The sequence below is a fragment of the Bos javanicus genome, chromosome 5, assembly GCF_032452875.1.
Source record: "Bos javanicus breed banteng chromosome 5, ARS-OSU_banteng_1.0, whole genome shotgun sequence".
NCBI classification, from domain to species: Eukaryota; Metazoa; Chordata; class Mammalia; order Artiodactyla; family Bovidae; genus Bos; species Bos javanicus.
The window spans coordinates 22282507-22426685 of NC_083872.1; the positions used below are offsets into that span (position 1 = coordinate 22282507).

At 40.6% G+C, this 144179-nt stretch overlaps 4 long non-coding RNA genes across 4 annotated transcripts; 1 reads left to right on the forward strand and 3 right to left on the reverse strand.

The window, feature by feature from the left end:
* Positions 1–18669: 18669 nt before the first annotated feature.
* Positions 18670–23010, reverse strand: LOC133247214 (uncharacterized). The gene is made up of 3 exons (XR_009736319.1): positions 22689–23010; positions 22074–22205; positions 18670–19739 (listed from the first exon to the last, which is right to left on the reverse strand). It is a non-coding gene; the product is annotated as an uncharacterized LOC133247214 (long non-coding RNA).
* A 20993-nt stretch (positions 23011–44003) lies between these two features.
* Positions 44004–97471, forward strand: LOC133247215 (uncharacterized). Its single transcript, XR_009736320.1, has 4 exons — positions 44004–44408; positions 49137–49354; positions 50189–50251; positions 97247–97471. It is a non-coding gene; the product is annotated as an uncharacterized LOC133247215 (long non-coding RNA).
* Positions 47218–59887, reverse strand: LOC133247216 (uncharacterized). The gene is made up of 3 exons (XR_009736321.1): positions 57260–59887; positions 55637–55737; positions 47218–47564 (listed from the first exon to the last, which is right to left on the reverse strand). It is a non-coding gene; the product is annotated as an uncharacterized LOC133247216 (long non-coding RNA).
* Positions 81609–101266, reverse strand: LOC133247217 (uncharacterized). The gene is made up of 2 exons (XR_009736322.1): positions 98606–101266; positions 81609–97078 (listed from the first exon to the last, which is right to left on the reverse strand). It is a non-coding gene; the product is annotated as an uncharacterized LOC133247217 (long non-coding RNA).
* Between the last annotated feature and the right edge of the window lie 42913 nt (positions 101267–144179).

Genomic DNA, 144179 nt, shown 5'->3' on the forward strand with positions numbered 1-144179 from the left:
TCATAATAAGGGCCAGAGATTATCATCTGCTTGCCAGTGCAGTCTTAGAAGAGAGCTCTGAGTTTTATAAACAGAAACTTTTTTTTAAGCTCACCTGGCTGACAGTAGTCATAATACAATGAGGATTTCACTTGAAGGTCTGCGTGATAGCCAGAATCAAGTCTCCAAAATTCCCTCAGATGTTGTCAAAGTATATTAAGTGTTGCCCATTGCTTTGCTATTTGGTTGATTGGTTGTGATTTAGACTTCTAAAACTCACTGAGATAACCATATCTCACTATGCAAAATGCTTAACACAATGTCTGGTAGACACTCAAAAAAATGTGTCATGAATGAGTTATTAAATGAGTAAATAAATACATCATAGTTAGAATAAGAATGAACATTGTTATCAAGGAAACAAACTATGTCTTAAAAGGTTGCCAGGAACTCATGCCCATATATTTTCAATGAAGCCATTATTTCAGCTTCATTGTTCTCCACTACCTGGCTTTCTCTGCCCTTCTGTTCCTATGGGTTTCCTAGTGCTCGAGTTTAACCCTTTTAACATGTCAACATATTATTATTTATCTACCATTCAGAGATTATTTCTTGTTCCAAGTTCTAAAACTCTGTGATGATATGATTGGTTCAGCTTAAAGCAAGTGCTACCCAGGGTCCAGCTGACCTTCATCAGGAGAATGGGTTTGCACGTGAAAATCATAGCTCCTGTGTAAAGTATTTACATAAACGAAAGACCAGTTTCCAGAGAAAAAAGAATTGTTTTCAGTTGAGCAGATAACCAAATGACATCTTCTGATGATTGTGAGGAGGCAAGTTAAATTTTACTGAAAGATAAATAAATGAAAATACATCAGAACAAGATGCAAAGAAAAGATGAGAAAATGATGATTGAATCAAAATCGAAGAATGAGATTTGGAGTCAATATAAAAGATCAATCATTCCTAACTGAGAATGTCATCTCTCTGCTCACAGTCCTACATGAACTTTAAGTTTTGCCAAATATGTGTTTTAAATTAATTGTATTTTAGAAATTCCATTATATTTATCTTACTATGATATACAAGTGATTTGTTGTCAAATGTATATACATAGTATATACTTACATGAGCATTCAGTTAGTTCAGATCAGTTGCTCAGTCGTGTCCGACTCTTTGCAACCCCATGAATTGCAGCACGCCAGACCTCCCTGTCCATCACCAACTCCCGGAGTTCACCCAGACTCACGTCCATCGAGTCGGTGATGCCATCCAGCCATCTCATCCTCTGTTGTCCCCTTCTCCTCCTGCCCCCAATCCCTCCCAGCATCAGAGTCTTTTCCAGTGAGTCAACTCTTCGCATGAGGTGGCCAAAGTACTGGAGTTTCAGCTTTAGCATCATTCCTTCCAAAGAAATCCCAGGGCTGATCTCCTTCAGAATGGACTGGTTGGATCTCCTTGCAGTCCAAGGGACTCTCAAGAGTCTTCTCCAACACCACAGTTCAAAAGCATCAATTCTTCAGCACTCAGCTTTCTTCACAGTCCAACTCTCACATCCATACATGACCACTGGAAAAACCATAGCCTTGACTAGATGGACCTTTGTGGGCAAAGTAATGTCTCTGCTTTTGAATATGCTATCTAGATTGGTCATAACTTTCCTTCCAAGAAGCAAGCATCTTTTAATTTCATGGCTGCAGTCACCATCTGCAGTGATTTTGGAGCCCAAAAAAATAAAGTCTCAGTGATGGGACCAGATGCCACGATCTTCATTTTCTGAATGTTGAGCTTTAAGCCAACTTTTTCACTCTCCACTTTCACCTTCATCAAGAGGCTTTTTAGTTCCTCTTTACTTTCTGCCATAAGGGTGGTATCATCTGCGTATCTGAGGTTATTGATATTTCTCCCGGCAATCTTGATTCCAGATTGTGTTTCTTCCAGTCCAGCGTTTCTCATGATGTACTCTGCAGAGAAGTTAAATAAGCAGGGAGACAATATACAGCCTTGATGCACTCCTTTTCCTATTTGGAACCAGTCTGTTGTTCCAGGTCCAGTTCTAACTGTTGCTTCCTGACCTGCATACAAATTTCTCAAGAGGCAGATCAGGTGGTCTGGTATTCCCATCTCTTTCAGAATTTTCCACAGTTTATTGTGATCCACACAGTCAAAGGCTTTGGCATAGTCAATAAAGCAGAAATAGATGTTTTTCTGGAACTCTCTTGCTTTTTCCATGATCCAGCGGATGTTGGCAATTTGATCTCTGGTTCCTCTGCCTTTTTTAAACCAGCTTGAACATCGGGAAATTCACGGTTCACATATTGCTGAAGCTTAGGAAACATGAAATCAGCTTATAAATATTTTTACATTTTGTATTCCAGTACATTTATAAATCAAGAGTAGCACAACACTCCACTTCAGAATACATTTTTTACTTTCCTTAAATATTGAATGAGAGTAGGTTTTATATGTGTGTGCATATATATATATTTTTTTTTCTTCTTTTTAAATCAGCTAAACCTTGGTTTGTCCTGAAGCAGCTGAGGATCCAAGATGCTCTAGGCTACAAGCTGAAGTTTGGAAAAAGTTGAACCTGCTGACTTTTATCCTTTCTTTTGGATAAGATGGTTACGGCTAATTTGGGCCTCTGGCAATAAAACATGAACCTGTCTATCTGCATTATTAATGGATGCTTGATGGGAAGAGCTAACAGTGATTTTGGTTTCTTTACAAAGAGACTGAGAGGAAATTTATTGAAATGGAAAAAGTCAAATGGGCAGAAATGTGATGATAATAACAATGAACATTTATAGATTGCTTATGTTGTGCCAGGCATTGTGTTGAGTTACTTCAAATGATTCATTTGATGTAATATGTACAATTAACCTATGGCACAGATACTGTCATTACCCCCATTTTAAAGGTTAGAAAACCAAGTCTTAAAGAAGCTGAGTAGCTATGCAAGATTACAGCAGCTAAGAAAAAGGTGGAACTGCAATTTCATCTCAGGTAATATAGCTTAAGAACCATCATTCTCCTATGCTTCTGCTGCTGCTAAGTTGCTTCAGTTGTGTCCGACTCTGTGCGACCCCAGAGACGGCAGCCCACCAGGCTTCTCCGTCCCGGGGATTCTCCAGGCAAGAACACTGGAGTGGGTTGCCATTTCCTTCTCCAGTGCATGAAAGTGAGAAGTAAAAGTAAAGTCGCTCAGTTGTGTCCGACTCTAGCAACCCCATGGACTGCAGCCTACCAGGCTCCTCCGTCCATGGGATTTTCTAGGCAAAAGTACTGGAGTGGGGTGCCATTGCCTTCTCCATCATTCTCCTATAGATCTTAATATATAGCTTTACTGCATCCTTCAAGTTGAAAATTAAGTTCCTGGCAGAGCCAAAAAATCATGCAAGTCCTGGGCTGAAATTTTTCTCTCTGGGCTAAAATATTTCTTGATTTTCTTAAGCATGAGATGAGGAGAGGGCTGTAACATAAATGATGCGGAATACAGATACAACTAAAACCACTTTTAAAAATCCCCAGAACAAGTAGAATGGATACACATATGTGTATGATTGAGTCCCTTTGCTGTCGCCCTGAAACTATCACAATATGGTTCATCAACTATACTCTGATATAAAATTAAAAGTTTTTTTTTTTTTAATTTAAGAAAGAATTTAGGGGGAAAAAGTCTCCAAAACAGTTTTCAACAAACAGTTGAAAAAGTTTCATGTGTCCTTATTCCCTGGTTAATATAATACACAAACAGCTTTTAGATATTACTTGTACTTCAGCCATTTCAATTTTTATGAGGCCTGAAACTGAAATTCTCATTCCCATATAGGGAGAGAAGCAGCAGATTGATAGAGGGGTCATGCCAAGACTGTAATTAATTCTCCACAGGAAACACCCAGGAACTATTCCACAAGACGGGGAAACATCTTCCTCTCTTACTCCATAAAGAGGAAGAAAGTTCTGGGTAGATTGTAAATGCAGATGCAAATTTACTCACAACCTCCAACCATTCATAATAAAATCCAACTATGACATCCATCCATGGTGAAATCATAGTATAACTTTCTTTTGCTTTATTTTACATAGAAATGGGGATCCTTATCCTTAACCTATGTATATACAGTTGTCACTCAGTATCCATAGGGAATTGGTTCTAGGAGCCCCCAGGACACCAAAATCCGAGGGTGCTCAAGTCCCTTTTATGAAATGGCATAGCATTTGCATGTAATCTAGGCACATCCTCCCTCATACCGACAGCCCTCCATAGCTACAGATTTCACATCTGTGGATATGGAAGGCTGGCTGTACTCATTGTTCAGTGGCATTTTATAAAAGGGATTGGAACATCTGTGGATTTTGGTGTCCACAGGGGCTAGAACCAACCCCTGAGAGATTCAGATGGATGACTACACTTTAAACCATCTCAAGATTTCTTATAATTCCTAATACAGTGTAAATGATAAATAGTTGACAGTGCACATAAATTTAAGTTTTCCTTTTTGCAACTTTTTGGGATTTTTAAAATATTTTTGATATAAGATTGGTTGGATCTGCAGAGGCAGAACTTGTGGATATAGAAGACCAACATGTAAATGAATATGAATATGGCTCTGTAGAGATACAGGGCCTTCCCTGCTGGCTCAGCTGATAAAGAATCTGCCTGCAATGCGGGAGACCTGGGTTCAGTCCCTGGGTTGGGAAGATGCCCTGGAGAAGGGAAAGGCTATCCATTCCAGTATTCTGGCCTGGAGAATTCCATGGACTGTATAGTCCATGGGGTCGCAAAGAGTCAGACATGGTTGAGCAACTGTCATTCCACTTCACTTCAAAGGTACAGATATATCATTTAAAATGGATAACCAACAAGGACCTATTGTATAGCTAAGGGAACTCTTCCCAATGGTACATGGCAGCCTAGATGGGAGGGGAGTTTGGGGGAGAATGGATACCTGTATATGTATGGCCGAGTCCCTTTGCTGCCCACCTGAAATTATCACAACATTGTTAACTGGCTATCAGTTCAGTTCAGTTCAGTCACTCAGTCATGTCCGACTTATTGTGACCCCATGAATCACGGCACGCCAGGCCTCCCTGTCCATCACCAACTCCCGGAGTTCACTCAGAATCACGTCCATCGAGTCGGTGATGCCATCCAGCCGTCTCATCCTCTGTCGTCCCCTTCTCCTCCTGCCCCCAATCCCTCCCAGCATCAGAGTCTTTTCCAATGAGTCAACTCTTCGAATGAGGTGGCCAAAGTACTGGAGTTTCAGCTTTAGCATCATTCCTTCCAAAGAAATCCCAGGGCTGATCTCCTTCAGAATGGACTGGTTGGATCCCCTTGCAGTCCAAGGGACTCTCAAGAGTCTTCTCCAACACCACAGTTCAAAAGAATCAATTATTCGGCGCTCAGCTTTCTTCACAGTCCAACTCTCACATCCATACATGACCACAGGAAAAACCATAGCCTTGACTAGATGGACCTTTGTTGGCAAAGTAATGTCTCTGCTTTTCAATATGCTATGCTCCAATACAAAATAAAAAGTTTAAAAATAAAATAAACTGATACTTTAAAATAAACATAAAAGAACCAGAATAGTAAAAAAAAAAAAAAAAAGTTTAAAATAAAAACAAAGATACAGATATATCAAAAATATTCTGAACAAAAAAGGAATTTGCATATTTTTATCATTTCTAAATGAAATAAGCAGATATCTTACTGATATGATCTCTGTGACCTTAATAGTCATACTTTGCTTAAAATAATGGTAATAATTTATTATTTCACCTATTCTTTTTTTTTTAACTTTATAATATTGTATTGGTTTTGCCATATTCACCTATTCTTTTAAGAAGAAAAATATCAGTATATAGGTGTTCCAGGAAATTCAGGCCCCTCTGTTTATTTTCTGTACACTTCCCTCCCACAAGTTTCTAGATTTGCTCCTGGAGTGTGACTGGGAATATAGAGGAGACAGAACCTCTCCCAAGGGGCACACTGAATATGGGACAAGAGCAAAAAGGGCAAAGAGAATTTCAAGGGAAAGAGCAGATGGTTTGGGGTTTAAAAGTTAAAAACCAAAATCCTGAAACACAAATTCTTCTAACCCTACCGCAGAAGTCTTCATTTTGAATACTCTGTTTGGTTTTAAATCAAAGTAAACAGCATTCATCCTAAGCCTTTTTCAAATGCACATGTTCCCCCCTAGGCTAATGTGCAGATTCAGAATTGGAAAACATAATTAAATTGTATCACATAAAGTATTTTTAAGTATTTTATAATACAAATTTGAAGAGAATTTGAATGGGTTTACTGGCTGTTAACTGGGCTTCCCCCGTGGCTCAGCAGTGAAGAATCCGCCTGCAATGCAGGAGATGGGGATTCGATCCCTGAGTGGGGAAGATCCCCTAGAGGAGGGCGTGGCAACCCATTATAGTGTTCTTGCCTGGAGAATCCCACAGACAGAGGAGCCTGGTGGACTCAGTCCATAAGATTGCAAAGAGTGGGACACGACAGAAGAGACTTAGCATGCATGCAGCACATTGGCTGTTACCTATGCTTCTTTGCATCATTTTTTAATGATTGCTTTGGAATTACAATACACACCTGTAACTTTTCACAGTCTGCTTTGAGTTAATATTGTGCAGTTTTCAGCCATATAAGTCCATTCACCCCTTTCCCTGTCCTGTGTATTATAATTGTCATATTCATTAAATCTTCATGCAGTAAATACCTCATAGACAATATAGCAACTTTTCCTTTAAACAGCCACATATATTTGAAAGAAATTGAAAATAAAATAGTCTTTATGCTTATCTAGACCTTTTCTAATGCACTTACTTGCTTCCTGAGTATCTGAGTTTCTATCTGCTTTTATTTCTCCTAATTCTGAAGAATTTCCTTTAGCCATTTTTGTAGCACAAGTCTGCTTGGTAACTGATTATTTTTATTTTATGTAAGAAGGCCTTTTTTTTGTTCTATTTCTTCAAAGCAATATTTCTTTTCCTGAAAATAGAATTCTGGGTTGAAGTCTCAATTTTCAGCACTCTTAAGTATGTTGTTACTCTGTCTTCTGGCCTTCATACTTTTTACTAACAAATTAGCAAAAATTGATCATTGTCCCACTATGGATACATGTCGTTTTCCTTTGGCTACTCTCAAGATTTTCTTTTCAACTTTGATTTTCTAGCAGAATGACTCTGATATACATAGGTATAGTTTGATTTGCATTTGCCCTTTCAAGATCACTGAGCCTCTAACATCTGAAAATTTGTCTTTTACCAAACTGGTTAACAATTTTGGCCATTATTTCTTAAAATATATTTACTGCCTTATTCTTCCTTCTCCTTCAGGAATTCCAATTACATATATATCATATTATACCCTTTTATACTGTTCCTTGGGTCCCTGGAACTCTATTTTGTATTATTTTGTTTTGTTTCTCAAAATAAATAACATATCTCTCAATGTCCATTTTTACCAGTTTATTTCTCTATCATTTTTATTCTCCAATTAGCCTATCCGGTGTATTTTCATTTTAAATTGGAAGTTTTCATTTATAGAATTTACAAATGGTTCTCTGATATATTTTCAATTTCTCTGCTGAGTTTTCTAGTTTTCATTTCTTATGTATATATTTTCCTTTATTTTATCATGCTTAGTTGTAACAGCTGCTTTAAATTCCCTAGTTTGTGAATTCTAACATCTGATTTATTCTTTACATTGGTCTTGGTTGACTGTCTTTTCTCTTAAGGTTGACCTATACTTTCCCAAATCTGTGTACTTCAAATTATCTTGAATAGTGTCCTAAACATAGTGAATGATCCAGTAACGATCTTTGTTGTTCCTATTTTAGCAAGCAATTAATTTTCTTGCTCTCACACTGGAACTTATGTCTTTTGAGTGGCAACTAAAACATCAGTTGTATTCTTTCATCCTCAGTTGGACTGCTTTAAGTCTGTCCCACAAATGTGTAGTTCAGGAGTCAGTCTAAGGTTTGGGTAGAATGTATGTACAGAATCTGGAACCTCTCACCTCTAGCTCTCTTCTTTCCTGATTCCCTCTCCCTTCACTTTCCCTACAGCTGTGCTTCCCTTCATCTCTGCCCTCTCATTTTTCAGGCCAGAAAGACTGATTTCACACGTAAAAATGAAACACTTACCCATGTCATTCTATTCATTCAAGGGTCAACTACCGCCCAGAATTTGCTCGACATTCTCTATTCTCCAGTATAGTAAAAATTATTCTTAAAATTTTGTCCAGAGTTATTATCTATAAGAGGGTTAGATCAGTAAGAGATGACTCATACCAGAGGCCAAACTCAAGGTTATACAGTATAGACACTAATTGCTTTTATTATTTCTTTCTTTCTCCTCCTCTTCTTCCCTTAAACACACACACACACACACACACAACAAATTGCTTTATTTGATTGTAGAAAGAAACTTTAAAGAGCATAGTTCAATGATTTGGTGGGGGGTTGTGTTGTTATTTTAGTTTTTCATCTCTTTTTAATGAAATGGGTAATTTCTCTTCTTCTCAAATACATAAAGTGAATTTGCTATGAAAATTAATGTGTTTGAAGAGATTGTAATCAAGGAAAAGGAAACATCACAACAGAGTAGAGCAGGAGTTTACTCCAAATACATTGATGACACATCACATAACAGAGCAGTGATAAAGACGGAAAGTGAACCAAGAAGAATTTGGCTCCAAGGTGCATGCTCTTGACCAACCATGCTATACTGAGAAAGCATATTAAAACTGAAGATGGGAAAGCACCATTTAACATGGAAGAGAAGAGAGAAGCTGGTGAATCTTTTTTTTTTTTAAATTTTCCAAAGACTATCAAGAAATCAGCAAAAAAAATTATTTTAGAAAATAGTGCTGTTTGTATTACCTAATAACAAAAGCCAGTTTAAAAGTGGGTTTCTGAATTCTAAAACTGAAATCACAAGTTCTTTGCATAGAATTGGGCAAGGATCTTGAATACTGCAGAAAAAGAGCAATGAGATTTATTAAATATATTTAAAGAAACATTCTTCCTCTGGGGTATCATCTTTATTGCCCTTTATTATGATTTGCTATTATTGTAGAAAATAAATATATTTTGAGCATCTACAAAAACTTCAAGAATCTTGATTCCTAAAGACAGTTACAGCAACTTCTTTAGAAATACCTATTAGTTTATCAACAGAAAAGCTCTTTCTGACCAGCTATTTACATGCATACTCTGCTGTTGAGTCATTGACACATTAAAGACCACATTGATGTAGATTGACAAAAACAACCTACTGATCAACCTGAACAAGTGTTTGCATTAAATAATAATTTATACTGTGAAAAGCAAAGGTAGGTGCATTCACGGTAGGGTGGCAGATAGAGAGACTAGCAATTTCTTGTTTAGACAGAACGACGTGACAAGGAAGAGCTCATTAGGGTCTCTGGAGAGTGGCTGACAGCTAAGGAGCTGTCAGCTCTGTCAAAAGACCTTTGAAAATAATTCTTGTTTTCGAATCAGAATTTTCTGAATCACCAGCAGGAAGCCAGAATCACATTTGTTTGCTTCCTTGCCTATTTCCTCAGCCTTCAGTACTGGTAGAATTTGCCCAAAGCCTTAGCTGCCTTCAAAACTTTTTTTACTTTGGTATGCCTGCCCACAAACAAACTGGAATTTGTTTTCTCAGAAATCCCTTTATTTATCCTTGCTTCCATTCTGGCTAATTAAGTCAGTGCTTGCTTTGAAATATGTCAGTGTGTGCATAAGAAAGACACACACACATACAAACACAGAGATTAACCTTGACTTTATGTCTCTAAAAATGAATAAAATGAAGATTACAGGAATACAGTGCTAGATTTGCAAAAAGAGAGCTTATTCAAACGGCTAGTGTAAAACCCCCAAATCCCTGCAGACAAATCCAGTGTAGGTTACATACTTTAATGGCCTGCCTCTCATATTTCTTCTGCTTAGGCATAACAGATTTTAATTTTCTATCCCAGAACCAGGATAGAATTCGAGATACACACACGTCAGATCTCAGTACCACCATTCCTAGACTTCTTGTCTATTCAGCTTGGGTATCTTATCTTCCCACAGAGCTTCATCCCTGCCCCTGATGCATGCACTCTTAATATCTATCCTTGGCACATCTACTCTCAATATTACCCCCATAGCAGTGTACCCACACCTCCACTAGCAGCTTTGTATGTCCCAACAGCTTATACTAGCACTCAGCTTGGATAGGAAGAGTCATTTTTATAAATATGCTTATGTACCATTTTGAATTCTTTAATAACAGTTATTATAAAAGATAGAAGAATCACTTTACAGTGGTGAGAACCAAGGAATGCACATCACTAGCTCAAGGTTATAAAGCCAATAAGAGACAAAGTCTAGATTCCTACTTGGTTTTGGCTCCCCAAATCTTGCTTTGTTTTAGCCACTACACCAGAAGCAAGCCTCTTTATGTTTGACGGTTGTAGCTTCACTGAAGTTAGAAGATACATGGGACCTCGCCTCCAAGATTCTGAGTAGTTCAGAAATGCCTCCTTGATGACCCTACCACTGCTGGATGCATCCCTTTAAAGAAATCACAAAACTTCTGGGGCTTTCCTGGTGGCTCAGACAATAAAGAATCTGCCTACAGTGTGGAGACCCAGGTTCGAACCCTAGGTCAGGAAGGTCCCCTGGAGAGGAGAATGGCAACCCACTCCAGTATTCTTGCCTAGAGAACTGCATGGACAGAGGAGCCTGGCGGGCTATAGTCCATGGGGTCACAAAGAGTTGGCCACGACTAAGCAACTACCACGACCACTACAAAACTGTGTCAGCTTAATGTGTGGTTTCCTTGATTTTCTTTACTATCTGACTGCTCTGGAGGCATGGTAGTGGTTGAGCTACTGATCAACCTGAAACAGATACAGTCATCTTTTCCACTTCATAGACAAAACAATTGAGGCTTAGTAGAGTGATGTGCAGACTAGATCAAAGCTGCGGTCTACTTGTCAACAAAACTACAAGTAGAGAAGCTCATCTTTATGTTACTCAGAGCTCTGGTTCACACCCAAAATATTTGCTAACTTAAATTACCCTAAATAACTACTTTCAGCACAAGCTCTTTCCTGTGCCAATTCTTTCATGCCGAGTAGGAACCTCTGTGTTTCAACACATTCTGACATCTCTCAAAATCTTTTCTTCCCCGCTGTATCAGTTAAAATCCCTATAAGGAAAAAAAAAATACTCAAAGGTTTTAGATTTTTATAGAATGACTTTTTTTTTTTTTTTCAGGAACGTGCGTGGGGCTAAGAGTGCCATGCTAGATGGAGAAGAAGTGCAACACGAGCATCAGCAGTTCTCCATAATCACCCTCTGAACCTAAAAAGGCGGGGATGAAGAATGCTGTTTGTAGAACTAGTGAGAGCCAAGGTCTTGGAAGAGTGACTGCCCAACAGGAGCTGTGTCTGTCAAAGCTTGGGACCTCTCTCTCGGTGGTGGTGAAGTAGGGAGACGACAGAAGGAATAAATACTCTGAGCTCTTTCTCTCTGTTCCCCCACTGTCCAATCAAATGCTGGGGATCCTGTTGACTAAATCCAAGCAGGAGCCAAAGTATAAGGAAACTGGAAACTAGAATGATTCAAGACACAGAGTAGGAAGAGAAAAGCATCGATCTATAGGGGCAAACAATGCACCACCAGTACCGTCCCGTCAAAAATACCCCCACAGTAAGGCCACGGCACCCCCTCCAGTACTCTTGCCTGGAAAATCCCATGGACGGAGGAGCCTGGTAGGCTTCAGTCCATGGGGTTGCGAAAAGTCGGACATGACTGAGAGACTTCCATTTCACTTTCATGGATTGGAGAAGGCAGTGGCGGCCCACTCCAGGCAAGTGTTCTTGCCTGGAGAATCCCAGGGACGGGGGAGCCTGGTGGGCTGCCGTCTATGGGGTCGCACAGAGTCGGACACGACTGAAGTGACTTAGCAGCAGCAGATAGTCTGGGCACTTTCTACTAAAGCTAAACCAATGTATATCCTATGGTCCAGCAATTCCACTCCTTTGTATAAATGTGAGTGTGTGTGTGTGTGTGCACGCATGCGTGTGTGAAAAATGTGTGCATATATCCACCAAGCTACATGGACATAAATGTTCATATTGTAAATAATCAAAAACTAGAAACAACCCAAATGCCTACCAACAGTAGAATGGTTAAATTGTAGCATAGTCATAAAAGAGTATACACCAATGAAAAAGAACAAGCCACTAATAAATGCAACAGCATGAAGGGATCTCACACATATAATATGAAGCTGAAAAAGCCAGACACCAAAGAGTACATACTGAATGATTCTATTTATAAGAAATCCTAAAATAGGCAAAACCAGGCTGTGGTGATAAAAGTCAGAATCGTGTTTACCTTTTGGTGTGTCAGGGAGAGGAGACAGAGCTGTGTATTGACTGGAAAGGGAAAGGAAAGCCTCTGGGTGGTGGTTACTTGGCTAGATATACGTGTAAAAATTTATTGAGCTGAACACTGCTTCACTTCATGCAAGTTAAATTTCAATTCAAGCAATAATAACAAGCACCACTGCTATTATTACCACTCTCCCATGTAGCAAAGTCATTCTGAAATAGATTGTCTGCCAGGTGAAAACAGCAAGTGATAAATAACCAGAAAATATTCTCTTCTGGTATGTAAACTGGATATATCTCACTGATAACAAAAAGAACAAATTATTGATAAGCAAACAGAGATAAAAACCCTTTCAACTCCAGAAGAGATTTAGGGAGTGAATTCAACTTTTAGGAACAATAAGACCCTGGGTAGAGTTAATATTTTGCAATGGGCAGGCACTGGAACTCCTCACATCATGCCTGGCTAGCTAATGCCTGCATAAGCCTGACTCACAGCTCTGTCCTAAAATGTTACTATGTCACATGGGGTTAAAGCCTCAGAGAACTGTGAGAGATAATCCATTTTCATGAAAAGTGGCCAGAATATTGCATGACTGATTTTCAAACATAATTTATTTTTTGCCTGGTAAATTGTGTAGAACATAAAATTGAGTGAAATTATACAAACCCCCCTTGCTTGATGTTTTCTCATTTTTTGCTAGCTTGGTTTTCAATACAATCATTATTAATATTTCTAAACAGGAGTTCCAATTACATGGCATTTTAATATCCTAACCCATAGATAAGAATTTAACAGAGATCTTTGCTATGCTGCTATCTCAATGATCCTGAGCCTGTGATGGAAAATAACCCACCCTGAGAGCAAATTGTTCCCTGTAAGAGTGGAATTAATGTTTCTAAGCACCATGGCTCTATTTTGTAAATTGCTTCTACATGGTACATTACTGGGCAACCAAAGAGAAGTGTGTAGAATTGGAATACAAGAAAGGAGACAACTGGAGGTGATACTCGACAGAAGCAAAGATTTTAAGGTTGCTCTCAAAGCCAGAAGGAGAGTCAGGCCTGTCATTTTTGTGTAATTTACATAATCCATGAACCCAGGGCCATAGTAGTTTGTAGACACAGTGTACAGTATTTCTCCGATCTGTTCCCACTATATGTATGAAAACTTCACCCCAAGTTCCTGTCAAATTCATATTGAAGTTCCCAGGAGTCCTCTCTTTGGGACCCCATGAACAAACTTGCAAGACTCCCATCTGTCCTTCACTATTTTCCTCCTTTCTACCCAGATCAATCCAGGCATGTCTCCTGCTGGTCTAGCGCTGTCTTCTACAGCACATACATCTGTGCGGAGTGCACTGTTTTAGTTAGTGTGGCCCTGTACACAATGTTGCTGCTGATGTCTGACTGCTTGCTCAAGGTCCTAGAGAGAGTTCAGTGAAATTAACATTAGGGGGCTTGGAGTTTGTTTGTTTTTAGCTTCTTATAAAATATATGACTATTACCAAAAAGTATCATTTATAATTACTCTTAAATAATAATACTAATAAATAAAATGAGGCTCCTGTACCCACAATTTAGTTTGAAAAACAAAACTTTTCCATAGCTTTGAAGCTCCCCCTAACATTCCTAAACCCCTTCTTTGGCTCCCACGTTTGCAATTAAACTTTATCCAAGACAAACTCTTTCAGGTATTGTTGATTTTCAAAGTGAAGGGAGAGTTTTATGAGTACACCCCCCCCCCCAAAAAAAAAAAAAAAAGGTTGGCAGAACTAGAGAGGAGCTTACACTGGAATAGCAGAGACTTGGATGTGGCAGCTGGCCTGAAGCCTGGATTCCATAGCACACAGCTGTTGGGACACTGAGCACAGAGCCAGAACACAGGCGATGAAGACTAATTTGACCCTAAAACCTTAAGGCTACAGTGGTGTCTTCCTGGCTACTTGTGAAAACAGAAGCAGAAATAGAAGCAAACCCCCTTCGAAAGAAAGATGCCTTCATTTCAGTGTATGGACGTCACACGTATTAAAATCAAAGTAAGTTCAAAATCACAGAACACCAAGTACACTAGAAGGCAAAGCTACAAAGACTATTAACAGAAATGTAAACAATAGTTACGAATGCCTCCCCCTTCAAAGATGGGAAACACTGGAATTATTAGGTATGAAATAAAAACAAATATGTAGGAAATGCTTATTGACATCAAGGACACAAAAATTAAACAGAGAAACAAGAATTATCTGTTTTTTAAACGATCTGAGCCTAGCATTTTTAATCCCTTTTGTGTGTGAGAGTATTTTTTTCTGCTGTTCTGATTTCATTGCTCCTTTAGGAACATTCAAGTTTCTATACCTTTATGTGTCAACTTTAATAATTATATTTTTCTGTGATGTGTTCTTCCAAACTTATAAAGTTGTTCACATTTCATTACATTTGTTATCTTTGCTGCATTTTTCAGCTACATGTTTTTCATTTCTAATATTGTTTTTTCTCTCTTTTCTGCCTCAAACTTGCTGAAGTTTTATTGTATTCGTTTTTTCAAAGAATAAAAATTGAGTTTTGCTGGCCCTCTTCAACAAATGTTCCTGTTCTATTGTATATGTTTCTTCTCTTCCCTCTCTTATTTCTACCCTATACTTTCTTTTGACTTACTCTGTTGCTATTTTCTGAAATCTTCCACTGAACACTGTGCCAGGTACTAGGTTCCAAATTTTACACTCTGCTTTGTGATGACAGTTCTGCAAACAACAGGCAGTTCACTGTATTGGAAACTCTACTGTTTCCTTCAATAGGAGGAACTAGTGGGGACACTGGATGGCAGGAAGAAAAAAGGGATTTGTCTATTTATGCTTGCTGAATTATCCTATCGGGTCACCCTACTTGCCTTTTATCCCAGCAGCAGAAGGATAAAAGTTTACAGTAGCAGTTGGACAGTGCCTACCCATGACGTCAGAACGACACAAGACCTCTTTTAATCTGCTGAAGGACCAGCACCGGTTGGGCATCATCTGCTCAGAGCATCCCCTGTTCCTTCCTTTAAGCCCCTAAGATACCAGCAGCAGCCAGCAAGGTGGCACCCTCCCTTGCAATCTTGAGTCCTAACCTCATAGGCTCCTACCATGAAGCTTCTGGACGCTGATAATCTCATCCTCTTCTTTTGACCTCTCCACCCCTAAGAGTGAGAGCAGCTTTTTGTATTGATCCTTTCTACTGTTCTCATTTTCCTCTTTCAGTTGTCTAGCCCTTGATTAGCAAATTCCTTCTGTTAAGTTCTTTCTGTTGAAACACTTAAGAGTAATTTGTTTCCCTGAATGAACCCCAACCAATGTTCCGTTTATTTATTTTCGTACCTTTTCTTATTTTAAACATTTGAAGATTATGCTAGAAATTCTCTGTTGCAACTCCTTCCTTGCTATACCTGTATAGCAGAGGAGAATCTGGGAACTATATCTCCCAGGATAATCATATCCATATGTTCTGTATGCGAGTGTGGGTTAGAGTTTTCTTCTTTAAGAAAAAGAGAGGCTATTACTAGAAGCACGGGCATATACCTGATGTAAAATTCACAGTGCTCTCTGGGTGGGCTAGGCTGTTCCTGTGCTTCAGGATGCTGAAATAATAAACAGGGGCATCCTGGAGGGTTTTTTTTTTTTTTTTAATTATTTGGGGCTTCTGGGAAAGCTCCTGAGAATCAGCTGTAAGAGGAATCAAATGTAAGAGGAATTCCTCTTACATTTGTGGGTTTCTTTTTCTTTCATTAAAATAGTCTGGCTCATTCTCAGGCCATACTTACTATTTCTTTGGGCTTCCATGGTGGCTCAAATGATAAAGAATTGGTCTGCAATGCAGGAAACTTGAGTTTGATCCCTGGGTCAGGAAGATCCCTTGGAGAAGGGAATGGCTACCCACTCCAGTATTCTTGCCTGGAGAATTCCATGGACAGAGCAGATGGTGGGCTACAGTTATGGGGTCGCAAAGTCAGACATGACTGAGTGACTAACACACAAGCAAGACAAGATTATTTCTTTAGGGTTATTTTTGTTTCCCATTTAAATATAACCATATTGAGATAAACTGATTGACACCTCTTATTTTTTTCTCTACTAATTGACTTGTTATTATTGAAAGAAAGAAAGTGAAGTCACTCAGTCGTGTCCAACTCTTTGGGACCCCATGGACTGTAGCCTACCAGTCTCCTCCATCCATGGGATTTTCCAAGCAAGAGTACTAGAGTGGGTTGCCATTTCCTTCTCCAGAGGATCTTCCCAACCCAGGGGTCAAACCCAGGTCTCCCTCATTGTAGGCAGATGCTTTACCCTCTGAGCCACCAGGGAAGTCGTTATTAGTGAAGGGATTTCTAAAAGGCTATTGACAAGAAAGTGTACTGAATATATAGACGTATGAGCATTTAGAAGTCATACTAAATAAAAAATTATGAGCTCATTTTTTCAAGATTACACATACAAATTAAAATACACAAATAAGCTCCCCCTGTATTAGCTTATAAATTCTTAAGCAGCAGCTCTAAACTGAAACTGATCATCAGAATAACCATGGGAAGTTTTTAATAGATGCTTGGGCTTTATTCCTGGAAGCTCTGCCTGAAATTGGGTTCAGGTTTATATGTATATGGGGCTTCCCGGTAGCACAGTGGTAAAGAATCCCCCTTGCAATGCATGAGACACAGGAGACTCAGGTTTGATCCCTGGATCGAGAGGATTCTCTGAAGGAGAAAACGGCAACCCACTCCAGTATGCTTTGGAGAAGGCAATGGCACCCCACTCCAGTACTTTTGCCTGGAAAAATCCCATGGACAGAGGAGCCGAGTAGGCTGCAGTCCCTGGGGTCGCAAAGAGTCGGACATGACTTCACTTTCACTTTTCACTTTCATGCACTGGAGAAGGAAATGGCAACCCACTCCAGTGTTCTTGCCTGGAGAATCCCAGAGACGGTGGAGCCTGGTTGGCTGCCGTCTATGAGGTCGGACATGACTGAAGCGACTTAGCAGTACAAGCAGCCAGTATGCTTCCCTGGACAATTCCATGGACAGAGGAGCCTGGCAGGCTACATACAGTTCATGGGGTTGCCAAGAACTAGATATGACTAAGTAACTGAGCACATTATATATATATATATATGTATATATTATATAAAAGCTCTTCAGGTTAGTTTGACTGACCAGCCTTGTTTTGAAAGCACTACTTTGCCATCAATATTACCTTTAAAATAGTCCTGTGATCATGTGTTCTTAAATTTAATCCCAAGTTTTCTCTGTCGCTTGGTTTTTTTTTTGTTCTTCATTGGCCTCAGTACTGAAGCATATTTCATAAAGTCACTTGTAAACTAGTGCTTTAGGAGGTAGATTAAAAAAAAAAAGACTTCTACTGTCTGACATCATCTCCCAAAACAAGGATTCCTTATTTTGTACATGATGTCCCTGACTATGTTTATTTCAGAATGAATGATAATGATAGGCTTGTGAAATCAACATGTTGGACTACATATTTCTATTTTATAAATGCAGAATACATCAGGAATGCCAAGTGTCACAATCCTTCTGTTTTCTGCCAACTTATTTGCCTTATGGACTCAAATCTGTTGCTCTTGAAACAGATGGCTCTCCGTACCCTCCAGGTCATTACATAAGAAGGTGAGGTGCGGTGGGTTGGGTATGTTCAGTTTCCAGGAAGACCGGCACAGTGCATGTGGCAGGGCCCCAGCTTCAGAGCCAGACATGCCTGGACTTAAAGCTTGGCTCTGCCTCCTTCTGATCATGTGAACTTCAGCAACTTGGCTTGTTTAGCCTCCACAGCCTATTCTCTATAAGAATGGAGATAATATTTCCTTTGTGTTCTTATGGAAAACTTGAGTAATATATATATAAAGCAAAGGGCAAATAAAGGATTCACAGTGAAAGATTTGCTTTTTAAGAATTTCTATATGAAAAAAAAAAAATCAGGATTTCTCCTAAGCTTCCTCCTGAATAGCATTTGCTCTGAACTGAGGAGGTTGCCTGCTAGGATTTAATGTAATCGCAGGTCAGCAGTTCTTTTGCAGGACTATGTCATGGTGGTTGTCATAACTTGAAGCCCACACAGACAAGAAAATGCAGTCTGTGAAAGAATGATACTTATCTGAGTTGGCTCTCTCAAGGCACTGAAATCATGACTCTGGTGATCTGCTTGAGCTCAGCCTTCCAATTATCTACTTAAAAAAAATCTATGTGTGTGTATGTATACATTGTGGTTTTGGAGGGAGACATTGTACTTAAAAGAACTCTCCCTCAAAACTGATGAAACTACTGAACTCACTGAACTGGATGAGAGCTGCATGAAAATAAGTCAACAATTTATTTAAATGCACTTACATAAAACAAGGGCTTCCCAGGTGGTGCTAGTGGTAAAGAACCCTGCTGCCAATGAAGGAGGTGAAAGAGACTCAACTTCCAGCCCTGAGTCAGGAAGATCCCCTGGAGGAGCACATGGCGAGCCATTCCAGGATTCTTGCCTTGAAAATCCCATGGACAGAGGGGCCTGGTGACCAATGGTCCATGGGGTCGCGAAGAGTCGGACACGACTGGAGCACGCATGCATGCACAAATAACAGATGACAAATAATTTGAGTAATTCAGAGTAATTTTTGCTTTTGCTCTAGCAGAGAAATTAGTAAAACTATGGTGATAATCAAAGAAATAGTTCCATTAAAAAATGTCTTGTTTCATACGCTACTCAGTATTTTATGCGCACTGCATCCATGCCCTGCGTAAGCAAGACGATGTTTTATTGAATTAGAGCCTCCGCATTGTTTTCAAATTTTTATCTTAAGCAATTTGTTTTCTTCTTTTGGGGGGGGGGGGGGCGGGGAGTGTTGCACTGGGTCTTCGTTGCGGCACGCAGGCTTTCTCTAGCTGTAGCGAGCGGGGGCGACTCAGCTGCAGCGCGCAGGTTTCTCGTCGCGGTGTCTTCTTGCAGAGCACAGGCTCTAGGCACACTGGAGTTCAGTAGTTCCAGTTTGCGGGCTTAGTTACTCCACAGCGTGTGGAATCTTCCCGGAGCAGAGACCAAACCTGTGTCCCCTGCATTGGCAGGCAGATTCTTATCCACTGTGCCACCAGGGAAGTTCTGTAAATTTTTAAGGTATTTGTATTAAGTATTTCTTGAGCTATACCTCAAAGCTTTTACTCCATCACAGTGGCTACAGTCACCTTTGGGAAGATAAAACCTGTTAGCACGTTGCTTCAGCTACATCTTGCCTTCTGGGCTTGGACTTGTCTGACACTTGACCTCTGATGCCTGTGGAGCTCCAGCTGGCACCCATGCATGCGTAGAGCTGGAAGATCAGCATCCTATAGGGTAAACCTTGAGTCAGTGCGGGATCGGACACAGTGGGTAAATGCCTGCTCTTCTGCCCCATCCTCCTGACAATTCAGAGGTGCATCTACATGATCTTCAGACAGTGACAGCAAGTGACAGCCTCCGCCACCCACAGCTTTGACCTGCCTCAAGATGCATCCTTATTTTGGCAGTCCCTTCTCCCCCATTTCATTCTTCCCAGCCTTTACTCGTGACTCCCTGAGATGACGTTCTCTAGTAAACTACCTTCATGAAAGATAAGTCTCAGACTGCTTTCTCGTGGGAACCCAGGCAAAGACAGTGTCACTAAGCCCAAACAAATAAAGCACAATCGCTTAGTGCCTGAGTTTACAAACCACAGTTCAGTGGCTGGCTTTTGCGAGAGCATGCCCTCTGTCTCTCTAAGACGACTGGTGTATATTTTCTCCCTCTGCTTTCTGTTCCTCTAAAGTGGTAGAGAAGCTGACGTGCCTCTCTTTTCAGTGGGTACCTGATGCTCCACTTCTACTGGGATCTTAAACCTTTGGGTCGAAGCATGGAGTCATCACCCTTGCTGTGTAATACCCCACCAGTACTCTAGTAGAATTAACTCTGAGACTTTCCCGTTTAACCGCTTTACCCACAACATCAGGTAGCTTAACCATTTCCCCTCAGACTGAAGGTCCCATAACATCCTCTTTCACCACCCCCCACCCCCAGTAAAACTAGAACATGTTCTGTTAAATTGTACCCAGTGTGGGTTTTCTGTCAGCCGAACAGTGTCAACACACACTCAGAAATAGAAAATGATGACACCATGTGGCACATTCTTGGCAAAATTCTTCTCTACCTTCTTTCGCTTGCCTGCTGGAGGACTTCCCAAGACCTGCTCTCCTCCCCATCTGCTTGCAGCCGGGGAGAGTTGTCTGCACTGTGCTGGTGTGTTTACATGTTACTCTGAGTTTACTTTTCCCTGATGTACCCTTAGGGGCGGGACAGGAGAATCAATCTGCAGGAGGTCAGAGCCACCCATATTCTGCATATTTAGATCTGGCCTTGAAGAGATGACTACAGATGGGGCTTCTTCCATGCTAAGCTCTATTATCACCCAAAATATCTTCCGTTCTCTAGTGAGCTTCCTTCTTTTAATCAGCCATATGTTTTTGCTGGGTTTGGTTTTGTTTTCACCACAGGCGATTTCCCCCACCCTCCTTGCAAAAGACAAGAATTTTCCCCTGATGGTTTTGTTATCTTGCTTCATCTCCCGATATGACCTCTTTTGTTCACTTTTCCATTTCTTGCCTCTCGCACATAGAAGTACGGAGAGAAAGTGAACTTTGGAGTCAGACTGGCTTGGGTTCTAATCCATGCTCTTTTAAACTCTTGTCTCTGTGATTCTTAAGCACGTGTTTCTAACTTTTGATCCTAAATGTCTTCCCCTGTGAAAATAAAGATAGTAATGTGTATCACAGAGCCACAGAATTTTGGCAAAAAATGAATAGCATACAGGGTAAATGCTCAGAAAATGACTGTCTTCTTTTTTTGTTACTGTATGTTACCTGAAGATACAGTCAGTCTGCCTTACTGGAGGTGTCTGTTACAGCTTAGTCTGCTTTTCCCAGCCAAGCATGCTTCCTTTCCCCCAGATTTCATGCTCACTTTGTTTAAGACCACCCTTTGGTCAGTTTACAATGAATGTTTTTGACAGAGTTATTCACTCAGCCATGTCCAATTCTTTGCAACACCATGGACTGTAGCCGCCAGGCTCCTCTGTCTATAGGATTCTCCAGGCAAGAATACTGGAATTGGTAGCCTGAACTGTGGTATTGGAGAAGACTCTTGAGAGTCCCTTGGACTGCAAGGAGATCCAATCAGTCCATTCTAAAGGAGATCAGCCCTGGGATTTCTTTGGAAGGAACGATGCTAAAGCTGAAACTCCAGTACTTTGGCCACCTCATTCGAAGAGTTGACTCATTGGAACAGACTCTGATGCTGGGAGGGATTGGGGGCAGGAGGAGAAGGGGACGACAGAGGATGACATGGCTGGATGGCATCACCAACTCGATGGACGTGAGTCTGAGTGAACTCCAGGAGTTGGTGATGGACAGGGAGGCCTGGTGTGCTGCGATTCATGGGGTCACAGAGAGTCGGACACGACTGAGCAACTGAACTGAACCTTCTCCATGGGATCTTCCCAACCCAGGGATTGAACCCAAGTCTCCCGCATGGCAGGCAGATTTTTTTATCATCTGAGCCACTAGGGAAGCCCCAGTGTCTTTGCCATTATGAAAAGTTTTGTATGTTATTGTAGGAGTTGTTCATTGTGGAATGACAACAAATTCTATCACCTCATACAGCTTCTGATCTGATCTGATACAGCTTCTGAGAGTCAGGAAGCCAGGAGCCATCTTAGCTGTGTGATTCTGACTCAGGGTCCTTCCCAAGGCTGGTTCTTCGGGGCATTACAAGGCTCCATGGAACTGAAGGACACAAAATACAGTATCTACAATAAAACTCATCTCAGCAATTGTCAACCATGTGACCCCAAATTGTGGTAAATGGGGTACTTATTGATTCACTCATTGTGGGTTTACATTCTGGCTCATCTCACCTAGACAAGAAATCCTTAGATTTGGATCAAATGGTTTTTCTAGTCTGGGGACTTAAGGATTTTAAGTTCACAAAGCCTAATTGTACTTTTGCATGGTAAAAGTCTACTCTGTCTCCATAGGAAAATGACTTGCAGGCAAGCCAGGATTTTTCTCAGGAAATAATTCACATGCATGCCTGGTAGGTGCAGAGTTCTGCTAGAGTTGAACAGAGGTGGTCTGGGCTTGCAACATATTCAAAGTCAGTTTTAACTGTTTCCTTATCTGGGAAAACCTCAGTAATTCTGATACTGGCTGCTTTCTGTTTGTTCTTCCAAATCTATTCTTCAAGGTTCTGGGCTCTAAAATACTGACCTGCATGGACTTCATGAGCAGGCTGTCTTGATCACAGGCTTCTCAAGTAAGGTCTGGCCAGCTGGAAGCCCTGGGAGGAGGGTTAAAAGGGCAGGAAGATAGTGAGGTTGGGTTATTTCCCCAACTCCTTCCTGGAGCAGCATTAGCTATGTCTCAACACCAAAGATGACAGTCTCTGTCAGGAAGTCTTCTCTGAATAGCTCCCCATGCCAGGTTTCTAAAGCCACGCTCTCCCCCCTGCTCATTTGGGCTTAGAAGTGGTAACTGTGGTCCTATATTTATTAACTCCAGGGTACTTCTTTATCACTCTTTCCCCCCTAAACCTGCCTACAACTTTCTAAATTGTCTTTTATTAAACTGTTCTCCATACTCAGTTGGAATATGTCATCTGTTTCCTGCCAGGACCCAACTGATAGCTACTGGGAAGTGGCTGGTTTGATTATCTATCTATCTACCTACCTACCTACCTATCTATCTTCTAGTTTTATTGAGATGTAATTGACACACCTCACTGGTTAAGTATAAGATGTACAGCATAATGATTTGTCTTACATATCATTAAATGATCGCCACAGTGTTTAGTGAACATCCATCACCTCGTGTAAATGTGAGGTATATTATTTTTGCTATTTTGACAGTTGTGAAAACCGAGGCTTAGGGAGGAGAAATAACTTGCCCAGTGCTGCACAGACAGCCATTGATGGAGCTAGTATTCAAACCCACACTATTAGAGTCCAGAGTCTACTCGCTTCTCAATTTCCTCCTTAGTTAATGAGGAAATGATTAAGAAAATATGACAAAGGTATGTCTTTGTTCAAATGGAAAATATCTGCAAATTTCTGCATGGTATAAATAGACTGTTTAAAATTATGAATTATACTACTGCTTGTAAGACTTCTATTTATTCCAAGCCTGTTTGTGGATTTTGTGCAATAAAGGTTGCCAGAGCTATTGTGAATGTTAAGTGTAGCCCACAAATACAAATACTTCTGAATTCACCAAACACACACACACACACACACACACACACACACACACACGAGTCTAACTCTACTTACTCTAGTGCTTAGCAATTCCTCAAATGGGAAGTGGTTAGTCTTGATCTCCTTATAAATCTGCTTATAAATAATGGTTGTGTTTACACACCTGGAAATACTGGATTTTTCCCTAAATGAATCGTTGTTTTGGAATAGTATAAACAGAGTCAGTGTTAAGGAAGAGGATTTCTTTGTCTAGTGAAGCTTTGAGCATTTAAACAGCTGCTTGGTTTCACTCCAGAGGTGTTTGCATTTCATTGACAGATGGAGTAATTTCCAAATGGTTTTCAATCAGTGTATACTAGACATGTGGTTGAGAATTATCTCTTAAGAGAGAAAAAAGAAAAATGCAATTTAACCATGGTGTCTTATTTATTTATTTATTTTTAAAGCATCTGTTATTAAGTAACTACCACGGAAACCACATGTTGGGATATGAAAGTCTATGCAGTGGTGTGTATTTAAAGCTGTTTATTTTCATGCCATTTGGCAATTTTTATTTGTGTGTTCTTACAATTTTTTTAAAGAAGAAATAATACGTGCATCTGAAGCATGGCTTTTTGTCCAAATTTATATCCATGTTACTCTTTACTTTGGCTTTTCTAGGAGGTGTCAAATTTTATTTTGAGTATTTTATATAGTTCAGATATTTACAATACTTCCAGGGATTTTTAAATAAAACCCATAAGACATTATTATTGTTATTTTATATAGCAATGTTCACATAGATTTACCCACATGTTAACCATATTTGTTTCTCATTTCTTCCTGTCTTCATCTCGAGCATTTTCCTTTTACCTAAAATACATCCTTAAGAATTAGTCACCTTATTGAGAGGATGCTGGAGGCAAATTCTCTCTCTCTCTCCTGTTTTTTTGTTTGTTTTTTAGCTTTAAAATGTGTTTATTTCACTTTGATTCATGAAGTACAACAGATGAATACAGAATAGCAATTAGGGAATTACTTTCTCAGCACGTTTCTGATATTACCCACTGTCTCTGACTGCCACCGGAGCTGTTGATAAGTCAGCCATCCCTCATTGCTTTTTAAGCCAGAGTGAACTCTCTTCTGTGTTATCAGAATCCCTTTGGGATGGAAGGAATTTTACAGATGCTGAGAGTGCTACCTGCTGAGAACCCATGGCTGTCAATCTTGCTGGAAATTGCCCTCAACTCAATAGACCCATCCTCAACCAGGTTCATGTCTTGTCTTTGAAGACTTTCACTATCTAAATAGCCCTCTGACCCATGACCCAGGTGACATGAAAGATGCTAGCTTTGGCTGAGGGCCGGTATAGGAAATGGCTGTGATATGTGTGGTCTTGCCATTTGGGCCATTTGACTCCGTAGACCTGAAGTTATTAGATGTATCAAAGTTAACAAAAGGTGCAGAGGTGGAGGGTTAAAGCAAGCGAAATAGGAGAATCACCTTCAGAATTCTGAAACAAGGCAACGCAATGGGTAGCATGGGTTGTGCTGCATATAGTTGCTCAGATCAGATCAGATCAGTCACTCAGTCGTGTCCAACTCTTTGCGACCCCATGAATCGCAGCACGCCAGGCCTCCCTGTCTATCACCAACTTCCAGAGTTCACTCAGACTCACGTCCATCGAGTCGGTGATGCCATCCAGCCATGTCATCCTCTGTCGTCCCCTTCTCCTCCTGCCCCCAATCCCTCCCAGCATCAGAGTCTGTTCCAATGAGTCAACTCTTCGCATGAGGTGGCCAAAGTACTGGAGTTTCAGCTTTAGCATCAGTCATATCCAACTCCTTGCGACCCCTTGCGTGGCGGCCTGCCAGTCTTTCCTGTCCATGGAATTTTCCAGCCAAGAGTATTGGAGTGGGTTGCCATTTCCACCTCCAGGGGATTTTCCCAACCTAGGGATCAAACCCAAGTCTCTTACATCTCCTACAGTGGCAGGTAGCCATTACCGCTGAGCCATTGGGGAAGCCCCCTTTCCAAAACTTGCTGAAGTGTGCTACTTGGCCCTGGTAAAGACTAAGTGCATGACCATAAAGCTCAAAACAACTATGAGTCAAAATTTCCCATTAGGAGCTGGGTTCTGCCCAACACACCAAATCAGGCACACCCACCAGAAATGGATCATTTCTGGAACAGAAATACTAGGATCGAAGCCAAGACATAGCCAGAAACACAAGGGGGTAGAGCCATGTCAACCGTCATGATCTCATTAGCCCTCTTCCAATGGCAAGCTTGGTTCACAGACGGCCTATCTCTTGACCTTGAATGTGGGTCGGTATGTGGGAACTGCTGAAAATGGACTTGGGCCACATTGTATCTCCATCCAGTGATGGTCTGGAAGATAAGGTCTGTGAGGTAAAATTTCCACCATAGGCAGATATTTAGGCAACATACCTGATCTTTATGTGGAAAGAGAAATAGCCTAATGTTAAATGCACATGGATTCAACAAATAGCCAGTTTGGTCAGAGGCCTGGGAAAAAAAGATATTAAAAGATCAGAGACAAGAAGGTCTGGAATAGGCATATATGAACAGACTTTGGGGCTTAAAGAGAGAAGGTCTTTGCATTTGCTTTACACATTGCCACCGTCACAGAATATCACCTAAGGAAGAGGCACTAAACAATCAAATAGAGAGAATGACTTGGCCAGCTGATGTCAAACAGCCTGTGTCATCTGCTTTCCCAGGGCTGGCACGATGGGTTTGTAAATGGAGAACCAAGGTGGCAGAGAAAGGCTGTACATGGACCCACAGTCATGGGTTTCTACCTACTAAAGTCTAACCTGTCAGCGGCACTGACTAATACTTGTCCACTTACACAAGAACATCTGTCAAGAATATCAACAATCTGCTTGGTGGTAGAATTCGCCTCCATTGGTCTTTGCTATTCTAGAAGGAATATAAATTCATTTTGACTCTACAGCACATATTCCAGGTGTGAGTTTGACTTTTCATCCACAGGGTCTCAGACCGCACTATTATCTGCAGACTTACAAAATTCAAGCCACCCAAATGGGATTCCCTCACAGCATGACATCAGATAAATGAGCCCACTTTATGACAAATACTATGGCACAATTGGCAAATACTATGACATCTAGCTACAGGCCTGAGAGCATATGAATTCTGAGTGGTCCAGGGGATGAGAGGAGACTTAAGGTCGAAGAAGAAAAGGTTTAAGGAGTCTACATCTTGTTACGGCAAGGCATGGGCAAGGCTGTGGATATCAGTAGAAAGTTCTGGTACATTCCCAAAGGCTTGGCTATGCAGTTTGGGCAGACATAGTAATAGCAAGTTTCATGTCAAAAGACCAAGCAGAGGTAGCGGGGACCTGAGAAGAATGTGGAGACAAACCACACCTTCCCAGTGTCATGATGCATGTACCTTCCTGGGATGGAAGGAAGCAGTGGGGAGAGCCAGGCCCAGAACAACTCTAGAGGGTGGCTTGACCTCTGAATTAATTAGTTTAAATCCCAAATGGAATGAGCAATTTTTAATTACCTGTTACTATTTAAACCAGAGAGATCATATTATTCTTCAGTGGCAAAATTAGGAAATTTTTAACATCAGCAAAAATGGGGGCACCAAAGCTAAGTTGAGCTCATTAGTAGAAAACGTAAAGTTACATTTCCACACAGCTAAGCTGTGACTATTTCAAAATGCTACACATATACTCTTCCTATATTAGGGTGCCCTGACAACAGCTTTCAGAACTTCCTGGTGAAAGTGAAAGTTGCACAGTTGTGTCTGACTCTTTGTAACCCCATGGACTATACAGTCCATGGAATTCTCCAGGCCAGAATACTGGAGTGGGTAGTCTTTCCCTTCTCCAGGGGATCTTCCCAATCCAGGGATTGAACCCAGGTCTCTGGCATTGGAGGCAGATTCTTTACCAGCTGAGCCTCAAGGGAAGAGAACCAACTCAAAATTAGCCATCAGGAGGGAGAATTTAATCAAGAAAGAGGAGATAAATTAATCTCATTTTAAAAATATGGACCAGCTTTCTTCCCAGCCATCCAAATGTCATTTAATGATTCACTTTTAGGCATAGACACCTTTACAAAACCCTCTTTTTTTCAAAATTTTTATGGAAATATAGTTGTTTCACAATGTTGTGTTACCTCCAGGCATACAACAAAGTGATTCAGTTATATATATATATATATATATACATATATATATATATATACATACACATATAGTCTTGTTTCATTCTCTTCCATCATAGGTTATTATGGGATATTGAGTATAGTTCTCTGTGCTGTACAGTAGGTTCTTGTTGGTTATCTATTTTATATATAGTAAGGTATACATTTTAATCCCAAACTCTTAATTTATTCCTTCCCACCCACCAAAAAAAAAAAAAAAAACATTTAAAATTCTCCAATTCTCATCTTCATACATTACTGATGGGATTGTAAAGTCATTCACCCACTACGGAAGATGGTTTTGTGCTTTTTCAATAAGTTAAACATAGAATTACCATATGATCCGGCAATACCATTCTTATGTATACGCCAAAGAATTGATAACAAATAAGCAAACAAGAGCTTAGCACAAATACCAGCGTAGCACCACTAATAATAGCCTAAAGTTGGGACAACCCAAATACCCATCAACAGAAGAATGGGTAAATAAAATGTGGTGTACCCATACAGTGGAATATTTTTCAACCCCAAAAAGGAATGAAGCATTGATTTATGCTACAACACAGATGAAACTTGAAAACATGCCAAGGGAAAGAAGCCAGACACAAAAGGCCTCACATTGGATGATTCCACTTGTTTGAAATATCCAGAATAGTCACATCCAAAGACACAGAAAGTAGATTCACATTTTCCAGGGGGGAAAGGGGAGTGGCTTCTAATGAGTGTGGAGTTTCTTTTAGAGGGATGAGAATGCCCTGGAACTAGATAGCGGTGATAGTCACATATATCGTGGCTACACTTCAGGCCCTGAATTGTACGTTTTAAAATGATTCAGCTAGTAAATTTTATGTTATGTGTATTTTACCACACACACAAAAATAATTCTCCAAAACCCAGTTAACAGGGACTTTCCTTATTCTCCCAAAACCATTTTAGATCCCAAGGAAAGTTTCCTGCAGTTCTAACTGAAGTGCTTCACCAGCTTTTCCTTGTGGGAGGCAACCCAAGACTCTGATTGCGCTGAATAAAGTTGTTCAGCTGTTTTACAAGGAAAACACCTGGCACCAAATCCTGGGCTCTTTACAGAACTGCTCACTAAGCCTCTTCCCCAGGGTCAATTTGGGGAGAAGCACGAAGAGTCTGAACTTGCTAGGTTCACCGGGAACCACACCCAGCAGCTAATAAGTTGTTCCGAACTCTACATGCCCCATCTTAATAACTAGTTCTCTTCCCAGTTTGTAGGTTCCCATAATCATGTGGCTACTCAAATGAGAACAGCAAAAACCACTAACAATTTGGAGACGAGACAGAGTCCAGAAAAGGAAGCAAAGTCATGAAAATATAAATTTAGCTTGAGGTGTTCCATGAACACAAGGCAGAGACCTAGAATTAGGGCTTGTCCTAAATTTCAAAATTGACAAAATAGTGACTTCTCTGAAAGCAGAGTCAGTTGAGTAAGGATATCCCTCAATATCTCAGGAGAGATATCTCAAGATGTATCAGAAGCTCACAGGAATTGATCAAAGAATTCAAAACTTTCAGATTTCAAAAGAAAAGACTCTTTGATCCGTCTGGTGACAACTGGTCAGAACAATGTGCCATAATGTTAGTCTGAGAACCAGTATTCAGGTTCCAAGAGAAACTATAGCTTCCTTTACCCTCAAAATGATAGTTACAAATGCTAGCCTATAAGAATTTGGCCAGTAGTCAGCAGGAAAAAAAAAAAAAAAAGTATACATATATATATGTATGAAGAGGTAGGCAGGAGCCAGATAATGTAAAACCATGGAGTCTGGGATTTCTTCTAAGTTCAGTTAAAAGACACTGCAGAGTTTTGAGACCTTCCCTGGTGGCTCAGATGGTAAAGCATCTGCCTGCAATGTGGGAGACCAGGGTTCGATTCCTGTGTCGGGAAGATCCCCTGGAGAAGGAAATGGCAATCCACTCCAGCACTCTTGCCTGGAAAATCCCATATCATATAATTTACGTTAACAAAACATCACACTCTCTGGTTCAGTGGAGGATGGATGGATTGCCAGGAGCAGGAATAGTTGCCAGGACAAAAGTTCAATGATGGTGGCTTGGACCAAGGGGCTAACAGTAGAGATCTAGGGAGGTGAGTGGATTCAGAATATATTTATGAGTAGAATCTATAGGACATGGTGATGGAATAGAATGTGTGGAAGGGAAACAGAAAGGAAGGAGTCAAGAATGACTTCTAGATCAAAAGAAAGGCTGTAGCACCTGGATTTTTGGTTGCAATAAGCAAGATCAGATCAGATCAGATCAGTCGCTCAGTCATGTCTGACTCTTTGCAACCCCATGAATCGCAGCACACCAGGCCTCCGTGTCCATCACCAACTCCCAGAGTTCACTCAGACTCACGTCCATCGAGTCAGTGACACCATTCAGCCATCTCATCCTCTGTCATCCCCTTCTCCTTTTGCCCGGAATCCCTCCCAGCATCACAGTCTTTTCTAATGAGTCAACTCTTCGCATGAGGTGGCCAAAGTACTGGAGTTTCAGCTTTAGCATCATTCCTTCCAAAGAAATCCCAGGGCTGATCTCCTTCAGAATGGACTGGTTGGATCTCCTTGCAGTCCAAGGGACTCTCAAGAGTCTTCTCCAACACCACAGTTCAAAAGCATCAATTCTTTGGCGCTCAGCCTTCTTCACAGTCCAACTATCACATCCATACATGACCACTGGAAAAACCATAGCCTTAACTAGACGGACCTTTGTTGGCAAAGTAATGTCTCTGCTTTTGAATATGCTGTCTAGGTTGGTCATAACTTTCCTTCCAAGGAGTAAGCATCTTTTAATTTCATGGCTGCAGTTACCATCTGCAGTGATTTTAGAGCCCAGAAAAATAAAGTCTGACACTGTTTCCACTGTTTCCCCATCTATTTCCCATGAAGTGATGGGACCAGATGCCATGATCTTCGTTTTCTGAATGTTGAGCTTTAAGCCAACTTTTTCACTCTCCACTTTCACTTTCATCAAGAGGCTTTTGAGTTCCTCTTCACTTTCTGCCATAAGGGTGGTTTCTTCTGCATATCTGAGGTTTCTGATATTTCTCCCGGCAACCTTGATTCCAGCTTGTGTTTCTTCCAGTCCAGCGTTTCTCAAAGCCGTAGGAAATCTATGCATTATACGCATTAAAATATTTTCCTATATAATTCTATTTATACAGTTTTCCTATGGCTCAGATAGTTAAAAAACTGCCTGTAATGCAAGAGACCTGGGTTCTACCCTTGGGTTGGGAAGATTCCCTGGAGAAGGGAATAGCTACTCACTCCAGTATTTTTGCCTGGAGAATTCCACAGACAAAGGGGCTTGGTGGGCTACAGTCTATGGGGTTGCAAAGAGTCAGATACAACTAACATTTTCATTCTACTTACAGCAAATATCTATGAGATTAGTATTGTGAATTATTTTATTATCATTGCCACTGTTGAACTTTTACTCTGGAAGGTTTTATATATATATATAATATATAACTTCCAGGTTCTATACATACATACAGCTTTGGTACGTCTTGTGTTGTCAAACAAAATTCAGGCAAGAATGTTTTAGTTTCTTGTATCACAAAACTAAAATGTTGATGAAAGAGGAAATAGCATGGCAAAATAACAATTCTAATAGGCAAAACGAAATGGAGAGAAAATTATGGCAAGAGATTTTAAGAACTGCTCAGATTTTTAGTTTCAGTCGAACAAGATAATGAAGCCTGTTAAAATCTCAGCTTATTTGTGAAACTCAGTGTATACCTGTCTCAATAGAGCCCCACTTATTCTCTGAAATCATACCTTTGTTTTGAAGACTAAATCATTCCAGTTACAACAGTATCTTAGAATTGTCTCTCTTTTCATATGAAAATATATTTGTGTTTGTAGGTAAGATATTTTTAAGTGGCTAAGTAAAAATAATCTAAGAATGGCTGTTGCTTAATTGCCATAGTACATTTATTTTAAATGCATAAAGTACTTAGAAGAATAAAGGGATTGCTATCCTACTATTTAGGGCTTCCCTGGTGGCTCAGATGGTAAAGAATCTGCCTGCAATGCGGGAGACCAGGATTTGATCCCTGGGTCAGGGATCAAAGAAGGAATGGCTACCCACTTCAGTATTCTTGCCTAGAGAACTCCATGGACAGAGGAGCCTGGCGGGCTACAGTTCATGGGATCACAGAGTCCCAACATGACTGAAGCGACTCAGCACGCATGCGCACGCGCACACACATACACACACACACACATCCTGTTAATATTGTTTTCATCACTGTTGGTGGTAAGATTCCGTAGAAACACTGGAATAGAGAGCAAGGCCATCATTAAACGCTTTTGATGTAATTTCACAGCCCTCGGCCACCTGCCTGGTTCCTCCAGCTTATTCCCCCAGACTTGGTGTCTTCTTGTGCAGCCAATCCTGTTGTTAGCAGAAAGAGGCAGACTTAAGTAACTGCAACGTTCAGGAACCAGACTGTCATCCAACACAACCCTGTTTGTCCTTTTCCAGGGAAGATTTTAAATAATCAAAAATTTTGTCTCTCTAGTCCTCTCTTTTTCAGGACAAAATTTCCATTTCCTTTAACTTGTCCTTGTCTAACAATATTTCTAGAAATAATACCTCCTGGCTTCTCATTTTTACATAGTGTAACTCGATGAAAATGAAAGAGGAGAGTGGAAAAAGTTGGCTTAAAGCTCAACATTCAGAAAACGAAGATCATGGCATCTGGTCCCATCACTTCATGGAAAATAGATGGGGAAACAGTGTCAGACTTTATTTTTTTGGGCTCTAAAATCACTGCAGATGGTGACTGCAGCCATGAAATTAAAAGACGCTTACTCCTTGGAAGGAAAGTTATGACCAACCTAGACAGCATATTAAAAAGCAGAGACATTACTTTGCCAACAAAGGTCCATCTAGTCAAGGCTATGGTTTTTCCAGGAGTCATGTATGGGTGTGAGAGTTGGACTATAAAGAAAGCTAAGCACCAAAGAATTGATGCTTTTGAACTGTGGTGTTGGAGAAGACTCTTAAGAATCCCTTGGATGCAAGGAGATCCAACCAGTCCATCTAAAGGAGATCAGTCGTGGATGTTCATTGAAAGGACTGATGTTGAAGCTGAAACTCCAATACTTTGGCCACCTGATGCAAAGAGCTGACTCATTGGAAAAGACCCTGCTGCTGGTAAAGATTGAAAGCATGAGAAGGGGACGACAGAGGATGAGATGGTTGGATGGCATCACTGCCTCAATGGACATGAGTTTGCATAAACTCCAGGAGTTGGTGATGGACAGGGAGGCCTGGCGTGCTGCGGTCCAATGAGTCGAAAAGAGTCGGACACAACTGAGCGACTAAATTGAACTGAACTAAACTTAATTTTTAAAGCAAAATACCTTGCCTTTTCTTTACTTTCCTTCAATGTGTATTCTTTCCATAAAAATTAGTTTAATTTACATAGCTACTATTTTGGAACTAAAAAAATTGAGCATTTCTTCCAAAAAAAACTCTTTATTTTTAATATATTGCTTTTAATATATGTTTGTTATTCCCAGTAAACAATGAAGAAAATTTTATCACATATGGAGAAGGCAATGGCACCCCACTCCAGTACTCTTGCCTGGAAAATCCCATGGATGGAGGAGCCTGGTGGGCTGTAGTCCATGGGGTCGCTGAGGGTCGGACACGACTGAGCGACTTCACTTTCACTTTTCACTTTCATGTATTAGAGAAGGAAATGGCAACCCACTCCAGTGTTCTTGCCTGGAGAATCCCAGGGATGGGGGAGCCTGGTGGGCTGCCGTCTATGGGGTCACACAGAGTCGGACACGACTGAAGTGACTTAGCAGCATACATGAACAAGAGAAAATTTTAAAAATTAGGATAGTATACATTTTCAAGAGCATTGCTTTATAGAGAACACAAAGTAATGGATTACAATGTAATTCCTTTTTATACAATATAGACTGATTACGTTATCTGAGATACTCCACAATTTATTTGTTGGTGGTGGTGCTCATTCCCTAAGTTGTGTTCAACTCTTTGCAACCCTGTGGACTGTAGCCCTCCAGGCTCCTCTGTCCACAGGATTCTCCAGGCAAGAATACTGGAGTGGGCTGCCATGCCCTCCTCTAGGAGATATTCCCGACCCAGGGTTCAAACCTGCTTCTCTTATGTCTCCTGCACTGGCAGCTCTTTACCACTTTCCATTCATGGGTATTCTTTCTATAAAAATTAGAAAAATAAACACCAATACAGTATATCAGCAAATATATATGGAATTTAGAAAGACAGTAATGATGACCCTATAAGCCAGACAGCAAAAGAGACACAGATATAAAGAATAGACTTTTGTACTATGTGGGAGAAGGTGAGGGTGGGATGATTTGAGAGAATAGCATTGAAACATGTATATTACCATATGTAAGACAGATGACCAGAGCAAGTTCAATGCATGAAGATGGGCACTCAAAGCCAGTGCTCTGGGACAATCCAGAGGGATGGGGTGGGGAGAGAGGTGGAAGGGAGGTTCCATGGGGGATTATGTCAATGTATGGCAAAAACCACCATAATATTGTAAAGAAATTATCCTCCAGTTAAAATTAACAAATTAATTTAAAAATTAGTTTAATTTACATAGCTATTATTTCAAGAACAAAAAAAAATTGGGCATTTCTTCCAAGAAAAACTCTTTATTCTTAATATTAAAGAAATTAGTTATTTAATAAAGAGTTTTTAATAAAATACTCTTTAATAAAACATTATTAAAGAGTTCTTTACCACTAGTACCACCTGGGAAACCCCTGGGTGTGCTACTATTAATGAAAATAAATCACATTATTTTCATGAAATCCAAGTAGTTCTGACTTTTGAGTAGAATGCCTCTGTTGATATCTTTCCATACCTTTAGATATTTATTTATTCAGAGTAACTTTTAGTGACCGAAGATATATGCGCTGAATATGTACACATATTTCTTCAAAGGAAATAAATATGTCTTCCACATTGTTTAATGTCTTATGTCTCATGTGACTAGTGAATTTAGGGGGCTGGGTGGGAATGAAAGATGGAAGTGTACATGAAAATTCTATAAGTATTTCTTCATAGCATAAATATAGAAAGGGTTAGAATCTTCATCTGTTGAAATTCATATGATTTTAAAGCACAAACCTGAATCTGATATCAGTGTCAGTGCTTATTTATATGTATTATATATTTCACATCATGAGTTACAACAAAGTATGGTTTTAAAAAGTCATTTAGAACATGATATCATATGACTGAAATAGATAATCATTTCATTATTAATCTTATTCCCCATCTATATAATGTTCAATTTTTATTTTCTCTTAATGACACAAGGGAAATCTCTCAGGAACTGAATGAATCAGGTCAAAACTGGGGCCATGATGATTTACTTACCTATCCCTAATTCAATATGCAGTTCATTATTTCAGTTAAACTATAATGAAAATCTTTATTCCATATAAATATTTCAGAGGACCAGATACTAGCTATGCACTCAATCATGAGATATTATTTTTTAGCCTATTTTATATATCTCTACTTCAATTTAGTGTTACAGTTCCCAGGGCCTCAGTGTGTCCTATTTCTGAATGCTGAAAATATCTTTAGCCTAATCTGGTATTTTTGCTTGAGTCAGATAATTTATTCTTAAGTATGACATGCTTCCCTCAAGTTATGAAAGAAAACATTTTCAAAAATAGGTGTAGCCAAAAAAGAAAAGAAAAAAATCCCTCATGTCTCCAAGTAAGCCAAGGCTATGAATCTCCCAAATGATAAACTAGCTACCTGCTGGGGCATGCTAGGGTCTAATTTTTATAATTCATCTTATAATTAGCCATGTATGGTGATTTTCAGCACAATGTCAGACTATATGTCATGACAAGGATAGTCTAAAATTTACTGAGGTTTGCTTCTAGAAAACTGTGTACCTTATAAGTAAGAGAGGATAATTTTATACAATAGTAATAATGAAGGCCAGACATGGAAAGGGTAATCTGCTAGGCCAAGAGTAACCAAAACATGGTCTTTTTTTTCCCAAGGAGGTTACAGTTCAGTAGGAGTGAATATAAATCATTATGATACAATGTGTGGTCTACATGGAAAATGCATGTCTAAAGAGTGATTAATTTTGACTGGAGTAGGGGTTGAGAAAAGCTTCCCAAAAGGAAGTAACCTGAATCTGGCCTCGGAGGATCAATTAAGCACAAAGAAGGGAGGAGAAACCTTGAAGGCTGGGATTGGTAATTTCAACAAAGATGCAGAGTCAGGAGAAAAGTAAGACATATTTAAGGAGCACAGTTGTTTATTACAGGTAAAATACACGGTGACTCGGAGAGCAGAAGGCCAGACTGGGGTAGAAAGAGGGCAGAGATGCTGAAGGGCCTGAAGAACAGACAGAGGAATGTAAATCCTATTCTATAATCAGTGCTCTAAGCAGGGAAACAGCACAATCAGTTTGGGGTTTGGCAAAGCCAGTTCTAACGGCAGTGTCTACAGGCAGTTAGGACGGAGAGAGAGAAGCAGCAGGCAAAGCAGTGGAAAGTCAGTTGCAGTTGTGTGGGTGAGAGGAAACGAGGTAAAGGGGCTTGAACTGAGGAAGTGGTAATGAAAACAGAAGACGGAAGGTCTTCTGAAAACAGAAGACAGGAGGTGATTCAACGGATTGGTTAGTTCAGTTCAGTTCAGTCACTCAGTCTCATCTGACTCTTTGCAACCCCATGGACTGCAGCACGCCAGGCTTCCCTGTCCATCACCAACTCCCGGAGCTTTCTCAAACTCATGTCCATTGAGTCAGAGATGCCATCCAACCATGTCATCCTGTCATCCCCTTCTCCTTCTGACTTCAATCTTTCCCAGCTTCAGGGTCTTTTCCAGTGAGTCAGTCCTTTGCACCAGGTGACCAAAGTATTGGAATCTCAGCTTCAGCATCAGCCCTTCGAAGGACTGATCTCCTTTAGAATGGACTGGTTGAATCTCCCTGGAGTCCAGGGGACTCTCAAGAGTCTTCTCCAACACCACAGTTCAAAAGCATCAATTATTCGGCACTCAGCTTTCTTCACAGTCCAACTCTCACATCCATACATGACCACTGGAAAAACCATAGCCTTGACTAGATGAACCTTTGTTGGCAAAGTAATGTCTCTGTTTTTGAATATGCTATCTAGGTTGGTCATAACTTTCCTTCCAAGGAGTAAGCATCTTTTAATTTCATGGCGGCAATCACCATCTGCAGTGATTTTGGAGCCCCCCAAAATAAAGTCTGACACTGTTTCCACTGTTTCCCCATCTATTTCCCATGAAGTGATGGGACCAGATGCCATGATCTTCGTTTTCTGAATGTTGAGCTTTAAGCCAACTTTTTCACTCTCCTCTTTCACTTTCATCAAGAGGCTCTTGAGTTCCTCTTCACTTTCTGCCATAAGGGTGGTGTCATCGGCATATCTGAGGTTATTGATATTTCTTCCAGCAATCTTGATTCCAGCTTGTGCTTCTTCCAGCCCAGCTTTTCTCATGATGTACTCTGCATATAAGTTAAATAAGCAGGGTGACAATATATAGCCTTGACATACTCCTTTTCCTATTTGGAACCAGTCTGTTGTTCCATGTCCAGTTCTAACTGTTGCTTCCTGACCTGCATATAGGTTTCTCAAGAGGCAGGTCAGGTGGTCTGGTATTCCCATTTCTTTCAGAATTTTCCACAGTTTATTGTGATCCTCACAGTCAAAGGCTTTGGTATAATCAATAAAGCAGAAATAGATGTTTTTCTGGAACTCTCTTGCTTTTTCGATGATCCAGCAGATGTTGGCAATCTGGTTCTCTGGCAACCAGCATCTCTGGTTCCTCCACCTTTTCTAAAACCAGCTTGAACATCTGGAAGTTCACGGTTCATGTATTGCTGAAGCCTGGCTTGGAGAATTTTGAGCATTACTTTACTAGTGTGTGAGATGAGTGCAATTGTGCAGCAGTTTGAGCATTCTTTGGCATTGCCTTTCTTTGGGATTGGAATGAAAACTGACCTTTTCCTGTCCTGTGGCCACTGCTGAGTTTTCCAAATTTGCTGGCATATTGAGTGCAGCACTTTCACAGCATCATCTTTCAGGATTTGAAATAGCTCAACTGGAGTTCCATCACCTCCACTAGCTTTGTTTGTAGTGATGCTTTCTAAGGCCCACTTGACTTCACTTTCCAGGATGTCTGGCTCTAGGTGAGTGATCACACCATCGTGATTGTCTGGGTCGTGAAGCTCTTTTTTGTACAGTTCTTCTGTTTGTACAGTTCTTCTGTGTATTCAGGGCTTCCCTGGTGGCTCAGAGGTTAAAGCGTCTGCCTGGAATGCAGGAGACTGGGGTTCGATGCCTGGGTTGGGAAGATCCCCTGGAGAAGGGAATGGCAACCCACTCCAGTACTCTTGCCTGGAGAATCCCATGGAGGGAGGAGCCTGGTAGGCGACAGTCCACAGGGTCACAAAGAGTCGGACATGACTGAGCAACTTCACTTCACTTCTGTGTATTCTTGCCACCTCTTCTTAGTATCTTCTGCTTCTGTTAGGTCCATACCATTTCTGTCCTTTATCGAGCCCATCTTTGCATGAAATATCCCCTTAGTATTTCTGATTTTCTTGAAGAGATCTCTAGTCTTTTCCCATTCTGTTGTTTTCCTCTATTTCTTTGCATTGATCGCTGAGGAAGGCTTTCTTATCTCTCCTTGCTGTTCTTTGGAACTGTGCTTTCAGATGCTTATATCTTTCCTTTTCTCCTTTGTTTTTCACTTCTCTTCTTTTCACAGCTATTTGTAAGACCTCCCCAGACAGCCATTTTGCTTTTTTTGCATTTCTTTTCCATGGGGATGGTCTTGATCCCTGTCTCCTGTACAATGTCACGAACCTCCGTCCATAGTTCATCAGGCACTCTGTCTATCAGATCTAGTCCCTTAAATCTATTTATCACTTCCACTGTATAATCATAAGGGATTTGATTTAGGTCATACTTGAATGGTCTAGTGATTTTCCCTACTTCCTTCAATTTAAGTCTGAATTTGGCAATAAGAAGTTCATGACCTGAGCCACAGTCAGCTCCCAGTCTTGTTTTTGCTGACTGTATAGAGCTTCTCCATCTTTGGCTGCAAAGAATATAATCAATCTGATTCCGGTGTTGACCATCTGGTGATGTCCATGTGTAGAGTCTTCTCTTGTGTTGTTGGAAGAGGGTGTTTGTTATGACCAGTGCGTTCTCTTGGCAAAACTCTATTAGCCTTTGCCCTGCTTCATTCCATACTCCAAGGCCAAATTTTCCTGTTACTCCAAGTGTTTCTTGACTTCCTACTTTTGCATTCCAGTCCCCTATAATGAAAAGGACATCTTTTTTGGGTGTTAGTTCTAAAAGGTCTTGTAGGTCTTCATAGAACCGTTCAACTTCAGCTTCTTCAGCGTTACTGGTTGGGGCATAGACTTGGATTACTGTGATATTGAATGGTTTACCTTGGAAATGAACAGAGATCATTCTGTCATTTTTGAGATTGCATCCAAGTACTGCATTTTGGACTCTTGTTGACCATGATGGCTACTCCATTTCTTCTGAGGAATTCCTGCCCGCAGTAGTAGATATAATGGTCATCTGAGTTAAATTTGCCCATTCCAGTCCATTTTAGTTCACTGATTCCTAGAATGTCGACATTCACTCTTGCCATCTCCCATTTGACCACTTCCAATTTGCCTTGATTCATGGACCCGACATTCCAGGTTCCTATGCAATATTGCTCTTTACAGCATTGGATCTTGCTTCTATCACCAGTCACATCCACAACTGGGTATTGTTTTTGCTTTGGCTCCATCCCTTCATTCTTTCTGGAGTTATTTCTCCACTGATCTCCAGTAGCATATTGGGCCCCTACTGACTCGGGGAGTTCCCCTTTCAGTATCCTATCATTTTGCCTTTTCATACTGTTCATGGGGTTCTCAAGGGAAGAATACTGAGGTGGTTTGCCATTCCCTTCTCCAATGGACCACATTCTGTCAGCCCTCTCCACCATGGCCCACCCGTCTTGGGTGGCCCCACACAGCGTGGCTTAGTTTCATTGAGTTAGACAAGGCTGTGGTCCATGTGATCAGTATTAGTTGATACCAAAGAACTAATCTTATTAATTTTTATTAGAGTATGATGATAGCACTATGTAAGAACACGTTCATAATATTGAGAGATATTTACAGAACAATATGTGGGTGAAATGATATGTCTAGATTGCTTTAGAACAATTCAGAAAATACAAAAATGATATACAAGGAGGTAATTAAAGCACACGTGTCCAAAGATTGATGAGTAGGAATCTGAGTGAAGGTATAGGGGGATTCGTTTTACTACTCAATCTATGTGTATGTTTAAATTTCAAAATACATTTTACAAGAACTAGTTAGCAAAAAAAAATTAATAATGACATAGATAATATCAAACTCTCTACCCAATCTACAAAAAATCTTGTTGCCTTTAATTTGAAAATCCATCCACAATACATCAATTCTTATCACTTCCATTGCTGCCTCCCTGAATGAAGCCACCTTCATCTCTCAGCAGAACTATTACAGGAGCCTTTTAAGCATCCTCCCTACATCCACAGTTTCTGTGTGGTGCCTACATTCCTCTTGAAATTCAGAACCACATTTTCAATAAATAAGTTATAATTCACATATTATTCTGCTGCTCAAAATCCTCTGATTTCTCATCTCTTGAAAAATAAAAGTCAAATCCCTTACCTTGTCTTTGAAGCACCTCAGTGAACTTTTTAAAAAATATTTTATTTATGTATTTATTTATGGCTGTGCTGGGTCTTGCCACACAAAGGCTTTTTCTAGCTGTGGTGACTGGGAGGAGGGTTACCCTCTAGTTGTCAGGTGACGGCTTCTCCATTGCAGTGGTTTCTCTTGCTGCAGATCATGTGCTCTGAGAGGGCACCTGGGCTTTAGTGGTTGCAGAACACAAGCTTAGCTGCCCTGCAGCCTGTGGAATCTTCCTGGACCAAGGATTGAACCCACGTCCCCTGCATTGGTAGGCAGATTCTTAACCACTGAGCCACCAGAGAAGTCCTCAGTGGATTTGTTTTCATGCATGCTCTTTGAACTCATCTCCTACATTCTCCACTTTCATTCACTCTGCTTCAGCCGCAATAACCTCCCTGTTATCACTCAGAAAAAAAAAAGGAATAGAAGCCTTTGAATTTGTTCTTTCTTCCCTTTACATGGAAAACTCTTAGCCCAGGGGGCCACACAGCTCCTTTCCTCAATCTCTGCTCACGTGTCACATGAGCAGAGAAACTTTCCTTGACACCCATAGGAACTAGCACCGTCCCACCAACACCACGCATGCTCTGTTCCCTTTCACCTGCTCTTTCTTCCTGTCCTTCATCATTATTGGACATGGTATGTGTTTTCTTTGTCTCCTCTGGCTAGACTGCAAGTTCCTTGGGAGCAGGGTCACCTTTGGGTTTCCTGTGGAATCCCCAGCAGCTCGGATACTGTATGGCTCACAGCAGGCTACGAAATACATGTTCATTATGAAAAATGAGTCAGTTGGGTCACAGTACTACCTTTAATTGTGAATATAGAAATTCGGCTTAGGCCCATGAACGAAAGGATTCTGTATCCCTCTCACCCTAAAATAGTGTTACCCACCCAGTGGCAGGATGGAGAAGCCATGACTAATTGAATTCATTCACCTATTGCATGGCAACAAGATTAGGATACAGAGTAGACAAGATCTCAAATTAAGGACGGGCAGGCCCCAGGGGACTCCCCACTGGGTCCAGCCATTCTACAGGCAGATGATTCACTCCTCCTCAGGCAAGGAGGAGTGAAGCTGGGGGTGGGGAACTCCCGTGTTTTCTTCCTAATATAGTCAGGAGGGCCAAGTTCCCTTTTGTGGGCCAAGAGAGAAATACTGGGAAAGGGAAAGAACATTTCCTACCACAATGAAGATAATAGTTATGACTATAATAATAAAGAAGACAATGACGAGCCTTTTTCCATCCCCAATTCCCTCTGAAGCCTATCAGAAACAAATTACATTGTGATCTGAAAACCTCTTGTTCCGTGATCCTTAGTTTTATAATTTTGTTTATTCTCTTTCTATGTGCATGAATTATGGAATAACATATTCTTTGATATCCCAAATAAGGTAAAATAAATATACTCATTCACCGAAAAAACAAAACAAATTAGATTATGGGAATGTTTTTTCTTCTCCACCCACCATAGTTTCCATCACTGGTACTCTAAGCCCAGGAACTCTGCCCACCCACCAACAGATATGCATGCAAAGAGGATTGGGTGTGTTGTATGAAGGGAGATGATGATCATTTCTGAGAAGGATATGGCTGTATGTTAGGTAGGACAGTGATGGTTAGAATTTGTGCTAACTACACACGAGAATTTTCTACCAAGCCTGATAAACATTGGAAGTGAAAGTGAAAGTCAGTAAGTTGTGTCCGACTCTTTGCAACCCCACGGACTGTAACCTGCCAGGCTCCTTCGTCCATGGAATTCTGTAGGCAAGAATACTGGAGTGAGTAGCCGTTTCCTTCTCCAGGGGGTCTTCCCAACCCAGAGATTGAACCAAGGACTCCTGTATTGCAGGCAGACTCTTTACCATCTGAGCCACCAGGGAAGCCCGTATCGCTTACTAACTGTACAACCTTACACAAGTTATTAACAAGTTATTAAAGTATTATTCTTTATCTGTCTTAGCGTTAAAACAGATAAAGAAGAATACCCCCTTCATAAAGTTGTTCTAAGGAATATATATCTTTGTATAATATATTTATATGACACCTAGAAAAGAGTCTGGCACTTGTAAAGTATGTACATGTGCATATATTATCAATTTAAAGATTTCTACAATCCAAATTTAAATGATGTTTTATGAGTTTCTAGGAGATGTGATTGTATATTTGCTTGACAAATAATGAAATAGTTTTCCTTGGAGCAATGATAAAGAGAAATAGTGTGTTACAATGATTAATACAGGAGCTCTGGTGTAACCAATGGAAAGTGGTGGTGCTCTTATATTTTATTCCTCCATTAACAAATAAAATGTATTCAGTCCACTTAATTCTTTGGTGAGTATTCAGTGGTGAAAGAATGAGACTCATGTAGTAGCACAAGATTTCATTAAAGATTAGTTTTACACTGTCTTTTAATGAAGACATTAGGTAAGACATTGGCAAAAGAGGAGATATAAGACAGTAGGTAGAATCAAATGCATAAGTTCCATCTGAAATTGAGCTATTTGCAAAGATACTTAATTTTTGCAATTTGTTAAAAAAAAAAAAAAAAGAACGAGACATTAGGTGCTGGATATTACTCATTAGCTCTAGAATTCTAGCCTAGGATTCATCTTATTCAACATTTGCCATTAATGATTTGGATCGAGACTAAGATGGCATGCATGCCTAATTTGCCAGTACCACAAAGAATGGAAAGATAATGAATAGCATTGATAGTCAACTAGAGAACTAAAAAAGCAGGACAGCCTGCAATGTTGGACTAAATCAAAACTAGCTATAATAAGAGATGAATGTAGAATGATGTAAGTAGCAAATCACCCTATAGTGGTTAATCATTCATCTAGGCCCTTTGTTAGGAGATATAGATACAAAAAAATGAAAAATATTTTATCCCAGTTCCTCATAATACTCAGTTTAACTGAGGAATGTGTGTGCTTAGTCACTCAGTTGAGTCCAACTCTTTGCAACCCCATGGACAGTAGCCCATGGGATCCATGGGCTATAGCCATGGAACCTACAGGTTCCTCTTTCCATGGAATTTTCCAGGCAAGAATACTGGAATGGGTTGCCATTTCCTCCTCCAATAGCTGAAGAGAGAGAATCATAAAAAGTGCAGTGACAGGTGTATTCACACAAGAACAGAGAAGTAACATCTAATTCATCCAATGGGGAAAGTGAAAGTTGCACAGTCATGTCCAGCTGTTTGCAACCCCATGGACTATATAGTCTATGGAATGCTCCAGGCCAGAATACTGCAATATGTTCCTTTCTCCAGGGAGTTTTCCCAACCTAGAGATCGAACCCAGGTCTCCCACATTGTAGGCGGATTCGTTACCAGCTGAGCCACCAGGCAAGCCCATCCAATGGCGAGTGAAGGGATTAAGGAAGGTGTTCCAGTGAAATAGGCTCTCAAGCTAAGCAGGGGTTTTTTCCAGCCAAAGGACACAATCTGACAGAGACATGCATTGAAAACCAATATGGTGTATGCAGAAAAATTTAGGAACTAAAATGCAGTGCAGGAAATGAGAGATGATACTGGAGAAGTAGAGTGACCCATGGGGACACTATGTCACGTAAAGGAACAGGATTTCGTCACTTAAGCATGAACAGCTGAAGCAGAAATTCAGCCAGGAAGCAGCAAGTTCAGACTTGCATTTCACATGATCATTCAGGAAGCAACATGGAGGGTGATTGTGATGGGCAAAAAAGGAGAAAAAGACAAAGAGGAGAAAACTAGAGCCCAGACCCAGGTGAGAGGAGCCAAAGATTTTATCAACAGTCTAGTGTTACTGTGGGTACTCCAGGTTTTAAGAGCCATTAAGAGGAACAGAAATCCATAGATAAACTGGAAAAGATGGTTAGAGAGACAGGGAGAAAATTTTAAGGATCTTGGGCCATGAAAGCCATGGAAACAGAGTTACAAGAAGGAAGAGTGATTTATGTATCCAATATAACATATAAGATAAGGACTTTAAAATGACCTTCAAATTTCACAATCAGACCAATTGTTAGACTTAATAGGAACAATTTCGGTAGAGTGGTTGAGAGGGAAGACAAATTAAAGTATATTTTTAAAAATAAATGATAAGTGAGTAAGTATAGCATGCACTTTTTTAAAGACATTGGTAATAAAAGAAAGGAAAGAGATAAGGTAGTTGCTATAAGACAGATTGTTTCATTTATAATGGAAGAGATTTGAAACAGTTTAGAAGTAAAAGTGGCAAAGCCAGAAAGAGAGAGAAAAAAAAAAAAAAAGAATTAAAGCAAGCTCCCAGAGAGAAAGAAAAGAGTGAATTACATGGGTGGAGAGGTTAGTTTTTATTAAACAAGAGGATCAACTTAGCCTATAAAAATAGGGAGGAGATGAGGGTAAGGTGAAGCTAGGCCAATGGGTATAGAGAAAGTATAAGGTGACCAATTTTCTCAATTATATGCTACTGTTGTGATGGTAGTTACATAAGTCCTACATTTCTTGTTTTAAACTCCTACTATAGAATTCAGAAGTCTTAACTTGACAACATAAAATGAGAAAGATCTTAGGAGCCAACAAGATGATAAAAGTCTTTGCAAAATATAGTCCTTATATACTTCCAGAAAGATGGACATTCCGATCACATTCCAATTATTATGTTCAATTTTCAAGGGCTACATTTTAAAAAGGCCCTGTGAAATATCGTCATAGTCGCAAGAAAATGTTAAGGAATATGACCCCATAAACCCACTTAACAAAAAACACTTAAAGGACTTTTGATGATTTTACTCTAATGTGTCTTAGAGAAGGTCTTTTGCATCGAGATTACTTCTAGTGGTGAGAATACCATAGGGTATACAGGAATAGAAATATAATGTTGTACACATGAGGTGTATATAATGATATAAACAAATGTTGCCTCAATAAAAAAAAATCTAAATTTTTTTAAAAAGGTGGTCAATATTGTTTACCCTAAGAAAGAAAAATTGAGAGATGATGCTGTTGTAGAGTAAAGGGAATATATTTGCTCTAAAGGGTTCTATGGGGGCTGAGTTTGGATGTGACAAAGAGGTAGGTTTTATTTTAATGGAAGGAAGCACTCATGAAAGCCACACAGCTCTCCATGACGGAGAGTATATGAGGTTAGATGGCCAAAAAAAGCAGGAAGGTTGTAACAGGGACCCCTGCAAGGGGAGAAAGTTGGATATCTCCCAACTCTGAATTTCCATAATTCTATTTTTGAACATCATTCACTCATCCTTGAGAAGTTATGGGATGAGATATGGAGCATGTCAGTCTTGGTATCTGGTGGGACAGAAAAGCAGATAAAACTGGAATGTTTAAGGTCTACACAATAGGGATTTGGCAAAGAATTTTACTTTTTTTTTTTTAACTGCGTGAGCAAGTAATTTACTATTTTAGAGCAATGAACTTCAGAGAATTTCAACCTGTGGTAAGGATGTTTGAGGACGATGACTGGAACTTTGTCAAGACCTGGAAATTTACAAACTGTTAAAAAAAAAGTGCATGAAGGTGGAGGTGTGGGAGCAGGAGAGGGGTGTGCAGATGTGTAGAGATGGAGAGAGAAGCGTGAAAAAATAAGCACATATCTAATCCAGCATCCAAACCACCAAGTTTACTGCAGAGGAAAGGATAAAGAAAAAAAGGAAGTTGATGGACTATAAAAGGACCTTGGGCAGCCAGATAAAAAGGTCATAGATCCAACAGTCCTACGGGAGAGGAGCTGAGTTGCCTGTGGATGTTTTCCTTCACTCAGTGAGATGATTCCCTGCAGCTAATTCAAAAGCATGGAGCCTAGCTTGAGTGAAAAAGGGAATTGTATAGGGCCATAAGGGTGTCCTAAGAAGTAGGACTTTGGGAAAGAGCTTGGGAAGGAACTAGGACCAGGAATTAGAGTAAGTCAAGAATTTGCATGTCTTAAAAGTCGCCAGGTGAGGTCCACATGGCAGAACCAAGGACCTCGCTTTGATAGCCGCTGCTTCAAGTTTGTGAAGCGTCTTTACAGGGATTATGTTATTTAATCCTTGCCATAACTCTGTGGAGGAGGTCTCATTATCCTCATTTTGGGGGAAAGGAAGCAAAGGAATAAAGAATTTCAACACCCAAGCTCTTACAGCTTCTAACCAGCAGAAAGACAGAAATCTGGTTCTTATATTGCCAAATTCCATTTTTTTCTCTCTACCCCTTAGCTATTTGGTGGGGTTAATGGCCAATATCTACCAGAACGTGGTGAAAATAGTTAATAGCACATTACTAATTCCACTTGTTCAATAATAACACAGCTGATGGAAATGTTGTTATACTTTTTAGGGACAATGGCTGTTATATTTTTATACTGCTAAGAGTGGGATTCAATGCTAATTTCCTTATTAGTTTCACATGCTTTTATATCAGAACACAAGCGCTACAAACCTAAAGAGAGCACTGGGACAGCTACGTTAATAGACGAAGTAAATTCCCTGTAGTTTTGCTGGCTTCTTTCTCCTTTCAGCGACTTTTTCCCTCTATCTTGTACCAGCAACCGTAATTATGTTAGAAAGGCATTAATGTCAATGAAAATAATCAGTAATCAGTCAATAAAAAGAATAAAAAAGAGTTTTATTTGAGCCAAACTGAAGACTATAGCCCAGCAGTCATGAAACTGCTCCCAAGAAGCCTCGTTTTCAGCACAGTTTTTTATCTTGTCAGAACAAACTTTAAACAAGTCAGGGATACATATCTTCAAGATTTCCCAAAAAAAAAAAAAACCCCAACATGTCCACAGTGGGTCAGTATGACCTTCGTGCCTGGAAGGGAAGGATCAAGCATTGGTGTCCGGGGAAGGGGAACATTTAATCCTTCATTTTAACATGGACATGCTTTACTTCAGGTCGATGTGTCATTTTCCTTAGTAATTAAAGCAGATGTGCAGTATCTGTTTGATGGGCAAGAAAATAGGTTGTTTTAGTTAGCATGAAATTCAACTTAACTCTTGTATAAGTCAAAATGACTTCTCCATACCTCAATTCATGAAAATTTCTCTTTTTGCTAAGTCGCTTCAGTCGTGTCTGACTTGTGCAACCCCATAGACAGCTGCCCACCAGGCTCCCCGTCCCTGGGATTCTCCAGGCAAAAACACTGGAGTGGGTGCCATTTCCCTCTCCAATGTATGAAAGTGAAAAGTGAAAGTGAAGTCGCTCAGTCGTGTCCGACTCGTAGCAACCCCATGGACTCAGCCCACCAAGTTCCTCCGTCCATGGGATTTTCCAGGCAAGAGTACTGGAGTGGGGTGCCATTGCCTTCTCCGTTTCTCTTTTTAGTTGCTCTCAATTAAAATAAGTTTCTGTGTGGAAGTTTCCTTTGCAAAGCCAACTTCTTTATTCTGGTCCTTCATAAGTTTCCGGAAACCATTATCAAAAAGTGGTCAAGATATTCAGGCTATTTTTCAAGATTATTTATTTTCTAATTTAAGGTTGGGCCTGATTTTTAGTAATCTGAAAAAAAAAAAAAAGATACATATTTGAACTATATAACCACATAGTTTAAGAACAGCAAACATCGTCTTTCTGGAAACTTGCAAATCATTACTAAAGGGGTAGGATGGGTAAGAAGAGCTGATAGAGGGGTCTTCAGACCCTAATTTCTAGAATGTCCAGTTTCAGCTTCAATTTTTTAAATTTAAAGATAATTTGATGAACGTATATGGAATCTAGAAAGATGGTACTGATAAACCTATTTGCAGGGGAGCAATGGAGACCAAAGACATAGAGAACAAACTCGCGGACACAGTATGGGAGGGAGAGAGCATCACAAATTCAGAGAGTAGAATGGAAACATATACATTACCCTATGTAAAATGATAGCCAGTGGGGATTTGTGTGTGACACAGGGCGCTCAGCCCAGTGCTCTGTTAAACCTAGAGGGGTGGGATGGGGTGGGAGATGGGAGGGAGGTTCAAGAGGGAGGGACATATGTATCCCTGTGGCTAATTCGTGTTGACGTACGGCAGAAACTAGTGCAATATTGTAAAGCAAGTATCTTCCAATGGGAAAAAAAAAGAAAAAAATGATAATTTAGTGAAGGATAAAACTTCCCAGGTGGCGCTTGTGGTAAAAAAAACCCACCTGCCAACGCAGGAGACATAAGAGACACAGATTCGATCCCCGGGTCTGGAAGATCCCCTGGAGGAGGACACAGCAACCCACTCCAGTATTCTTGCTTGGAGAATCCCATGGACAGAAGAGCCTGGTGGGCTACAGTCCACGGGGTCATGAAGAGTCGGACACAACTGAAGCAACTTAGCACGCAAAACTGCACTACCAAGCAACTTTCATAAAAACAAACACAATTCTTTAAGGACACGTAGAATGTGAACAGTCATAAGAAACAACTAAAGCCAGTAAGTTCAGAGGAGTTTCTAGCCTTGTAAAAGTTGCGTTTATGAAGGCTGGTTCTGCCACTTTTCATTCAGTAAGCATTTATTTGGTATGTATTTTGTGTGAGACAGTTTGCCAGCATTGAATCACCATACCAGAGCAAGCAGGACCAAGGTCCACATCAAGGCCGTGGATAAAAAGCAGATTATGCTGCCAGACTCTGCAGCTTGAATCTGTACTGCCCATGGGACTTGAACTCCTACATGGCCCAAAGAGTTTGGACATTTCAAGCCCAGAATTGGAGTAAACATCAGCATGAAACTGTTATCTTCTCCAGAGTTCCAGAAAGGTATGTATGACATTGTCATGCATGGGATGCCCACATAGCACTGTCATGCCATATCTGCACACAGACCATAGCCTACCATGCCAAAATGTAAGAATATCAGAAGGAGAAACTGCAAGAGAAATTATACCCAAGGGATTTCAGGATAGAGCAAACAGAATGCAGTCTTAGAAATAGTATGTTTAATTATTCAAGGGATAAAGGAAGAGAAAATAAGGCAAAAAAGAGTAAATGATTATTTTTAAAAAGTAAAAAGCAGATTTTAAACATCTAAATAGAAATTCTTTAAATAAAAAATTGAACTAAGCACAGCTAAAGAGAGAATACAAATATATCTGAGAAAATCACCCAGAATACAGGTGAAATATTTAACTGAAAATTTAAGGGATGAGAAAATACTATTGAAAATTTAGAGACAGGAAGTATGGAATGAGAGGTTCTAACATATGCTTTAATAGGTATTCCAGGAGAAACTAGTACAGGAAATGGCAGAAAACGATATTTTATTTTAAGTGATGCCTACTTCAATATATCCATGAGCATCTAATTCAAAGTGATAGCTTAACATCAAATATAATCAATAAAGGTAAGTTCCTCCATCAGTGCATAATAGTGCAAGTGCAGAGCGGGAAGGATAACCAGATTCTTCACCTGGTCCTAAAAGTTGCCAGAGAGAATGGACAGATGGCCAACTGAGGGATGACAGTCAGAGGGACACCAGCTTTCTCACTGTCAACAACCAGAGTCTCCCTTCAGCTAAATCATCATTTAGGAATGAAGACAAAAATTGTAACTTTTCTCAGATGTACAAAATGTAAACATCTTTACTCCTCGCAGGCCCTCATGAAAGTACAGAAGGACACACATCAGCAAGAAAGAAAATGAACCCCAGGAGTAAAGGTACCAAAAGCAATTATGAGGAAATCAATCTAAAGAAAATATGTGGACAATTAACATTATACAAGTAATGTTATACAAGTATCGTAGCAACAGTGTGAGAACAGTTTCATACTGTATTATAATTTCATTCTGTAGTACAATTATCTTTAGCAGTCTTCTTTCAAAAACTATGATAATAACAGCAGTTAATAGTTATAGATATTTGTCATGTTTCAGGTGCTATACTAAGATTTTTATGGACTATCTCATTTATTCCCCACAACAATCTTGCAATACTTATCTGCTTGTTCCCATTTTACAGATGTCAAAACTGAGGCATAGAGTAGTAATTTTTTCCAAAGTCATCCAGAAACAAACAATGGAAATGGATTTGTGTTGACCTAGGATGTCATTTAGCATTAAAGTGTCAAAACCCAATTTCCTCATCTGTGTGAAGAAGAGGTGGATATTTGCTCTGACCATATTACAAGGTTACATGAAGATGAAATAATGCTATTATCTATTCAAGTGTTTTAGAAATTGTAAGTGCATGTGTGCTCAGTTCTGTCTGACTCTTTCCAAACCCATGGACTGTAGCCCACCAGGATCCTCTGTCCATGGAATTTTCCAGGCAAGAATACTGGAGTGTGTTGCCATTTCCTCCTCCAGGGTATCTTCCCATCCCAGGGATTGAACCTGAGTCTCCTACATTGGTAGATGGATTCTTTACCACTGCATCACATAGAAATTGTAAAGTACTTTACAATTTGAAATTATAATAAAAATAAAATGGGATATGTGTATCAAATTAAAAAGTAATAATAATTAGGCCACGTAGATAATAGCATTTTAAAATCATCCATTCAAAATATTTCTTTAGAGCTTCAGTCAGTAGGCATAATCTGGAAATAGAAAAGATAGTGTTTCATGTATTTGTTTGCTTACTTGCTTGTTTCTAACCCATCTTGATCCAGAAAAGATTTTCAGGCAGCTAACAAAGGTATACAAAATTATACAGAAAAAGGTATACAAAAAAATTTAATATATAAGGATTCATCTAATTTTTCATTTTAAAAATATACCCCAGATTTAATTTCTAAATATACACACCCTTTTCGAGAATAACTTGTTATTAATTTAAAATGTAACTGTACTCCACATATCCTCTGTTACCACCCCCATCCCAATAGACACGTGGAACAAATTTAAGCAGCAGGAAAAGTTCATATTGTCTCTTTTAAAAAATGAAAATTGTTCGTTTTCATACTGCTTTGGTATGGTTCAAGTTAATGATGTGCTAATGTGATATTAAAGTAGTAACTCCTGCAGTTCTAACAGCCTAACTGGGCCACTGACATCACAACAGCATAACTAAAATGTTGGATTTTACTCCATTTCCATAAGTGAATGGAATCTGAGACTACTTGCATGTTAATCGCCGCAGTTTAGTAGGTCCCTTATTTATTTTGGATAAGCATTTCATTGGCAAATAAAGAATTAAGTGAGAAAACGAGCCAGAATTCGATAGACACTGGTGAAGAGTGATTTCTTTTGGCTCCCATAATAAATAGGGACTTTTTAAGCCTATAGAAAATGAGAACAGATGTGAATAATGACACAATTTGTTACTTATGAAAGCAAGGTTTTTCTGAAGATTTGGGAATTATCATGAGAACTATTCATTGAAGCTCAAAAAAATCCATAAATATTAATATCAGGATGGAAATGTTTGCACTATAATTTGAAACATAAAGACTATTTACCCATCGTGCCTTTGAAAAATTCAGATTGCCCTGAATCCTTAGGAACTCTATGTCATCAGATGATTCAGAGAGGGTCTCTGAAATATTTAGAATTCTCAAGCAGATTAGGAAAAACACACTCTTGGTAAAGGAAAGTGTGTACATTGTTCTGTCTGTATCTTCCCTGGCTTTTATGACTTATAAAAAGAGGACTGAACATGGTATCAAGAAAACTGGGCTTGCATATTGGTCTTGCCACTTAATAGCCAATGTGATTTCAGATCTCTTTAAAGATGCAGTTACATTTTCTACATCTGTAAAATGACCATAATGGCCCCTCCTATAAAGGGTAATTTGAAGATAAAGTGAGAGTAGAGTTCAGTTCAGTCACTTGGTCACGTCTGACTCTTTGCAACCCCATGGACTGCAGCACCCCAGGCTTCCCTGTCCATCACCAACTCCCGGGGCTTGCTCAAACTCATGTTCATTGTGTTGGTGATGCCATCCAACCATCTCATCCTCTGTCATCCCCTTCTCCTCCTGCCTTCAATCTTTCCCAGCATCAAGGTCTTTTCCAATGAGTCGCTTCTTTGCATCAGGTGGCCAAAGTATTGGAGTTTCAGCTTCAACATCAGTCCTTCCAATGAATATTCAGGACTGATTTCCTTTAGGATAGACTGGTTGGATCTCCTTGCAATCCAAGAGACTCTCAAGAGTCTTCTCCAACACCACAGTTCAAAAGCATCAATTCTTCAGCATTCCGCTTACTTTAGAGTCCAACTCTCACATCCATACATGACTACTGGAAAAACCATAGCCTTGACTAGACGGACCTTTGTTGTCAAAGTAATGTCTCTGCTTTTTAATATGCTGTCTAGGTTTGTCATAGCTTTTCTTCCAAAGAGCAAGTGTCTTTTAATTTCATGGCTGCAGTGACCATCTGCAGTGATTGTGGAGCCCAAGAAAATAAAGTCTCTTACTGTTTCCATTGTTTCCCCATCTATTTGCCACAAAGTGATGGGGCCAGATGCCATGATCTTAGTTTTCTGAATGCTGAGTTTTAAGCCAACTTTTTCACTCTCTAGTATCCAGTTAATTAAATCTGATTAGAATTGAGGATATTCCACAAAAACTTTAATAATTGACCTTATTCACTCTGGGAATTCTGCTTTGACCTGTAGGGAGTTGATGACATCTTTCTGGTGGAAATCAAGTGACAGGTCAAAAACATATACACTGTCTCCACTTCGCCAGTTATGATAGCTATGGTTGTACAGGACTGATTGGAGATATGAAAGTGAAGTTAAAGTGTTAGTTGGGTCCGACTCTTTGTGACCTCACAGACTGTAGCCCACCAGGCTCTTCTGTCCATGCAAGTCTCCAGTCAAGAATACTGGAGTGGTTAGCCATTTCTTTCTCCAGGGGATCTCCCCAACCTAGGTCTCCTACAAACCAGGTCTCCCACATTGCAGGCAGATTCTTTACTGTCTGAGTCACCAAGTCAAGCTCTTAAGCCATATTGGTTCTTTCTTTTAATGAGTTTTGAGCAATGGTCACTAAGCATATTTAATTGTTCAAATAGACTGCATCATTCTATCATTCTTGTCATAAAGAATACTGTCTGGGCTCTTTCTGAGAGAGACACAATAAACTATCGGTTTAATAAAAAAATCATCAAGCCATTACACTGTAGAAACATCCACAGAGCAGAAAGACCTGTCCAGAGCATCTTGGCAATCATCTATTCCCAGGCTCTGCTGAGTCCAAGACATCATAGGAGGTGCTTGAGCAGCCCTGGGAGGTGGTGAGAGGGGTGGTCGAGGGGTTGGCTCCTGCTCCACTTGCTAGATTTAACCCTACCAGCTCTGCTTTTATCATTTTCCAAACACTGACTTTTTGTTTAAGTTTTCATTTACACAAAGGGTTGGGTTACTATAAAAATGTTTAACCAGCTGATCTAGTTCAATTTTCTCATTTTAGAGATGAGGAAATTGAAGGCGGGAAAGATGACACAAATATCCCTCAAAAGTCAATCCTCCAATCAGGACCAGATAAAATTCATCCATATCCCCAATCTAGGTTATTTCCACCACACTGTCCTCACGATAAGATTTATCCCCATCCTCTATTGAATGTTGAGTTCTGTGCTAGTTATTCTACCTCTATTTACTAATGAATCCAGCAAAATCTCTAAATATTTTCATCATTTGAAGATGAGGCTCGAGAATATCAATTTCCCAAGCCTGCATTCAAATCCAGTCTAACTCCCAATCTTGTAAGTGTATTTGCTGAGTTTCACTAAACTTACAGGCTTTTTATCAAGCATCAAAACAACAGACCATTATAAAGCAACCCAGACGAACAAATACGTAAATGTTGGATATTTAATTGCCAATTTTTGGCTCTACTTTTTTTTTTTTTAAACTTTACAATATTGTATTAGTTTTGCCAAATATCGAAATGAATCCACCACAGGTATACATGTGTTCCCCATCCTGAACCCTCCTCCCTCCTCCCTCCCCATACCATCCCTCTGGGTCGTCCCAGTGCACCAGCCCCAAGCATCCAGTATCGTGCATCGAACCTGGACTGGCAACTCGTTTCATACATGATGTTATACATGTTTCAATGCCATTCTCCCGAATCTTCCCACCCTTTCCCTCTCCAACAGAGTCCATAAGACTTTCTATACATCAGTGTCTCTTTTGCTGTCTCATACACAGGATTATTGTTACCATCTTTCTAAATTCCATATATATGCGTTAGTATACTGTATTGGTGTTTTTCTTTATGTGTACTTTATGAAAATTGAGGTACAATGCATATGGATGTAGAAAGGCTAAATGAAACCTTATTTGAGAATTGCTCTTGCCTCTTTCTGGACTGAGATTATCAAAACACCTCTTATTTTATGTTGGTTCTTTAATTTATTAGAATAAGCATGTGGCTTTTCCATTCTTTTTTGTATCATATATCACGCATTTGCACATATTAATTTTTTTCCTCATTCAAAAAGTCTGCTGCTCATATTACAAATCAGATTTGTACATGCACTCATAAGAGGGGAATAATGCAAAGACGTTTTCCCCCTGGCATTGTCAATTTTTCAAGTTTCATGTTTAAAGCAGTTTCTTTGCCTTGTGTATTCTCTACCACAGCTAAGTAAGGCAGTTTTCAGTGCAATGAGAAGCCTGCGCCCAGCAACAAAGATCCAGCACAGTCAATAAATATATAAATAACTTATTTTAAAGAAGAGGCTAGAAGTCAAAGTTATTAAAAAAAAAAAAAAGAGCACAGAGGAATCTTAGGGCAGTGAAATTATTCTGTGTGATATTAAAATGGAAGATAGATCCAATGAACCCTGATGTAAACGATGGTTTTGGATAATTTTGATGGAGGTTTATCAGCTGTGACAAGTGCACGGCTCTGATTTGGTGTGTTTATAGTAGGAAAGGTTGTGCCTGTGTGGGAGGAAGGGCTATATGGGAACTCTGTGTACTTTCCACTCAATTTTGCTATAAACATAAAACTTTCCTGAAAAATAGAGTCTATTTAAAAAGGAGGAAAATGCAACACCTAGGCCCAGGAAATCTAGACAAACCTTATACAACCTCAAAATATATTATTAAAATGGAACACCAAATTTGAGAAAATGGATAATTACCTGAACAAAAACCATGCAGCCAGGATTGTGTAAAATATGCTTGGAGAGTAGTAAGAGGCAGGAAGTGGGAACGTCTCACCATTCCAGACTGCTGGAAACACCTGAAAAGCAGGCAAATTAGACCAAATGTGTGGTGTCCCAATTAGATGTAGAAATTTGCAGTATCAGCTAAGGAGCTCAAACTTAGAGAAAGCAATAAAAATTCTGTGTGGGAGAGTGAGATGGGGAAGGCTGTCCTTTAAGAAAACGTGTTTGGCGGCCTGAGTGAGACAGAATGAAGGTAGGAGAAACCAGAACCAAGGAAATGAAATATTAAGTTATTATAATAGCCTAGGAGTAAGGGGGTTGGGAACTAAATTGGGATACTAGCGTTGCAAATGAGGGAAGAAAGGAACCATTGGAGAGATACTGTAGGCAGCGAATTTACAAGACTGGTTGACTGATTTGATAAGAGTTAAGAAGGGAAAAGAGAAATCAAATATGCATGTCTTCATGCTGGGATAATAGTGCTACAGCCTTCTCACCACTGTCTTTAATCCCTCCCTTGCCCAGAGTTTTCTCCTCTGCCTTTAAACTCGCCCAAGCTTGAATTAGCATAAACGTTTGGAAAAGGTAAAAAACATTTATCCTCAAAATGTTCTTGAGGTAAACCATTTCTGAAATATGAACCTGTTTGCCAGCCAAAACTCAATTTACATTCAAACTGTGGTTTAAACACTCGGTCCAAACATGACAGATGTTGGAATCAATTGGTTTGCAAGTCTTTTTTTTTTTTTTGTCAGCTTCAATAAACAAAATCTTCTGAAATTATCATCTGTCAAGTATATTTACCAAATCTATGCAATGCATATGGACTTCTATAAAGTTCATTGAAAATTAAACTCTTGGCCTTTAGGAGTTAAAAAGAAAGGTAATTTTTTAAAGGGGGAGGTTTTAAAATTGGCAAGAATAGACCAAAAGCAAAGCAAAACAAAACAATTAAACAAACAAGAATACCCTATACAGACCAAAAAAAGAATTTTCTCTTGTCACTACCTCTCTAAAAATTTTCCCAAGTTTTTTGCCTAAGGTTCCAAAAGAAATTTAAGATTGTAATCCTAAAATCATGTAGCTTTTTAAAATCAGATCCTATAAATTACATAGAAAAGCTTGACTTTTATATAATATTGTATTCTAATTCAATGATTTAAAGTACCTATTTTCATAGTATCCCTAGATTAGATAACTCTAATGCGCTAGAATCTGCTAAAGGTAATACTGTAAAGTGAAATGAATCTGACACTATTTCTATAGATTAGAATAAACAACAGGGCTTTCCAGGTTTTGCTAGCGGTAAAGAAAGACAGTGCTAAGTTGTCTCCAACTCTTGCAATCCCATGAACTGTAGCCTACCAGGAACCTGCCTGCCAATGAAGGAGATTCAAGAGATGCTGGTTCAATCCCTGGGTCAGGAAGATCCCCTGGAGGAGGACACGGCAACCCACTCCAGTATTCTTGCCTTGAGAATCCCATGGACAGCGGAGCCTGGTGTTACAGTCCATAGGTCGCAAAGAGTTGGACACGACTGAAGAGACTTAGCATGCTTGTGTGCATAATAAATGATAAATACTTATTGATTCTTACCTTGATAAAGATAATGAGAATAACAACAGGCTAATTCCAATAAGGGCTTCCCTGGTGACTCAGTGGTAAAGAATCCACCTGCCAAGCAGGAGACTCAGGTTCAATCCCTGGATCAGGAAGATCTGGAAAACAAAATGGCAACCACTCCAGTATCCTTATCTGGGAAATCCCATGGACAGAGGAGCTTGGTGGGCTACAGTCCACAGGGTCTCAAAAAGTTGGACATGACTTAGCAACTGAGCACACACACAAATATGATAAATACAAAAAGAATTGAGAGAGAAAACTCAGCCACAAAGCCACCTAACCTCCCCTGCTACTTACTCATCTATAAACCTAGGGTCTTAATAGAACCTAGTTTAAAGGTTTGTGGGGATTAAATAAAATAATATGTGCAAAGTACATAACATGGCATCTAGCATATAATAAATATTCAATAAATATTATCTAATATTATAATATTAAATATTAGATAATACTATGACAAATCTAGACAGCATATTAAAAAACAGAGATATTACTTTGCTGACAAAGGTCCATTATAGTCAAAGCTATGGTTTTTCCTGGTGGGTCAGATGGTAAGGAATCTGCCTGCAATGCAGGAGACCCAGGTCAATCCCTGGGAGGGGAAGATCCTCTGGAGATGGGAATAGCAACCCACACCAATATTCTTGCCTGGAGAATTCCATGGACACAGGAGCCTGGTGGGCTATAATCCATGGGGTTGCAAAGAGTCGGACACAAATGAGTTACTAAGCACACACGTGGTTTTTCCAGAAGTCATGTACAGATGTGAGAGTTGGACCATAAAGAAGGCTGAGCACTGAAGAACTGATGCTTTCAAATGGTGGTGCTGGAGAAGACTCTTAAGATTCCCTTGGACTGCAAGGAGATCAAGCCAGTCAATCCTAAAGGAAATCAACCCTGAATATTCATTGGAGGGACTGATGCAGAAGCTCCAATACTGATGGAAAAATTGACTCATCGGAAAAGACCCTGACTGGGAAAGATTGAGGGCAAGAGGAGAAGGGGGTGACAGAGGATAAAATGGCTGGATGGCATCTCTGACTCAATGGGCATGAGTTTGAGCAAACTCTGGGCGATAGTGAAGGACAGGGAAGTCTGGTATGCTGCAGTTCATGGGGTTGCAAAGAGTTGGACATAACTACAACAAATATCAATGTTAACATATCCTTTAGTTTACCTAGTTATGTTTATTTTTTATTAATATCTCTTCATGTTAACTACCTATTGGGATCTTAGCATTTTAATTTAGATTTAGTATATTCTTTTTGTTTTAAAATATTAACCCTTGGTTATATTTACTGCAAATCTATTACCAATATTTTGTTTTGTTTTTAAACACAAGTTTTTTTTCTTTTAGTAGAATTACTTCTCTTAATATTTTCTTCTTGATATTTACCATTGCTTTTAAATGTAGAAAGTCTTCACTATTCCAGAATTACATGATAACATATTTCTTTGAAGTTTTTCTTTTTTGTGATAATAAGTGAACATTTTACATTTAACTCTTTAATATAGCTGGAATTGGGGGAAGGGAATAAAATGGGGACCAAATGTTAACATTTCATCAAACATTGGTGACAATAAAAGCCTCATATGGTGAAAAGTCTTTTCCTTCACTATTGTTTTATATTACAGGCATGCCTCAGAGATATTGCAGGTTCGGTTCCATAAAACCACAATAATGTGAATATCACAATAGAGCAAGTCACATGAACGTTTTGATTTCCCAGTGCACATAAAAGTTATGTATATACTGTACTGTAGAGAGAAGGCAATGGCAACCCACTCCAGTATTCTTGCCTGGAAAATCCCATAGATGGAGGAGCCTGGTAGGCTGTAGTCCATGGGGTCATGAAGAGTCGGACACCACTGAGCGACTTCATTTTCACTTTTCACTTTCATGCATTGGAGAAGGAAATGGCAACCCACTCCAGTGTTCTTGCCTGGAGAATCCTAGGGATGGTGGAGCCTGGTGGGCTGCCATCTATGGGGTCGCACAGAGCTGGACACGACTGAAGCGACTTAGCAGCAGCAGTCTATTAAGTATACAAAGCATTATGTCTTTAAAACACATACCTTTATGTATTTTTATTATAATTAATGTGCATACCTTAATTTTAAAATATTTTACTGCTAAAAAAATGCTAACCATCATTTGAGCCTTCAGTGAGCCATAGTAGAAACGTTAAAGATCACTGATCACAAAGCACCATCCCATATACAATAATGATGGAAAAGCTTGATCAGAGAAGAGGAAGCTGAAACCTCACTGTTGGCTCTGGTGGTGGTTCTCTATCTTGAGTGCACATTAAAATGACTTGGAAGATAAAGAAACAAATCTGGAGGCCTGGATCCCACTAGGCATAAATATTTTAAAATATTTCTAGGTATATGGCAGTTCCTATGAAATTAAAAGACACTTACTCCTTGGAAGGAAAATTATGACCAACCTAGACAGCATATTAAAAAACAGAGACATTACTTTGCCAACAAAGGTCCGTCTAGTCAAGGCATGGTTTTTCCAGGAGTCATGTATGGATGTAAGGGTTGGACTGTAAAGAAAGCTGTAGGCTGCCAGACTCCTCTGCTCATGGGATTCTTCAGGCAAGAATGCTGGAGTGGGTTGCTATGCCCTTCTCCAGAGGATCTTCCTGACCCAGGGATCGAACCCAAGTCTCCCTCATTGCAGGCAGATTCTTTACCTGTGAGCCACCGAGGAAGCCCCAGAATTACCATATCATCCAACAATTCCACTCCTGAATATATGCTTCAAAGAATCTGAAGTAGACACTCAAACAGATATTTGTATATTCTATTTGTACCCTTCATAGTAGCATTATACACAGCCAAAAGATGAAAGCAATGCAAGTGTCATCCATATATATATATATATATATAGAGAGAGAGAGAGAGAGAGAGAGAGAGAGAGAGATAAAATTCAGCATTAGAAAGAAATGAAATTCTGAGACCTGCTAAAACATGGAGGAATCTTGAAGATTCTTTTTTTTTTTTCCTCAAACTAGTTGCTGAAGCCATTATTATTGTTGTTCTTTTTTTTTTTTTTTTTTTACTGATGTAAAGAAATAACACTGATGTGGAATATGTCTCACTAAATATCAATACCCTGTGCTACCTAAATCTCAGTTCTAAATGTCACAGGAAAGAAGGCCATGACAATTAGAAAAAGCAACACTGTTTTGTGTGCCACAGAGATTTAAAAATTCCTTCCACTGCATTCCTCAAAATCATATAATTTATTGACTATCCCTTTGTCCATGATTGAAGGATCTAAGGAAAGAAATTAATACCTTCATTAATAGACGAGGTCAAGGAGAGATATGTTCAGACTAATGAAATATTTTAATCAACTAAAGGTTGTCCCATTTATGCATGAAGTCACTATAAGGGCTGCAGGGACATGTGGAGGTCTCTTGAACATGAGAACAAATATTTCTTTCTTTTTTTTTTTTTCAGTATTGAAGATTCTTAAAAATAAAAAGCTTGAAATATTGTGAGAATTATCAAAATGTAACAGAGACACAAAGTGAGCAAACGCTGTTGAAAAAAAAAATGGTGCTAATAGCTTGCCTGATGCAGGGTTGCCACAAATGAAAAAAAAAAAATGCAGTATCTTTAAAGTGCAATGAAACAAAGCACAGTCAATTGAGGAATGCCTGGAGATGTTCAGCCTGGCCCAGCTTTTTTTAAAGCCTGGCTTTAAAAGATCCAGCTGCTCAAACCCAAACTCCAACTAAAAGTCCAAGTTTGCCTCCCATTCTCCATTGGCTCTGGGCTGAGCACTTGGTCTAGTCCATGGCTTTACACGAGATTTTCTTCTCTGCCTACAACCAGCACCTAGGTGTTCTACTTAGGTTGAACTTAAGTCTCAGACTTCACTCAGCTTCTACTGACCTATCTGCCCAGCATCGCCTGTGATGGTGACCAGATCTGACGACGAACCTGGCGTGTTTTGGGAGGTTCTGAACTTTCACTTCGGTTCCCCTTCATAATAAGCCCTTCAAACCCACAGCTGTGTTTGACAGCTTAATTTAAACTAGATCAGCAAACGTCCTCAGAGCTGAAGCAGTGATCTGCTCACCTCTCTAAACCACAACTCTTAAATAATTCCTTGCCATCCCATGTTACATCTTCAATGCTTTTAGGAAAGAATTTTGTATTTTATCTAGTAATCTTAGTTGCTCTGGGCCTCCTCTTACTTGAAATGGTCTTGCTCTGTGTTACAATTTATCTTTTCAATTAAGTGCATGTGAGTTGATTTCCTAACTAAATCATACATTTCTTCAATGCAAAATTATTCTTGGTACCTAAAGTGAAAGTCACTCAGTTGTGTCCAACTCATAGTCCATGGAATTCTCCAGGCCAGAATACTGGAGTGGTTAGCCTTTCCCTTCTCCAGGAATCTTCCCAACCCAGGGATCGAACCCAGATCTCCTGCATTGTAGGTGGATTCTTTACCAGCTGAGCCACAAGGGAAGGCCAAGAATACTGGAGTGGGTAGCCTATCCCTTCTCCAGGGGATCTTCCCAATCCAGAAATTGAACCAGGGTCTCCTGCATTGCATGTGAATTCTTTACCAACTGAGCTTTCGGGGAAGTCCTCTTGGTATCTAATGCAGTGCCTAACCCATGGTAAACACTTTAACGTTTGCCCTCCCAACCCCAGGAAGGGTATGGGTGGCGCTGGGAGGGCATCAGATTTGTAACCCTCCCCTTCTAGACCTATAACCTTCCCCTTTCAGAAACCCTCCAGAAAATGGGGAACTCTGACCTCTGAATATGATCTACTTGCTGGGGTACAACTGATCCCTTTGACACCCCACAATCTGAGAAGACTCTGTCTGAAAAGATTGAATGTGAATGGACAAGACACCCGCTCTTTTGCCTAAATATAATCTCCACAGCAGCTCTAAAAAAAAAAAAAAAAAGGAAATACAAACATGAAGTGAGTGAGAAGAGGCACCATCATAAATATGTTTTTTCTCTACTCCAGCAAGAGTTGGAGGTTATATCCTGCTAAAGCCACCCTAAGTTAGAAATACCATATATCGATATCACATTTAATGCACTTCACCTTCTGAATATCAGAGCTTAGCCTATGTGCTCACAGCACTTTCATGAGCCTTCAGTTGGGCAGAATCATCTAACACAAAGTCTATTTTAGAATAAAGTGTTGAATAGCTCATGTAATTTATTGGATACTGTACTGAAAGTGAAAAACAGACTTGGGATCTGGATCCAGGATGGTTGTCATTGTATAGGCTGTTCACCCTCATGATCGTGGGGCTGACTGGGAGCTGCAGCCTGTTCCTGCCCAGTGCTACAAGAGAGCCTCGTACAAAATATTGCTAGGCTGGGAAAAGATCGAAATTCAAAGTACCATTTCTACTGAATGCATTTTGCTTTCACATCATCTTAAAGTAAAAAATAAAAAATAAAATTTAAAAACTCAAAACAACAAAATCTTACATTGAACCATCATAAGTCAGGCAAGACATTGTATATGTCTATACAATCTGATGTGATTTAGTCACTAAATCGTGTCAGAGTTTTGCGACCCCATGGACTGTAGCCCGTCAGGCTCCTATATCCATGGGATTCTCCAGACAAGAATACTGGAGTGGGTTGCCATTTCCTTCTCCAGGGGATCTTCCCAACCCAGGAATCGAACCCAGGTCTCCTGCACTGCAGGCAGATTCTTTACCAACTGAGCTACGAGGGAATACAATCTACTGGATCGTAAGTCCACAAGGAAAGGGAAGTTTGGTTTGTTCATGACTATTCACAGTCCTGAGTTCTTTGCTTAGTGCAAAGCAGGTGCTAAACAAGTTTGTATTAAATGAATACGTGGACGCGATACGTTCAGAGGCACAAGACCCGGTTCCACCTCAGGGAATTTAAAATCTCCACAGGGGGAAAGGGTGAGAGGCTCCCATTTGTTTGGCTTTTTCCACATGCCCGTTTCCACGTATTAAGTCATTTAAGGTTTGCACGGACCTCATGAGACAGCTATTATTACAATAATTTGTAAGCAGTGCTATCTGCTTCTCAAGATGAGGCAGTTGAGTCCTACAGAAGACATGGAGTTTGCCCAGAGTCACATCATTTTTAAATGGAAAAGCCCATATTTGTCTGAATTCAGTGTTCATACTCCGTCTTGGATTCCAAGATGTCTCTCTACAAGTGAAACACAAGTGATAAAATACAACACATAATTAAAATTTAAAATGTCCAGAGGTGACTATAAATGATTTGGAAATTCAAAAACTGAGAAGAGTGAAAATAAAATAGTCAGAACAGACTTATGAGGGAGTGGGGATTTGAGTCAACTCCTCAAGTCTCTAGGTGGAGAGTAGAGCAGAGGTCACTTCGGGAAAAGCAATTTCAGAAGTCCCATCAGGACTCTTTAAGGTCAATAAATGTTTTTGACTTTTTTTAATGGTATTGCTTGATAAGCACTATAAATAATGTGAAAGCCAGAAATGGTTTACTCACAAGCCGCATAGTGAAGCTTAAGAGTTATATGGTCATATGAAGAATGAGAGTGATAACAGTTTTGGTTTTTGCCCTATATATACTGAAAAACAATTGAGAGGGAAATGCTTCGTATATTCACACAATTCTTCACTAATCTAAATGATAATATTCAGTATCCGAGTCCGTGTTATGCCTAATGATGACTGCATAGAAAAGCATGAAGAGCCACTAATACGTCCTGATCTGCAAAGAGCTACATGGTAATTTCACCACTTGACGAGAAGGAGGATGCTAATTGTCCAGTGCAAAATAGCAATGACCTCTATGATGCTTTGAAGTGACTGGGCTTTCTAGATTCAGACAAAATGTAGACAGGATATCTTATTAGTTAAGCATTTCTTTTTTCAAAGTAATGCTTACTGGCATTATGCTGATTTAAGAAAGCCCATTCTGACCGTTAATGAAAACTTAATGGAGCTGACATAAATAAGATGATCTTAAGCTTGCCTCACTCTAAACTGCTTTTTTTGTTGTTGTTGCCTTCTGGAAAGTTGCTGGATCATTGAACACTAATGTCACGCCAGGGTGTAGAAGAAAAACTGGTAAACAACACTAAGAAGGTGAAGTAGGTCCAGAATTGGGCCAGGCAGATCTTAGGGTCATATAAAAGATGAAGTATCAGCCAGGACATCGGAGCAAAAGCTAAGAAATTAGTAATTTAGAAGTGATCAAGACAGACCTAATTTTGCTTCCCAACTCTGCTACTTAATGATGCTGTTGATTTGGGGAAATTACTTAACTTCTCTGATCTTTAGTTGCTTCAACACAAAGATAGATTATAAAAAATGGTATCTACTGAAAATGCTTCGTGTGAGGATTAGATAGAAAAAATTAGGTAAAACACTTGGCAGTATGCTTGACACATAAATTTATCAAAAAAATGATGACTTTCTCTTATCATTATCAGCATCAGCAACACTAACAGGAACAAGACAAATCTATAGAAATTAAGATATGTGAAAGAAGGGAATTCCCTGGTAGTCTAGAGCTTTCCCTGGACTCTGTGCTTTCACTGCTGAGGACACAGGTTCAATCCCTAGTTGAGAAACCAAGACCCTGGAAGCCACACAGTGCTGCCAAACAAGCAAAAAAGATACATTAAGAAAAAGAGGGAATAACAAATGATACTACCTTGAGACAGGAAAAGGCAAAAATTCTAGCACCGCAGGTCCTAGAATCACAAAACAGAAGGGAATTTAGAGATCATCTAATCAAACATTTGGAGAAGGCAATGGCACCCCACTCCAGTACTCTTGCCTGGAAAACCCCATGGACGGAGGAGCCTGGTGGGCTGCCGTCCATGGGGTCAAGAAGAGTCAGACACGGCTGAGCGACTTCACTTTCACTTTTCACTTTCATGCATTGGAGAAGGAAATGGCAACCCACTCCAGTGTTCTTGCCTGGAGAATCCCAGGGACGGTGGAGCCTGGTGGGCTGCCGTCTATGGGGTCTCACAGAGTCGGACACGACTGAAGTGACTTAGCAGCAGCAGCAGCAATCAAACATCTTCATTTTACAAATGAGCAGCGCAGTGCTAGGAAACATCTCAGTGGTACAACTATATTTGAAAAGAGTTTGGCAGTTTTTTCTAAAATTCAACATGAACTTCCCATGTTTACAAGGACAACCTAGTAAGTCCAGTCCTAAATCTCTACCCGAGAGAAATAAAAACTTATGTTTACACAAAGCCTTGCACAGAAAGAGTTACAGCAGCTTTATTCATAACAACCTAAACTGGAAACAGTCAAATGTCCATCAGCAGAAGAATGAATAAATAAATTTCATACAACAGAGCATATTCAGCAATTTAAAAAATGAACTTCTGGCACACACAACAACATGGATGAATCTAAACACGTCTTGCCGAGTAGCAGCAGCAGCACAAAGGCATGTGTACTGCCTGGTTCTATTCATCTGAGGTTCTAGAAAACACAAACTAATCTCTAAAGATGCAAAGCATAGAAGTAGTTGCCTGATTCCTTGAGGGGGAGAGAGTGGGGAGTGAGAATTTGACTGTGAAGGGGCACAAAGGAGCTTTTTGGAGTGATGGAAATATATCTTTTATAAAATGTTTTATATCTTAATTGTGCCAGTGGTTACAAAGTACATAAATTTGTCAAAACTCATTAAAACTGCATGCTTAAAATGGGTATAGTTTATTGTATATTAATTATACCTCACTTAAATTGATTTTAAAACCAGAGCTAGAGAGACAAAGAGAGATGGCTTGATGCCTTACTCTTTTCAGGGGCAGAGCTAGGATTCCAAGCCAGGTCTTTGCAAGCTATTTAGCTAAACTAGCACTTAGCTACTGTTCATGAGGCTGAGCTTTGCTCAGTAAGCAGTACAATATCTTGCTCTGCTTGCTCTTTTTCTGAGAGCTCATCTAATAAAACGGCATCAGTCTTGGCTTTGGCACGAGGATATGGTTTGATGTCATGGCTTCCGTTCTTACTTGTTGGGTGGCCCTGGCCAGATTGTTAGACCTCTCTGAGCTACCTCTTACTCATTTTTTAATCGAGGATAAAATTATTATCATAGAATTCCCATAAAGATAAAATAATATAGGTACTATCTGATGCATAACTGACCAAAGTTTTAAAATGAAAGCTATGAAATCTCTAGTCATGTCCATCTGGAAATATATATGCATGTAATGTATGTAGGTAGGTATGAAACAGACCTACAGTCCAAAAGGACTGGGAAATGGCGATGGGCAAAACAGACCATGCAAACTAAGGAACAAAGGCCCTGGGGCCTGAATCCCAGAGACAAAAGGAAAAAGAGAGAGAGACAAAACAATGTGATACAAAAAGTGACCAGAAAATGACAGGTACTTAATAAATTGTTTCCACGACTTCTATTAATTTCTTAAAAAGAACATCCCAGACCTGAAGCAGTACCAAAAATAAGTCTTGCCTTGTGAGGTTGGAAGATAAAGTCTCCAGACTGCCTGTATTCACTCATTCCATGACTAATACTCAGTGCCTCTGCTGTGCAAGGCATTGTTCTAGTCTCTTAGAATTCACCAAAGAACAAAAGAAAGACTTAAAGTCAATAAGCCAAAATAAAAATATGTCAGGTGGCAATCTGTGCCAAGAAGAGAAATAAACCGAGTAAGAGGAACAGAGAATGACTGGGGGTGATAGGAAGATGCTGTTTTACACAGGGTGCTTAAAAGTAGGTGATCTATTGATGTAATATTTGAACAGAAACTTGGGGGGAGAAGGAGTGGAGTTATGCATAAAAGTAGCTGGGGGGAAGGTATTGAAGATAGAGGAAAGCGCAGGCAAGAGGCTCTGATGCCGAAGTCTGTTTGACCCATCTGAGGATCAGCAAGGTGACCTGTGGGCCCGCGTGTGTTGTTTTCACGACTGGGCAGTGTGATGCTACATAAAATTCACCAACTGTTCAGAACATTGAACTTTACCTCTCTACTATTTGTACTTGGGCTTGTCACATAGTCACAAATTTTCACATCAAATAATTATTGTTATTGTGCTTATCAGCTGATGGCTTTGGTGCTAGGAGGAAATAGTTTCTTATCTATGTACACTTTATAAATAGTAACCATTTATTTGTCATTGTTGAGTCACTAAGCCATGTCCAACTCTTTACAACCCCTTGAGCTGCAGCATGCCAGGCTTCCCTGTCCTTCTCTATCTCCTGGAATTGGCTCAAATTCATGTCCACTGAGTCAGAGATGCCATCCAACTATCTCATCCTCTGTATTTCAAAGATACTGGTCCAAATCAGTTGCCTGTTTATCGAAGAAGATGTAAATCACACTCTCAGCTTGAGGAGGAACAGTTGAATTCAAGGGTGCCCTTTGTCATCATGGGAAATGATGTTGTCCATTCCCATGATGCACTGGGGAGCAGGGAACTCAGAAGACTGTGATGGAGGACAGAAGTGGACACGCACACAGTTCCAACACTTCATGTTCTGATTGTCCCCTGTGTCTTAAGAATGAAAAGCACACAATCCCCAAACAAGCTCTACACTAGGGCTTCTGTTATCTGAGTGGGGCACAGTGAACCAAGTGCTGCACCAACCCTGGAGGAACCTGTCAACCTCGGGGTTGAGGTCAGCCAGGACATTGAGCCCCTTTAAAAGTGACACCAAAGGACTTGCCTGGCAGTTCAGTGGTTCAGACCCTGCACTTCCTCGGCAGAAAGCATGGGTTCCACCCCTGGTTGGGGAACTAAGATCCTGCATGCCACACAGTGAAGCCAAAAATAAATAAATTTTAAATAATAACAACAAAAGTATATAAAAGAGAAAATGACCCAAGATTTTCTTTTAAAAAAAAAAGGCGACACTAGAACCCTGAACACAGACCTGATGGCAACCTGTGACTTCTCTCACACAAGCTATTCCTGCTGATAAAAAGTTTCCTTCCAGAAGGGGAGGACTGGGGAGGACATAAACTAGAGGTGCTTCCTTATCTTCTGCTACGAGCACAGGCCACGGGAACACTGTATTGCTCTCTGACCACAACTGGAAAGGGGTGGAATGCAACCCCAAGAAGTTTGGGAGTCATTTCTGGGAAGCACCAAGGTAAAGTCTGATGGATCATGGTCCAGGGTGGTTAAGCAGTGCAAACAGGGTGTGAGCAGACACCACCAGAAACAAATGTTACCATCACATAAGAAGAGTGAGGAAAAAAAAAAAACTATCAGCAAAAAAAATGAAGAACCAGGTGGAGATTCAAGGGAGCAATCCTGTTTATTTCTCAGGGAAAGAATATTTTGGTGAGAATTCTTTTAAAAGCCTGAGAAAACTCAATTCTCTTGCTTTGTATTTTAAAGCAATGTTTCACAGCTGATCTCATTCACCTTAAAGTAATCTGCACCTAAACTTTGCTTTCATTAGCACAGTGAAAGCTGGTTATGTTACCAAATGTTTTGAAGAAAAAATAAAATAAAGAAGATAGAGCACAGTAAGGGACTCAGTTTTCTGTGGGAAGATCTTGAGTGTTTAGTCAATGTAGCCCACTCACATAGACTAAACAATAAATAAATTGATTGCAGTTTATTTGGCTATTGCTAAACCACAAAAGCTGCACAGGCACAGGAGGGCCTAGAGGAGTTATCCCACGTTGAAGGTCAGGAAGGGCGGCGGTGAGGAGATACCCCTCGTCCAAGGTAAGGAGCAATGGCTGAGCTTTGCTGGAGCAGCTGTGAAGAGATACCCCATGCCCAAGGTAAGAGAAACCCAAGTAAGATGGTAGGTGTTGCAAGAGGGCATCAGAGGGCAAACACACTGAAACCATACTCACAGTAAACTAGTCAATCTAATCACACTAGGACCACAGCCTTGTCTAACTCAATGAAACTAAGCCATGCCCGTGGGGCAATCCAAGATGGGCGGGTCATGGTGGAGAGATCTGACAGAATGTGGTCCACTGGAGAAGGGAATGGCAAACAACTTCAGTATTCTTGCCTTGAGAACCCCATGAACAGTATGAAAAGACAAAATGATAGGATACTGAAAGAGAAACTCCCCAGGTCAGTAGGTGCCCAATATGCTACTGGAGATCAGTGGAGAAATAACTCCAGAAAGAATGAAGGGATGGAGCCAAAGCAAAAAGAATACCCAGCTGTGGATGTGACTGGTGATAGAAGCAAGTCTGATGCTGTAAAGAGCAATATTGCATAGGAACCTGGAATGTCAGGTCCATGAATCAAGGCAAATTGGAAGTGGTCAAACAAGAGATGGCAAGAGTGAATGTCGACATTCTAGGAATCAGAAAACTGAAATGGACTGGAATGGGTGAATTTAACTCAGATGATCATTATATCTACTACTGCGGGCAGGAATCCCTCAGAAGAAATGGAGTGGCCATCATGGTCAACAAAAGAGTCCGAAATACAGTACTTGGATGCAATCTCAAAAACGACAGAATGATCTCTGTTCATTTCCAAGGCAAACCATTCAATATCACAGTAATCCAAGTCTATGCCCCAACCAGTAATGCTGAAGAAGCTGAAGTTGAGTGGTTCTATGAAGACCTACAAGACCTTTTAGAACTAACACCCAAAAAAGATGTCCTTTTCATTATAGGGGACTGGAATGCAAAAGTAGGAAGTCAAGAAACACTTGGAGTAACAGGCAAATTTGGCCTTGGAATACGGAATGAAGCAGGGCAAAGACTAATAGAGTTTTGCCAAGAAAATGCACTGGTCATAACAAACACCCTCTTCCAACAACACAAGAGAAGACTCTATACATGGACATCACCAGATGGTCAACACTGAAATCAGATTGATTATATTCTTTGCAGCCAAAGATGGAGAAGCTCTATACAGTCAGCAAAAACAAGACCAGGAGCTGACAGTGGCTCAGATCATGGACTCCTTATTGCCAAATTCAGACTGAAATTGAAGGAAGTAGGGAAAACCACTAGACCATTCAGGTATGACCTAAATCAAATCCCTTATGATTATACAGTGGAAGTGAGAAATAGATTTAAGGGCCTAGATCTGATAGATAGAGTGCCTGATGAACTATGGAATCAGGTTCGTGACATTGTACAGGAGACAGGGATCAAGACCATCCCCATGGAAAAGAAATGCAAAAAAGCAAAATGGCTGTCTGGGGAGGCCTTAAAAATAGCTGTGAAAAGAAGAGGAGTGAAAAGCAAAGGAGAAAAAGAAAGATATAAACATCTGAATGCAGAGTTCCAAAGAATAGCAAGAAGAGATAAGAAAGCCTTCTTCAGCAATCAATGCAAAGAAATAGAGGAAAACAACAGAATGGGAAAGACTAGGGATCTCTTCAAGAAAATCTGAGATACCAAAGGAACATTTCATGCAAAGATTGGCTCGATAAAGGACAGAAATGGTATGGACCTAACAGAAGCAGAAGATATTAAGAAGAGATGGCAAGAATACACAGAAGAACTGTACAAAAAAGATCTTCACGACCAAGATAATCACGATGGTGTGATCACTGACCTAGAGCCAGACATCCTGGAATGTGAAGTCAAGTGGGCCTTAGAAAGCATCACTACAAACAAAGCTAGTGGAGGTGATGGCATTCCAGTTGAGGTCTTTCAAATCCTGAAAGATGATGCTGTGAAAGTGCTGCACTCAATATGCCAGCAAATTTGGAAAACTCAGCAGTGGCCACAGGACTGGAAAAGGTCAGTTTTCATTCCAATCCCAAAGAAAGGCAATGCCAAAGAATGCTCAAACTACCGTACAATTGCACTCATCTCACACACTAGTAAAGTAATGCTCAAAATTCTCCAAGCCAGGCTTCAGCAATATGTGAACCGTGAACTTCCTAATGTTCAAGCTGGTTTTAGGAAAAGCAGAGGAACCAGAGATCAAATTGCCAACATCTGCTGGATCATCGAAAAAGCAAGAGAGTTCCAGAAAAACATCTATTTCTGCTTTATTGACTATGCCAAAGCCTTTGACTGTGTGGAACACAATAAACTGTGGGAAATTCTGAAAGAGTAGGGAATACCAGACCACCTGATCTGCCTCTTGAGAAATCTGTATGCAGGTCAGGAAGCAACAGTTAGAACTGGACATAGAACAACAGACTGGTTCCAAATAGGAAAAGGAGTTCATCAAGCCTGTATATTGTCACCCTGTTTATTTAACTTATATGTAGAGTACATCATGAGAAACACTGGACTGGAAGAAACACAAGCTGGAATCAAGATTGCCAGGAGAAATATCAATAACCTCAGATATGCAGATGACACCACCCTTCTGGCAGAAAGTGAAGAGGAACTCAAAAGCCTCTTGATGAAAGTGAAAGTGGAGAGTGAAAAAGTTGGCTTAAAGCTCAACATTCAGAAAACGAAGATCATGGCATCCAGTCCCACCACTTCATGGGAAATAGATGGGGAAACAGTGGAAACAGTGTCAGACTTTTTTTGGGGGGGGCTCCAAAATCACTGCAGATGGTGATTGCCGCCATGAAATTAAAAGATGCTTACTCCTTGGAAGGAAAGTTATGACCAACCTAGACAGCATATTCAAAAGCAGAGACATTACTTTGCCAACAAAGGTTCGTCTAGTCAAGGCTATGGTTTTTCCCGTGGTCATGTATGGATGTGAGAGTTGGACTGTGAAGAAGGCTAAGTGCCAAAGAATTGATGCTTTTGAACTGCGGTTTTGTAGAAGACTCTTGAGAGTCCCTTGGACTTCAAGGAGATCCAACCAGTCCATTCTGAAGGAGATCAGCCCTGGGATTTCTTTGGAGGGAATGATGCTAAGGCTGAAACCCCAGTACTTTGGCCACCTCATGCGAAGAGTTGACTCATTGGAAAGGACTCTGATGCTGGGAGGGATTGGGGACAGGAGGAGAAGGGGACGACAGAGGATGAGATGGCTGGATGGCATCACTGACTCGATGGACATGAGTCTGAGTGAACTCCGGGAGTTGGTGATTGACAGGAAGGCCTGGTGTGCTGCGATTCATGGGGTCACAAAGAGTCGGACATGACTGAGAGACTGATCTGATCTGATCTGAAACCACAAAAGCACTGGAATTCAGTGAGCTGGAATCCAAATTTAATTTTAGACAAACATGAAGACAGGACTGTGCTTAGTTTCCTGAAGTACACTGAGTATCCCCTACGACTGCCCTACATGGCCACCAGTGGTGACCATGACACATCTCACACTTGCAGGTAGAGTTCTAACAAAAGCCGCTGTTGAATCTACATTGATTTGTACATAAAGCTATCAAAAACCAGAAAATTAAAAGGAAATAGAAATATTCTTGGAGAAGGGAGTGGCTCCCCACTCCAGTACTCTTGCCCGGAAAATCCCATGGATGGAGGAGCCTTGTAGGCTGCAGTCCATGGGGTCGCTAAGGGTCAGACACGACTGAGCAACTTGACTTTCACTTTGTGCTTTCATGCATTGGAGAAGGAAATGGCAACCCACTCCAGTGTTCCTGCCTGGAGCATCCCAGGGACGAGGGAGCCTGGTGGGCTGCCGTCTATGGGGTCGCACAGAGTCGGACACGACTGAAGTGAGTTAGCAGCAGCAGCAGCAGAAATATTCTAAAGTAGTACCCAAGTTAAGTAACACTGCATATAAATGATACTGACAGTACATAGAAAGCTCTGCATTTTAAAACTTCAACTCAAAATTGAAAATAAGTGATCATCATCATATTGATGGATAACAATAGATACCAACTGGGTGTTTCACATTTTTTAAGTACTCCACTTACCATTTATCAAAGATTGCTCATATTTCTCAGTACATGACAATTTTAAAGTGTCGTCAGAAAAGTTCACTCATTTAACCTCATAAAAACCCTGAGAGATAAATATTACCATGCCAGCCATTTTCCTGAAGAAAGCAAGACTTTCTTGCTTGGTAAACTAATTTCCCAACTTCTACAGGCAAGAACCAGTGGCACACCAAGATTGGTACAAAAGGATTTTGATTCCAAAATCACTTTCAAGTTTCCCACTCTGCCTTTTCCAGTAAAACCTGGAGACAAGTTGGCACAAATAAAATAAGGCATATTTCATGATCATAAATACTAAATAAAACTGTTGCGTGTGTGTGTGTGTGTGTGTGTGTGTGTGAAAGAGAGAGAAGGGCAGCTCTCAGAGAAGGGCAAGAACTGTTTCATTTAGTCACTTATGCCTTTCTCTGCAGTGATGCTAGTGGTAAAGAACCTACCTGCCAATGCAGGAGATATAAGAGACATGGGTTCGATCCCTGGGTCAGGAAGATTCTCTGGAGGAGTGCATGGCAACCCACTCCAGTATTCTTGCCTGGAGAATCCCATGGACAGAGGAGTCTGGTGAGCTACAGTCCATAGGGTTGCATAGAGTTGGACATGAGTGAAGCAGTTTAGCATGCATGCATGCCTCTCTCTGCACCACCCCCTCCCACATGCTTTTTTTTTTTTAACCATTTTTGTATCTTAGAGTTATCCATTTCCCTTACCAAATTCCAAAGCTAGTTTGCTATCATTTTCTAAAATCCATATAATGGTACCTCTCAACATTAAAGAGGTTTTGCTGATATCTATTCTAATACATGGGTCTCTGGTGTAAATTAAATGGTGCATTTTAAGACTGGTTCACCCAACCAACAATAACTATGCAGTTTCACTTCACTCATTATCTTAATTAATGCTTTTATTAATTTAAAATATATGAGTTTTCAGGTAAAGCACACACATGTGAGAAAATCTGCTGTAACATATGCACGGCAGTAAGGTAAAACAGAATGCCATGTAGTGTGAAGATGGTGAAAAGATTTCCATTACAATCCTACTCCAACCAATTGATAGCTGCTGCCTGAAGCAGTGTTTTGTAAATTAATCTGAGCCTAAGACCGGGACCCAGGAAAAGGAGAGAAGAGATTGATTAAGAATGTCTGTCATTGCTTCAGGAGTAGGGAGTGACACTTCTCATCCTGAAGGCATTCTATCTTGCCAGACTAAGAAATAAAATATTAAGTGTCTTTCATTAAAAGGCAAATTCATAATTTACATGTCAGTCTATAAAGAGAATCACATACTTATTTTGAACTCCCTGAGGTCGACTTCAGGATGGACTCCAAGTAATGGTTTTAATCAATGGCACATTGGTTAATTTTACAGCCTGAGAATAGCTTCAGTCCGACATCTGGGCATGTTTCAGTATGTGGGGCAGTAAAGCAGTGATGTTGGAAAAGAGAAAAAGGAAGGGAAAAGAGTGTTCTTCAAGACCGATCAGGATATTTAGAAGTGTGCTTGCTAAATATCAGCAACATCTGACATGAGGGCTACCACATCAAAGTTCAACACGAGAATTCAATGCAAGTGTTTAACATGTCACACGTAGCTCTCCTTCCTACCTTCGCCCTTGCCTTCTGCCCTTGGACTCTTCCCAGCTCATTTGTGACCCTGTTTTAACCTACAGAGGTTCAGCATGAAGTTTATACACTGACGCTGAAATGCAAAACAGTTTAATTAAATGAAAATTGCAAATCGTTCTCTTATTTTTCTCCTAGTGTGATTTCACTAGGTCCATCCAAGTTTGGTTTACTTTTCTGAAACTGTCTACATTTGCAGAGTTGCCCTTTAACTTTTCTATGGGTTTGGATAGAGAGTTGGTTATTTGTTTGCAGTGTCTGAGCATCCAGAAGACAAAGAATATAAATGAAAAGTTGAATGAATATCCAAGCCTTCCCTTCCCTTCCAGTTACCAAGAAAATGCAAGTGCCTCTGTGTCTCCTTTATTTGGCGTTCATAAATAAAAGCAGATTCTTCTTAGGAGTTGGTGTGAGGTGATAAAATCACCAAGGTATCCCTGACTTAAATCTCAAATGTGCCAGCTTGACAAGCGAAGTACAGTTTCAGAACTCAGTCCCCTTTTGATCATTTCAGCTTTCAAGATCTTTGGTGCTGGAGGTAGTTACACGAATATTCAGTAGTCAGATACAATCATTCCTGTTTATAAAGTTCCTGTAAGAAAAGAAAGCAGACCAAGGCTCCCTGCTGTGGATTGTGGATTGAAATATATTTAGCCAATGAAAACACAAGCCACAGAAAACACTGCAGAGAGGGAGAGCGTGTATCTCTTGGCCAGGAGGTCACCAGGCCTGGAAATACAAGGAGTTAAGAGGAAACTTGGCTCACTGCAGCCTCTGCCAATTAAACCCCCAGGAAAATGCTCTCATTAATCACTTGCTACTTCAGACATGACTTTCTAGCCCCTCATTTCATGTTCATAATCATATTCCTCTTTCCATCATACAAACATCTTTTGGGGACTGTAAATCTAGAAGCATGTTGGGGAAACATAAATAAACCAAGCCGTGCCTTTAAAAAAGAGATCACATTTTTTGTGGTGCAGAAAATAATGTTATTTAGCCAGGTCTCTGTTCATAGATCCCCTCTGCAGAGCAGGTTTCCATCACTCTGCCACTTAAAATAGCAACTCCCTGATGTCCTCTATTTTCTTCTTCTGTGTTTTTTTTTCCACTGCTCTCATAACTTCCTGGAATTACATTACATTTGTTTATTGTCAGTCTCCAATAGAATGCAAATTCCATGAAGGTAGAGATTTTATAATTTTATCTGTGTTGTAAATGGCTGTATTTTCAGATCCAAGAGATGTTTTGCATACAGGAAGCTCTCAATGAATATTTGCAAGATGGATGAATGAATGGGTACATGGGCCGCAGACAGCTCACATGGTGGTTAAAACTTGTATTCTGAAGTCAGACATCTGGGTTTGAATTTTGTTTACACACATTACCTTGGGAGAATTATTAACTCACCTAAAGTCTCAATTTTCATTTTTCTGTTATATGAAGATAACATTAATACTTAGCTCATGAATTACTTGTGCCTAATGTGTAAGTGATAGCATATTGAAAAGCAGAGACATTACTTTGCCAACCAAGGTCCATCTAGTCAAAGCTATGGTTTTTCCAGTGGTCATGTATGGATGTGAGAATTGGACTGTGAAGAAAGCTGAGCGCTGAAGAATTGATGCTTTTAAACTGTGGTGTTGGAGAAGACTCTTGAGAGTCCCTTGGACTGCAAGGAGATCTAACTAGTCCATTCTGAAGGAGATCAGCCCTGGGATTTCTTTGGAAGGAATGATGCTAAAGCTGAAACTCCAGGACTTTGGCCACTTATGTGCAGAGTTGACTCATTGGAAAAGACTCTGATGCTGGGAGGGATTGGGGGCAGGAGAAGGGGACGACAGAGGATGAGATGGCTGGATGGCATCACTGACTCGATGGACGTGAGTCTGGGTGAACTCCGGGAGTTGGTGATGGACAGGGAGGCCTGGGGTGCTGCGATTCATGGGGTCGCAAAGAGTCAGACACGACTGAGCGACTGAACTGACTGAACTGAATGTGTAAGTGTGGGTTTCCCAGGTGGGGCAGTGGTAAAGAATCCGCCTGTCAGTGCAGGAGATGCAGGAGTCAAGGGTTCGATCCCTGGGTCAGCAAGATCCCCTGGAGTAGGAAATCGCAACCCATTCCAATATTCTTGCCTGGAGAATTCCATGGACAGAGGAGTCTGTCAGGCTACAGTCCATAGGGCCCCAAAGAGTTGGACACGACTGAGCACACCAAAAGAAAAAGAAAAAATGTGCTAATTAACATTCAATAAATATCAGACATTATTATTATAATAGAGGCATGAACACAACACAAGAAAGCACAAAGTCAGAGAACACTCCAGCTGTGTCTTAAAGGCATGGAGGGTACAACCTCCAGAAGGGACAGCATAGAAAAAAATTCATGGACATGAAACAATTCGAAGCTTTTAAGGGCAATGCAATGAAGAAGCTAAAATAGCAATACAGAATGCCCCAACTATCCAAAGCTAGCCAAGAATGATATCACAATCCTGGCTGGCCAAGAGCCTCATAACATGCTTTTGTCAATCACAGAAAGGAAATCCTATCTTCTCTCTTCAGTGATAGGACTCAGCAATAATTTAATAAAATGAGAAGCTCTAGAAGAGCCTTTTCTCTAATCAAAACCATATGTGTTCCTAAGACTTATGATGAGGAGATGCGAGATGGTAAAGGACAAAGAATATGAGCCTACCCCACTGGCCACAGGCCCTTTAAAGTTCCTCCAACCTCCCCACCCCATGCACCACCAATCTGAAAAATGTGTGTTACAAAGAGCAATGATCAATGAAAGAGTCATCTGGATCTCCCTGTCACCTATCTTGACCTCCTTGCCCTCTGGCCTGTTTTCAGCTACCTCTGAATTCTTCCTAAGTAATTCAGTCACAATCCCTACTTCTTGTTTCTCTGACCATGCAGTCTTATATGCCACCACTGGAGTTTGGGCTTCTTCTGTTGTAAGGAGGCTTAATCTTTTGGCTCCCAGGATCCTTTACTACATTGGGCAGAAGCATCTTGCTGGAACCTCAAGCCTTAGATGCCAGACCTTACTTCTATCCATGAAGTCTACACCTCAACAACTAGCCCTAGCCATCATCTTTCAGCTTCACCTACAATGAAGATTGTAGATTCAGGAGCATGGGTTCAATTCCAATTATACCTCTTATAATTACACTCCAAGACCAATACGGGATTTCTCTGGTTAAGGATACCCATCAGGCAATGCAAAGGAGACCAAGAGCTGTGATCATTCTCCCACTTGGAGGGCAGAAGAGGTAGGCACCAAGGCTTCGACAGGGGCCCCTGACTGCCTATGTTGGAAGAATGTCCAGGTGGGCAGGTAGAGCATGGTATCTTGAGGAACTGCAGTGGGAAGCAGGTAAAGACTTCCATAGCGATTGCTACTGGAGGACTGTGACACAGGGTTAAAGAAACGCTAACTAATTAGGTAGCCTGAAATCACAGGGGCCACACACATAGTACTGCTCAGTACAAACTGGAGAAGCAGGGGCATGGAGCAGTAGGCAACTCCAGCTTCCTAGTGACATGAAAGTTCTAGTTTTTTTCCTTGTGACACTGGAAGAAGCACAGTAGACCACTAGTTTGAGTCGCCATATGACCAAGGAAAGGACTCCTGCATGGGGGACAATATTGAAGTTTATTTACCAGAGTATGTAGCGCATACATAGAGATAAAAATCTTGATTTCCGGCAGCTCATCTGCTCCACCTCTTTTTTTGTGGTTTTTCACTTCTCAATCTCCATTTCCTCATCTATAAAATAGACTCAAAATGTTTTCCATCTGACTGAATTTTGGAAGGATTACAATGACATTCAAGGTAGAGTCTTATAACAGTGCATGGATTATATACTGGAGTGGGGTGCCATTGCCTTCTCTGATGGATTATATAAGCACTTGATAAATGTTCACTTTGATTAATAGTTTATAAGATAAAGAGACCAGAAAACCAGAATGCCCTCTCCGTGCATGCCTATGTACTCAGTCATGTCCAGCTATTTTGAGATCCCCTGGACTGTAGCCTACCAGGCTCCTCTGTCCATGGGATTTCCCTAGCAAGCATACTGGAGTGGGCTGCCATTTCCCTCTCCAAGGGGTCTTCCCAACCCAAGGACTGAACCCGCATCTGCTGCCTCTCCTGCATTGGCAGGCAGATTCTTTACAAACTACGCCACCATCATTAATTAAGATTTAATTAGCAATTATTTTTTGCCAGCTGTTCTAAGTCCTTTATATAGATTTCTTCATTAAATCCTCAAACAACCCTGTGAAATCTGTATTATTATAATCTCCGCTGAGCAGATAGGGAAACTGAGGCACATCCAATGAGAGCAACTGGTCCCAGGTCACACTATTAACAAAAGGCAAACTGAGGCATAGCCCGGGCAACCCAATTTCAAAGCCTGAGTTCTAAACACTCTGTTGCCCCTGTAAGAAAAGGGTATAGAGCTGCCCTCTGAATGTTAAGCTATGAAATAAACACAGAAATGTACAAAATCTCTCCAAGGAGTCAGAATCGCCATCTGGCTAGAGTCAGCCTTTCCTGTAAACTCATTAGGGTTATTAATGTGGTGATCTTAAAAGAGGAGTTGGTCAACCATGGAACACAGGAAAATGATGCTCCTGGAGACAAAGACTAGCAGTGCACATACAACTCCAACTAGGGGTGAGGGAGCTCTGGTCACCAGACAAAAATATTAAGGCCCATACTCCTAGAGAAGACAAAAAGATGCCCTAGTTATCTTAGCTAAGGTATTCTTAAGATCAACCAGCTCTCTTTGCTCTGATGTTATGCTCACCAAGCAAATGTTTGATTTGTTTGCCTATGGGGGGGAAATGTGTTGCAGTGGGGATTCGAGTACTTTGGGTAACTTTTTAAAAAAAACAATATTCTTGCTTAAATATCAGTATTTTCTGTATTTATTTAGTGTACTCTTGCCCTGAAAGTTTTCTCTGCCATCAGTTAACACAAAATAAGTCTTTGAAGTGGGAGGCCAGACATAAGCAATTATACAGAGAATCCACTAAGGTAAAGGCTGACACACAAGGGCTCTTACAGTAAGCTGGTCAGCCTCCCTGGGTGAGATGTGTTCATCCCATTGACCACCTTTGCAACGTCATCGTGGCTCAAGGTAGGACAAAGTCAACCACAAGATCATTGCTGCTGAATCCGGGTGTTAGACCAGGGAATTGTAAATCCTTCAGTCTGCCCTCAGATTGGGGTTGGTGAGACTGAGCCTACACATGGGTGCTTGTGGCTTCAAAAATTAGCTGTGGTTGAAGATAGGGAGGAAGAAACTGAAAACAGGGAAGGACCAGGTTCCTGCTAGCAGTGGCACCAGACAAGTCATGTAACTGCTCTGAGCTTGTTTCCTAATAGAAAACATTTTAGATGGAATGTCTGCTTCACTCACATCTATAAGCACTTCTTATAGAGAAGCAAAATCCATGCAAAACCATTCTGTGAACCGTATGTAATTACATAAAGCTAAAAAAATGCTAATGTGAACCCTCAATATACGATGTCTCTCATTTACTCAGCACTTACCTCACACCAGGTAATGTTCCAAGCGTTTTCTATGTTAATTTATTTCATACTCACAATCACCCTGTAGTTAATGCTATGATGTGTCACCTAAAAAATGCCTGCAGGACAGTCAGGCAACTGAGACACTCATTTCCCAGGTACCACAGCAGTCCTGATGACTGACCACTCAGAGCCAAGTTGCTCTCAAAAAATTGCTTTCAGGACTCCACTGGTGGTTCAGTGGTTAAGAATCCACCCGCCAATGAAAGGGACATGGGTTCGATCCCTGGTCAGGGAACTTCTTACATGCCAAGGAGCAACTAAGCCCATGCACCACAACTACTGAGTCCCATGTTCTAGAGCCCGGAAACCCCAGCTACTGAGCCCACGTGCTGAAACTACTGAAGCCTTGTTGCCCCGCAACAAGAGAAGTCACCACGATAAGAAGCACGTGCGCTGTGATGAAGAGCAGCCCCCTTTCACTGCAACTGTAGAAAGCCTGCACAGCCACAAAGACCAAGCACAGCCAAAAATAAAAAGGGGGACTACCTCACCAACTGCCCCTTGACGGGGGTAACCCACTCTTAATGGCTAGTTGCCAAGAGAGGGGACAAAGTCTTAGCCCCCTTGCTTTAATATGAGACCACTCTGAAGGGTCATTTAGTTCCACGCCTCCCCATGGGAAGGGCTGAGGCCCCAAGTGTACCTGATTCACATATCAACTTCTCACTCGACCCCTTCCTGCGCCTCGCACTCCCTTTCGTGTTACTCCTGGGAGCCTTCTTCACTGCATCATCTGTCACAAATACCTGCCTCGGAGTCTGTTTGAGGGGTCACCAAACTTAAGACAGACCCAGTGAATTATTATTATTATTCTTATTTTAGAGAGATGAAGTAACTTGTTCAAGTTCACACAGCCAAGCAGCAGAGCCAAGATTTGAAGGCACACCATCTAGAAAATGTTCTTACTGTAATATTTGGCCCAGGAATTTCTAAGTGAATGGACTGCTTGTGTTTGATGCGTATTTTGATTAATGGTTGGGCTAGAAGCTGAGCCCTAGGAGCTAGACATGGGTTGTTGCCATAACTTCGGAGGAAGAAAAAAGCTACTCTGAAAAAAATAGTGAGACAAACTTGTAGCTGAGTATTTAGAGATTAACCCAGAATGGAAGAGATGAGAAGGAAAGAAGGTGGAGGGAGAGAGGAGGCGATATAATTAGGGGGAATGCTGTGGGCTGTGTGATGTGATCCCTCCCCATGACATTGCTCCATCCAAATATCTTCAGTAAAATCTGCCCATCTCAGGACATGTTTGGTGGTGTATTGCTTTACCAGAGCTGCCATAGCAAAGTACCACAACTGACTAGATACAGAACAGAAATTTATTGTCATGGTTCTGGAGGCCAGATGTCTAAGACCAAGGTATCAGCAAGGTTGGTTCCTTCTGGCTGTGCAGAGAAGATTGCTCCCACGCCTCTTCCTCAGCTTCTGGTAGTCTGCTGGTGATCACTGGAGTTCCTTGGTGTGTAGAAACCTCACCCTGATCTCTGCCTTCATCTTCACAAAGAGTTCTCCCTGTGTCTGCATCTGCTCCACATTTCTCCTGTTTAGAAGGACACCAGTTATACTTGATTAGAAGCTCACCCCATTCCTTTATGACTTCATCTTCTTTTATAATAACTGCATTTGCAACAGCTGTACTTCCAGACAAGGCCACATTCTGAGGTACAGGGGTCAGGACTTTAGCACATGAATTTTTGCAGTATACAATTCAAGCCATTACTGGTATGGATTGGCTTCCTGGTGGAAACCTGTAAAGAGTGTGACTTCTACACCTGGGTTGACATGGAAAGAAATGGAAACCACCAAACCTGATCAATAGGACTGTGAGAAGAAATTCTGGAGTGGCCTAGTGCTTTCTCAATGTGAGGCATTGGGATTAGAGACAAGCCTGCCCACTTCTGATGGACTGGCATGCAGGCATGCTAAGTTGCTTCAGTTGTGTCTGACTCTTTGTGACCCCATGGACTGTAGCCCACCAGGCTGCTCTGTCCACGTGATTCTCCAGGGAAGAATACTGGAGTGGGTTGCCATGCCCTCCTCCAGGGGATCTTCCCACCCCAAGGATTGAACCCATGACTCTTACATCTCCTGCACTGGCAGGTGGGTTCTTTACCACTAGTGCCTCCTAGGAAGCCCAAGGACTGGCAGACCCACCCAAAATCCGATGAAAATATCTGGCAATGAAGTCATTTCAAGGACGACTATCCATTGCCTCCCCACTGTGACCCTCAGATGCTATAGAACCAACTCTATCTTCCCAACTCTCCAAAATACTTATCTACTTCTACAAATCTTCAGGTCTATTAGAGGGAAAATTTCTATTTCTTTTATGTCTTCTGCATGTCTACCACAGGGAAACATCCTACCACACACAGGCTGATTACTACACGATTTCTTCAAGGGAGTTCATAGTACCTAGATGGCTTGTGAACATATGCAATTTTTGATGATACTGGATTGATATACATCAATCCAGATGATTGATATAGATTGATAGATTGATGGCTAGATTGATATACATCATTTTTCTTAGTCTCTGATCTAAAGAAAATCTTATAGTACAAGAAATATAGTATATATATACAAGAAATATAGTAGTTTATGAAATTGGAATTTCCTACTTAAATGGTCTGAGCTAAAAATCCAGCTCTATCACTAGTCACTGTGTGACTTTGGGCAATTTACTTAATCTCCCTGCACTTCAGTTCCCTCGTCCGTAAAATGGGAATAGCAATATATCTATCTCAATGGGCTGTTGTGAGAACTACGTAAGTAAAGTGTATAGCATGTTGGCTCTCACATAGTAAGCTCTCAATAAATGGAGGCTATTATAATGTCACAATAACCACTTTCCTTCATTCTATCAAAATGGGGTACTGGAACAGTTACAAGAGATGATAAAAATAAGGATCGCACTTAAAATTAAGTAGAAGAGAGGAAATAGCTCTGTCTTGTAAGACTCATAACCACAGGTAAAACTTAAATCATTGGTCAGGGACCAGGCGGTATTTACCAGATACTTAGGCCATTACACATATTTCAGATAGAAACTTCTGAGCCCAGAATCTACATTATCAGCCAACTCAACTACATAATCAAAATAAAAGTTCATGGCTCAAGCACAGATGATAAAAATTTAATTATTTGTTTAATCTACCAACATCATTAAATAGACAATCTGATGGCTTCCCTAGTAGCTCAGATGGTAAAGCATCTGCCCGCAATGCATGTAGACCTGGATTCAATCCCTGGGTTGGGAAGATACCCTGGAGAAGGAAATGGCAACCCACTCCATTGCCCTTGCCTGAAAAATCCCATGGACAGTGGAGACTGGTAGGCTAGAGTCCATGGGGTCACAAAGAGTCAGACGCAACTGAGCAACTTCACTCACTTTCTGATGGTTTAAGAATATAAATCCCAGGCACCAAGATGCAATTTCAGAGTAACCATTACCTTCCTTGCACTTTAAAAATGTCTGGGGTGAAAAAGAATACACCTCATAGACAAGGGTCATTACGAAAAAAACTTGTAAACGGAAGTGAGGTATGGACTTGATAATAAAAGTCAAAGATCTGATATGCTCACCAGGTTTAATTCTTAAAAAAAATAATAAAAAAACAAAGTGAGGTAAGACAGACTTGTCTTAGCAAGTCTGTCATGAGCTCAGACATTTCTCAGAAACACCACCATTTCGAAGACAGCAGAGGTTCTTCGTCTACCAATAAGTATTTCAAGGCATCACTGAAGGATCAAAGTGAGATAATTTCCATAAAGGCAATTTGAAAACTATAAAATGTACATATTGTTCTTGCTTAGTCAAGTCTGACTCTTTGTGACCCCATGGACTCTAGACCGTCAGGCTCCTCTGTCCATGAGATTCTCCAGGCAAGAATACTGGAGTGGGTTGCCATGCCCTTCACCAGGGGATCTTCCCAACCCAGGCGTCGAACCTACATTTCCTGCATTGGCAAGCGGATTCTTTACCACTGAGTCACCAGGGAAGCCAAAATGTACATATGCTAGTTAGAATTATGACTACTCGATAATTACTGGACACTATTATATGACTTCACTTTCACTTTTCACTTTCATGCATTGGAGAAGGAAATGGAAACCCACTCCAGTGTCCTTGCCTGGAAAATCCCAGGGATGGGGGAGCCTGGTGGGCTGCCAACTATGGGGTCGCACAGAGTCAGACACGACTGAAGTGACTTAGCATTATATGAAAATGGGCTTCCTGAGCAGCTCAGCTAATAAAGAATCTGCCTGCAATGCAAGAGACCCCAGTTCAATTCCTGGGTCAGAAATTTCCCCTAGAAAAGGGATAGGCTACTCACTTCAGTATCCTTGGGCTTCCCTGGTAGCTCAGATAGTAGGGAAGATCCCTGGAGAAGGGCAGGGCAACCCACTCCAGTATTCTTTCCTGGAGAATCCCCATGGACAGAGGAACCTGGCAGGCTATAGTCCATGGAGTCACAAAGAGTCCGACATGACTGAGTGACTAAGCACAGCACAGCACATTATACGAAAACAGAGTAAAATAAGTTGAGTAACACATGACTACATTTGAAGAAACACTGTAGTTTGACTGGTTACCACAAAGAAGACAGAAGCTCAAGCTACCATACACACTCAGCAAAAGCAGGATTTGAACATCCTTTTTCTGATGCCTGGTCTTGGCTCTGTCCCTTATGCTTCCTTTAGAAAAGGAATATGCATGTGTTACCTTGTGCTTCAGTCTCTCAACAGCATTTCCTGTCATGGTTGTGCACATCTTTCTTTTATCAGTAAAATGAAACATAATTCAAGCTAAGCTCCTCCCTTTTGTAAGTGAGAGTCAGCTCAAAAATGTGGAAGATATAGTGAGATGCATACCTCTCCCTTAATATCTTACCTAATAACTTCCAGGGAGAACCTAAACTAGAACCATTTATCTGAATCAAAGCTCGGTGTCCAGAAGGCCATTACAACATATACCTATGCTGAATAACAGAGCACCCCAAAACTAAGTAGTCTTTTTTTTTCAATGAGAAAGGAATTTTTTTGTGTTAATTCATGATGTTGTTGAGAAATTTGTTACAGCATTAACAATAAATCCCTGATTAGAGTTTAATGCTTATACAAAAAACAATTCCCGATTTACTTCCTCATCCAAAAAAAAGGAATTCTGATTATCTATCAGTTACTTAGGTTAAATATCTTGTAGTCATCATCCTGGACTCCTATCTCTCTCAAATCTCACCCCAGTTTACCTACAATTCCTATCAGAACAACCATTAAAACAAATCCAGACTGTAAGCATCTCACCACATCCTCTGACCTGTGCATCAGAGTTAATGCATCTTGTAATAACTGCAGAAAAACCTTTCTAAAACTAAGCAGCTTTGATGTTGTTGTTGCTTAGTCTCTAAGTCATGATCGACTCTTTGCGACTCCATGAACTGTCGCCTGCCAGGCTTCTCTGTCCATGGGATCTCCCAGACAAGAATACTGGAGTGGGTTTCCATTTCCTTCTTCAAGGGATCTTCCTGACCCAGGGCTTGAACCCACACCTCCTGCATTGGCAGGCAGATTCTTTACCACTGAGTCACCAGGGGCATGTATTATTGCTGAGAAGTTTATGGCTGAACTGGATAGTTCTCCCAGTCTCAGCTGAGTTCACGGGTACATCTGTGGTCAGCGATGGGTTGAGTGAGAAACTCTGCTGCTCTTGCTAGTGCTTTCACACAAGTCTATGGGATGACTTGCCGTGGGCTAGCCTAGATTGGCCTCGGCTAATGTAGTTGGGACAGCTCATCACTCCCAGTGATGCTTCATCATCCAACAGGCTATCCCAGGCTTGTTCTTTATGGTGGCAGCAGCAGTCTGAGAGAGGAAATAAAAGTGGGTACGTCATCTTGAAGGTTTCCCAAGTGGTACTAGTGGTAAAGAACTTGCATGCCAATGCAAAAGACACAGGAGATATGGGTTCAATCCCTGGGTTGGGAAGATCCTCTGGAAAAAGGAATGGCAACACACTCCAGTATTCTTGCCTGGAGAATCCCATGGACAGAGGAGCCTGGTGGGCTACAGTCCATAGGGTTGCAGAGTCAGACCTGATTGAAGCCACTTAGCACACACTCACACACAGCCTGTTGAGGTCAAGAGGTAGAAATAGAACTTTGTTCCTTCTACTGTATTCTCTTAGCCAAAGCAAGTCACAAAAGCCAACCCCAAATCAGGAAACAGAGAAAGAAATTCCACTTTTGGATACATTCAGCTGGAAAATCACACAACAAATAGAATGTATGGGGAGAGTTGAATTGGCCATCTTTGCAAGCATTCTACTGTAGCCAGTGGTATGTTTTTAGTATATCAAAGAGGATGGGGGCCTAGCATGTTAACACACATATTAGACATTTGCATTGATCAGTTGGTCTTCACTTTGCAGGATAGAAATCTCTCAGTTCATCAGGCAAGGGATTTGATCATAAAATATAATTTACTCATATTTGTATTCCCAACACTTTGCATCTCATCAGGCAGATTGTAGGCATTCCACAAAAGTTACTAATAATGATAAAAGATCTCTCTTGGTAAATGTCACATTGCTACTGAAAAAAATGACACTTATTTTCAAATACCTTTTGATATTAATTTCTCACATAATTCCACAGTGATAAGAGAACAGACTCTGTATGCTTTCAATACCTTTAGATCATGCAATTTTTGTACTTTGTTTTATGTCCCTGGATATATTCCAGTGTCTCCTGGTTTATAACCTATGGGAACTTGGGTAGAATTTGTATCCTGATGTTGTGTGAAAATTGTATAAATCTTAACTATGTTGAGTTGATTCATAAACCTGAGTAGCTTTTCAGGTCTACTATATCCTTCTAGTCTTCTGTCTACTCATTCTATTAATTTTTGAGAGTTTGATATTGAAACTCCAACTAAAAATATTAATTTATCTATTTAAAATAATTCTAAAATAAAGTGGAACATAACTTTGTTCTGCAAAAAAAATTAAAAGTTGAGGAAAAAGAATCTAAATACATTTGAATAAACCACGGGTAAATACAAAACAACAGAAACGATAATGGAAAATTACTCCATTAGAAATTAGGAGTCAGCTGAATCATAATTCAGCTATGCCAGATTACCTGTGCGACTCTGGAGGGAAATAATTCAGCCCCCCTGGGATTTCTAGAGACACACTGGCCATTCTCTAAACTATTCTTTCCTTCCTTCCTTCTTTTCTTTCTTCCTTCCCCTCTTTCTTCCTTTTGTTTTAAAATATTAAGTCTGTAAGAACCTTAGAAATTATGTAGATGCAGCCCACTTATTATATAGAAACTAATGAACCAATTTGCTTAAAAACACAGATGGTTGACATCAGAAACTAGAGCTCCGAGTTCCTGACTCCCGGCTCATCTTCCCCTAGTATGATTCCAGTACACTTCCACTTAGAGTGCTTCCATGAGCCAACAGCATCAGCATATGGGAGTCTGATAGAAATGCAGAATCTCAGACCCTCTCCCAGGCTTCCTGAATTGGAATCCGGATTTTAACAAGATCCCCAGATAATTCGTACATGTGTTCAAGCTGGAGATGCTCTAGGCTTCCTAATAAATGCTTAATGGCTAAAAAAACTAAAGTGTCTAGTTAGAAGCCTGTTCCTTTGGATACATTAACACTGACACCATATTTTTGCACACCTCTCACTAATTTATTTAACAAATACCTCCTGAGACTTAGTCTGTCTGAAGTGTTGTAAGAATTTGTTCGAGAGCAGGTTTTGCCCTTCTGGAGTTCACTAGTCCCAAGGGAGACAGGCCCCTTCCCCTTGTCCCACATCTTCCTTCCTTCCTCTGCACCCTCTCTTTGCTCTTTACCTTCCCAACCTCTTCCTACTCCTCATTTTTAATGATTCCACAACCGAGATCTAATTTCTGAAGTTGTTGGTTTAAGAGCAAAGCACTTTATTCATTTGAAATTCCAATTTCAGAATAGTGATTTAAGATGTTGGAAAATTTTTATTTGGCTCACTTCCAAGTGGCTTACATTATAATATCAGCATGACCCTAAAACTGTGTATGAAAATGACTGAAGTACTCTGAACATTTCGGGAGGAAATTCTGTATGAGCATAGTACAGGTTAATCATACGCATTAGTTACTGCTTTTGTCTTTTTCTAATGCAGTCTTTTTCTCAAAGAAGATAAAAGTTTGGGAAGCTGAGATATTATCACAAAAATACAAGAAGATTGTATTTTTCCCTCAAATATTTAAATCCCACACACATCATTGAGATGCAAAGGAAAATTTTTCAATATCAACAGATTAATTTCATTCAAGAACTTAGTGTGAAACAGAGACAATTAAACAGAAATCCAGTAAATTAACTATTTTCCAGTGAGTAATATGTAAAATGATGTAGTATGTAAGATGGGGTCTTTATGTTAGATAATTGGATCACAGGTAACGGTTGTATGATGATATTCAATCCCTTTGAGGCTTATATGCCTGGCATTTTAAGTTCTGGTGATTAAAAATATTGTACTTCTCTCTCTCTGCGTCTTTTTTTTTTCAATACTCCTTCATAGTCCTGAAAAGCCCTGAGCTCATTTTATTCTTCTTTCCTTTCCTTGTCTTCTCCCTCTTCAAAGATATTCCATGATGATTTCGCTTTTCAAAATCAAGACTGCTTGAACTTGAACTGAGAGTAATGAAATTTCAATCCTTCACACAATGGCAGCTACATCTTCTTTCTGCTCTCTCGGTGTTGTCAGAATAGCAACTGCCCAGCGTGAACAATAGGACTACTTTCAGTTCTAAGGGGTTGGCCGTTGCTGAACAGCAGTGCATAGAAATAATCCTTGGCAATCCCATGGGTGACATTTCTCCTTCCTTATCTCCCATGCTGCATGCGGCCAGAACTTGATAAGACACCCAGAAAGAAGATAATGGCTGCTATCAAGCTGTCTAGGTAGAAATAATAATAATAATCTGTTTATGGAAAAGCAGCTGTCCTATTGTTTCGGATTTCATGAAATCTCAGAGTCAGATCCTCTCTCCCATGCCAGCCCCATTCCTGGTCCCCATGCCAATCCAATCACTTTGGGGCTTTAATGATGGGCATTTTGTTTCACGATCTTTTGATACAATAGACAAGAATGCATGTAAATATCCCATAATCATATTCAGTCACAGAACATAGTTAAAGACTAGAGAAGAAGCATTTTATAGGAAGATTTGGAGGCTGGGAGGACTTGGCAATGAATATGGGACAGCCCAGTATCCCTTTTAAAATATCCAAAAAAAAAAAAAAACCCGGAATAGTCCAGTGATCATTCTAGTCTGAAATCTTAACCCTTGCAAACTGCAAAGTCTCAGCTTCTCAGAGTGAAACCCCAAAGAACTGTGATATTGTGATTGCCAAATATGTGGGCTCCATCCATGTTGATTGTTTTTACACGTCCTAAACAGAAGAGCCTAAGGCTCAGAAGCATCCTGGCGAAACACTGTTGTCCTCCTTTTCTTTGAGCTGGATTGCTCCCTTGGCTGGGACTGAATAGGTGATCACTTTATTTCCCAGTGTCCAGCTAGACCCTTGCCTTTAACACAGTCATCTTCATGTAGGGTTATCTGTGGATGCTATTTCTGTTCTTTATCCATCCCCGTGTCTCTGGTGAAAGAGTCAGGCAACCATGCCTTTCAGGGTCAAACATACAATTGAAAAGAACAAAGTGCATCAGTTCCTTTTTCCTTCCTTCACTTGGTTCTAAAACACAGCCAAAGGCTGCATTTTCACATCCAGGGCTGGCTGATATCTTCATTCGTGTGACAGTCATCCCATAAGGGTCCCACCACTGCAGTAAGCAGAGACAGATTACCTTTACTCCTTTTCCTGTAGTCACCATAAGTCATCACTTCTAATTTACCCCAGCTGAACTCACTTTCTCCCTACATCCTCTTTTACTAAGACGTGGCAATGCCATGAGAACAAAGAGGACGGAGATCTGGGCCTCATAAATAGAGAAGCAACCTTGAAGAATCTCCCACTGCTACTGCTACGGTTTTGTGCATAGACTCACTCTATGTAAGTCAGGTCTCTTTGCCTCTGATAAGTCCGGGTCTCTTTCTACACAGAGCTTCCCACGTGGCTCAGTGGTAAAGGATCCACCTGCCAATTCAGGAGACGCAGGTTCAATCCCTGGGTAGGGAAAATTCCCTGGAGTAGAAAATGGCAACCCACTCCAGTATTCTTCCCTGGAAAATTCCATGACAGAGGAGCCACGTGGGCTGCAGTCCCTGGGGTCGCAAAGAGTTGGACATGACTGAGCAACTAAGCATGCTTCCTACACAACAAAGCACACCCTACCGGATCTCTCTCTCTCTCTCTCTCTCTCTCTCACATCCCACTCCATAGAGGAGTAACTCAAATACTACTTTCTCTCTGGGGCCTCACTCTAACCCTCTCCCTCCTTCTTCAGCAGACTGTTAATCATGTAGATAGCTGTGCACATTGCTGTAAGATACCCTTTTCCATTCTGTATCACATGCCTTTCTCTCCAACTGGAATGTGAATTCCAAGAAATTGAGTAAAATGCCTTTTTATATTTGTACTCATTTTCAGGAAGGCAGCTTAGGCAAATGAATGGGGAAATGGTTTTACATCAGGTAGGTCTGGATGTGAATCCTAGCTCTGTTAACAATCAGCCACGTGTCCTTGACTTTTCTGAACTCATTTTACTAAAATGTCAGATGGGGCTGTTTCATAAAGTTGTTGCTAAAGAATTAAGTGAATTAAAGTACATGTATGTAAGATGTTTAACATAATACCGACATGCAATAAGCTCTAGATAAATGGTAGCTATTATTATGAGTGCAATTAACTTAGTATCCCCAGTCATCCCATAGTAGACTATCAATAAATATTTATTAAAGAGTAAAGGAACAAATGAAACACACACATATATACACAGAATGTACATACAAACCATCATCCACCTACTATAAATTGCATTGTTCTTTGCTTGTCTGAGCTCTCAAAATGGGATGTTGACCTGTGGGGTATGTGACTAGGGAAAGAAAGGATCACAAAAGAGTTTGCAGGAATTCTCTTTTCTAGCAGCTTTACTGTAAATGGTGACCTCAAGGAATCCACATATTTTTCTCTGAAAGTGCTGAATTGGCCCTTGTGACATCCAGCTGAAAACACAGGTGGAGCAGGTGATAAGAGCACCGTGCCTCTTACCAGCAGCAGAGCTGCAAAGGGAAACTCACAGGAGTCAACTCGGTGTCCACTTGCTAGAATGAGTCATGGCATAATTCAAGAAACACGGAGATGCAGCCTTGAACTTGTACTTCCTTCTCGCAATAGTCCTTTTTTGCACAAGTCATTACAAATCGCCTGGTCTCACACCTAGTGACTGTAAAATCCTGGAAGCGTCTGGATGTAGACTTGTCACTTCCCCGCTAAGACACCAAAGGGGTTAATGTCTGAACAGAAATCAAAGTCTGGCAGCTTCCACCCCACACATAATGGGCATTGTTGTTCCTGAGAGTGTGTCTGTTTTTTCTGGCAGACTTTACCATTTGGAACCGATTCTAAAACAGAAAAAGGAAAAGTCAGTCTGCTTTTTTAAGTGCATAGGCAACAAGGCATAGGGCTGGTCACAGAACTGTTGTTTTGCTAGATTTCCAGGAAAGTTGTTGGCCTACCACTATTCAGAGAAGATGAATTGTCAACTTAAAATTCATTTACCTCAAAAGGAATTCATTTGTATATGTGCATGAGTCACACATAATATCCTGAGGTGGTCTCCTTGTCTCAGATATGAAGCAAGACATTACGACTATATTAGCAGGTAAGTGAACTATGGCTGCCCATGCATCTGCATATGAAACCCATTTGCATGACGTTATTAATGGGCTCACTCATCAACCTTTCCAGGTCAGTTGCAATCCCAGAACCCGTTCTTCACTCCCACCTGATGGGCCCCCAGATGTTCTCATGTAAAACCGCATGAATGTGTCTTACAAAGTTATCAATACAACAAAATCCCCCTACAAAACACCAAACTCTTTCCTGGTGGGAAAGGCCAAGGATTTTTTTTTTTTCCCAATCTGTCATAAACTAAGGCTTTTATATATACCAAAATCGTGCACTTGGATGTCAACCGCACATCAGATTGTTATAGATGTTTCTAAAGACTGTTCGTTTCTGCAGAAAGTTTTCAATTAGCAATAACCATGCTTAGAATAAACCTCATTGGTTATGATACTGCTACTGTGCAAAAGCTGCTTTTAGCTTCTGCACTTTGCTTCTCACAGATCAGTAACAGATGGTTTGTGAATCACACTGGCCCCTGGACCACACTTTGCTGGATTGTGGGCTTTGTTATATTGCTGACAGACCATCTTTTAGATAAAAGTTCACCAACTTTTATGTAAAGGGCCAGAGAGTAAAATTGTAGGCTTTGAAGCCTGCACAGACTCCCTAACTCCTCGATTCTGCTGTTATAGTGAGTGGGGGCAGCCATGGACAAAAGAAAATGAATGGGCATGGCAGTATTCCAAGAAAACTGTATTCACAAAAGCCAGTCACAGGCTGGGTTTGGCCCACTTGCTGTAGTCTGCCAACCCCCGAATGATGACGATGATAACATACATTTACTAGGCAACTCTTAGGTGTCAACCTTTTCTATCTTCCCACCATAGCCATGAATTATGTAACATTGTTTTAATTTTACAAACAATGGAACTGTGGTATTAATAAATGAAGAACTTATTTCAGCTTATTCTGAAAATAGGTGGCTGTTTCAGGATCCAAATCACAGTCCCTAGGCTCATACTATATACCACATATGCACAATGAGTGGTATGTCTTTTTCACTATGGATGGAAAACTTGAAATATTAGTATCATCTTGATCATCTTTTTCCCTTTTTTCATCTCCCTACCCACAATCCACCTCAAACAGTAACAAGGTCTTGGAATTCCCTGGTGGTACAGTGAATCAGAATACAGCTGCCAATGCAGGGGACATGGGTTCAATCCCTGGTCTTGGAAGATTTCACATGCTGTGGAATGACTAAGCCCATGTGCCAAAGCCAAGTACTAAAGCCCATGCACCTAGAGCCTGTGCTTGGCAACAAGAGAAGCCACCACAATGAGAAGCCCAAGGAACACAAGGAAAAGCATCCTGATAGCTACAGCTAGAAAAAGCCCACGCATAGCAACAAAGACCCAGCACAGACAAATGTAAACAAATAAGTAAATAAAAATAAAGGTCCATCTAGTCAAAGCTATGGTTTTTCCAATGGCCATGTACAGATGTGAGGGTTGGACCATAAAGAAGACTGAGCACCAAAGAATTAATGCTTTCCAACTATGATGCTGGAGAACACTCTTGAGAGTCTCTTGGACTGCTAGGAGAGCAAACCAGTCAACCCTAAAGGAAATCAACCCTGAATATTCATTGAAGGACTGATGCTGAAGCTCCAATACTCAGGCCACCTGATGCAAAGAGCCGACTTACTGGAAAAGACCCTGATGCTGGGAGAGATTGAGGGCAGGAGGAGAAGGGGGCGATAGAGGATGAGACGGTTGGATGACATCATTGACTCAAAGGACATGAGTTTGAGCAAACACCAGGAGATGAGGATGGATAGGGAAGCCTGGCGTGCTGCAGTCCATGGCGTCACAAAGGATTGGACATGATTTAGCAACTGAACAACAACAACAGCCAATGTCTTAGTGTTCAATCAGCCTGTAGAGTCCCTACAGCATCAGGGCCAGGCCTGGACAGTCTCCACGCTCATCGAAACACTTAAGTACTCACCAAATATATGTTGAGAGTTTCCTCTGTGCCAGACACCATTCTCAACAATGGGGCCATAACAGTGAATGAAATATACAAGTCCCTACCCTTTACATTCTAGTAAGGGGTTATTTTTGTTGTTCAGTCACTCAGGCAATAAACATGTAAAGAAATATATATCATGTAGGGATATCATGTAAGGAAGTCAGGCTTGGAAGAAAAAAAAAGCAAAATAAGAGGGCAGAGAGTAACAAGAAGATGTTTCTCTTTTATCTAACTCTTGTATCTTTTCTTTACCAAATTAGATACGTAAACTCCAAAGAGATCTATAATTTCAAGTACACCTACTAGATGTAAACACATTATACTTACAGGATTTTTATAACATATTTTTATCAGCTATTTTCCCCATAGTTGTATGGGAAAGGACACCAAGGAAGAAAGGAGTATATTCATTCATACTGTCAATATTTATTAAGTGCCTACTTTGTATAATGTTTTTAGAACAAAGAATCCAAAATGAGCAAAATACACAGATTCTTGCTATCATGGGTTTCCGTTACGGCCAGAGGAGTCAGAGAATAAACAAAAATAAAATAAACATATGTTAGAAGGCTGGAATAAGTACAGTGGAGAGAAGAAACCGCAGAGAAGGAGACAAGGAAGACCTGGGGGCAGAGGCCAGGCTGTCATTTTAAGTAGCAAGCAACTGTCCCTTGATCAGGTAGGATGCCACAAAAACAATACCTATGCCAATAGCAAGCCTCAGGTTTTAGTTCGCCCGTTATTATAGTCAGAGTGTCATCAATTAAAAGAAAACACAGGCAGGATGTTTTGTGTTGAGCATTCTATTTAAGTCCATAGAAAGAAATGTTATTCTTTCAAACTCATTTTTGCCCTTCCCTTTCCCTTGCCTCGGAGAAAAATGAGGGGTTGGCAGCCCAAACAATGTAGGGATGGGAGAGGGGAAGGGAAGGAAAAACTAAGGGCCAGCATTCACGCCGGCGGACTGTTTTAACAAGGATGTAGCTGTGACCCAGCCCTCCTGGGTCCACAGACAGCCTTGTTAAGGAACCCACAAAAACAGAGCTGGCAGACAGCGGGCATTTTCCATTAAGCATGGCATGCACTTTTTTCAAGATGTAACGAGATGTTAATATAGATTTGAATTTTAATCAGATCCAACTTGGGAACACAGTGCTTCTCTATAAATGTGAAATACTTCTAGGCTTTTAGGAAAATGTCATCCATATAAAGGCTAACTACTGTTTTACATATAAAACTGCCATTCTTCATTGATTTTTTAGGAAAGAGAAAAATACGATAATAAAATGAAACATCACCACAAAGACTTCTTACTTTCCTGTGAACATTGTTTCCAAGGATATATTTTTTTCAGAATTCTTACATACTAGGAAGAATACTTTTAGGCTTAAGGCAAAAATTAGGGAATTTCAGCTTATAAATTATGAAAACAGACATTACAAATCTATTTCTTGATAATAATAGTATTAACTTAAGTACACAACCAATAAGGGTGGATTCTAATCCCCATATAATTTTTTCTAAAATCGGCATCTTAAACTAAACTTCCCCCCTTTTTACTCTTTTTATTTTCCCCCATAATCTTTCATGGATATGTACTTCTTTTACAGTTAAAAAAAATTCCCTTTTGGAAAGTAATTGTTGTATGATACATATATTACACTTAGTTGATCACCCTATCAGTTTGTTCCGATCAAATTCATAATTACCAAGTGTCTTTGTAAACCTCAGAATAAAGTCCTGTGGGATGTGATGTGGCGGGCTAGGTCCTGGGAGTCACTATTACCTCTCTTAGATAAATCAAGCTTTTTCCACGTGACAAGTCTATCCCGCAATCCACATCCACAGTCAAACAAGGAATAGGAACCGCCCACTCCCAATCCACTTCCTACCCACCCCCTTGAGAGTTCCCTTAAGACCACTAAAAATCAACAAGACGATGTCAGAGTCAACAGCTGGTAGAAATCAGGAGACTAGTGACAAGAATTCCCTAAGCCCCCTGAACTGAAGTCTGACATTCGTATTCCATAGAGAAAGGAGAGACGAGTTCCACTGAATGCTCGTATTCAGAGGCTGGGCTTTCTTGCAAGCTTGATATTTTCCATCTGTGCATATATTTGGATATCTAAACATGTATTTATAACATACAATCCTATTATTAAACATCTAGAGAAATAAGACAAATGCATTGGAGGGAGGGGTGTTTATTTACTCTATTAAAGCATTTTCACATGAAATTATAAATCCCTATTGCATTCTTTGCAAAGTAAATTGCCTGAAACTCTGAGGTGCCAGATTTCTTTTCCTAAACCAAGACAGAACGTACAGACTGAGAGCATAAACCAAGGCAACTATGGCAAAGGGGAAGAGGGGTGTAGACAGACAGGTGTTCTGAGAAGTCCCCCTAAAAATAACCAGCCCCAAACATCCTAACTAGATTTCATTTTTCCCTGTAGCTCAAATGGTAAAGAATCTGCCTGCAATGCAGGAGGCCGGGGTTCGATCCCCGGGTTGGGAAGATTCTCTGGCGAAGGGAATGGCAATCCACTCCAGTATTCTTGTGTGGAGAATTCCACGGACAGAGAAGCCTGGTGGGCTACAGTCCATGGGGTCGCAAAGAGTTAGACACGACTGAGCGACTAACACACACACACACATAGAAATTAAATGTATCCATTTGTAGAATCACACGTATCATCTACAGGAAGATGCACCTCGGTAGTAAATTTGAGTATTTGTATCAGTGAAAGAGAAGATGGATCTGTGGATTTCAGGTTTGGCATCCATCAGAAGCACTTGGAGTGCTCTTCAACTTGTGCCGTCTGAGCCCACAGCTGAAAATTTTGATTCAGTGAATCTGACGGGATCCAGATTCAATCCAGAACAAGTCGTTCCCCTGGATCCATCCACCAGGCTACATGGATCTTTAACATAATGTTTTTTATTTATAGCATATATTTGGTTTAAAAGTAAAAGGGAAATTGGTATTCTTCTGTTGAAACCTTCTCTCATAACAAACCTTGGCCTTATTTTTGAACTACCTTACCCATTCTCCATATTTCTAATATTGCAATTCTTTTTTTTTTTTTTAGTTCCCCAACCAGGAATGGAACCACGCCCACTGAGGTGGGAGTGCAGAGTCTTAACCTAACCTTGGACTCCCAGGGAAGTCCCTGCAATTTCTGATACAGAATTTCACCGGTGAAGATCAAGAGATACCTCTAAGAAAAACAAGAACATGAAAACCATTATCTGTTCTTAACACTCATTAACAAATGACTCCTGTGCACTGTCAGTCAGCTGGACCTACCATAAGCATGGGTGGTTTAAGCAACAGTCATTTATTTCTCACAGTTCTGGAGGCTGGGCAGTTCAAGATCAAGCCACCAGCCCATGTGGTTCCTGGACTGTCTTCCTGGCTTGCAGATAGCTGCCTTCTCACTATGTCCTTACATGGCAGAGAGGGAGAGAGAAAGAGGGAGGGAGAGAAAGAGACAGAGCCAGGGAGGACAGTGAAGCGGTAGGGGTCGAGAGAACTCTGGCATCTCTTCCTCTTCTTATAAAGTCACTAATCTTATTATGGGGGCCCCAACCTCATGACTGCTTCTGGAGCTATCACTTCCCAAAGGCCTCACCTCCCCACCTCTAACTATCAGAACACTGGGGGTTAGGACTTTAACATGTGAATTTTGGAGGAGCACAAACATTCAGTCCCTAGCGTACACAAGGATAAACTTTACGCTCTTCAGAGGAGAGGCTGTGAGCATCACATTGATGTGTCAGTCTTTGCTCCCTTCAAATGAGTTCTTTGAGGTGAGAAAGTTAACATACTTGAGAGAATGTAAATCAATCTTATACCCCCCCCCCCCGAAAAAAGATGCTGGTATTCAGTTTTTACTACATTAATAGGCAAGCATTTGTGGAAACAAGGATAACAAAGAATGAAATTCAAGAATCTAGTTGTCTACTTGGTGGTGATTGCTTGGCTGGTGGCACTGACTGTTCAAAATGAAGTAGTAAAGAACGACTGTAGTTATCTAACCACCTTTTAATTCTTTAATTCTATCCATAAATTATCCATTCTACTTCATAAAACTGTCTTTCCTCTTCCATTTTTTTCTCTTATGTCAGACACTCTATACTACTGATTTTATAAAAGTCTTATACCGGCTGGTAAACTGAGAAGTACTTCTACTTAGATATGCCAGAGACAGAGCCATTTTCTGCTCCTCTTGTATTTCTATTAGCTGGTACTTAAAGAGGCTGGTGAAAGAGGGTATATTCTATCATTTTATCATCTGCTTGCTCCCCTCCAGCCATCACTGGAAAGATTCTGAACACAGACATGCTATCAGATCTGTAGTCCTGAAAATGAGGAGTTTGTGCAGTGAATAGCAGTTACATTCTAATTATATTAATTCAGACTGCAATTTCTTTGAAATATAAAGGACCTGCTGTCAGGGTGGTGTGGACAATGGAGGCTGAACATGTCAATGACATGACAAATTCCTCGAACACAGTGCCAGATGTATTGTTGCCTGGGATTCTTTTCTGAGAACAAATTCAGCAAGCACTACCAGCGTCAACTCCGGAGCAAGGAACTGGTTCATTTGTTATCTTTCCAAGTTGCAGGTACATCTGCCAGAAGAGTCTGCCAACAGATGAACTGGTAATTAAAATCATTTCCGTGGTTGGAGGAATGATTCCAAAATTGTGCCTCTTTGCTTTCTTTCTTTTCCTGTGCAAGATAAAACTCTGGTGAATGCTGATATCGATTTGCCTTGGACAACACTAGAATTGTGTGGTTCACTAGGCTCTCACTGCTCACTTTAGTGCTTCAGCATCTTTACTGGGACTCACCGTTAAGGTTTTTTAACAGATTTTTCAAGTTCTGTTCTTTGCTAATATCATATCCTCCCTTGTTTTGTAAAAGTTCTTCACAGACGTTTGCAAAACCTAATATGGGTCAAATACATCTAATTGCTCAATTGACAGAAAAGGTTTATTGTATCTCCTCTCTATGCCAGATATGTGCTAGGATAAATAATGAGTAATGGTCATAGATTTTAAAAACATTAAAGTTGATAATAAATTGCATAATATAAGACAGATGCTAGTTTGGTACCTGCCTCTAGTAGTTATTCAACAAGTATCGGTTTCTACTATTCTTCTCTTCTGCATCGAGAAAGAGACCCTACTTTGTAAATATTCACATATTTACACATCAGCATAGCATCATTATGACAACAAAACCAACTAGCGTTTACTTTATCCTTACATGTCTGTGCTATTTTATTCCTATTTCACTGGCAGGGAAACCGAGCCGCAGAGAAGTAACAGTGGGTGAATTGACACAACTAGGAAGAACCAAAACTAGAGATTTGGCCCAAGTGTCTGAATATCAAGGCTTCGAGCTTAACCACGTCACTGTAATGTCACATGACCCTATGTAAATAAATTAACTGCAACAATTTCCCCAGACTATGCAGTAGCCTGTTAATTAATCAGCTTATATCTTTTACAATGTATTTATTTTCGATTGCACTGGGTTTTCACTGCTGTGCGTGGACTTTCTCTTGGCGCAGAGCACGCGCTCTAGGTGTCTGAGCTTAGTAGATGCAGCTCATTGGCCCTGGAGCTCCCAGGCTTCAGTGGTGGTACATGGGCTTAGTTGCTCTCAGCATGTGGAATCTTCCCGGATCAGGAACAAACCCATGTCCCCTGCACTGGCAGGCGGATTCCCATCCACGGTACCATCAGGGAAGCCCCTAAAGTGGCTTATATGTTAATACATATTTGCTTGCTCTGGTTTTTATTTCTTCTTCCTTTCCTCCTCCTTCCTTCCTTCTTTCTTTCCTGCTCTTTTGTCGATAAACTCAGCTGCTTTTGTTTTTCTAGCAACAGAGGAAGGTTTTCTACCATCCTCAGAGACTCAGAGGACTCTTTTTAAGAATCAGTAAGTGGAAAAGGATTGTAAGATAAAATGTAAAATCACCACAAGAATTATTTTCTCCAAATCAAAACACCAAAATAGTGTAGATTTGTAGACACTGGTAACCTAGAAGTTTACCAACAAGTTGTCATGTATATGTATATTCACATATAGAATAGAGTATTGAAACATCAACTATGCTTAAATGCATCATCTCTTAGTGACAGTGATAGTAGCAGTAAAAGCAAAAGCAACAGCTTTGCTCACTTCAGAGAGTACCAAAGAGAAGCAGCTCCTTATTCTACAAACTAGTAGCTAAAAGCAAAGAACAAAGCATTTGTCCTGTTCATATTTATATGCATTTATCAGTTCAGTTCAGTTGCTCAGTCGTATTCGACTCTTTGCGACCTCATGAATCGCAGCACGCCAGGCCTCCCTGTCCATCACCAACTCCCAGAGTTCACTCAAACTCACATCCATTGAGTCGGTGATGCCATCCAGCCATCTCATCCTCTGTCGTCCCCTTCTCCTCCTGCCCCCAATCCCTCCCAGCATCAGAGTCTTTTCCAATGAGTCAACTCTGCGCATGAGGTGGCCAAAGTACTGGAGTTTCAGCTTTAGCATCATTCCTTCCAAAGAAATCCCAGGACTGATCTCCTTCAGAATGGACTGGTTGGATCTCCTTGCAGTCCAAGGGACTCTCAAGGGTCTTCTCCAACACCACAGTTCAAAAGCATCAATTCTTCAGTGCTCAGCCTTCTTCACAGTCCAACTCTCACATCCATACATGACCACTGGAAAAACCATAGCCTTGACTAGACAGACCTTTGTTGGCAAAGTAATGTCTCTGCTTTTGAATATGCTATCTAGGTTGGTCATAACTTTTCTTCCAAGGAGTAAGCATCTTTTAATTTCATGGCTGCAGTCACCATCTGCAGTGATTTTGGAGCCCAAAAATTAAAGTCTGACACTGTTTCCACTGTTTCCTCATCTATTTCCCATGAAGTGATGGGACCAGATGCCATGATCTTTGTTTTCTGAATGTTGAGCTTTAAGCCAACTTTTTCACTCTCCACTTTCACTTTCTTCAAGAGGCTTTTTAGTTCCTCTTCACTTTCTGCCATAAGGGTGGTGTCATCTGCATATCTGAGGTTATTGATATTTCTCCTGGCTATCTTGATTCCAGCTTGTGTTTCTTCTAGCCCAGCGTTTCTCATGATGTACTCTGCATATAAGTTGAATAAGCAGGGTGACAATATATAGCCTTGACATACTCCTTTTCCTATTTGGAACTTTACTTCATAAAACCAAATAGGTAATGAGAGGGAAGTTTCTCAGTGTAAAAGTCTGGTTAATAAAATAAAATCACTGATGGATACATGCCATTATATATTTATCAAAACCTACAGAACATACGACACGAAGAGTGATGTCATGTTAACTACGGACTTTGAGTGACAATGAGGTGTCGGCGCAGGCTCACTCCTTGCCACACGTACCACTTTGGTGTTGGATGTTGAAAGTGAAAGAGGATGGGGCGGGGGGGAAGGGGAGTGGGAGAAGAAAGAATATACGTGTACTTTTCACTCAGGTTTACCATGAATCAAAAACTACTCTAAAAAATAGTCTATTCTTTTTAAATCATAAAATTAGGACATCACAACTTTACAGTAGCTAATAAAATAATGGAACCAAGCAACCAGCCTCAAAAATTGATAAGATTACACACACACACAAATACATTTCTACAGATGAAAATATATACCACAATTAATGACCTAGTCTTGCTAAAAATATGGAACCAGAATCTAACAAAATCTCTGTCTTTACCTATAAATGTATAAGAAGTACAAAATACAAGGCAGTAAATATATTTGAGAAAACCTCAAGGAACAGAATCAAGAAAATTCAGATTGTTAGGAAATTTCAGGGAAAAAAAAAATTCAGAATATTAGAAAATTTCAGGAAAAAGCACTCTCATTTTTTCAGCCAAAATCCTAAGGAAAAAAATAATAGAGTTAAAGGAGGAACCCACAGATTTTAACGAAACCTAAGAGACTCACAAGCAAGCACAGTGCATGGACCTTTTTTGGATCTGGATTCAAATGAACTTTAAAAAAAAAAAAATATTGTAAGACAGTTGGGGATAGGTGAGTGCTAACTGCATAATTGTTGATATTACTATATGGTGTATTATTGTTAATGTTTTAGATGTGATAAAAGTATAATGGTTATTTTATTTTAAAGAATCCGTATCTCTTCAAGACTCTTATTGGAAGATATATAGAAGAAATGACCTATATTTGCTTGGGATTTGTTTCAAAATAATGGGGTGGGATAAGTGTCAGTCCTGAGTGGGTCAAGTAAAATAAGCCCAGAGGTTCATTTTACTATTTTATCTCTCTCTCCTTTTTTTTTTTTTTTTTTGCATGTATTTGAAATGTTTTATAATATAGGTTTGTATAACTTATAAATTTACTTAACCTGCCCAACCTTAGTTTTCATTTGTAAAACAGAAATAATATTATCTAGAGCAGGAATAACATCTCCTTACAGGATTTTTGAAAAATTTAAAATATGGGTTTAAACACTTGGCATGCTGTAGATAATTGAGAAATTATTTTTTAGGGGCTCAGATTTATCACTTATTACTGAATTAACTGATCTAAGCTTAGCAGAGTTTCCACACTGTCTCTGAAGTGTAGTAAGACTAGGAAGGCTTACTACTACTACAAGTCACTGCAGTCGTGTCCAACTCTGTGCGACCCCATAGACGGCAGCCCATCAGGTTCCCCTGTCCCTGGGATTCTCCAGGCAAGAACACTGGAGTGGGTTGCCATTTCCTTCTCCAATGCATGAAAGTGAAAAGTGAAAGTGAAGTCGTTCAGTCCTGTCCGACTGTTAGCAACCCCATGGACTTCAGCCTACCAGGCTCCTCCGTCCATGGGATTTTCCAGGCAAGAGTACTGGAGTGGGTCGCCATTGCCTTCTCCAGGAAGGCTTAGGAGGGGACAAGAGTTTATATCCTCATGTGCCACCCTTTTGGGAACCATGAACATGCTGGTTGGAGTTGTTTGTTTTGTTTTGTTTTGTTTTGTTTTCAGCTTCAATCTTGTCCCTAGTTACAGTTTTTAGTTTTGCTCATCCTGGAGCCCATGTAGGTACACCTGTTTTGTTAAATATTTATTCAGTTCTCGGCAACCACAGGTACAAATGTTAATCACTCAGTCATGTCTGACTCTTTGTAACCTCATGGACCATAGCCCACCAGGCTCTTCTGTCCATGTGATTCTCCAGGTAAGAATACTGGAGTGGCTAGCCATTCCATTCTCCAGGGGATCTTTCTGACCCAGGGATCAAACCCTGATTTCCTGCACTGCAGGCAGATGCAAGTTCAGTTCAGTTCAGTCGCTTAGTGTGTCTGACTCTTTGCGACCCCATGGACTGCAGCACGCTAGGTTTCCCTGTCCATCACCAACTCCAGAACTTGCTCAAACTCATGTCCATTGAGTTGGTGATGCCATCCAACCAACTCATCTTCTGTCATCCCTTTCTCCTCTGGCCTTCAGTCTTTCCCAGCATTGGGGTCTTTTCTAATGAGTCAGTTCATCGCATCAGGTACCCAAAGTATTAGACCCTCAGCTTCAGCATCAATCCTTCCAATCAATACTCAGGACTGATTTCTTTTAGGATCGACTGGTTTGATTCCCTTGTAAGAAGAGGGTGTAAATAAACCACATCTCCCTAAACCATTTACTCCAGCTCCACCTACACCAAGACAGGCACTTTTGTTTGATGAAATACCAAAAGTTATCTGATTATCTTAAAAACTACTAATGCTAAACCCACCCACCAGTTTTCACAACTCATTCCAACTCTTCAAGATCATTCTCTTTGCACCCCTGTTCTACTTATCCTCACAAATCCCTGAGAGACCAAAGTTTAAAGGAAAAAGTATATAAAAGTGAAGAACAGGGGCCCACAGGGCAGAAAAGATGAAACTGCTCAGAAAAAGGCAGTCTGCTCTCACAGATGACACGCCCCAAGCAAGAATTCTTCTGGTTCGTTTTTCAATGGCTGGATTTTTTGGCTCTCCGAGTCCTGCTGGAGACTTGAGTTTGTCAAGGGCTGAATCTGGACTTTCTCCAGGTCATGGCTGCATGTCAATTCATCTGATTTCTAATAAAGCCAATTTTTATTTTTCTAACTTGCTTCCAACTCTCAAGTTTAGCTCCAAAGAAAACAGAAAGTAATTAAAATGTCAACACTTCCCTGAAAAGGAACATAAACTCTCTTTGGATTTTCTTCCCACTAGAAATGCTGCTTTTCTCCAAGGCACCAGCCCCATGTGTGGCAAACAGCAGTCACCCATAGCAGAACGGGTTGATAGGCAACGCACATAAATCCCCCTCTGTCCATTTCCTTGTTTGCATCTCTTCTTCTCCCGCGCCATTTTCCAAATGGAGAGATCCTATCAATGAAGTACTTAAGTCTGTCTCTTATAATGGACTAATATCTACTCCATTGTAATATATCCAGATTTTATGCGATATGAAGTAAGCTCCAGCAGCAGTAGGCTATTTGATCTAACGTGAAAAACGTAATGTGGAGTCTAACAGCTTATTATTCAGTGCAGTGCAATAAATTAACTGAGCACCATTTTGCATAATGGGAGCCTGATTATTTCTTTTCCTTTCATTTAAGTGGTTTGGATGCATTATGACTCTCTTCAGGTTTACATGAAATAATTCTCCTTTCAATGTCTGATATTAAAGAATGAAATAAGGGAGAGGAAAATATGGGGTGACATCATTTTGTGATTTTTGTATTTTGTAAGGTTAGTCCTTCAAAAGAGAGGAAAATTGTGTGATGATTGGCCCAAGAACTGTGATGATCAATTTAGGAAAAACAAATGTTCATGTTTATCTTCTACTCCGGCCTCTTTCCTGCTTTCTTCCCTGAGATTGCTGCCAGTTCCTTGACTCAATTTTGAAAAGTACTTTTTAGTGAAACTCTTGATTCCATCTTTCGGATATCTCCCTGACTCCAGCATCTCTCCTCTGCATACCCAATTCCTTAGCATTCTGGTGCAAATAGTAGACTGACTGTAACCACTGGTCAGGAGTCCAGAGGCTTCATCTAGAACCACATTCCCTCCACCTACCACTAAAGGTCTTAAAAATACATTAAAATGCATCAAAACACATGCCAACATTAAAGGCTGCTGCAAATTCTCACACCCATCACTTTTGAAAACTAAGCATAAATCAGGCAGCTCTTTAATTTTTTTGTGCTCTGTGCTCAGTTGAGCAGTTTGTGTCCAACTCTTTGCAACCGCATGGACTATAGCCCGCCAGGCTCCTCTGTCCATGGGATTTCCCAGGCAAGAGTATTGGAGTGGGGTGCCATTCCCTTTTCCAGGGGATCTTCCCAACTCAGGGATAGAACCTGTGTCTCTTACCTCTCCTGCATTGACGGGCAGGTTCTTTACCACTAGCACCAACTCTATTAATACCATTTTCCCAATTTAACAGGTGGAAACTGAGTCTGATAGAGATCACTTTACCAAATTTGCATAGCAAGTGAAGTTAAATCTGGATAACTCCAAAGTTCCTGTGACATGTTAACATTATTTGCTGGAAAAAATTAGCAAAAATAGTATTTCTATGTTTCTGCATTACTGTAGAGGAAAAAACAACAATTCAAAATGGGTTTTCCTGACAGTGAAGCTGAACCTTCATCATCATTGCAGATGAAATTATTTTTATAGTACTTAAAATATGATAAATATGTGGTCTGCCAATTTTGCTTTTTAGAGAGACATTTGATTGTCTTTTCTGGATTGTAAACCACTTGAGGCATTAATATGCAATATTTGTTTTTCTCTTTCTGACTTCACTCTGTATGACAGGATCTGGGTCCATCCATATCGCTACAAATGACCCAATTTTTCCCTTTTTATGGCTGAGTAGTATTCCATTGTGTATATGTGCCACATCTTCCTAGAAAATAGTACTGATGAACCTAGGTCTAGCTCAGGAATAGAGATGCGGCTGTAGAGAATGGGCATGTGGACACAGGGGCAGAAGGGAGGGTAGAAGACATTGAGAGGGTAGCATTGACATATACACACTACCAAGGGTAAAATAGATAACTAGTGGGAACCTGCTATAAGCACAGGAGGGTCAGCCCAGGGCTCTGTGATGGCCTAGATGGGTGGGACTGGGGGAGAGGTGGAAGGGAGGTCCAAGAGGGTGGGGATAAACCAGTACCTATAGCTGAGGCCCTTCACTTACAGCAGAAGCTGACACAATTTGTAAAGCAATTACATTCCAATTTTTTTAATTGCTTTTTAAAAGCAATTTTAATGTTTAAATGTTCTGACCCTATTTCATCCCTTTTTATGACTGAATAATATTCAGCCATAAATATTGACGTCAGGACATTTATTTCTACTTTTATAATCAGTAGAATCAGTGTGATATGGCATTTGAGTCAGAAAATCTGAGGTTTCCATTTTGACTCTATGTACTACTAACTGTATAGTGAGTTCCAGTTGGTTTAACTCAAAAGTAGGTAAATATGCTACATAGGAAAGGTTAAATGAAATAAATTATATAAATGCATAGCACAGGGGACATAATCAATGCATTCTGTTTCTCTCTCTTCATAACTATCCCACCCCTATTATCTAAGTATCGGTTTTCCATGCATGGAGATATTCCAAGGAAATGTCAATGGGACACAGAAGTGTTATGACTGAACGATGTCCTGATTAAAACTCTTCTTCCATTATTTTCCCTTGAAGTGAAGTCGCTCAGTCGTGTCTGACTCTTTGCGACCCCATGGACTGTAGCCCATCAGGCTCTTCTGTCCATGGGATTTTCCAGGCAAAAGTGCTGGAGTGGATTGCCATTTCCTTCTCCAGGGGATCTTCCCAACCCAGGAATTGAACCCAGGTCTCCCACATTGCAGGCAGATGCTTTACCATCTGAGCCACCAGGGAAATATTTTCCCTTACTATTATTTATTTCACACACATTTAGCCATCTCACCAACATGAGATTTTTAAAAGATGATTTTAATTCTAAAACTAACAGTAATAAAGTGAATAAAGGTACTTGGCATTCATCTCGACATTTCTTTTCTTCCAATTCTCCCTTTCTTATTTCTTTACTTCTTCTCCCCAGGTTGTGACAGTAAGTGCTGCTGATAATATAAGAAAGCTTCAGATCAAGATCAAGGACATATAATCTTAAACTTCTATCTGCTCACTTCTCTGACATGAAACTCTCCTTTTGAGGGTAAAATAGCAAAAGTTGAATCTTTCGTTTTTCAAAAATTTAAAGAGAACTTGAAGAAAAAAATGATTGATAATCTTGTGAACAAGAAAAATCTTATATGGCAAAGCCCATCTATAAGTGGTTTCAAGCTTTAAAGATATATAAGGAGGAGGACATTTTTTGCTGGAAATAGTTTCACTTTGTTGGGATCTGAATGAAGTGTTTGATAAAAATTATTATTTTAATGAATGACAACTTATGTCATCTTTGACTTATGACATCTTTTCCTCTGGAGAACTCAGAGAATTTGATATATGTCCTTGAGGTATATAACAAGAGTATTATTTGACAGAATTTAAGTTGATAAAATGAAAATTTAGAGAGGCTAAATGAAATATACAGGGTCACACAGCATATTAGTGACAGGAATTTGATACTTTGATACTTAAGAGAGTACAGAAACTTCACAGTGAGAAACCAGAGGTAACTTGCTGTGGACAGAAACTTTGTTTGCTTGAGGACAAAAACTTCGCTCTTGAATCCTCCTCTCCATACCCTAAAGGAAAGCACAATCTCATCAGAAAGGGGGTGCACAATGCAGCATATGTGAGATAGTACTTTGCCTAGAAAGCTGACAAGGGGTACAAAAGTAACATACAAGGTGAGCTTTGATGGAAGAGTAAGAAGAGAGTTCCAAACAACTATTTCTGCTTTATTGACTATGCCAAAGCCTTTGACTGGGTGGATCACAATAAACTGTGGAAAATTCTGAAAGAGATGGGAATACCAGACCACCTGACCTGCCTCTTGAGAAATTTGTATGCAGGTCAGGAAGCAACAGTTAGAACTGGACATGGAACAACAGACTGGTTCCAAATAGGAAAAGGAGTATGTCGAGGCTGTATATTGTCACCCTGCTTATTTAACTTCTATGCAGAGTACATCATGAGAAACGCTGGACTGGAAGAAGCACAAGCTGGAATCAAGATTGCCGGGAGAAATATCAATAACCTCAGATATGCAGATGACACCACACTTATGGCAGAAAGTGAAGAGGAACTCAAGAGCCTCTTGATGAAAGTGAAAGAGGAAAGTGAAAAAGTTGGCTTAAAGCTCAACATTCAGAAAATGAAGATCATGGCATCCGGTCCCATCACTTCGTGGGAAATAGATGGGGAAAGAGTGGAAACAGTGTCAGACTTTATTTTGGGGGGCTCCAAAATCACTGCAGATGGTGACTGCAGCCATGAAATTAAAAGACGCTCACTCCTTGGAAGAAAAGTTATGACCAACCTAGATAGCATATTGAAAAGCAGAGACATTACTTTGCCAACAAAGGTCTGTCTAGTCAAAGCTATGGTTTTTCCTGTGGTCATGTATGGATGTGAGAGTTGGACTGTGAAGAAGGCTGAGCGCCGAAGAATGGATGCTTTTGAACTGTGGTGTTGGAGAAGACCCTTGAGAGTCCCTTGGACTGCAAGGAGATCCAACCAGTCCATTCTGAAGGAGATCAGTCCTGGGATTTCTTTGGAAGGAATGATGCTAAAGCTGAAATTTCAGTACTTTGGCCACCTCATGCGCAGAGTTGACTCATTGGAAAAGACTGTGATGATGGGAGGGATTGGGGGCAGGAGAAGAAGGGGACGACAGAGGATGAGATGGCTGGATGGCATCACTGACTCGATGGACGTGAGTCTGAGTGAACTCCAGGAGTTGGTGATGGACAGGGAGGCCTGGAGTGCTGCGATTCATGGGGTTGCAAAGAGTCCGAAATGACTGAGCAACTGAACTGAACTGACTGAAGACCTCCATGGTCCGTGCCTGGAGTAGGCGTGGGGAGGGAACGCTTGTTCCAAGCAGATGGGAAAGTTGTGCAGGAGCATGAAACCATGAGTGTAAATGAGCTGTGTTGTGAAAGTTGAAGGGGGCCTGTAGACAGAGTGTTTATGGCCCCCAAATTCATATATTGAAACCTAAACCCCAATATGATGATATTTGGAGGTGGGGACTTTGGGAGTGATTAGATCATTTGTGCCCATATAGGAGATGTGGTATATATGTCCAGTGAAATATTACTGAGTCATAAAAATGAATGAAATCTTGTTTGGGGCAACATGATGGACCTAGAGGACATATTCTAAGTAAAATAAGTCAAATAGAAAAAGACATACTGTGTGACTTCACTGATACAGAGAATCTAAAAGCTGAAAGAACAAACAAAACAAATGAAACAGAGCAAGAACGGAGCAGGACCCTATGGGCCTTGCTCCCCCCGCCCCCACACCACCATGTCCGCTGCCTGCCTTTTGTTTGTGGAAAACTTTAGTCAAAGAATAAATTTAATCAGAGAAGTGAGAAATGCTGAAACAAAGGAAAACAATCACAGACGACATAATAAGGTAGTCATTAAGCATCCTCAAGGACCGTTCATCCTTTCTCAAGGGCTATGGATAATATTCTAAGCCATACCCTGTGATCTGTCTTATAGATACGAAAATGCCCTGATGGAGAAGTTAACTACATGATGACCAGACTGTACCCAGGACATGAGCTGCAACAATTCCAAGAATTAGCCTCAGAGAAATGGGAACAAATGGAACTGAAGGTTAACTATTCAAGATGACACTACTCAGACCACCAATGGCCAATCTGAAGATGACTGATAGAGATGACTGTGCTGTTTCTGCATGTAGTGCCCCCCCCAACACACACACACACACACACACACACTCTGTTTTTAAAAGCTCGCATCCCCTGCTTGTTGGGTCATGGGGGGAGGAGGGCGAGGCAGTCGACTTTTGGACAGATGTCTGCCACCCTCCCCATACCTTCCCACCAGTTGCCAGCGTCTGAAATACAGCAAATGTTCCTTTCCACAAACCTGGCCCGTTTATTGACTTTTGAGCCGAGAGCAGCTGAACCCCACCACACACTCTTTCAGTAACAGAAAGACTCATATACACAAACTAGGCTTGCCAGGGGTCGGGGAGGCTAGGGAGTGGGCAAAATAAATGAAAAGGATGAAGAGGTACAGCTTCCAGTTAGATGACATAAATCAAGACAAAAGACATAAGTCACTTGCCCTTTTCATCATGTACGGACACAGTGAGAAGACAGACATCGATAAGCTGGGAAGAAGGCCCTCATTCAGCCATGCCGGCACCTTTATCTAGGATTCCCCAGCCTCCAGACTGTGAGAAATAAAAGTCTGCTGTTTATAAGCTACCCAGTCCGTGTTATTTTGTTATAGCACACTGAACAGACTAATACAAGGGGATAGTAACTAGATCCTGATCAGGTTTGCCCTTTCGAAAGCTGAATACGGTGAGAGGAAAGAATGGAGCTAAAGCTGGGAATAGAGAGATCAGCTAGGGAGTCCTCATCATCACTTGGGGGGCTGCAGGGGGATCCCTGCTGTGATGCTCAGTCAGTTTAGTTCAAGTGTAGATTCTTGGTGGGTTGGCCACCATCAGAGGTGTTCCTCATGCTCGCACATCATCTGCTTATCACATTAAGCCACATTCGCATCTCAGCAGATTCCAGAACATGTTATATACCTTTGCAATTACTCTAAGCAACAAATCAATAGAAGCCATAGTTGAAAGTAAAGCTAGAGAGACAAAAGCACGCCGATTTGAGAAGAGGTGAAAAAGAGGCACCCATGAGGGCAACCTAGAAGGAAAAGCCAAAGAGTAAGGAGGAATTTGCAGAGCTAAAAAAATGGAAGTCAAGAGAGAAGAAGGATGTCAGACACAGGGGGAAAAGGGTCATGAGCACCAAGTGCAGGGAGGAGGCCTTGTGAGAGATGCACACAAACAGGGGAAAGTCTATTAAAACGGAGACTATGGGGTCACTGCTGAACCTCGACAAAAACAGTGTGTGTGGAGCAAAGAGTACAGAGGTCATTTTACAAGTAAATCGAGGGAATGTAAAGGGAAAGAGACAGCATAAATGAGCGTCTTTAAAAGACATTTAAGTTATGAAAAAGGAGAGGGAGGGGCTACAGCTACAGATGGAAGAATTTGTAGAATGAAAGCGGGGACTTTTTCACTTTCGTTTTTAAATGGCAGAGAGCTTGGAACCTGTTTAAGTCACAAGGGTAAGGAGTCTGGGGAAAGGATGTAATCAGGGAACCAACAGAAATACAGATGCTAAAAATGAAGAATTTGGGTGGGGCAGGAGATGGTTATCTGTAATTTAAAAGGGGAGAATTAAAAAGGGCAATTTCCTCAAAAGAAGCAAGGAAAGCCCTGGGAATAATATACCTCAGAGAACAAGTGGAAATAACCGTTTAGACTCTTAAAGCATCAGACACATCCACCATCAAAGCTCAGCTGCATCTCCTGGGAGCAGTGTTACCCCTGACGACATGTCTCACCTCTCTAAGATACAGTTCCCTTATCATAAATGGTGACAAACATCCCTACCTCAATGAGTCATGTGAGCACTTTCATCTCAGCATTCCCTACCTTTTCCCAGCTTATTTTTTGTTTCCCCATTAATACTTACACCTTTTTATTTATCTTGCGTATTATCTTTTTCTCCTATTAGAATGCAACAAACCACAGAGTGTGAATTTTTATCCACTGCTATATCCTTAGCAGTGAAGTACCTACACATCGTAGATGCTCCATAAATAATTACTGAATGAGTAAATGAATGAATGATTGGGATGTTGCAGAGCAGTTTCTCAACTTTAACACTGCTGATATTTGGAGCCAGATAATTAGTTTGGGGGTCTGTCCTAGGCTCTGTGGGATGTTTGGCAGCATCACTGGCCTCTAATCATTAGATGCCAATCACACTCCACTGCAGCTGAGACAAGCCAAAATATGCCCGATGTTGCCAAATACCTCTTGACTGGCAAAAGTTCCAAGGTGAAAACATCTGCTTTGGGAGTCAGTGCCTTAAGTGCTACTCTTTAATATTGTTAGAATTATTATTAACACTGTTAGAATGGGCTAAAGAATAAGAAATGAAAGTAGCACTCAGTCACCAAATTCTCCCACAATCTGTTTGACTTGAGGTGGAGAAAAATACTGCTGCTGAGATGGGTATTGGTTTCGCAGCACACTGTCATTTGAGTTATTTTACCAAAAAACTTGTTCAGGAGAAAACAGTTCATAAATCGAGAAAGCGCCTCCTTAGTCTCTCATCTGTTAGTTGCACGTGACATATTTTCTTCCTTGTTACCTCTCTGAATAAACAATAATAACACAAATAATTATCCCTACCCACTTAGTCAGGTATCATCCAAGTTAATCACGGATGAGACAGAATTTAAAAGCCAACCCTTTAAAGAGAATGATGTCTCCACCTCCACATTCTAACTAATAAAAGATTATAAAAAGTCAGAATATACAGCTCAAGCTTTCCTTTCCAGGATGATCTCTCCCTTCAGATTTTCTGTTTTACCATCCCATTCCTTTACTTTGAATAGAAACCGACTGTCTTGTACTCAAATGGCTACTTGAGTGGCCTTACAGAAACATGAGGATTACATAAAATGGGGACTGTTCCAAAAATTGCTTTGGGGAGCATAAACACATAATGCCATAAAAAGACCCAAAAATGCCTTGGCCACAGGTTCTTCCCCCTTAAGTATACACCCCATGAACTGGGGAGCAGTGTTAGACCAACAGGGAGCTCATGGTTACGGCACCCCTATGTCTGTCCCTGGGTCAGGAAGATCCCCTGGAGGAGGGCATGGCAACTCACTCCAGTAGTCTTGCCTGGAGAATCCCATGGACAGAGGAGCTCGACGGGCTATAATCCATCGGGTCACAGAGTCAGACACAATGAAGCAACTGAGCATGCACGTCTGAGTCTGCCTGAAGCAGTCTCAGTTGATCCCTGCTGTCCCGGGACACTCATGACGAGCAGCGTCTCCCATCTTCAAAATGTCTGGGTCTGGATGTGACATATAGATTCACATTTACACTGAGTTAGTGAACATTTAACTCGTCACAAAAGAAAGGCAATGCTGAGAACTGGCCATCTGTTTTCCTATCTCTGGATCCCGACCACACCTCAGATTTTTCTCCGCACCCTGGCAGCCTAGCTTCTGGAAGAGAACTTTCTGTAACACAAGCTCAAAGATCAACTATCTGGGAGTCAATAAATGAATCAGTCCTCCCAGCTTATTGACCTATATGTCACTTATCTCTCTAGTCCCAGGAAAAGTGAAATGGTAATTAGATGGTCACATCCCAGAGTCTAGCAATTAAGTGATCATGTCCCTGGATCCTGATTGCTCGGGATTCCCAGAAGGCACTTAGAGCCAAGGCCAAGTTCAGTGAAACTTGACCCTCACCAGCCTTGGCCTCAGATTCCTTGGCCTGTTAAAAGGGCCCCAGACTGCCAGGTGCTGGCTAGAAGAGCCCCTTGATAAGAGCCTCCTTGCCCTGGAGCCCAACCCCACCTTAGATAAGAGGAGGGCTGATATTTACAGACAGCCAACTGACTGAGAATGTCCTGCCATGTTACTAGTAAGATAAGCCTTCCCTTTTCAGGACCAAGAACACAGCTTAAAGGTTACATGCAAATCAGGAGTTAGCACCAAAACTGTAAGCCCACTCAGATCAGCGTCCCTTGAGGAAGAAGGAACTGAGAACGTGGGAACAGTTAAAAGGTAGCTGGGAATTCAACAATGTCTGCTAGGAGGGTACCCAACATTTCCTGGACCAGCAGTCCTGCTTACCCCCAGTTGCAACTCTCACCACAGATCAGATCAGATCAGTTTCTCAGTCGTGTCTGACTCTTTGCAACCCCATGAATCGCAGTATGCCAGGCCTCCCTGTCCACACCAACTCCTGGAGTTCACTCAGACTCACGTCCATCGAGTCAGTGATGCCAGCCAGCCATCTCATCCTCTGTCGTCCCCTTCTCCTCCTGCCCCCAATCCCTCCCAGCATCACAGTCTTTTCCAATAAGTCAACTCTTCGCATGAGGTGGCCAAAGTAATGGAGTTTCAGCTTTAGCATCATTCCTCCCAAAGAAATCCCAGGGCTGATCTCCTTCAGAATGGACTGGTTGGATCTCCTTGAAGTCCAAGGGACTCTCAAGAGTCTTCTCCAATACCACAGTTCAAAAGCATCAATTCTTCCATGCTCAGCCTTCTTCACAGTCCAACTCTCACATCAATACACGACCACAGGAAAAATCATAGCCTTGACTAGACGAACCTTTGTTGTCAAAATAATGTCTCTGCTTTTGAATATGCTATCTAGGTTGGTCATAACTTTCCTTCCAAGGAGTAAGCATCTTTCAATTTCATGGCTGCAGTCACCATCTGCAGTGATTTTGGAGCCCCCCAAAATAAAGTCTGACACTGTTTCCACTGTTTCCCCGTCTATTTCCCATGAAGTGATGGGACCAGATGCCATGATCTTTGTTTTCTGAATGTTGAGCTTTAAGCCAACTTTTTCACTCTCCTCTTTCACTTTCATCAAGAAGCTTTTTAGTTCCTTTCACTTTCTGCCATAAGGGTGGTGTTATCTGCATATCTAAGGTTATTGATATTTCTCCCAGCAATCTTGATTCCAGCTTGTGTTTCTTCCAGCCTAGGGTTTCTCATGATGTACTCTGCATAGAAGTTAAATAAGCAGGGTGACAATATACAGCCTTGACGTACTCCTTTTCCTATTTGGAACCAGTCTGTTGTTCCATGTCCAGTTCTAACTGTTGCTTCCTGACCTGCATATAAATTTCTCAAGAGGCAGATCAGGTGGTCTGGTATTCCCATCTCTTTCAGAATTTTCCACAGTTTATTGTGATCCACACAGTCAAAGGCTTTGGCATAGTCGATAAAGCAGAAATAGATGCTTTTCTGGAACTCTCTTGCTTTTTCCATGATCCAGTGGATGTTGGCAATTTGATTTCTGGTTCCTCTGCCTTTTCTAAAACCAGCTTGAACAACTGGAAGTTCATGGTTCACATATTGCTGAAACCTGGCTTGGAGAATTTTGAGCATTACTTTACTAGAGTGTGAGATGAGTGCAATTGTGCCATAGTTTGAGCATTCTTTGGCATTGCCTTTCTTTGGGATTGGAATGAAAACTGACCTTTTCCAGTCCTGTGGCCACTGCTGAGTTTTCCAAATTTGCTGGCATATTGAGTGCAGCACTTTCAGAGCATCATCTTTCAGGATTTGAAAGACCTCAACTGGAATGCCATCACCTCCACTAGCTTTGTTTGTAGTGATGCTTTCTAAGGCCCACTTGACTTCACATTCCAGGATGTCTGGCTCTAGGTCAGTGATCACACCATCGTGATTATCTGGGTCATGAAGATCTTTTTTGTACAGTTCTTCTGTGTATTCTTGCCATCTCTTCTTAATATCTTCTGCTTCTGTTAGGTCCATACCATTTCTGTCCTTTATTGAGCCCATCTTTGCATGAAATGTTCCTTTGGTATCTCTGATTTTCTTGAAGAGATCTCTAGTCTTTCCCATTCTGTTGTTTTCCTCTATTTCTTTGCATTGATTGCTGAAGAAGGCTTTCTTATCTCTTCTTGCTATTCTTTGGAACTCTGCATTCAGATGTTTATATCTTTCCTTTTCTCCTTTGCTTTTCGCTTCTCTTCTTTTCACAGTTATTTGTAAGGCCTCCCCAGACAGCCATTTTGCTTTTTTGCATTTCTTTTCCATGGGGATGGTCTTGATCCCTGTCTCCTGTACAATGTGACGAACCTCATTCCATAGTTCATCAGGCACTCTATATATCAGATCTAGGCCCTTAAATCTATTTCTCATTTCCACTGTATAAGCATAAGGGATTTGATTTAGGTCATACCTGAATGGTCTAGTGGTTTTCCCTACTTTCTTCAATTTAAGTCTGAATTTGGCAATAAGGAGTTCATGGTCTGAGCCACAGTCAGCTCCTGGTCTTGTTTTTGCTGACTGTATAGAGCTTCTCCATCTTTGGCTGCAAAGAATATAATCAATCTGATTTCAGTGTTGACCGTCTGGTGATGTCCATGTGTAGAGTCTTCTCTTGTGTTGTTGGAAGAGGGTGTTTGTTATGACCAGTGCATTTTCTTGGCAAAACTCTATTAGTCTTTGCCCTGCTTCATTCCATATTCCAAGGCCAAATTTGCCTGTTACTCCAGGTGTTTCTTGACTTCCTACTCTCACCATGGATCCCCTCAAATTCCAGAAGGAACTGCTTTCAGTTTCTCAGGTCCGTCACAGTGACTCTCTTCTTCAGTTCAGTTCAGTGGTTCAGTCATGCCGATTCTTTGGACTGCAGCACACCGGGCTTCCCTGTCCATCACTAACTCCTGGAGCTTGCCTCTTAGTGCCTTGGAATATGGAGTTCTTTAGCGCACATTGCAACCTCTAATCTGTATTTTACTCATCTCTCTAGTCTCAGCGTAGGTATGATATCCTCCCAGGAACTCTCACTGAAACCCACCAAATTGGAATCACGGTATCCCTCCTTCTAAAACATCCATTTTGTATTTCCTGCTATCAATGGACTTAACACATTTGGTCATAACGGTCTCTTTATTTGTCTATAACCTCTCCTCAGTTATAAGCCCTTTGAAGTTAGGAATCGTGTCTTGCTCCTTGTTCTCTGTTTTCTCCCAAGTAACACACACAATACCTGGTATGTAGCAGATACTCAAAGATCAGTTTCACTTTGGTGGCAGGAACTGTGCAGCCTAATGCATGAAAAATGACACCTGACAATTAAGGAAGCACTTATTCAAAAAAAACATGGTATAGAGAGCACCCAATATTTCCATTACCTTGTTACTTATATGTCACCTACCATGTACCAGACATTATACTTGCAAAGTTATTGTGAGTATTAAATTAGATAATGCACATATTTGATGTTTAATAAATAGTAGCTGATGTTGCTATATTACTTAAGCTTCCCTACAACCTTATGATGTAAGTAAGCATTCATGATCTGCCTTTTAATACTTGAGGAAAGAGCCCGAGAAAGGTTAAAGTGGCTTGATAGAAAATGGAATTGTCAAGATGCTAAATAATAACTGCTTCACCCTAAAATCCAAGATCTTTCACTGTAGAATACAGCCTGTTTATGAAATGAAAGGGAGGGAGGGAAGGAGGAAGGAAGGAAGAGAAAACAGGAGGGAGGGGAGAAGAGATATAAAGAAAGAAGAAAGGAAACAAGATTGAGAGGATTTTTCTTTTAAATCTGCTTAAACCTTATCCTTGCAAAATTCCTCAACCAACATCACTGCATCAATTTCCATATAGGACCCATCTCCACCTATCAGTCATGGTTTATGAAGGAATATTATATTAATGATCAAAATCCCTGATCTCACTGAGCTGTGACATTGCTTGGGTATCATAACCAACGTGAAGCTCCAACCACACTGACTCTTCTTGCCACAGCATCATTGATGGGTGTGTTCTGAATCTGTTACCTTTATCCTGGCTCTGGTGAGATCTCTCTGGCTTGCTGGTGTTGATCCCCTCATTCTTGTGGAGGATGGTGAGTCAGAATGCATGGTCAAGTGCTTTAGCAAACTGAGATTAAGCATCTATATCAAAAGTCATAAAAGTTTGTGGGGAGGTAGAGGAGGAGGCATCATCAATTGGCTGTTCACATCTGGTTTACAAGCAGTCTTTCTACACAGATGACACAGGAAAAATAGATAAACTGTTTAACGGAGAAGGCAATGGCACCCCACTCCAGTACTCTTGCCTGGAAAATCCCATGGACGGAGGAGCCTGGTGGGCTGCAGTCCATGGGGCCACTAAGAGTTGGACAGGACTGAGCGACTTCACTTTCACTTTTCACTTTCATGCATTGGAGAAGGAAATGGCAACCCACTCCAGTGTTCTTGCCTGGAGAGTCCCAGGGACTCGGGAGCCTGGTGGGCTGCCGTCTATGGGGGCGCAGAGTCGGACACAACTGAAGCGACTTAGCAGCAGCAGCAAACTGTCTAACACCTAGTAACTGTGGGAAATTTATCAGGCCAGATCAACGCCATCTTTATTCGCCTCTCCAAAGAGAAAAACCCTAAGAAAATGCTTCCAGAATCAACAATACATTCCAGAGAACTCAGAAAGGAAGGTGAGTCTCGTACTTGCTTTCAGAAATGTTCTTGGAAGATTCAAGGATAACCATCTCCGTCAGACCTGTAAAACCATACTTCTTCCTTCATTGAACACACCCTAGATGCCAGGCACTACATGGAACTCTACGATTGAATTGTTAACTATACAAAAATATATCTGCCCTCCTGGGCCATATAGTCTAGTATGAAGACAGGTAATCAAATAATCACAGAAATATATATATGAGTACAAACTATCAATAGTTTGGCCACCTGATGTGAAGAGCTGACTCATTTGAAAAGACCCTGATGCGGGGAAAGATTGAAGGCAGGAGGAGAAGGGGATGACAGAGGATGAGATGGTTAAAGAGTCAGACACGACTCAGCAACTGAACTGAACAAACTATCATATTCCTCTTGAAGAAAATAATTAATTAAAAAATATATTATATAATGAGCAAATTTTTTTCAAAAAAGGTATAATTGAAATTCTGTCTATAATAACCAAAAAGCTACTAATAACTCCCCAAATGATAGAGCTTGCTGGGTTGATGTAGATAAAATTATTCTTAAGTCTAAGCCTGTCCAGTAAGAAAGCCTATTTTCTCATGTACTGTATTTCTTTCCAAGAAGAAAGTGATGTAAAAAATCATTCTGATATTTATGGCTACTAAATGTTATCTATTTATTTTGTGAGGATCAGTGAAGTACAAATACTTTATTTCAGAGAATTATGAAACTTTAAAGTTGGGGAAAGGTTTTGAAAGTAAATCCTATCCCCCTTTATAGTTTCACAGATGAGGAAACTAAGATCCAGAAAAAGCAAGTTACTTACTCAACATCACACAAATATGTGTGTAAGAGCTGGAAGTGAAACCTGGGTTTCCTCATTCAGGGTTCTTTCCTCCAAACCAAGTTACAATAAACCCCTTATTTTTTTGTAAGGGTGTTAATTACCCAACAGGTCAGAGTTTGCTTTTAAAATCCCCCTCTCTCTCTCTCCCTCTTACACACACACACACACACACACACACATACACACACAGAGAGAGAGAAATAAAAGAATATGCTTAAGGCAAAAACTAAATAGTAATCTAGCTTTCCACTACTAGAATTACACAACAAACAGGAAAAAAAAAAAATGTATTCTTTGTTAATTCAATCCCTAAATGAAGCTTTCAGACAAAGTCCAGTCAATTACCCCAGATTCTTTGCTGTCTACATGTGGTTTGTTTGATTTTATACAGAAAATGGTTTAGTTAGTTCCACATAAAAGCTCATGTGGAACAGACGGGAACTTTTTCAAGACTCAAAATATTATATTATTATACTCAGCCTTTGACAAGCAAAATTTTTTCCCAAGGTGACATTCATGTACTTTCCATACTGTGGTTATTCAGAATTTGTCTTAGCAACTTAATTTATTTTACATATTCAAATAGCATAAGCTTAGATGATTAAGGAAAAAAAACAATGCAAAAACACAAAATTAAAGTGTAGATTTCTTCAAAATCAAGGTAGGAGTTTAGTATGTATTATCCACATTCTAGAGCTAAAGACATTTTTAAATCTCCTGAAATTTGGCATCATCTTAACTTGAATCATCTGCTCAAAAAGCAGGGACAGGAGTAAGAGATACCAGAAAACCTAATCTACTCACCAAGGGTGTACACCCTTTCTCATTAGTGTGAGCCTGTCATGAAAATTTAACCGAGCATTTTTTGTTTTAGGCTTAAGTTTTCTCATGGAAACAATGAAGAGTGGGATAAATTACCTCGTTAGTTCCTTGTAGCATCAGAATAGCCTGTTCTTTTTAATTCTCACTTTTATTATTTGCTCCAAAATCTAAATAAGACTCAACATATGTCCCAGGAACAGAGAGAACTGGCATAAGAATAAAGCAGAAAGCAAAGGAGGCTTCAGGTAAGAATCTAAAGGTACACATGAATCACACGTATTAGGGAAAAAAGGCTCTGTACTCTGTGATGACCCAGATGTATGGATGGGGTGGGTGGAAGGGAGGCTCAAGAGGGAGGGGATATATGCATACTTACAGCTGTTTCATAGTTGTTCAGCAGAAACTAACACAGCATTGTAAAACAATTACATTCCAATAAAAAGAGAGAGAAATGATAAAGTGACACTCAGAAGTTAAATATATCTCAAGATGCTGGTAAAACTGTACTCTCAAAATACAGATTTCAAGATGTTAAAAGCATTAAATATCTACAGATTTTTTTTTTTTTTTACAAACTACTGTTGTTTGTGTACTGATCAGTTTTCTTGAATTTACATGAATAACACTGGAACTTCAAGTATGTTTGGAGAATTTGAAAGGAAAATACCATTCCTTTGCTCTATGAGAATTGCATTAATTTAGGTAAACCACACTTCCTGGTATCCATTTATCACATACAATATAATAACATTATCACTAACCTTAATACTCATGCCAAAAATGCCTTAGATGAAATAATAAAAATTAACTTCTATTCTAAGGTTTTACATTATAATTTCAGAGATAGAATTGCAGGGCAAAAGCAATAACTGGAACCAATAAATGAGAACAATTTCTCTTAATGAGAACAATTTACCTTAAAAAGCACAGAAATATATATTTTTTAGCTTAATAAAAACTTTATAATAGTTTTTTATAGAAAACAGTAACTCTCTGATAAAATATTAATATTCTTTGCATGATTCCAGTAGCAAACAAGAAAAGTTGACAATGCAGTTCCAGAAAATAAGGTGATTGCCAATTGAACATGTGGGAAGAGAAAGTATCCATTTCGCTGAAGGAACATACAGAGTCCTTTTAAGATAAGTACATTTAAAGAAAACCGTTTTGGACAACATTACCTCCATTGTACGTTTTTGGCTTTCTTTCACAAGACTGTGATTTTACAGATGCTCTTAGTACCAGTAGGGGAATCTATACTGGAAATTCTTTCTTTGCCATTTGGCAGAGTACACATAGTAAATAAGTAACAGAGTTAAGATTTTATTTTTGGTTTTTATGTGTGGCTGGCTGAAAAGACAGACTTTTACCATCATGTTGAATTATACTCAACAAAAATAAGGAGAAACAGCTAAGAAAAAAAAAAAAAGACAAGACGAAAGGAAAGGAAGAACAAATTAAAAAATTAAAATTTCTTTTTGAAACAACACAGCAAGAGTAGAGGAGCTGGTTAGCAGGGACATTGTTGCATACGATATATATGTTAGCAGCATTATTACATGTTATGTATGTAATCCAGAAATAGGAACAAAATAGTGGAATGAACACACACTCTCTCCCACTCTGTCTGTGATATGATCAAAGAAATATATTCATAACAGCACTGGAGAACAAGAAAGAGTAATGTCAACACCAAAGAGGAAGATCATCGTAAGAGATACGGAGCAGAGAGGTTTGAATTCTCAGGGAAACAAGACCAGAGAATAGCACACAGGAGAGAAGCAGTGTGGAATGAGAGTGATTACAGGGAACTTCAGGCAGAAGGAGGTCAGGGAGCAATTGTCACAGTGATTAATTGGGGCAGTGCATTCAAAGGAACTAGGCTTGTCAGCCAGCCCCCCACCTCTTGAATACATGGAGCTAGACAGAGCAGTGATTGCCCACAGGCTAAAATACAAGACTGGGCTCTGAGACCAGAGAGCTGGGGCAGTTCATTGTCACAAGCAGCCAGTGATATTCACATGTCCTCCTTGCAGGATGTCTTCTTCTGTCTCCACAGTCGCTGGGATGAGCTCCATAATCTGAGCCAATTTCTACTAAAATGTGAACAAGTTATTCAATCTTATATACCAATGAAACTAAGAAGCTGAGATAAGGAAAGGTGTGGGATATAAGAAAGCATGGTAAAAAGAACAAAAGAATTAAAAGTGTATTGTTGAACTTAAATTGTTATGCTTAATAGAAAAAAAAATTGTACTAAAACTTCAAATGATCCGCAATTGGGAAGTGATGAAACACAAGGAAATGAAACAGTATTAACATTCTTATTTTGTTTTCTGGGAGCATATAATGCTGATGAGCTCTATTTGTTATCCAAAACTAATTATGTTTAAAGCTATCTCTTAAGAATTTAGGAAACTTACTGGCAGTCCAATGGTTAGGACTCTATGCTTTCACTGCCAAGGGCCAAGTTTCAGTCCCTGCTTGGGGAACTAGGATCCCACCAGCCACGTGGTATGGCCAGAAAAGTAAAATAAAAATAAGTAAATAAATAAATTTAAAGGTAAATCTACTGATTAAACATAGTGAATTAAATACCCATATTTATTTTATTTCCTTTGAAATGCTTCTAAAAACTTTAAAGGAAATTAAGTGCATACATGCACACACTGACACTCTAAATCAATAATACTAATAGCAAAGAACTGAGGAGGAAATGATAGCAAATGAGGTATGCGAAACAAAGAGAGGAAAGGAAAACAGTTGAATAAGTGGTAACATATTTGATAGATTAGATAAAGCTAATTTTTATGCCTGAAGAGAGGAATGCTAATAGGAAATAAGACAATTTGTGCAGAAGAAACCCAGAATGCTTTAGGAACTGAAGGTTCCAAGTATCTCTGAAGATAGGGATGAGAGGGTAAAACTAGAGAAAGGACTCTTCAAAGAAAGTCTAAATAAGGAGCAGTCAGACCCCCAAAGTCCTCCCCTATACCAGCAGCTAGGTGAGTACCTCTTACACATCTAAAAAAGATAGTAGAGATAGAGAATCTACATTTTCTTGTATTAAAATACATCACAACTTCAACTGACAATTACAACACAAATTCAAGCCCACAGGGTTTTTACTTAACCTCTTTGATCTTATATTTGAACGACCTTCTTCCGTGCCAAAAATCTAATTCCCAACACCAACATAATTTCTCATTTTTTTATTCCATAGTATACACATAGTATTCCCTGGTAGCCCAGTTGGTAAAGAATCTGTCTGCAGTGCAAGAGACTGGGGTTCAATCCCTGAGTCGGGAAGATCCCCTGAAGAAGGAAATGGCAAACCACTCCAGTGTCCTTGCTGGAAAATTCCATGGACAGAGGAACCTGGTTGGCTGCCGTCCATGGGGTCACAAAGAGTCAGACACAGCTGAGCGACTAACACACAGAGGGAGGGAGAGAAGGAGAGAGAGAATCTAAAACAGTAACAATACTATCATCAACAATAAAATTAGAAAACGCAGTTTAAAATTTTTTTGACATTCCCCCCACCCTCCTGCTCCCTTAGGGTATTTCTACAGATGAGTTAGCCACTTGAAGTACTTTCTCTCTGAGTTTATGGTATTAATTTGAGACTCGTGTTCATTTGTGCCATTTTGCTTTCAATTTTTAAAGATTGCTTTGTCTTGAGATTAGCTTTGCTTTACAGTTATGTAAAATGCTTGTGTGTTTTTTAAATTTAAATCAGAAACAAAAATATATTCACACATTTACCTTTTAACCCTGTCCCCTCCGACCTCATTTCCTCTCTCACTCCCTCAAAGTATCTTCTTCCTGAGTCTTTTTTTCAATATAAGCAAATTTATATTCAGACTACCTTATTCTCAGAGCAGCATACCATAAACACTTCTTGCACCATGATTTTTTTAATTAATAATTGTAGAGATCATTCCATAAGCTTACTAATTTTTGAAAAGTATGTTATTTTGTAGCCCACGTGAAAAATTTGGCTATAAAATAGGAGCATTAGTGGCCAGCTGCTGGAAAAAAAGATTTAATCCAAATGCTTAAAAAATATATATATGCAGATTTTTGGAGCTTTGTAGTAAACCTTTAAAAAATGACTCACCAGATTCACAGCATCGTGCTGGGAAAAATTAGAGTAGGTGGCTTTGCTTCTGAGAGGCATACACAGTGTACAATTTTACCATGCAAAATGCTTCTGCTACTACAATTTTCCTTTGCTTTGCCTTTTTGAAAAGTAATGTTCCTTCCTATTTTAGCAGCACCATTTGCATGCCTATTATTCACATTGAACTGGGATTTCCATTTTTATCTTCCTTTTGTTACTTGTTTTCATTCCAGCACTTTCTCTTCTTGCTCTTTGCCTTTCCTTTATCTTGCCCTTAAATGGAGGCCTCATGCTATGGGAAAAGTGCCATGACCTTATCCTCCATCAAGCCAGGCCTTGTCCCAATTTAATAAGATAAGTTCCCCTGAACCACTGCCAACAAAGCTAGGATGTCCCACACATGTTTGCTATGGAAACACCTTCATGACTAACAGTCTCTCAAATTAAGGTATTTTCAAATCGAAGCAAGAAGTGGTTTTCATTTTTTAAAAAAACATATCCTGCAGCTAAGGAAAAAATATACTAATTTTCTAAAAGTTGTAAGTTGCTATACTAATATATCCAGCTTCTCTGAGAAGTAGAATCTTAAACAACCCTGACTCCAAGGTATATACATAATAAAAGCAAGAGTTCATGAATACTCACCTGTGTCTGAACAGCCTCTGTTCTCTTCTGTTGTGTGTTTATATGGTCATGTGTTGGAGCTGTGCCAAGGTCTTTCCTTAGAACAGAAGCGTGGACACTGAAGACCCCGCATGATTTGGATGCCGCCAAGTCACCAGATATCCCACCACTTTCCATCTCACACTATAATGGCACGTTATTGATTCATAGACTTCTATAGACCCACAGGCCATTTAGCCTTTGTTCAAGCTATTGCCTTTGCCTGAGAAGACTGGATCTATTTTCCAGGTGAATCTCCCTTTCATTCTTAAACACCTTGGTCAGGCACTTCCTTCTCTAAGATTTCTCTGGCATACCCTTTTCTCCTGCCCAGGGACAGCTGATTATTTCCTTTTAATTTCTTACATGCCCTTAGAACTGGGGCCATTTAGAGGGAAGAAGAGACTGTGTTTTATTTATTAAGTTCCCCAACCCCTACCCCCATACCCAACAAGCATGGGTTCTGCTCAATAAAAGATGCTGAATTAAATGACTGAATGAGTAAATGGGCATGTGGTATCCTTTGTTTTATTGTTTAGTTGTGAAAGTGAAAGTCGCTCAGTCTTGTCTGACTCTTTGTGACCCCGTGGACTATACAGTCCATGGAATTCTCCAGGCCAGGATACTGGAGTGGGTAGCCAGACAGCCAACCATCTCAAGAATCCTCTATGTCCATCTAGGGCCTTCATATATGATTCTACCATGCTGATAACAATCAGTCCAATTTTGCTTCTGCCATGTCCCTCTAATCTTCACTTTTCATACCCTGCCTTCCACCCCTAACTGAAAGCTGGCCTGTCCAATAGGTGATGCCTACAGATCTCAAATGACTAATCTGATCAATTTATCTATCCCAAGGAGGGAAGAATAGAGTGGTGGCTCCCTAGCTGATTAAAAGAATCACCCAGATGAAATTATGAATGGCTTTGTTCTTACCTGGTGCTATTCAGTAGGTCTCAGTTTGACAAAGGATCTCTCTGTCCTTTTTAAAGCATCTTCCTGATTCCAGTGATGAGGCAAATTTTGGAACTGCTCAATGAGAAGCACAATCACAAGAATAGATACCATCTTGCTTTCTAATAAAAGCCATTCAAAAAACACACCTACTATGTTGTCCATCTCCTGGATGGCAAAGCAGTGACTCTGCAACTCACTGAAGACAGAAGGGGAACAATTTCCTTTGTAACTGACTAGCAGAAGTCATTTCTATTCTAGTTATGCCTTCAGAATCTCCAAATACAATGAATTAATTTTGGGTCAGCTCCCTGACCACAGAAGTGAGATTCTATTCCTTATTCCATTTGTGCCTTTGTAATAGATGTGATTTTTAGGCCCAAGGTCATTTGGAAACTGATAAGTATATTGTGTAAAAAAGTCAGCTCTAAGCGCTCCAGTCCCCTACTGAAGGGATGGATCCAAAGGCAGAAATCCCAGTCCCTAGGATGATCGCTCTTACTCTGCTTTTTCTCAGTATCAGGTGGCATCACACCTTCCCCCAGCAGCCACTCTTCCTCTTCTGACTCCGTAGCTGCAGGTTTTGACAGAGCAGACTTCTCCTATGCTAAACAAATGACTTTTTTGAGGCACATTTCCCACTCACTAATACTCTGTGGGCTTCCAGTAAAATTTTAAGTTTGCCACATATCCCAGAGGCATTAAAGACCTAATTTTAGAGAAGATGGCAAGGGCCACTGGGAAAACCCATCCTTAACCATAAGAGTAACGAAGGAGGAGGTGGCCATGGCCCACTTCCTCAGTCTCACAGAGCAGCATCTTTATGAAAAATGAGCTCAGCTGTTAACAGCCCAGGGAGGGACTGCTATCTACCACATCACAGCCAGCAGAGAAGAACAGGATGTTATGAGTACAGCGTGAACCTCACAGCCAGAGTCAAAACCATACTCGGCACTTCCCAGGCACATGTTTTCCCTTGTTTTCTTCAAACTTCAAGAGAAAACTCTTCCGTTCTATAAAAGTGTAAGAAAATGCTACCCGGGGAATGGGGCAGCACAGAACTGATCCATCTCCTTGTTTTCATGTCATTGTTGAAAAGAAAGCCCGCTCTGGTTTATAATAACGTAGCGCCAAAGTGGCCCGTAGCTCCTCCTTGACTCTTAAAGGACTTTGTCTCCAGGTCTGTTTCTCTGTGGCCCAAGGAGCCCCAAAGCCCTTGTTGTAGAAGCACCTGCAGGTCAGCTCGTTTCTGCCAGACTCTTTGACTAAAACCGGAAGACAGTTAAGAGCTTTCCATTAAACATTGTTCGGTAGTCAGAAAACAAAACGAAGTGATAACAAGGGGGCACCGACCACTCCACTGAAGGTGAAGAAAGTTTAACCCCCTAAAACTGGCCATGCTGATTAAATACTCATTTGTTCTCCTCGGTACCTCCCTCTGTAAAAATGAACAGCACACTAGCTGGCAGGCCTAACTTTCATCCAGTATCCCTGCAAAGTTCAGAATATGCTCGTTAGGAATGCCAGGCTTTAGACATATCTGGGTTTGAGTCCCTCTACTACTTGCTCAGCGATCTTGTGCTAGTTACGTAACCTTTCTGAGCCTCAGTTTCTTTTCTTAAAAAGACAAAAATCTATCATAAGAATTAAATAGGAGAATCTATATAAAGGATTTACACAAGATCTGCTCTTTGGGGAGTTCTCAACAGGAATTATTGCTTCCCAGATGGCATAGTGGTAAAGAATCTGCTGGCCAATGCAAGAGACACGGGTTCGATCCCTGCGTTGGGAAGATCTCCTGGAGTAGGAAATGGCAACCCACTCCAGTATTCTTCCCTGGAAAATTCCATGGACAGAAGAGACTGGTGGGCTACAGTCCATTGAGTCGCAAAGAGTCGGACACAACTGAGCACACACACAGTCAATAGGTATTATTATTATCACAGTAGTATATGAATGAGGATCCAATAGGCTGCAAGTGAAATAGCTCTAATACAAGCTGACTTAAACAAAGAAAAAACAAAACAAATAATTCCCACACACAGTGGCCACTTTGGTTCAAGCACACACTGATCTACTGAAGCCCTAGGACTTGATTTCCTACCCCGATCCCTCCCTGCCTTCTTCCATCTGCCCTGCTCTTTGGCATTCACTCTTCTGCAGGATCGTTCAAGGATTCCAGGTTTCCATAAAGAAACCACGGTGTAGAAATCTCCATCAAGAGCTATTCCTTTGTAATCTCATTGATGGGATGGATCATTTGGGCATCCCTGAAGCCATTGGCCTGAGAGAGAGAGAATGCGCTAATCACTCAGGCCTGGGTCACATGTTTGTCTTGGAGAGGAGGGTGATACCCGCCCTCCAGCCTCACAGAATCTGTGGCCACTGAGGCTGGGAAAAGGCCCTTCTCCAAAGGAAGATGAAGGCACCCTACCACCCATGAAAAGGGGCATGGATGCCAAGTAGATACCACTGCAGTTCCCAAACTAATTTCTCTTTCATTAAAGACTCTTGCCTGTGAAGAGGGGATGTGTGAACTTAACCTTCGAGTTGTGATAGCAAGGTCAGAAGTAGTGAAACAAGTTCTCTCAGCTGCCTTCTAAAATGCAAGACAAGAATGTCAGACCCGTAATCTCTCAAGATATTGAGGTGTCCTAGGTCCTCAGGGAGGGCAGATCCTTCATTTGGGGGCTTCGCTGGTAGCTAAGACAATAAAGAATCTGCCTGCAGTGAGGGAGACCAGGGTTCCATCCCTGGGTTGGGAAGATCCCCTGGAGAAGGGAATGGCAACTCACTCCAGCATTCTTGCCTGAAGAATCCCATGGACAGAGGAGACTGGTGAGCTACAGTCTATGGGGTAGCAGAGTCAGACATGACTCAGTGACTAAGCACAGACCCAGAACAGGTCCCCAAAGGCCACTCTGGGAGTGGAAATGCTGTTGGTGACAAGTTAAAGGTTACTTATAAACTGACTTTTCTTGTGCACTCTGTGTAAGATTAGAATTTTTAAATTGGTTCTGATTTAAATTTGTTTTATCTGTGGATTTCGTACTGAAAATAAATTTGTCAGTGTGGTATCTTCTTATTTGGCCCTAATTAAATGTCACTTGGAAATTGTGTCCCTTCATCCTAATGTCCCTTCCTTCAAGCATTTCATCGTTTGCTGAATAAAGAGCAGTGCTAAAAATGTCCCCAGGTTTTTAACACACTTGCCAAAAAAGATTACAGCTTCTTAAAGAAAATTTAAACAAACTTATAGGAACTAAAAAGCCTCTTGATGAAAGTGAAAGTGGAGAGTGAAAAGGTTGGCTTAAAGCTCAGCATTCAGAAAATGAAGATCATGGCATCCGGTCCCATCACTTCATGGGAAATAGATGGGGAAACAGTGGAAAAAGTGTCAGACTTTATTTTTTGGGGCTCCAAAATCACTGCAGATGGTGACTGCAGCCATGAAATTAAAAGACGCTTACTCCTTGGAAGAAAAGTTATGACCAACCTAGATAGCATATTCAAAAGCAGAGACATTACTTTGCCAACAAAGGTCCGTCTAGTCAAGGCTATGGTTTTTCCTATGGTCATGTATGGATGTGAGAGTTGGAATGTGAAGAAGGCTGAGCACTGAAGAATTGATGCTTTTGAACTATGGTGTTGGAGAAGACTCTTGAGAGTCCCTTGGACTGCAAGGAGATCCAACCAGTCCATTCTGAAGGAGATCAGCCCTGGGATTTCTTTGGAAGGAATGATGCTAAAGCTGAAACTCCAGTACTTTGGCCACCTCATGCGAAGAGTTGACTCATTGGAAAAGACTGTGATGCTGGGAGGGATTGGGGGCAGGAGGAGAAGGGGACGACAGAGGATGAGATGGCTAGATGGCGTCACTGACTTGATGGATGTGAGTCTGAGTGAACTCCGGGAGTTGGTGATGGACAGGGAGGCCTGGCGTGCTGCGATTCATGGGGTCGCAAAGAGTCAGACACGACTGAGTGAATTTCACTTTCACTTTCATGCAACATATGAAAGCAATTCTGTGGATAATTCTAGAAAGGCAGAAGCTACAAATAAGTACACAGAGACTGTATTATCATCCTCCAGAGAAGCTGTGGTTAAGCATCTTTGTGTTTAGCCTGTCAAAGACTTTGTGATGACACCTTGGCTTCTGGAATATTTCAAGCTACAGGAGTTCGCAAACAAACAACAGAAACTGGAAGGTCACCCTGACCCCTTCCTCCTTCACCTTTCTTCCCCAAAGAGGCCTAAAACCCTCCAGTGAAAGGGCTCCCCCAGCACCCAAAGGAAGGAAGCACCCCCATCTCTGGAGGCAAGGGAACACCATGAAGAATCCTAGAAAACTGGCTTTGCTAAGTTTCCCCAGTTTGGTGCAGGTACCTCATACTCTTTAACTTATCTTGTCCTCTTTATCGAAGCTAGGATAAAATATTCAAGTTTGTTTTTTGCTTGGGTGTTCATTTCCTTATGAAGGTTGCCGTAACATGTAAAGCTTATGTTAAATAAATTTGTTTATTTTTAATAAATGTATTAATAAGTGTGTTAAATAATGTGTTTGCTTTTCTTCTGTTAGTCTTTGTCAGTTGAATTTTCAGACCCAGCAAGGGATCCTAAGAACACTGAGAAATACTTGTTTCTCCCAATACATATGCAGGTGAGTTTCTTTTTTTTTTAATGACATTTTAGACTTTTATAAGCTGCTTGTTCCACTACTCCATATATGAATATTACTTCTACTAAATTCTTGATATTGAGTGCTCTTAACCTTCGAGATAGAGAAGTTTATGCTGAAATCCCCTGAAAATATTGAGCATATAGACATTGTTGTCTGAGGAGGTAGTTGATCACTTTTATCAAGCTTGCCAAGCTCATCAGAAATTTAAAATTAAAAACCCACTCTTTTACATCCTCATTTTATATGGTAGAAACAGAAATATCTGCAGGGAAATATACAGATAGATATCATGATCTGTTTAACCAAATTATTCTTATAAGACATTTAGGTCCATTCCAGTTTTTGGCTGATATAAATAATACACAGTGAATACAACTATTGCTTTAGAGTTTAACCACATAACTCTGTATTTTTCCTGTAAGACTGCAAGACATGAAATGGCTGAGAATTTTTTAAGTGTGGAGTAACACAGATGGACAAATTATCACAGCTCTTAGGAGATGACTGTCTACCCTAGGGACCCCTCATTGCTAGAACACTGCCACCCAATGCCCCAGAACTCTTACAGAGAAAACCCATCCTCCTGCAAGTACCAGCTACTCAGGGAAAGGAACAATGTTTCCTATCTGTCTCCCTTTGTTTCTTGACTTGAAGTCCTTCCCCTCACCCCAGGGCAGAGCTGCAGCAGCTCTGTTTACATTTTTTTGCGCAGACACGTGGGCAAGCCCAGGCAAAGCCAAATAGCACACTGCTCATTGATCACAGACTGAAGCGTCTGGTGATCCCCTTTGGGGAAAATACAATGATTCTGAGAGTTGGGTCACCGCCAATGGAAAATTCACACAGAAGGGAGCCACAGGAGCCTCTCTGCTCATAGTTTCAGAGGCGTGGAGGAGGGAGGAGGCGGAGAGCAGGTAAACAAGATGGTGACAGAAAATCAGGGTTTCTGCTGAGTTTGCTCCTAAGCTTGGAAAAGTCCCTCCAAAGCAACGAAGCTGCCCAGGTGTTAGTGGTGGTTTATAATCTGAGGCTGAGCACATAGGAATCTGCCTTTTCTCATTGTGAAAAGGTTTAGTTCAGCCTCTCAAATGGTATCCTCACAACAAAACAACAGCATGAACAAGCAAGCCCTCGTCAAAGCCCTTGTCAAAGACTTCCTAACGACATTCTGGAAGGAATTACCAGGAGTGCCCCCTCCCTTCCTTCAGATCTGAAATTTCCTTGGCAAAGACTTTGGCTCAAACTTGCCATAAAGCTACTATGCCACCTCCAGATTACAATCTCTGGTAAACAACGATCAAGAGTTTTTGCAAAAGCCTCTCGAGTAACACACCTTCTGTATCCTTCCTAAGAGCTCTTTCTTTAGAAGCCCACTGTGCGTTATCATGCTTTCACAGATGGGAGAAACAAAAACACAACAAGATTAAACGGCCTATCTAAGATGACCTAGCAAGTCATCCACCAAACACATGACTCCTGATCGCTTGTGACACACAAAGGCTTCCACTGACAACTCAGCCTCTCCCTTGCGTCTGTGCAGAAAAATAAGGGGAATCGTTTATTGGCCCCAAAAGACCTCACAATGTTCTATGAGGATGGCAGATTCAATCAGACCCTCATTAACTGGATCCAAATCGGGCCTGACAGAGAGGCTTCATTAGACCCAAAAATCCTGTCTGAGGTAGCTCCGAGTCTCACAACTTGTTCATATTACAGCAAACTGACTGTTGTAGAGTCAGGGAGAGCTCTCCACCAAGTGCTTACAGATGACAGTCATCCCGGATGACATAAAAAGCTGAAGTTCAAAAGGGGGGTGCGGGGGGAGACAGCGCAGCAACGGCAAAGCCAGTCCAAAGAAAGGGCCTCTCAACTGGCCTGGTAATGGGGAGAGGAAAACCCAGTTATTTAAATGAACTTGCAACAATAACAAAAAAATTACAAAGACACTGTTCTATCATGGAAACTAAGCTTCTCTTCTGAAGCTGAATTTCACGTCAGCTAAGTTCCATTTCACATATTTTATATTCCCAGGTCAGAGAAATGGCACCTTCTACATCTGAAAGAGTTCAGCTAGCCTCAAATGAGCCATTTTCTTCTTTTCTTCTCCATGGAATCAAATCCATCACTTTTTTTCTAACGTGGTGCCAGTGAGACCAGCCTTTCAGATAAGCAGAGTCCGTGGCCATTGAGTTAATGTGACTTGAGAGGAGCCAAAAAACTTGGCTGCCAAGATGCCTAAGGCTTCCACCATTAAAGTCACCCCAATGAATGGGGCATTGCATTTCCAAAATGCTCCTGTCACAAATACTAATGTAGGTCTCACGCAGTGCCCAGACCATCTCAGTCACTCGGTGTTTATTGAACAAATAAAAGAATGATTGTTGCCTGCAAAGGATAATAAGCTGTGATTATATTGGTTAGAGTCTATGCCAAATATATGTGAGTCTCTGAAACATATTAACTCATTTGCTCCCACTACCACGGTCTCCCCTTTACCACAGGGCATCCATTCCCAAGACCCGCAGTGAATGCATAAAACCATGGATGCTACTGAATCTTCTCTATATTATGTTTTATGTTTTTTCCTTTACATACTCAGAGTTTAATTTACAAATCAAGCACAGTGAGAGGTTAACAACAATAATAAATGGAACAATTATAACAATATACTGCGATAAAATTTATGTAAATGTGGTCTCTTTCTCAGAATATCTTATTGGACTAATATAATGCCTTTTTCCATCTTAACTAAGCACTTATCACACTGTGGCCATGGCTTTTGCAGTTTAAGATGTTACAACAAAACCAACACAAATTTCTTTTTCTTTGTCATGATTTCACAGATAGAAGATAGATCGTAGCAACCTTGGCATAGGATATTTTTTTCTTCCCTTATTAAGTGGAGAACTTTCACCCTTTTACTTAATGGAAGCACTTTACCTGCTTTTTTTTGGCATATCCGAATGACATCACTGGTCTTGTGCTTTGGGGCTGTTATTAAGTGAAATAAAAGTGACTTGAACACAACAGTAGATCTGATAACCAAGAGGCCTACTAAGTGACTAAGGTGTGGGATGGGCTGGACAAAGGCATGATTCTCATCCTGGGCAGGATGGAACAAGCCAAGATATGAGGTTGCATCACGCCACTGAGAATGATGGCACGCAATTTAAAACTCATGGTTTATTTCTGGAAACTTTCAATTAATGTGTTCAAACTATGGAGTTTTCCAGGTGGCTCAGTGGGTAAAGAATCTATCTGCTTGCAATGCAGGAGATATAGAAGACGCAGGTTCAATCTCTGGGTGAGGAAGACTCCCTGGAGGAGGGCATGGCAACCCACTCCAGTACTCTTGCCTGGAGAACCCCACGGAGGAGCCTGGCAGGCTACAGTCCATGGGGTCGCAAAGAGTCGACACAGCTGACGCAACTGAGCAAGCACACATGCATGTTTAAACTGCGATTGACCACAGGTAACTCAAACTGTAGAAAGTGAATCTGGATACAGGAGAGACCACCGTATATGTAGTTATGAAGTAGATTCTCAAGTGGGCCGCATGCTAACTAGCCAGAGGATGCGCTTAGAGACATGGAACATCAAGAAGGAAAGCGGGGGACTGCGGCAATGAGATGTGAGAACAAGGGGCTGGAATGATCCTGAGGTTTGGTAGAGGGAGAAGAAACCCAAGAGATAAGCCCAGTAGCCCAGTGTCTTTGCAGCCAGCACAGCCTACACCATTCTCCTCACCACCAAGATGAAGAGTTTGTCCAGGCAGAGACACTACTGATCAATGGTTTTCACATAAGCTTGGGAGGTCAAACCCGTACTCTCCTGTTCCCAAGATTTAGAACAAAGTCCTTAACTTTTGTTGCTCTGAAACGAACATAAGAACTCTCTCCTTGGGCTGTTGTAGGAATTAAATAATATATATAATAAAGCCCTTAGAAGAGTGCCTGGCTTAACCCAGGAAATAATCAATTCATGGTTGTTACTATCATTTTCATGAACACCTCTACAATCTACTCTTAATGTAGTATAAGATATTGGGAATGAGCAGTTTATTTCCTACCATTACAACGTTTATAAATACACAATAGAGAAATTAACCAACTACCTTGGTGGCCTCCAGGTCAGATCTGTGTGTCATATGAAAGTGATAAATGTGAGATTTTACCTCTATACACCTGCCGTAGACCTCTTCCTGCCTCAGCCGCTCAACCAAACACATGAACAGTAACAGTACATGTCTCATTGTCCCAGTGAGGAAAGAAGTTTGATGAGTTAATGCTCAAACAGGTCTGGAACAGTGTTAGTCACTCAGGCATGTCTGACTGTTAGCTATCGCATGGATTGTAGCCCTCCAGGCTCCTCTGTCCATGGAATTCTCCAGGCAAGAATTCTGAAGTGCATAACCTTTCCCTTCTCCAGGGGATCTTCCCAACCCAGGGTTCAAACTTGGGTCTCCTGCATTCCAGACAGATTCTTTACCGTCTGAGTCAGCAGGGAAGGGTTTAGAACAGTGTCAAGCATATGATAAATATGATTATTACTTCACATGTGCATCTCACATTTTTCTAGAGATGAGGATGATGCTGATAATCCATTTTCAATTTAAAAAAAATCTATCACATGGATATTTCCCATACTTGATTCTTTCATTGTATAAAGTGCAGTTGCAACTAGTCTGATAATGTTAGGCAGGCTCTGTATCTTCAGCTTGGCATTCTCACTGAACTGGTCTGAGTAATAAGTCCTCATTCAAAGTGTGGCTCTGGTTTGAAACTGCTGTTTAATGCTACTGTGGTGATTAAGGGCACTGAAATATATATATTTCATATACATATATATATATATTTCATATATATATATACATATAGTGCATTATGCTAGAGGGACTTCCCTGGCAGTCCAGTGGCTTAGACTCCGCACTTATACTGCAAGGAGGGCAGGTTTGATTCTTGGTGGGGAGCTAAGCACCCACATGCCACGCAGCCAAAAATAAAAGCAATAAATTTCACACACACTCAAAAAACACTTTGCCAGGGCTTGTCAAAGAAGGTTAGAGATGATCACTCAATTAATTGGTGGTCCTCACTTTCTGGGCATCCATCTAGGATCAGGAAACTGTATCCAATCGCATCACCCACAGTGACCCTTAGGCAAGAGACTGATGTGCCCATTTATTTCCAAATGGGTAAAATGGAAGGATTCTTTCCAACTCTGGGAATATGCTTAGGTAGGAACAGGGTGATAAGCAAAGGAAACAAGTTTGGGGTTTTTTTCCCCACTGAGTTTTAAAGTCAGTGTAAATAGCGATTATTTAAAAAAAAAAATTTTATGTAAACCTACCTCATCTAATGCAAACAACTTAAAAAGTCCCAAATGCTTATTCTGAGCATACTTCTATAAAAGAAAAGTACACATGTATGTCCATAAGACAATGAGAATGGGCGATCTATTTCTAACCCTTACAACTTCTACACACACACAGTAGATAAGTTGTGTTAACTCCTCGGCATCTACTGCCTGTGCTTAGTGGATGCATGTCTGTATGAAAGAGACAGACGTGTGCATTTCCCATTTAAATCCCTCAGTGCCGTTCCCAGGTCAGGGAAACCTCAGTGCTGTGTAATAGCTACAGCAGAGAGACGTCTGCTCATTGATAACGCAGATGACAATAGCAGGCATTCTGCTGTGTTGAAGGAATCCCATGACTGGTTTCACCACAAGCAGGTTATTACAGTGAAACAAGGCTATTTTGTCCATTATGAAAAGCACTATCCTGTCCCAGTGAGTGACACATTCAGGGCTATTTACATTTCTGCAGACAACCAACAATAAATCAATATGAATACTCCTTCAAATCCATTTTGTTTTTTGAACAACAATGGCTGTTCAAAATCACGGGGTTAAACAAGAATCTGAATCAAGCAGAAATAATAAAATATCCAGCATTTGGCCAATCCTATGTATGTTAAATCATTCATAAGTAAAGCATCTCAAAGCCCTGGCATAGAGTTCAAAGTAATCTCATTTTGAGGCCCTAGAAATTAAGATTCAACTCTAAGTAATAACAATAACTGCAAGTAGCTACAGTTATCATGTAATATTTTTATAAGTATTTACTACATGATGGAAAATACTGTATGTACGTACTTATTCTTTGAGATAGGTGCATTACCTCTTGTTGTTCAGTCACTCAGTCGTGTCCAACTTTTAACAACCCCATGGACTGCAGGACACCAGGTTTCCCTGTCTTTCACTATCTCCCAGAGTTTGCTCAAACTCATGTCCACTGAGTCGGTGATATCATCCAACCATCTCATCCTCTGTCACCCCCTTCTCCTCTTGCCCTCAATCTTTCCCCAAATCAGGGTCTTTTCCAGTGAGTCAGTTCTTTGCACCAGGTGGCAAAAGTATTGGAGTTTCAGCTTCAGCATCAATCCTTTCAATGAAGATTCAGACTTGATTTTCTTTAGGATTGCCTGGCTTGATCTTCTTGCTGTCTAAGGGACTCTCAAGAGTCTTCTCCAGCACCACAGTTTGGAAGTATCAGTTCTCTGCTGATCAGCCTTCTTTATGGTCCAGCTCTCACATCCATCCATGACTACTGGAAAAACCATAGCTTTGACTATTCATAACTTTGTCAGCAAAGTAATGTCTGTGCTTTTTAATATGCTATCTAGATTTGTCACTGAATCTTCACAATAACTCTGTGAGGCAGATACCATAATAATCTTCATATTAAAGGTAAACTAAGACTTAAGGAAGTTCAGTAACTTGTCCAAGACCAGAAACTAGCATATGAAAGACCCAAGTTTCTAATCCAGGATTCCTATCTGCACTAGAATGGAACTCTTTACTATTACCTACACATCCTCTCTACAGAGATTCAGTGATGGGAATCAGATTACAGCTAGTAAAATATCCTGGGGACTCAGAATATTTTGCCTGAGTTGGATCAAAGATAAATATATATATATATATATATATATATATATAGATATATAAATTTCAATTTATGGGAATATTACTAACTTCAATTTCAAAATCATTGTGAATGATCAAGTTATCTATAATAAATTGTATTATTCATTCACTTTTGCAACAAATATTTACTGAACAGTTAATAAGGCTCAGGTACATGCTAGAACCTGCAACTGCAAGCAGTAATGAGACAGACATAGCCCAGATTTTACTTGATTTACAGTCCTCTAAATGAAAAAGATAATGGCATGAGACAAGGCTGCACAATCAGGAAGGGCCAGATCATGCAGGGACTTGAAGACCATGTTAAAAATCTTGGATATTTTCCTAAAGTTAATGTAGAGTTTCTGATGTCTGTCATGAAAAAATTTACATATAAAAAAATATTCATGTGTAAAAGAAAAAATCATCAAAAATATATGCCTATATATATTATACATATGTGTATATGCATAGACTATCTCTGCAAAATAAACAGTAAGTTGGTGAACATGGTTGCTTCTTAGGAAGCTAATGGAGTAGAGAGACTGCTGATTGCATGCAAATTTGAATTTTTCTCTATGTTTTCTTATCTACATTTATACATTGTATCTAACTATTTTTTTAATAAAAAAGCAAATTGTTTCAAGTTATTAGTCTGTCCATTGAATAGAAAGAAACATTGAAGGTGGGAAATAGTACAAGGGGACAAATTAAGAAGCTACTGCAACTGGCCAGGCAGGAGACATTGATCACTAGGCTTCTGATGGTACAGAAATAGAATTTGAATCCTGTCTCCTAAAACTGAGGCTCCTGCCCTTTTCCACCACCACAGTAAGCTTTGTGTTTTTAAGGGAGGCACACGGGGCAGGGCAGAGTGAAATGGCTACGGAGCCCAAGTCATTTCTGAGCATGAGATGCAATGTGGGGAGGTTTGAGGAAGAGCCAGAACCGAAGGAATGGTTATAAGAGGATGATGGGGGCCTGGGGAAAGGGAGCTAGTTTTTATTTGTGCAGAGGCACAAACTTATTTGATTTACCTGAACTACTGATATCCCCAGATGTAAAATTATGCAAATGTAACACCTTTGAAAATGAGACTCTGCATCTGAGTTGAACTCTCGAGACCCCAGATTGTGATGCGGAATGGGAGCCTTGAAACCTTCTAGCAGGCAGCCCACAACAAGCAGGAAAATGGGAATCTGCAGCCTACTCGTCCTTTGCAGGCTGACTTTACATTTGTGCTGTTGAACTGAATACTAGAGAATGTGTTCACATCACTGGCACAAGTAAAAAAAGAAATGATTATTAAAAAAATGAATGAATGTCAGCAGCATGAGCTCTCTAGGATGCTGCCTCCCGGGCTGCAGTCCTCATTTTGCGCCAAATAAAACTTAACTCACAACTCTCAAATTGTACGTATTTTCTTAGTCGTCAGTTACGGCGACCGATGAAACAACCCAGAGTGGACTTCCTTCCTGTGACTGGACTCCTTGAGGAACCGGAGCTTTGGTACCACCCCTTGCGCCCATCCACCTCCTCGGGGAGTGCAGACGGATTTGGACCAAGGAGTGGTGGCTGCGCAGGCGCAGGAGGGCCAAGAGGAGCTACTCCACTTTCAAGGTCAGGAGGGGCGGCCATGAGGAGACACCCCTTGTCCAGGATAAGGAGCAGTGGCTGCACTTTGCTGGGGCAGCCGTGAAGAGATACCCCAAGTCCAAGGTAAGAGAAACCCAAGTAAGACGATAGGTGTTGTGAGAGGGCATCACAGGGCAGACACACTGAAACCATACTCACAGAAAACTAGCCAATCTGATCACACAGACCACAGCCTGGTCTAACTCAATGAAACTAAGCCATGCTGTGTGGGGTCACCCAAGACGGGCGGGTCATGGTGGAGAGGTCTGACAGATGTGGTCCACTGGAGAAGGGAATGACAAACCACTTCAGTATTCTTGCCTTGAGAACCCCATGAACAGTATGAAAAGGCAAAATGATAGGATACTGAAAGAGGAACTCCCCAGGTCGGTAGGTGGGATATGCTACTGGAGATCAGTGGAGAAATAACTCCAGAAAGAACGAAGGGATGGAGCCAAAACAAAAACAATACCCAGTTGTGGATGTGACTGGTGATAGAGGCAAGGTCCAATGCTGTAAAGAGCAATATTGCATAGGAACCTGGAATGTCAGGTCCATGAATCAAGGCAAATTGGAAGTGGTCAAACAGGAGACGGCAAGAGTGAATGTCGACATTGTAGGAATCAGCAAACTAAAATGGACTGAAATGGGTGAATGTAACTCAGATGACCATTATATCTACTACTGTGGGCAGGAATCCCTTAGAAGAAATGGAGTAGCCATCATGGTCAACAAGAGTCCAAAATGCAGTACTTGGATGCAATCTCAAAAACGACAGAATGATCTCTGTTCATTTCCAAGGCAAACCATTCAATATCACAGTAATCCAAGTCTATGCCCCAACCAGTAATGCTGAAGAAGCTGAAGTTGAACGGTTCTATGAAGACCCACAAGACCTTTTAGAACTAACACCCAAAAAAGATATCCTTTTCATTATAGGGGACTGGAATGCAAAAGTAGGAAGTCAAGAAACACCTGGAGTAACAGGCAAATTTGGCCTTGGAGTACAGAATGAAGCAGGGCAAAGGCTAACAGACTTTTGACAAGAGAATGCACGGGTCATAGCAAACACCCTCTTCCAACAACACAAGAGAAGACTCTACACATGGACATCACCAGATGGTCAACATCGAAATCAGATTGATTATATTCTTTGCAGCCAAAGATGGAGAAGCTCTATACAGTCAGTAAAAACAAGACTGGGAGCTGACTGTGGCTCAGATCATGAACTCCTTATTCCCAAATTCAGACTGAAATTGAAGAAAGTAGGGAAAACCACTAGACCATTCAGGTATGACCTAAATCAAATCCCTTATGATTATACAGTGGAAGTGATAAATAGATTTAAGGGACTAGATCTGATAGACAGAGTGCCTGATGAACTATGGACGGAGGTTCATTACATTGTACAGGAGACAGGGATCAAGACCATTCCCATGGAAAAAAACTGCAAAAAAGCAAAATGGCTGTCTGAGGAGGCCTTACAAATAGCTATGAAAAGAAGAGAAGCTAAAAGCAAAGAAGAAAAGGAAAGATATAAGCATCTGGCACCCCACTCCAGTAACTCCTGCCTGGAAAATCCCATGGACGGAGGAGCCTGTTAGGCTGCAATCCATGGGGTCGCTAAGAGTCGGACATGACTAAGCGACTTCACTTTCACTTTTCACTTTCATGCATTGGAGAAGGAAATGGCAGCCGACTCCAGTGTTCTTGCCTGGAGAATCCCAGGAACGGGGGAGCCTGGTGGGCTGCCATATATGGAGATACACAGAGTCAGAAACGACTGAAGTGACTTAGCATAGCATTGCATAAGCATCTGAATGCAGAGTTCCAAAGAATAGCAAGGAGAGATAAGAAAGCCTTCCTCAGCAATCAATGCAAAGAAATAGAGGAAAACAACAGAATGGGAAAGACAAGAGATCTCTTCAAGAAAATGAGAGATACCAAGGGAACATTTCATGCAAAGATGGGCTCAATAAAGGACAGAAATGGTATGGACCTAACAGAAGCAGAAAATATTAAGAAGAGATGGCAAGAATACACAGAAGAACTGTACAAAAAAGAGCTTCATGATCTAGATAATCATGATGGTGTGATCACTCACCTAGAGCCAGACATCCTGGAATGTGAAGTCAAGTGGGCCTTAGAAAGCATCACTACAAACAAAGCTAGTGGAGGTGATGGCATTCCAGTTGAGGTCTTTCAAATTCTGAAAGATGATGCTGTGAAAGTGCTGCACTCAATATGCCAGCAAATTTGGAAAACTCAGCAGTGGCCACAGGACTGGAAAAGGTCAGTTTTCATTCCAATCCCAAAGAAAGGCAATGCCAAAGAATGCTCAAACTACTGCACAATTGCACTCATCTCACACGCTAGTAAAGTAATGCTCAAAATTCTCCAAGCCAGGCTTCAGCAATACATGAACCGTGAACTTCCAGATGTCCAAGCTGGTTTTAGAAAAGGCAGAGGAACCAGAGATCAAATTGCCAACATCTGCTGGATCATCGAAAAAGCAAGAGAGTTCCAGAAAAATATCTATTTCTGCTTTATTGACTATGCCAAAGCCTTTGACTATGAGGATCACAATAAACTGTGGAAAATTCTGAAAGAGATGGGAATACCAGACCACCTGACCTGCCTCTTGAGAAACCTATATGCAGGTCAGGAAGCAACAGTTAGAACTGGACATGGAACAACAGACTGGTTCCAAATAGGAAAAGGAGTATGTCAAGGCTGTATATTGTCACCCTGCTTATTTAACTTCTATGCAGAGTACATCATGAGAAACCCTAGGCTGGAAGAAGCACAAGCTGGAATCGAGATTGCTGGGAGAAATATCAATAACCTCAGATATGCAGATGACACCACCCTTATGGCAGAAAGTGAAGAGGAACTCAAAAGCCTCTTGAAAGTGAAAGAGGAGAGTGAAAAAGTTGGCTTAAAGCTCAACATTCAGAAAATGAAGATCATGGTATCCAGTCTAATCATTTCATAGCAAATATATGGGGAAACAGTGGAAAGAGTGAGAGACTTTATTTTCCTGGTTCCAAAATCACTGCAGATGGTGACTTCATGAAATTAAAAGCTGCTTGCTCCTTGGAAGGAAAGTTATGACCAACCTAGACAGCATATTAAAAAACAGAGACATTACTTTGCCAACAAAGGTCCATCTAGTCAAGGCTACGGTTTTTCCAGTGGTCATGTATGGATGTGAGAGTTGGACTGTGAAGAAAGCTGAGTGCCGAAGAATTGATGCTTTTGAACTGTGGTATTGGAGAAGACTCTTGAGAGTCCCTTGGACTGCAAGGAGATCCAACCAGTCCATTCTGAAGGAGATCAGTCCTGGGTGTTCATTGGCAGGACTGATGCTGAAGCTGAAACTCTAATACTTTGGCCACCTCATGCGAAGAGTTGACTCATTGGAAAAGACTCTGATACTGGGAGGGATTGGGGGCAGGAGGAGAAGGGGACAACAGAGGATGAGATGGCTGGATGGCATCACCGACTCGATGGACGTGAGTTTGGGTGAACTCTGGGAGTTGGTGATGGACAGGGAGGCCTGGCGTGCTGTGATTCATGGGGTCGCAAAGAGTCGGACACGACTGAGCAACTGCACTGAACTGACTGAATATTACAACTGTACATAATAGTTACTGGTGTACTTGTCATATCCCTTATTTGGATTAATGCACTGTAACATATCTGAGATCCTTTTGCAGCATAGTGTATTAGTCACCAATTGCTGTGTAACAAACTACTTCAAAACTTATCCATTTAAAATAACATTATTAAAATAACAGAGCATTTATGATCTCAGTTTCTGTGAGTCAGAAGTCTGGGCATGGCTCAGAGTCTCTGGCAAGGCTGCAGCTGAGACATTTTCCAGGGCTGCAGCCGTTTTAGGGCTCAATTACGGAGAGATCCACTTCCAAGTTCACACATGTGACTCTTGGAGTCCTAGGTCTGCTGGGGGTTATCTGGCGACACTGGTTCTCTGCCACGTGGGCCTCTCCAAAGGATAGCTCACCATATGGCAGCTGATTTCCCCCCAGAGCAGAGAGTCTCAGAGAGAGAGAAAACAAAACAGAAGTCAGGGGTTTTTCTGTAACCTAACTTCAGAAGTGAGCACCCATCACTTCTGCTGTGTCCTACTTGTTAAAGGCAAATCAATATATCCAGCCTCTTCCAGAGGAAGGAATGACACAGGACTTGGACCCTAGGAGGTAGGGGGTCCCCAGAGTCCATCTTAGAAGCTGTTTCCACACATAGCAAGAAATCGGGGAAATGTGCAGTTATTAAATGTGGGTTATCCTTACTGATAACCCTTGTAATTCTGAAATCCAGCCATCCGACTAACTGAGCAGGAGACTTGCATAGGCATTTATGCCTAAGAGAAACACGCATTTGTTTTTTTTAGTCACTTAATAAACAGAGGTTGATCCCCAGGGTCATGTCAGACACTGTGTGAAGAATTAAGGATACTAAGATTTTTTAAAATGGATTTTAGAGCTGGATAGGATCTGACCCAACTTTCTAATTTAACAAATAGGGAATCTGAGCCTGAGAGAAGAAAAACCAGTTGTCCCAAGTCACACAGTAGCAAAATTGATGTCGAGACACATGTCTCCTGATTTGGGACTTTCTTCTCCTCTGATGGAAATGTGGAGGTCCCCTGCCACACTGTCCTGTGTAACCAGTTCCTCTACTTCTATTTCCATGAATTAAACCAGAAAGAGCTGAATCAATGAGACATCCCTTCTCTTTAGAAGCTTGTTGTTTAATCGCTGTCCCGCTCAATTCTTTGTGACTCCATGGACTGCCAGCATGCCAGGTTCCTCTGCCCTTCACCATCTCCCAGAGTTTGCTTAGATGCTCATAGTTTTATTCAATTCAGTCATTCACACTAAGACAGTCTTAAATAAAGACAAACTGTAATCCCTGGAGTTCCTACATTCTTGACATAGATCTTCACTGCCGCCATTCTTATCCATCTTCCCTTGTGCTGGCATTTCTCTGAAGCTTCACTCCATCACCTGACAGAGATAATGAGGGAGACATTACCTGAGT